Source organism: Sinocyclocheilus grahami, unplaced genomic scaffold (assembly GCF_001515645.1).
Source record: "Sinocyclocheilus grahami isolate Dianchi unplaced genomic scaffold, SAMN03320097.WGS_v1.1 scaffold10.1, whole genome shotgun sequence".
NCBI lineage: Eukaryota > Metazoa > Chordata > Actinopteri > Cypriniformes > Cyprinidae > Sinocyclocheilus > Sinocyclocheilus grahami.
The window spans coordinates 140,905-251,200 of NW_015505189.1; the positions used below are offsets into that span (position 1 = coordinate 140,905).

Consider the following 110,296-nt stretch of genomic DNA (forward strand, 5'->3'; position numbering starts at 1 on the left):
GTAACATTTCCGTCACACGCTTGAGGTATTCAGCCAATCACAATGCTCTGGATAGCTGGCCAATCAGAGCACATCTCGCTTTTCAGACCAACGAGCTTTGTAAAAATCGAAGCGTTTCAGAAAGGTGGGGCACAGAGGAGAAAAAATTATGGACAGTATGTGGAAAATAATATTTTTTTAACCTTAAACAGCATAAACACATTTCATTCCACCAAATACACAAAATAATGTTCTTTTTAGCAGCATCATATGACCCCTTTAATGCACTATTTATTCTTTCACTAAACCCATACTTTGTACTGTTTTACTGTCACACCTAAATCCCTGTCCAAGCATGTAATTTGGCCAATAATGGCCAACTTTGGAACCCTGTTTTACAGCACTTTACACTTGCTACAGCATTTTTCACATGGGCCCTTTACCACCACCTGAGAATATGGGAATAATAAGGAGGTCATGATTGATGAAGGACAATATGCAAATTGACCAGGATGGCAGGGTTACACAATAGGACCCCCACATGCGAAACACCCTTCTTTTAGCAACAATGACAGTATTCCCCAGGAGGTCTCCCATCCAGGTACTGGTCAGGCTGAACCCTGCTCAGCTTCAATGGGAAACCAGGGGAGAGCAGCTGAGTGACAGCTTTTTTAATGTACACTTAATAAACCAATATATTGTAATTGAATGAAAACCACTCAGACTTCGGCTTCGACTGACCTCATGAAGTGATTCACTATGGATAATAACAGTGCGACCTCTTCTGTTAGTGCAAGAAACTACACAGGTTACGCTAGAGATGCGTAAATAAGCCTAGTGAGACAATAGCGTCCTCTAACGTCCGTTATTTGAATAAGTCCTATCATTTATATAAATTACCCCAAACAAAAGTGCACGTTGAAGACAAATACAGAATAAACATACTGCTTTAAGATTAAAATCTATAGATTGTGTGCTTTGAGAGGCATATCACTTCATTAGATCAGATTTCTCAGATTCTGTCATTCTTTTCTTCTACAAATATAATTGTCTGCGTTTCCAATATTTGCAATCAAGCGAGGGTATAGACAGCTATGTTGTGGCCACGAGCTCTCTATCATTTACTTGTGACAGCGAGGAGGAGCCCGGGCTGTTTATTCGTTCACGTCACTCTTTCTCTCATTCCCTTCTTCCTTCCTTCCTTCCTTCCTTCCTGCCGAACACAGAGAACCAGACCAGCAACAATTCAAACTAGAAAGCGACATTCAAATCTTCCAAAGTGTTTTCTACGTATACATCCGATTTTTGGAGCGTGGTAAGTTCGACAACGGTCCGTTCATTATTGCCATAGAAACAGAAAACGAAACTGATCGTGTAGCCCCCGACAAAACCCGGCTGTCCCACTGTCTATCCCAGCGAAACTCACCGATTTCTGGCTAACTGGCCTCAGAAAATAATGTGCACTCTGAACTGGATGCTGATATTTACATTTCCGCTTTTCATCTGACATCTACATAACGATTTGCACCTGTATTTCCGAGAGAGCGATTCAGTATGTGGGTCATTTTATAGAGCCAAAATGTCGCCTTTTCTTTTTACTTCCACGTTCTCTCATGGCACAAACAGATGGCGTCGGGAGGGGACTGGAGGGAGTGAAAAAGAGCCGCATAAACGAATAGAGCAGGCCACACTCGCCGTCAGTTAGCCTAGCTCACTGTATGACCGGAGCAAAACTTAAGACAGGCCCATCCTCATGCGGTCTGGATTCAAGTTTCCCTCTCTTAAGTTTCTTTTTTCAGCTTTGCATTTAGATGGAATGTAGCTGTTGATGCTGAAGAATGTGGCTAAGTTTTAAGATGTAGCTAGCTGGCTAGTGAATTGGGATTTGTTGTAGTGTAGGTTCAAGGGTATATTTGGTGTCATATTTTTAAGATGAAAGGCTGAGAGTGAAAGAATACGGTCTCCGGTTTTATCACTGCGAATGTTTGTCGACATCTCTGACCGCAGGTCAGGTGCATCACTGTCGCATCTCCAGACCAGCTCTGCGCGCTGAAAGAGCAGCAGCATCACAGTGTGAACTTTTACTATCTGGGTGACAGTTTGCATCAAGTGTTCGGACTCACTTTGCACGAAGCATGATGGTTAAATCTGACTTTTGAAGACGACGTCCAAAAATGTGTTGATTTTCTTATGATTATGAAGTGGATATTTTAAGTGATGGACCGATATGGTGTTTTTGAAATGATCGGCAAAGGCCATTAACTACACCTACTTACTTAAGGTCGCTCATACCAAGAATGGTAACTATAAAGAGATAACTATAACAGTAATTATATAACCACACGCAACATAACGTGGATTATTTTAAAGACAACTATATAATGCAGTTACAAAAGCGCCAGATCTTTAAAGTCCAGTGGATTCTGATTGGCTGTCGTTCTAAAAGTGATTGCAAAGTTATCGTTCGTCCGTGTTGTTGAAGGGCTGTTCACACATTGCCTTTTGTGGTTATAGTTAGAATATGGTGAGAACGGGTGTTTCATGCAGGTTTCAAAGTCTGTCGAACAGCTTTGTAGATTGATGATAAAACACATTTGTATGTAATGAAATTTGAGTAAATATTGTGAATATATATTGATTTCATTTATGCTATTTGGTGTACTCTCCTTTGTCACAATTTAAATGTTTAGTAATTTAGTAATACATATTTATAGATCGGCCACTGGGTGCTCTGCTATTTAGAAAGTAGTATCGGTCATTGAAAAACCCATCACAAGTTTTTTTTTTTTTTTTACATATGTATATGGTAATGAACAGGTTTGTCACATGGCATAACATGTAGGCCATCATCAGATATCAGCTTGTATTAGGAGTGAATCGCATTTTTAAATCTTAGTTCTTATAAAGACAAAGTTGACGAGAGTGTGGGTTGTCAGTTATGCTCTAGGAAGCATTTACTATTTTTAATACTGTAAAATCAAGCAACACCTGTTTCCCTCTATCACACACTCTCTTAGGGACACCAGCCGTTTGTTTCAGGTATCTGTAGATGTGAATGATATTGACGGTCCTTATTACCATTTTAACCTTCACAAATCTAACAGTCGGTTTTCATAAAAGTAGCTCTACTTGAGATGCATTGGCTGGGACAGATGGTAGTTGGGACAGATGGTAGTTAAAATTTTTTAATGCTCTATTGTCATTGCTGTTGAGATTTTGATAATAACAATACATGTTTATCTTATAAAAATAATGGGCACGATTTATAAATAATAACAAATTAGTGCATATGTACCCTATGTAATATCACACAGTGATGAGGCTTGAAAGATTGTGGAAAATATAGATGCAGTTTTGACTACGCTGTAATCACTGTGACTCTTTAAAGGCCTTGCCACATGGGATGACTTTTGTGATAAAATGTTCTTGCTTTGTTCTAATGTAAAACTTATCATGTGATGTGTCTATAGCGCAGCATTAGGCTTGATTGACCTAGATGCTATTGGAAACATAGTCTGCACACTCACATGGAAAGTGTGGCATATGAATGTGAAGGCTTTTAAAGAACAGCAAAGTTTAAATGCATCGTACCAGCTTGACACAGATTTAATGGATACTCATATGTAAGACCATAAATGCATATCACATAGTGTCTGCTGAGCATTAAAACAGAGATGTGCTGAATGCCCCTGTTTGTCAGCGCACAGGCCAAGAGGTCCTCGTCTGGCACAGACTCTCTCAGATGCATGCATGCTTGCTCTTCCTCTGTTCTGTCAACCTGCCTAGAGTATGGTGGTGAAGCATTGTTTTTACATATCAAACCTGTCACTTCCTTTTTTTTCATCTGCTTATGCATTTCCATTATGTACTCCTTTTAATTTGATCTCAAATAAGTATTGTTTTATAGAATACGTCTTGTGTATTCCTTTTATTTACTTTGTTGCCGCTTCCTTCTGTTTTTTCAAGTGCATCTTCTCTTTGTGTGCTTGCTGTGATGTACATGTATCCGTATATGTTTATGGCTAAGCTCATAATCTTTTTTCACAGCATGAATGTTTGTGTTTTCAAACATGTTTCACAAGTGTATGCAAGAGAGAATGTCTATGTGAGACAGATGGAGAGAGTTTCAGGAAGGAACAGAGAGAAAGAACGAACGAAAGAAAAAAAAGAATGAAAAAGAGGGGGAGGGAGTGAGGGAAAAGAGCACTGTGTATGTGTGTATTCTTGCTTGTGCCAGAGAGAGAGTCAGAATCATGTAGACTGTATTTGTGCACACTCACATGGAAAGTGTGGCATATGAATGTGAAGGCTTTTAAAGAACAGCGAAGTTTAAATGCATCGTACCAGCTTGACACAGATTTAATGGATACTCATATGTAAGACCATAAATGCACATCACATAGTGTCTGCTGAGCATTAAAACAGAGATGTGCTGAACGCCCCTGTTTGTCAGCGCACAGGCCAAGAGGTCCTCGTCTGGCACAGACTCTCTCAGATGCATGCATGCTTGCTCTTCCTCTGTTCTGTCAACCTGCCTAGAGAATGGTGGTGAAGCATTGTTTTTACATATCAAACCTGTCACTTCCTTTTTTTTCATCTGCTTATGCATTTCCATTATGTACTCCTTTTAATTTGATCTCAAATAAGTATTGTTTTATAGATTACGTCTTGTGTATTCCTTTTATTTACTTTGTTGCCGCTTCCTTCTGTTTTTTCAAGTGCATCTTCTCTTTGTGTGCTTGCTGTGATGTACATGTATCCGTATATGTTTATGGCTAAGCTCATAATCTTTTTTCACAGCATGAATGTTTGTGTTTTCAAACATGTTTCACAAGTGTATGCAAGAGAGAATGTCTATGTGAGACAGATGGAGAGAGTTTCAGGAAGGAACAGAGAGAAAGAACGAACGAAAGAAAAAAAAGAATGAAAAAGAGGGGGAGGGAGTGAGGGAAAAGAGCACTGTGTATGTGTGTATTCTTGCTTGTGCCAGAGAAAGAGAGAGAGAGAGGGGAGTGGGGGAGGGGAAAGCAGAGAGAGAAAAAGAGTGAGAGACGAAAAAGAGAGCACACATACACAGAGAGAGAGAGTGCAAGAAACACAGAGGAGAGAGTGTCTGTTCTGGTACAGACAACATATAATGTATGAAGGGGAGGGCAGTGGGTGAATTCGAACCTGTGACTCTGCGTCAGAATGAGATCTCTCAAACACCTGAAGCCACAGACCAAGAAAAATGTGGTGAGTTCCCTTTGCAACTGCTCCAGTGCCCTCTGAGGGCTCAGTTTGTTTAACAGATTGTTTGTTTATGTGTGTGTGTGTTCACTAAACTGGATGGCCCAAATGAATGGCCTGGTCGAATGGCTTGGAATATTTTTATGTATTTGATTGCTTCTTGTTTTTTTAATTGATGTAATGTTTTATTCACAGTGATTATTTAATTATTTGCTCAGTTTCAAAATTCATCAGATGCTTGTAGTCTTCTTTGTCTCTCTTACACACTAATCCTTAATTTTCCCTTACATTTTTCAATCTCTATTTCTTTCTCATTCTCTCTCTTTCTTGCTTTCACTCACTCGTCCAGCCACTCTCTGCCCCTCCCTCTTTCTTTCTTCTTCTCTTTCTGTTAACTCACTCATTCTCCCTGCTGTCTGTCTCTCTTCCTTTTCTTTTCCTCAGTCTGCATCTCCCTGTCTTTTTAAAGATCATAGAAATACAGTTGTTCTTGAAAATGCCTACTAGCACAATTATCATTACAATTATTTTTGTTACATCATTTGCATGACGCTTAAGCAGTTAGAATTTTCTTAAGGTGTGGAATCCTCCTTAAAAAGGGTCACCTGTCTGCGGGAATGTGATTTTGTGTTGAGTGAGTGAGATGAGGTAGTAAGTAAAACAACTGGACAGCGCTGACTGGGTTACCTTGTTTTAAACTGATAGTTCACCCAAAAATGAAAATTCTGTCATCATTTACTGACTCTCATGTCATTTTAGACCTGACTTACTTTCTTGTGTGGAAAAATAAAAGAAGATATTTTAAGGCTTTTTTTTTTTTTTGGGACCATACATTGGAAGTCAGTGGCAAGCACAACAGTTGGGTTACCAACATTGTTCAAAGTAGTACAGGTTTTGAATGACATGAGGATGAGTAAATAAAGACAATTATTCAATTATTAGTGAACTATCCCTTGCCCCTGGATGTATATTTTTTGCACCACTAGTGGCACCAAATAGTACTGCAGTTGTTTGTTTGCAAAGGCAGATATGGCTTTAGCCAGTTGTGGGAGACTGGGATGGGGTTACTTTTATAAACTAAGCCAGATGTGGGGAGTGTTTGAAACTAGTTTGAAAACAGTCAATTCGGTTTGGTGCCACTAATGCAGTTTGGTTCAGTGTTGCTCAAATAGTCAAAATATCTTAAAATTTTAGGTTATTGACATTCAGATCATCACAAACGTACTAATATAGAAGTTTACAGTTTGTATGTACATGCTGATGTTTATGATAGCAGCCGAAGATAAGTAAATCACCTATTGAAAGCAGATTTTTTTTAGGCTGTTTGTTTTTGATTCTACTGTGTTGTATTTACATTAGACAAAGTTTGCCTCATTTTCAGAAGTTGGTCTGACAGGCTCTAACCTTCACATTGTATTGCAATGTAAAGAAATATGGCTGCACACCTAGCTGAAGTCATTATCTATTACATAGGTGCCAATATGAACATTACAAAAAATATAAATAAATGTTTTAATGTTTATAAAATTCAATAAAAAAAATTTTTTTATACAAATGTACCACATCAGTAATGTTTCCAAAGTGTTTTCCCCAATGACATCTAGTCCATGCTATACGTGTTTGCAAATTATCTTGGGTAGTTTCGAACAAATAGACAAACTGATCATGCAGGCCTACTAAAGTAATCTGCGTGCGTTTGTATGTGTGCTTTACAGGAGGAGAAGACACAGCGGCTGGTCAGATGTTACTCTGAGGCCATGCACCAGCAGATGGACGCAGGGACACAGACAGACCCTGTGGTGGTCCTGTCACTGGCTCAAGCTGCTGTGTTGGGACTCATCTCCCAGAACGAGGTCTTTGGCGCCACCATCGCCCCCAACGGCTTTTACACCGGAGACCCCAAAGAGTCCCCCGCTCCACCAGGTGAGAGAATGGACTACGAGTATGCTGACCAGCTTATAGGCGCCAACGGCGACTATCTTGGGGAGAATTTGGGTGAGGATGGGCACATGCACTCCAGCTGTGCTGAGAGAAGGTGGCAGGGTCAACCCGAGAACAGCAAACCCCCTGTAGGGCACCAAGACATGGCAACACACGTTAAAGGAGAAGCCGTGACCCCAGGTTTGCCCTCCTGCACTCACATGATGAACAACATGGTGCCCAGAGAAGGCATGCAAATGGTCGACCCCTCCAGCTACAGGGTCCTGCCCAAAGCCCAACCCAACAACTGCTGCTCCACCTGTGTCCGAGACCCCAAGAGTATGCATACTCCACCCGATCCACATTTACACCCACATTCCCATGGCCACAGCCACGCACCTCATGAGGTACCATCACGCAACAGAAGCCACACACATGAAAAAAGAGTAGATGAGGTAACTGAGGACAGGGATAATGGGAGAAATGGCATGGGGAAACCAGGAACCGGTGGCGAGGAAATGAGCAATTATTTTCAGCCGAGCGAGGTGGGCTATGAAGGTGGCGAGATGGAAGCGGTCGGAGACTTCGATGAGAACAGCGAGGGGATGTTCTGGACAGAGCCAGTGGAAGGAGAGGCACCCCGTGGCCGCCGTATCGACCGACTGGACATCAACATCCAGATCAATGAGTCGTACTGCGTGGACGTCGGCGAGGGCCTCAAGCGCTGGAAGTGCCGCATGTGCGAGAAGTCGTACACCTCCAAATACAATCTGGTCACACATATCCTGGGCCACAATGGCATCAAGCCACATGCGTGTCCACACTGCGGAAAACTCTTCAAGCAGCCCAGCCACCTACAGACGCACCTGTTGACGCACCAGGGCACGCGGCCACACAAGTGCACCGTGTGCAAGAAGGGCTTCACCCAGACCAGCCACCTGAAGCGGCACATGCTGCAGCACACCGACGTTAAGCCCTACAGTTGCCGTTTTTGTCGCCGTGGTTTCGCATACCCTAGTGAACTCCGTGCTCACGAAGTAAAGCACGAACGAGGTCGGTGCCATGTTTGCTCGCAGTGCAGCATGGAGTTTCCCACCTACGCCCACCTGAAGCGTCATCAGGTGAGCCACCAAGGACCTTCCACCTTCCAGTGTAGCCAGTGCAACAAGTCGTTCGCCTACCGCAGCCAGCTGCAGAATCACCTGCTGAAGCACCAAACGCAGCGCTCCTTCTCCTGCAGTCAGTGTGGCCTGCAGTTTCTTCAGCTGCATCAGCTACGCCAACACTCCCTCACACACAAGACAAACAAGCCTCAGGCCCGTGCTACTAAGGTACAGAAGCAATAGTGTGCTTTTGAACAACTATGTATGTTTGTTGTTGTTTGCTATGCTGAGGTCACATCCTACATGTATAATGAGTCTTTGTTAAATTTGTGTTTTATTTTAGTACATTATCAATCTTTGTTCTAATTATTATTAGCCAATACTACATAATTCTGTCTGTTTATTGTAGATTGTCATCTAGCAGTAACGCAAAGCAGTGTTTTCGCTAAGTTTTTTGGGGCCCCATTATAGTTTATTGCATTGGGTTTGACTTTACTTAATTGCAAACTCAACCAATGATTCTAATTCATTGGATTTAACTCTTTGAACTCTGTTGTGTAACATTTATCATCTAACTAGCAGATTCCAAAGGTCTTCCTCCTTTTATTATTGTTTCAAAAGGAATATCTATTTTTAATACTGTACATTCAGTAAGAGTGTAATATGGTAAAATAGTAAAGGCATCTTTTCTCCATTCTCATCCCTCCATTTTCTTTCTTCTCAATCTCACTCACAGCCATTTTCCTGTGAACAATGTCCATTGTAGCAGAAAATCTATGTAGCCTGCATTAGTACCTTAAAATACAATGCAGTATATTTCAGCCAGTAACATAATATTTTCATAGACATGCTAATTGTTCAGACTAATTATCTACTGCTGACGTAAAAATTCAAATTTATTCTACATGTACAGTTTATTCACTTGTTGTTGTTGCTTGTTTTTAACAGGGGACAAAGGGGTTTAAATGTGATGTATGTGCCAGAGAGTTTACATTGTCTGCAAACCTGAAGAGGCACATGTTAATCCACGCCAGTGTCCGGCCATTCCAGTGTCATGTGTGCTTCAAATCTTTTGTCCAGAAACAAACCCTCAAAACTCACATGATCGTACACTTGCCTGTGAAACCTTTCAAGTGCAAGGTAAAACTTCAAACACTTTTCACACATCTCTATGTGACACTTTTTCCATCTGGTTTGTAAAGCTCTTTTGATTTGCTTTCCACAGGTGTGCGGAAAATCATTTAACCGAATGTACAACCTCCTGGGCCACATGCACCTCCATGCAGGCAGTAAACCCTTCAAATGTGTATACTGCTCAAGTAAATTTAACCTGAAGGGAAATCTTAGCAGACACATGAAGGTCAAACATGGAATGGACGTCTCTCCAGATGGACAAGGTGAGAAGAACCCAACAGTATATGATTAACATCCTCTAACATGGCAGCAAAACCTTATAATCGTCTGCCTTTTCTATTTTATTTTGATTTTTAATATAGATGGCCCACCAGACATGGAGCCCCATGAGGACTATGAGGATGAGAACTTCAATTTTACAACACCAGAGAATATGGAAAATAATGATGCGCCAAACCTAACTAAGCTCTCTGAGGTGGCCATCCAGGAACTTGACTATTATAACTTTGGAAAGGATGTGGGAAACTACAGTACAGCATAAAAACTGAATTAAAGTCAAGCTGAATAAATGTTAAGTAACAAATGGCCTGTACTGGCACTTAATCAACCATGAGTTGATTGAGATGTTCCTCCTTGAGAACCACTGCTACCCTTTTTGAAGTTGTTAATGAGCAGGTAGTTGAAGGCCATTTTGACCTCCTGGGGTTGATCTCATGGGGTAGCCACTCCGGTTGGGTCTCTAATAAAAAGGGACTGATAGTTTTGCAAAGAGTCCTTTGACTCCTTCCAGCTCGAACAAACATCAACGCTGTATTTTAGTATGTTGTGGATCACATGGTTACATTAATACCCAATACATTAGCATCATAAAATGCCGGTGCATACACATACAGTCTTGTGTAATGTAATACACACTGTCCTCCAAGTATAACTTTGGTTGGGAATATGAGAATAGCAGGTGCATGCAGCCTTGTGGCCTTCATCTGTGTGGTACCTCAGAGCAGTATATTTACTTATTTTCATTTACATTGCCTTCACTTACAGGAACTCATAGAAACACAGAGACTTCTAGCGTAAAACAAAAAACATGTAAGGCCCATGTAAATGGTTGGATATCTGCATGAGTAGATAGGCTTGTGTGGGTAAAAAGGAAATAAAGAGTGAGCGTGTGCCTGGGCTCTGTGTACCAAAGCTACTGCTCTTCGTCTGGTACAGGACCATATGCTGCCCATTCCTGAACACCACTACTGTTGTCAGAACTAAGCGTAATCTACAGTTTGGTTTAACAACCTCTGAGTGGAGAATTACTGTTCCGTTATATTGATTTGCTATTTATTTTGCACTTTGAAAAAGTCAGTTAATTACTTATGATGAGCCTCTTTCATCATTGACTGAGTTCTGGTATAATTAAAAGAGATAAAGCCTGCGTCACATTTGTAGTAAGCGGTCTCTCAAGGCAACTCTGTAGATTCTTAAATAAACTTGTTTTTTGAAGTTGTTTTTTGTAAGTATATGTACTGAAATGAATGTTTAGATGGACAATGTGCTCAACTGACTTAGACTAGACTATAAACTTTGTGAGTTAAAGGGTTAGTTCACCCAAAAATGAAAATTCTGTCATTAATTACTCACCCTCATGTCGTTCTAAGTGTATATGATTTTTTTCTTTCAGACAAATCCAGTCTGAGTTATATTAAAAATGGTCTTTGATCTTTCAAGCTGTTTCATGGCACTCTGCGGGTGTTGCATGCATCAGTCTAAAAGCATTTAATTAAAAAGCCCCCAGCCATTAAAACAAAAAAAGTGTCTCACATGGCTCCGGGGGTGAACAAAGGACTTCTGTAGCAAATCCATGCATTTTTGTAAGAAAAATATCCATATTCAAATGTAATAATCACTTTAATGTAGCTTGCGCTCACTGTTGTAAAGGGAAGGAGTTCCGGGCGGATGACGTATGGAGGTCGGCTTTGCGCATGCGCCGCTCAGAAGTGACGCACGCGGAAGCGAAGGGGAGAGATCAAAACAAAACGACGGTCACTAATTAGAAGTACAAACGAGGATTTGTAAAGAAGAATGTCGGAGGATTTCGATATAAGCCAAGAGGAGACTGGTTTTCCTTTGCTAAAGTAAGGAAACTTTGCTTCCTTTGCTCCTGTTAACAAATGTTGGTTTTCACGAGACTCACCGGCGCATGCACAACGCTGACCTCAATACGTCATGCTCCCGGAACTGCTTCTGTGTACAACAGTGAGCGCAAGCCAGATTAAAGTGAATACTACGTTTTGAATATGGATATTTTTCCTACAAAAATGCATCAATTCGCTACAGGAGTCCTTTGTTTACCCCCGGAGACGTGTGAGACACTTTTTTTTTAATGGATGGGCGCATTTTATTTAATTGCTTTTGGACTGATGCAACACCCGCTGAGTGGCATGAAACAGCTTGAAAGATCAACTGTCAGCTTTTCATTTTTGGGTGAACTATCCCTTTAATTCAGGATGCATTATAAAAACAAAATACAGGTACAAATCACAATCTAGGTTCAGTTACTTTATCAAATGGCATTATTTGAAAGAAAACATGTGACTAAGATAAGATTATTCAAGAGTTTATATTATCTTTAATATTACATGTATAATGTTACAGGAACAAAAGCATACATCATATTTTATATAAAACAACAGTACAAGTAAATGCTGTTGGGTGTACAATAAGGGGAAAAAGAGGGAAGCAGAAAACCAACACAAATCAAATCAACAAACAGGTAAAGAAATTTATATTTTCTAGATGATGAAAGAGTCAGTAAATATGTGCAGCCTCCCACTTGAATTGCCTCCAAGCAGAATGTTCCTGCTTGGGTGGAATGCTGTGATGGAGCGCACCGTGGTGAGGTGGTCCATGTTTTGAAAAGTGTGTAGGCGGCGACCGCTCTCGTGATGTACCTGAATTCGACGAAGCCTGTCTACACTGCCAATCACAAAACATTCTTGCTGTTTTGGATCCCACACTGCACTTAGCTTGGACAACCACTGACCTGTCTGCATGTTGTGCCTGCATAGAAATAATTTAGCAGGCTGTTACAATGGGAACTAGGGATGTAACTATTCACCGTGAGATACAAATATGTGACGATTCAAATCTTTTGAGATGTTAAATGAATCATGATACATTTGGGGGTGGGTGTTTATATGAATGTATCTCTGAGGGGAACTGACTGTCTTTAGAAAAGTTTAGATTAAAAAAATTGTTTAATCTCGTCTCTTTATAATGCATATTTAAAGCAGCGTTCATAAGCGCTGCGCTGCTTTGTTTACAGCCAAGGAATCGCTGTATCGCTGCTGTTCCATAAGCGCCACCTGCAGTCAGAGAGTGAAATTGCATCTGATTCAGCCCGTCTGCTGTCTTTGTTTCGTGCAGATGTCTTATGTAATATAGTTTCACAAAACTAAAGTCAAAGCATTCGGTTTTGTTTTAAAATTTCAAATTATACAATCTAATTTAGATAAAAAAAACTGCTCATGCTGCATGTATTCAGCATCTTTGTTTGGATTGTGATTCCAATGCAGTGGATGCCTCTAGTTTTGAATGGAAAGAGCACAGGCAAAGCCTTTGTTTATATGAAGAGCTTTTTGTTTTTTGTCTTATTTATTTTATTAGATTTAGGGTTTGTTTTAAAATGTCAGTTTAGTTTTGTTATTTGACATATTTCTGTTTCACAAAGAAATGTGCAGAAGTTTGTCCAAGCAATAATAAAAGGACAACTTTTCATTTATAATTTGTCTTAAATCTAATTTTGTAAAAAAAAAAAAAAAAATAGTAAGAAAATTTAATCATGAAATTAGTATCGTGAATTGAATCGAATCGAATCGTCATACCTAATGGGCACCTCTAATAAAAAAGTTATTGGGAAAAAAATGGTCCAACAAAAACTTTTGGAAAGGGCCAGATGTGCATAAATTCAACCATTCAAATTCAATTTTGCAGAATAATCTAGAAATCTGGTCGGAATAAACTAAACTATATTAATTTATCACCAATATTAACAAAACAATATTGTTCATTTAGTTAGTACGTTTTCATCCGCTTTTTGGGGCATCATTTTTACATACAGTGTTCCAAATTATTATGCAAGTGACGTATCAATAGGATTTCGGTACAATAAACAGTCAGATTTTTGTTTGTTTTGTTTTTCACATAATTTCAGGTAAATTTCAGGTATCAATCTCAGACAGGTTTGTTCAATAGTTTGCCAGGTCTTCTTAGGCAAATGGAAATCCTACTTAAAAAAAGTGACGTGGCCAAGTATGGTGACCCGTACTTGGAATTAGTGCTCTGCATTTAACCCATTCAAAGAGCACACACACACAGCAGTGAATGAACACACACACCCGGAGCAGTGGGAAGCCATTTTTGCTGCGCCGCCCGGGGAGTAGTTGGGGGTTCAGTGCCTTGCTCAAGGGCACCTCAGTCGTGGTATTGAAGGTGGGAGAGAGCGATGTACATTCACTCCCCCCACCTACAATACCCTGCCGGTACGAGACTCGAACCCACAACCTTCCCAATTCTTAATTGTCACTCACATTTTTGAACATAGATGTGAAAGTGCACTATCCAAACTTAAATTTTTATAATTCATGAATAAAAACATTTTGTAACATGATTTTGATGTACCATTTTCATGGTAATGCAATGTCTGATTTTAAAATGGGTTTCAAAGGATGAATTTTTAGATTTTAAGTTTTCAATTGATATATAATTTCTGATAGAGAAAAAGGCAACAAAGAAGACTTTTTGTGACAAAGGTCAGAACTCTTGTTGTGATGTAGATTTTTGAGGTGCACTCTTGTCATAAATTAATCTATTACTTTTCCTACATAATTTTTAACAAAAAGCAGTGGTAAAATATTTAGGAGTCTTAGACCTTTCTAATGATATATAGTTTGACATGATTAGATTAGGATTTAATTGTAATATAGTGAAGTAAACTTAAAGTAAACCTTAGTTAAGAGGTTGTTCCACATTATTAAGCAAGTCACAGTTCTCATGCAGTATGGTGAGGAAAAAAGATCTTTCTGAAGATGAAAAGTATGAAACAATGCAATGACTTGCAAAAGGCATCAAAACAAATAATATTTTGCGAAAAGCAAATAGAGATTATTGAAGTGTCAAAAGATTTGTGAGTGACTTAGAGCACAGATATATGAGAAAATTAAGTTATAATACGTTAAGCATTAAAATCTCATAATGTTACTGTTTTGCTTATATTTTTGACTTGGTGAGCAGAAGAGAAGAAATCTTGCCTACTCCAAACTTTTAAACAGTGGTATATCTTTACAAACGTCACGATAACCTGTTTATAAATCAAAAGAATTACATAATGTGAACAGGGCTTCAAAAATGGTCAAAGAACATACACTGTGTTCCAAATTATTATGCAAGTGACATCAATAGGATTGCGGTACAATAAAGAGTCAGATTTTTGTTTGTTGTTTTTCACATCTTTTTAGATAACTGGTATCAATCTCAGACAGGTTTGTTCAATAGTTTGCCAGGTCTTCTTAGGTAAATGGAAACCCTGCTTAAAGAGGTTCCACATTATTAAGCAAGTCACAGTTCTCATGCAGTATGGTGAGGAAAAAAGATCTTTCTGAAGATGAAAAGTATGAAACAATGCAATGACTTGCAAAAGGCATCAAAACAAATAATATTTTGCGAAAAGCAAATAGAGATTATTGAAGTGTCAAAAGATTTGTGAGTGACTTAGAGCACAGAAGATCTTGGAAAGATGTGAAAAACAACAAACAAAAATCTGACTCTTTATTGTACCGCAATCCTATTGATGTCACTTGCATAATAATTTGGAACACAGTGTATGTTCTTTGACCATTTTTGAAGCCCTGTTCACATTATGTAATTCTTTTGATTTATAAACAGGTTATCGTGACGTTTGTAAAGATATACCACTGTTTAAAAGTTTGGAGTAGGCAAGATTTCTTCTCTTCTGCTCACCAAGTCAAAAATATAAGCAAAACAGTAACATTGTGAAATTATAACGTTTAACGTATTATAACTTAATTTTTTCAGCCACTGTGCAGGTTTCTCTTTGTGAGGTTTGGTTAGCAGTGACTGAAACGCAGCTTTACACACAACTGCCAGTCTGCATGGAGAGGATCTTGAGACTCCAGTAGCTTCAAACACCTGTCTGCTGCTCACCAGTGGCTTTTTTTTTTACAGCTGGCATTACAATACAATTAATTTGTTTGACAGAAACTTTCCTTAATAAATCTTTATCTGTCCAAGATCGTCTGTGCTCTAAGTCACTCACAAATGTTTTGACACTTCAATAATCTCCATTTTGCCTTTTGCAAGACATTGCATTGTTTCATACTTTTCATCTTCAGAAAGATCTTTCTTCCTCACCATACTGCATGAGAACTGTGACTTGCTTAATAATGTGGAACCTCTTTAAGCAGGGTTTCCATTTACCTAAGAAGACCTGGCAAACTATTGAACAAACCTGTCTGAGATTGATACCAGTTATCTAAAAAGATGTGAAAAACAACAAACAAAAATCTGACTCTTTATTGTACCGCAATCCTATTGATGTCACTTGCATAATAATTTGGAACACAGTGTATGTTCTTTGACCATTTTTGAAGCCCTGTTCACATTATGTAATTCTTTTGATTTATAAACAGGTTATCGTGACGTTTGTAATGATATACCACTGTTTAAAAGTTTGGAGTAGGCAAGATTTCTTCTCTTCTGCTCACCAAGTCAAAAATATAAGCAAAACAGTAACATTATGAGATTTTAATGTTTAACGTATTATAACTTAATTTTTTCATATATTTTAAAACGTCATTTATTCTTGTGAGGGCAAAGCTGAAATTTCAGGAGCCCTTCCTTCAGTCTTCAGTGTCATGCGATCCTTCTAATCAAAATCATTCAAATATGCTCTTTTGCTGCTCAAGAGACCATTCTTATTTATCAATTCTGAAAACACTTGTGCTGCGTAATACTTTTGTGGAGAGGGATACTTTTTTTTTTCATTATTCTTTTGATCAAAAACATCAAAAGAACTGATGATGTCATGATAGAGATTATTTTTACACATATAATAACAATATATGTACTTACGTAATTGATTTTAGTACAGGAGTCCTGCCATCCATTTAGGAAGTGTTGAATACCCTGAAACAAAATCACAAAAAGGCTAATAAAAACATTTGTAATACATATCGTAATGCATTTCCTAATCTTCAGGCTCCCGCATCCCCATGACCCTACAGAGGATAAGCGGTTTGGAAAATGATGCCATGTCCAATTCTAGTAATATATATAACTTTTTAGTTGCTAATAAGAAAATAAAAAGCCAACACAACCTATTTTGGCTTAAATGATAGTCGTAGCCATGATGCTCTGACACCCTCTACTGGTGCATTTTCAAAAGAGAATGGAGGGATATCCAAGATTTAATATAAGCACTTCTGGCAGTGACACTTGCATCTCTGAGCACCTGATCTTGTTGTCCATACAAGTGGTCAGAACCCTGTTGCCTGCGAGTAGGGAGAAAAAGGCACTGGAGACACTGCGGCTGTGACCGCTGAGTTCACCAACTGCTTGATTGTTTCTTCTTTTCAGATGGTGCAAGTCATATATGTTTACAAAACTAAAAGAATAAAAAAAAACACACAATATCCTTCAGTCTGCAGGATATGTAGTCATTTCCTCGGCAATGAAGTATTCTGAAATACCTGCTCTCTGCCACTACAAAGTAATGCTGTTGCACAGGATGGACATGAACCCAGCGCAGTGGATTTGCAGCCATGGTATACAGAGATTCATATGACTTCCTGCAATCACATGTTTTCTTTATTAATTATGATGTAAATAAATATATTTCTGTGTTTTTTTTAGCTTCAACATTTATGTTGACATTTTGGTCTTACTCGGGAGTTCTCCGATCAACGACGGCAACATCCCCATTCCATACACAGTAGTAAAGTGGAGCAGTTGGTTGACAAAAAGTCAAAACTTTTCAGGCCTGAGGGTGAGCGATGATACACCAGAGTAAAAAAACAGAGGTGTTATTTGTAATGTGTTGAAGGTTGTACTTCAGTTGGCAAAACAAAACAAGATTAAAACAGGATTATTTGAAGGTAAGAGATTATTTAAATGACTTTACAAGCTAGAAAGAGAAGGAATAAATAAAGAGACAGATTTTTTTATTATGATGAATCAAGTAGCTTCGAATGAGTTTTCAGCTGTCGCTTGAAAATTGTCAGGGATTCAGCATTCCGGATAGGGGTGGGAAGATCGTTATGCGCTGACCTCATTCCATATATGCAATATATGACACATTCTCATCACACAAGTGAGGAAAATTACTACTAACTAGCACAAGATTAAAAATTATCTGAAACTGATAAAAGCAAAACACAAAATTTGTCACTGCCAAAACTTTTGGCCATGACTGTGGATTCAAAAAATGATTTCTGAGCGCTGTGTCACGCTGGTTTTTATTCGACGGTTAAGGTACAGTGATTAATTTCATTTTCTTTCAAAAATAAAGTTCTTCGCTGTCGTTCTGTGACCCACTCTTATATCAAATTAGCAGTTCTCATTTCGTCTTCAGGAGAGATAACATGCAGTTGAATCTGGCGATAATAGCGGATTTAAGCAAGTTAAACAAGCGCAAAATTACATGTGAAACAACCGTGACTTCAAACGCATGCGAGCTACCGTACAATGCAATGAATAAACTGTCTATAGATATATGCTTGTGCACACAGTGTCAAGATACTTATGAAATACTGACTAGTTATGAGCACGTGTTGTATTTCTATAAAGTGTGCAAGTGAGAAACGTTCAGTAAGGGAGCGAACGTTGAGCTCACCTGTAAAAGTGGCATCGTCTTTAAACTTATATTACTTTTATCTGCATCCATGTCTATGCAGATCAGGTTATTCAACACACTTCCTTTGAACATGCTGATTATGAAAACTCCCGCGCAACTGATCCGTTTTGTAACTGTCCCCATCCCCTTTGTTATGACACAAAAATAGTGAAAGTTGATTTGCTAATCTCTGAAGACCTTCTTTAATATTCATTATTTGGGAGGTGTTTTAATGTGCACTCATGACGTTTCATGTTTGGGTAATAATGTAACCCTTAACTTAAAGGGGGCATAACACACACAGTTTCACCCAATCTCATGTTAATCTTGAGTACCTATAGAGTAGTACTGCATCCTTATATCTCCAAAAAGTCTTTAGTTTTATCATATTTATAAAAGAAATGTACAGCTTTACGATTCTCTCCGGAAAAAGCCGAGCTCCTGGAGGCGCGCCGTGGGCGGAGCTAAAGATTGACCAGCACTTGAGAGCTGAATGCCAACAAAACAGACATTTGATGCAGGTTCACCTACCGTCTGCAGTTCTGAATCATGACCGGGATCTTTTATAGCTGGGACCGCTCCATCTTTCAGTATCAAACGATGGTCTATGTGTGTGCGCGGGAGAAATGCCCATATAAGGAGTTCCACCCTCGTCTACGTCATGAAGAGCCACAATCGAAAAAAACTCTGAAATTTGTACGAGCCCGGAAGTACGATTTTTGGTACAGAAACACTCTGTCATACCTCCAAATTGTTTTTTGAAACTTTGTCCATGCTTAGCATGAGAATCCAACTCTTTAACAGTGTAAACAACTCTGAATGCACGAAACAGCATTGTACCCCTCTTTAAAGGCACAATGTGTATTTTTCGCCGCTAGAGGGCGCGTATTCAAAATAAACAAAGAGGCTAAGGCATAGTTTGATGACGCCTGGTTATGACGTCATTGGCAGGCGACACAATCCCTGTCACTATTTAAAATTGCTTATTTCTCTGGATTTAAACATTCTTCGAAACATTTGGGATAATGTAGCTATAATTTCAGCTTATCTTTGCCTGGATGTGAAAATATCAAGTTCATAATCATATTTCTTTGAAATAAACTAAAAATAAATTTAAATACTATTCAAACTTGAATTAAGCCCAAGGGGAAAAAATAGAATGTTGTTTTATTATATGAAGCTTGAAATTAAATGATAATTGATTTATTTTTGCAAGTCAAGAATTTGTTGCTCAGGTTTCTGCTCAAAGGAAAAAGTTCACAAGGTCAGTTGGTCAAAACAAACTGCTGTATAAGGCAGAATATAATCACTTAAAATAAAGCAAGTAATATGTGTACTTTACACTTTAACATTCGTGACTGTTATAAAATATATTGTTGAAAAGCATAAAATATCCACTACTATTTTCAAAAATCAAAAGGTGGAGGTTTATTTTGACAAAAAATAAATAAATTGAATTATTATTATTTACAATTACACATCCAGGCAAAGATAAGCTAAAAGCAACACAATTTTGGCCATCACTATTTCTGCAGTTGACAGATAAAACTAGTTTTACAATTACAATTTGAATACATATTTTGAAATAAACATATTATTGCAGCAATGTATCAATAATAATATGCATGTTCCCTAACATTACATTTAATAATATAAATAATAAATACAACAGTCAGTCAGTAAGATCTCAAACATTTGATCAATTAAGACTTTGGCAGATATTTAAATATCATGCTTCTAAAATGGTACTGAAATTCATAAATTCATACTTAATTTCATACATACTTAAATTCATATGTTGTTTAGTTAAGAATAGCATGTCATTTAGATTGCAGAGTAATCATTTGTATCAATAGGAAATGACAATATTCCTTACTTAATGCACTAAATATACTGTATATCTATTTTGTGGAGAACTAAACTTATTTTTATTATTTTTATTAGAGTGATGAACAGGAGATGACTGCTAGTAATGCTGGGAATGTGTGTTCTGTAATCCTGCTCCGGTGCTGAAGATGTTTTAGCATATATCCTATTATCCACATGAGTGATCATGGTGACTGATTTGGACGGAACTCCAGGATCAGATAAAGGACAACTGAAGCTTGTTTGCTTTGCATGCGACTTTCACACTATCCAGAGGAACTCAACTGGATAATTGGCCACAAAGCCCACAGAGTCACTGGCTCCCCTTTCCTGACACTGGCATGCTAAGACATCACTAACCATCACTCACGAAACAACCAGCCAGGCAGAACGACTGCTCATCTCTCGGCAGTAAAGTTGAGTCCATATGCCCTTTTTTATGTACAACTTAAATTTACCAATAAAATCAATGTACTTCTAGGAATTTTGATTTATTGTATATATATATATATATATATATATAGGGGAATATATATTTCATATTAATATATTCATTACAGATCTCCAAAAAATCCCCTTATATATAACTGCATATAAACCATAAACCTGCTTATAGGCAAGACTATGTCTTTAAATATCCCCCCAAAATGTTTTTTTTTTAAAGAATATCATGCAATTTAAGAAACTAAAAAAATCATTGCCTTTTATGGGCATTTATTAATTATGAGCTTTAAAGATTAAGTTTATTTTTGTCTTAGAACTAAACCAATGCACCATGTCCTGTGTGTGAAGCATTTGTTGAGTCATTGAGCGATGAGCATGATTTAATTCTTTGGACAGCTGTCTGGCCACCTCCCTGGTGTGCGTTAAAATATGTGAATGTGTGCATCTTTGCGTGTCTGTGTTTTGAGCCAGATATAAGCGTTATTTCTTTTGTCTCTGACATCCATTACACATGATTGCAAGTGATAAGTTCTTGGTCACATTGAGGGATGATTAAGCGTTTTACTTGTTTTAACTCGTCTTAGGCAGAAGCTATACATTGAGTTTGTATCGCCTGGAATGCTACAAACCTGCATTCCCACACCACCTTGGGGCACATGCGCACAATGACAAACACACAAACACCCTGTGCGTGGGGAAATTTAATGTGATGTTGATTGCTCAGAGCCAACAGCGCGTGTTACTGCTTGCACCCGTAAAAGGAATCGTTCACAAAAAATGGAAATTCTGTTTTGAAAATGTCATATTTTGAAAAATGTTTGGGTGTTTTTTTTTGTCAATAAAAGTCAAGCAGTCCAATGTTGCTTTGACCCCCAGTGACTTTTATAATATGGACAAAAACAGTTCAAAAATATTATTAAAAATATTCTCTTTTGTGTTCATATAGGTTTGGAATGACATGAGGGTGAGTAAAAATAACAGAATTTACTTTTTTGGGTGAATCATTTAAGGGCCTAAATATCAAAGAACTGCATGGAGGAAGTGAGTGTGCATGTGAGATTCTGTAAAGTAAAACTGAGCAAAAGCTTTAAGCCTTTAAAATTGTTCTCCTCTTGGTTTTGTAAACCAACTCTGTCATTAAACACATTTCTTATCTCTTTATCTCTTACTAAGCATTAGGTGACAAGTGAGGCTGAGTGAATCTGGCAGGTGAAAACCCATAAAACCTACAGCAGGAAGTGTTCTGTCTCTTGTCTGAAGAGGGTGTGTTGCAGCCAGGGGAGCAGAAGAAGAGATGGGCAGACATGTATGTGAAGACTGGAATGTTCCTTTCAGACACACCTGGGATGAACACACCTTCCAAACATGGCCTTTCCCTTTTCATTGGCTGATTTGATCAGGACTGACAGCGCAAACAACAAATAAACACCCTCTTTTGGCCGCTGAAGGGGTTTGACCTATGATCCCCAAATGTGAACCAATAGCATGTCAAGGTTGACGTGCAGATAGGTGGGGTGGAGAGGAAATAAAACTCATCTGTGGGGTGTCTCTCCACAGTGGCATACGTACAGACTGTGAGGCTGTGCTATACCACGCAAACCTCCTGCCTCAAAACGATGGTTTGTGGAAGACGGACTTAGACTCATCCTGGTCGAAAGCTACTGGAAAAATCACAGATGTCTTCTTCCCACCCGGACCTGGTAATCTCAGCTGCAGCTACCTACTGTATATGGGGAGACATGTCATGAAGACTCATTTGATGTTCCTTTGGCTAAAAGAATAAAGCTGGACAGAGCAGGTGGGAGCTTGTGCCTGAGTTTTGTAGGGAAGCAATGGGAGTTCTCAATAGGACTGTTGAGTATATGTACAAATGGTTGCTCACATCTCCTTATCACTTTTCCAGCCCAGCTAAAGATGCTGAATCTGTTGGACGGAGAACTGATAAGGGCATGTGGCTGACACATACAGCTTTGTACCCGCTGGGCACTCAGGTCAGGGTGTGTTGGTGATTGCACATTTGTGAATGTCAGTGACTTAATAACTGATAGTTGTTAATATGTTTAAATCAGTATTATTTTAAAATGTTTACTAAATCATATATGATATACTTTATTTTTTTCCAGATACTGCTGAAGCTGCATAATTTACTAATTTCATGTCATATCTTTATACATATATATATATATATATATATAGCAATCATGTTTGAGTTTTGTACATCTAAATTATAGCCCCAAAGAGAATTAGTTTTTAGATTGAGGCACTTTGCTAATTGGTAAAGTGTTTGTTACTCTTCTTAATACAGACTTGATTATCATTTCATGACAATCATGCTTGTCACTTAATGAAAACAATATCAAAGTGTAATATTTTAAATGTGCTTATTTACAATGAGATTTCAAACAAACTGTTTATGTAAGGGAATTTTAAAAACTCAAATTTTATTCCAAAATCCTGCTCATGTTGTGCTACAGCTTTTATAAAATGCTCTTTACCTTTACCATAAACTCATTTTATAGAGGGTACTGATTCATTGTCTTTATTTCATTATTCAAAAATAGGCTTTATTGAAATGTTAACCTAAATTCATATTACACAATTTTATTGTGAAACATGGTAACAAATTACATAAGTACTGGCAATGAAATCTATTTTTAAAAGGTACATTAAATGTCTAATTACGCTATGCAAAATGGCTAATGGCATTACAGTATATAAAATCTCACTAATTATTTACTGCTGAAATTCACACTTCATATTGCAGTTCATCTCATTGCATAGGCACTTTGTTACAGAGCCAGCCTCATCCTGCACACCGAAACACTACTTTGCTACATTCTTAAACTGGCTCTCTGTACTTGATATAAAGTAGCAGATTTACTAGTCTGCAAATTTGAAATGCACATTCTACACAGGAAATGTGACAAACTGATTTTTAAATGAAGAGAGTGATTTTCACGGGGCAAGGTCTTGTCTCAAGCCAGGCCCACCATAGAAGCACTGAGATCCCACAGTCTGCGGGCTGCAGCATCATCTCTACCCTGAGGAGCTGCCTCTTTGGGTGCACAATCACTGTAAAACCACCAAAAGAGAAATTAATCACAGCCTGAAATGATCATAATTGAACAGCAATGGTCTGAGAACACTGTGAAAAAGTGGTGAAAACAGTTTGTTTTCATTTTGAACTTATTAAATGACGATGGCATCCATTGTAAAACAAAGATCGCCGTCACAAGTTTGTCATCAACGTGCTACAATTTGGTGGCAGTATATTATGTCATGGAAGAGGTGATACATATTTAATAATTCTAACTTTGGAAAGTTTGTGTACACCTCTCACAGGCCTTGATGAGCAAAATCTTACTATATTACATTTAACACATGTGATAGAAAAAGCTACTGACCTGTAGTAAAGTCCGCTAGTATTCTGCAGACTCTCATTCACTGCGCAGTAGATGGTGGTCTGCGCACCCTGCCAAGGGGTTTTGACAAAGAAAAAAAGGGGCAAGAACAAAAGCCTTTTCCATAGAGGCAGAGAGGGGAGAAGGTGTCGGCCCAGCTCAGTATGGATCACCCCAGGATGAAGAGCGTTCGTTGTCACTTCGGTGCCTGAATGATATAAAGGGAGAGAGTTTGAAAGCAGCGTGTTTGAGAGTGTGCATGTGTGTAGATGTGACATTGTGATGTTTCAAAACTGTAAGAGTGAGAAAGTTTTCATGATAGACCTTAGTCAGGGTAGCGCCATATTTAATTTTTGACAGGAATGACAACAAGGCTGTGAGGGATAGGCTGTGAAGTACAGCACATTCAATGGACTGTACTGTTATTTAACAGTATGCCAAATGTTTAGCTGATCAAACGTCTTTCAGAAAGAAAAAAAAACTTCCTATATAAATAATCTATTAAACAGTTCTGAGTTTGTGAGTTGTGAAAATGATATCTAGGACATTTATACAGTACAGTCTCATTTTTCAGACCTTACAGTCTCATTTTTATCCACGTTAAATTCAATATAGCATTTCAGGTCTATAGTTTACCTTTCAGTCTGACAGCTAGTTCCCGGGTAAACAGAACATTTGCCAGCTTGCTCTGTCGATAACTTGTGTGTGCATCATAGTTTTTCTCCAGGTTTATATCATCAAAATTAATCTTGCCTGTCCAACAGAAAATAATTTGAAATATTATAAGGAATCCAAATACTGAATGTTCCTCATAAACACTTTAAATATGTTTACATTGTAAATGATACATATAATACATTACAATCAGAATGATGTATTTATGTATATTTTATGCCCTACAGTGTTTACATACTGGTCTGGTGCTGTTGTCCTCAGACTGTCATGACGTATGGTTCTGCGGTTCTGCAGTTAGTCCTATCTCAATGAAGTTGTTATAGGCACTGCACATGGCAGGCGAGCTGCTGATGGGCTCTTTATATAGTGCTGCAAAGTCTGCCATCTAAGGTTACTCATAATAATACAACACCCCCACACATGCTCAACATCTCAAATAATACAAGTAATACAGATATTTGGTTTGAATATTGAAATACTAGTATATTTGTGTTAGTGTTTTTTTAGAATTTTATTTTAGATCAGCATTTGATTATATTAATCAATAATAATATATTAATAACAATAACTGATTAATCTGAATAATTGAGTCATCCTGTGGCCCCACTGGTTGAGAACCACTGATTTAAAGGAGGAATCCGAATGATATCTAGAATTCTAGCAGACAACCAAACACCTTTGAACCCAAAAACCCAACAGACCACCTTATGTAAACACTCTGAATGTATAGAGACACACTAAAAACCGTTCAGAGCACCCTAGCAAGCACATAGCATAAAAGTGCGGTCACATTAGCAAAATTTCAGGGAGTGTAGATGTATGCAGCACAGCTCACACAGAAGACACTTTCAAACCAAGCAGCTTTCTGTTGGTGAACATGAATTTGTTGGCAAATCTGCGTGGGGAAACCCAGACACGAAATTCACCATCACATGGATTCTTTTTGAAATTACTGGATTTCGCCTGTGAAAATTTACCAAGCAGCGGTAAATGTGACTGTATCTTGACACTGGCAACTATTCACAGCACTTTTTGTGCACAAGTACAAAAATTTTCTTTCCAACTTCTATGTTGTGTCATTTATATATGACAGAATTCTCTTAGAAAGATTCTAAAAGTTCAAAAGAAAGAATATCATCATAATAGCAAACAATAGCAAAGCAGATGAGATGAAATTCGTAGTGGCTGGCATTGAGGCGACATGCCTGGCACAGCATGACCTCATCCTGTCATCACAGTGACATCTATTAGCATATGACTCCGTCTCATTCATCCCTCCTGCGTCTGCTTTAGCTTGTCAGCTATGCCAGGCATCTTCATTAGAGAGGCCCGCTGCTGTCTGCTGATTACCAGCTGACCTCGAGTCCCATCTCTGTTCCTGCTCTCCAATGATCAGCCGCCGGAATGCAAGTTATGGCCATGCTCTGTCCATAGGAATGACCTGGTATCTCACACCACTGAATGGGGAAGAGATGCAGTGTACCACGAGTATGGGGGTAGAATTGTTGCTTAATTCCAAATAAATAGATTATGATCCACAAATAAATAGAATGAGATCCACAAATAAATCTTAAAGTTTCACAAACATGAATTAAATTCACAAATAAATAAAACATAAAACATAAAATACTGTGGCTTGGTATGATACACAGTCTAATGGTCTAACGAAATCCAGTTTTAAACATCTTTTACTGTACCCATTGTATGGCCCTTATATGACCTATTTGAGCCAATGCAGATGAATGAAGTTATCTCAGGACGAGACCGCCCTGATTGTAAAGCAAAACGTGATTGGCTATAGCGAGATCGTGCTACGATTGGTCAGCGAATGTGGCTGTTATCTGATTGGCTTGAGTAGACGGTGGGTGGAGTCCACATATTTGTGGATTGTCAGCATGTCTTGACGCAAGAAATGTTTCACAATTCGCAAATGCACAGGACACGATTCACAAGTGCGTGCAGCTATCTACAAATGCACAGGACGCGATTCACAAATAAATGCCAGGCAAAGTTGTGGTTGTGACATAAATATATATTTGTGAATATGTTTTTTATTTGCAAATCTCATTTTATTTATTTGTGAATTTAATTCATGTTTGTGAAACTTTAAGATTTATTTGGGGATCATAATCTATTTATTTGGAATTAAGCAACAATTCTACCCCCATACACGAGTCCCTAAGCTTTTGCCTTTAAAGGCAAAGTGTGCAATTTCTGCAACAATAGTTAGAAAGAGAACTGATTTTTTTCAAGTTTTTGAAGAATATTTCAGTGAGTGCTTTTTAATGCAAAATTTGTCGCCACAAAGTTCAGGCCCAGTCACACTTGTAACACAGCAAACTGCTGATGAAAACACATGCTGGTGGGTTGGGTGGGCGTGCTGTTGTGTGGGGAGAGGAGGAGAAGAAGAGAAATAGTGCAGCTCTGAAGGGTGAAAGTAGAGCTCACAGCTGTGAGCAACTGTTCTGCTCTTTATTTTTACACACTAGCGAGCATGAGGGAGGCGAATGGTAATAAAAACATAAAAATGAAAATAATCTTTTATCTCACAACTCTCGTAATTACGGCTTTTAGCGAGCATGAGGGAGGTGCAAGGTGCTTCTCAAACGGAAGGCTGCATCCTAAAATTCAGATTATCCTCAGTACCGACTCGTTTTCTTTCAGTTTATTTTCGTGAATTTAAATGTGTGCAGCCTTCGTAGGATGCAGCCTTCCGTTTGAGAGGCACCCATAGATGAGCTTTGTTGAACTGAAAAGGGCTCTGAATGAGGAGTCGATTCCCCTTGATGGAATCGACTCTCAATTCCCAACGCCTCGGAATCGACTCCCTAATCATTACCTCACCTCTAACCGACTCTCTCAACGTCGGTACATCTGATAAGCACAGGCAAAGGTCATCCAAGACGCACGAGGCCTATATTAAGAGATATATCAATATTTCTCATTATAGTAAATAATGCATGGTCCCCACATCTCTTAATTAATGAAGTCCCTTGACTTTCCTCTTTTACATTTTACTCGACTTGCAATAACCAGCCGTTCAAGCTTACTGGAACATGTTTGCACTGACAAAAACGATTCCTAAATTTGAGAATGACAAGAAAAAACACTAAAATAATAAATTTTTGTTCCTTGACGCAGTCAGGTTTTAATAAAGTCATTTTCCGCGCTTGTAAATCTCAGTTTTAAAGTGCCACACGTTTACTTATTTTTCGTAGTCGTGGGAAACCACAACCAGCTTTAACGTTATGCTTTAACGTTAGCCTACCCGTAGCCAGGACAACTGCGACACCTGTAGGGTGTTCTTCCACAAACTCCTTCACTGGCTTTGTGTAGCGCTGCATTATTACTCCCGGTAGATTATCCTTCACCTGTGTAGTTACAAGCAAGCAGTCCAGCTCCTTCAGCAGCGAAATTATCTGCAGACAGTTCGCCGTCCACTACCGTTACACAGGAAGAGTGTACTTACTCCGCTGTAAACAGAGCGGAGTCACGTGCTCCAGTCTCGACTTTCAAAATAAAGTCCGACTGTTGCCTGTACAAACGCGGCTGTGGAATACGCAGAAACAACATTCATCAGTGGGTTCATAATACATTCGAACTGTTAAGGGGTGTTGGCTTACAGTCTGACTTATCTGCTATAAAATAGACTTAAATTGACAGAGGTGCCCCTGGCCTTTATTTTAAGACCAGGATATCATATAGAGTGGTGGGTAGAAAAAAATACACTGTCAACTTAATCAAAGTAAATATTTTCCATATGTTTGTTTTTGTCACACAGGATACGGGGTTTTATGCATGAAAATATAGTCTTTATTAGAAAAAAGTCCCATATGCAATCATATTTGCGGATCCTAAAATGTTTGAAAACACGTGCCTTAGTAAGTACTGACAAAACTGTCCGTGGCACAGAGCCACTTGCATTGTCTTTATAAGGTCACTGAACTTGTGTTTTGGTTGACAAAACTATATGGCTTTGTCTGCGGATCGGCTGTTAGCACGACACTGGTTCCCTCGACAAAATGATTTTTCCACAGGCTTTTGGATTATCGAAAAAAAATAAGCTCCGTGTTCAACCATAGTTCATGAAACTTACACGTTTTGTCCAAGATAATCTTCACAAAATAATATAACTTTGATGAATTTTGAAGCCTAAATAAAAGCGCCAGAACTTAAAAGCTAAACTTAGGCTATAACTTCGCCTTCAGCGTCACCACCCCCTGCTTTTTCAAACTTATTTTTAACGTGTTCAGTATGAAGACATATGAAAGCACATATTCCGTACATTTCGAAATGAGCTGCATTAAAAGTCAACAAATGCTTGATTAACATGAATATTTTAATTAAAAACGTGTCTCCACGTACTATTCAATTAAACTCTAGTGCATTTAATCTATTAAATAACAGCAGAGTGAGCGAGTTTTGGGATATGGTAAGATTAAACTTATTTTAGTGAATAAAGTACCACATTTCAGCTTTGTTAGGGTGGGTACACAAAATGTTATTGCTTCTAGGAAATCCGCATATGCTTTCTAACAGCTTCATGTGGCCGTAAACATTTAATTTGAACGTGGCTTTAAGCACTATGCATCGTTAAAGTTTCACTTTCACCGTGACTAAGCCGGCAAATCTGGTGTTTACATGGAATAATCGTAATATGAGTTTACCTTATGGTACGAACCCAGAGTCTCCGCATCAGCGGGGAAGCGATAAAACGAGCATATTTCATCCCAACTCTCTCTGAACCTCATACCTGCTGCACCTCAAGACCACATGCTCCACTGACTCTTCTTCCTGGCAAACCTCACACAATCCAGTATCATGTTTCCCTATTAACTTGAGTGTTTTATTTAATAAACAATGTCCCAATCTTAACCTAGATATGACTGTTTCCTCTCTGCGATTTCCACTACCAATCACTGAACATTTAACGTCCCTCTGGATTTGATATAAATGCCTTCCTTTCCCCTCTCTATCCCACCTCTCTTGCCACATTTGATTTATTGTCTTCCATATCACACTTTTAACCTCTGCTTTACTGATACTTACTTGCATTTCTATGTTTCCTTTTGTTAACGCCGTTTTAGCTAATTTATCTGCCATTTCATTTCCCCTTATCCCTACATGTCCTGGTACCCATAAAAATTTGATCTGCCTTCCTTGGTTATATATTCTTGTAACTGACTGTAGGACTTCAAACAGTATATCTTGCCGACTTTTTGAATAAAATGACCTTATACTTGCTAAAACTGATGATGAATCTGAACAAACCAAAACGTTATGCTGCCCTGTCTTTTCCACCCATCGTACAGCGATTAATATTGCCAGCATTTCCACTGTATAAACCCCTAACATATTAGATGTTCTTCTATTAATTCCAATTCCTTTACTTGGAACCACCACACTCAATCCGGTTACTTCCGTCTCTGGTTCCTTGGCACCATCTGTATAAACCTGTATGTAATCATTATATTTTTCCGCTATCTGATTGTTAACCCCATTGACTCTGGGACGATGGAACCGGAAGTGCTAAAATGCTAAGCATCGTGCACTGCCATCTACTGGTAACTGTCTACAGGGCACGGACACCTCAGCAAGGAACATGAATATAATGAATGCAATACCTTATAACACGTGCAATATATTACAAGACGCTACTTTTGGTATTATTTCGCATGATCGGATCATCATTTTTAATTAAAAAACCTGTCTGTTGCCTCTGGATTAACCCTTGATTTGTAATTTCGGAAATAATCTTTATTTTGAAAAGGGGCAAATAACCCGGAAGTATCCTGTCCTCCTGCCACGTCAGTGGTGTTTAGCTTGAAGCTGTCAAATCAGCTGTAGCTCAACGGAGGAGACTTTCTGTGAATTTTAATGTTTTTGGTGTTTTGTGAAATTTCTACTTTGTCCACTTTAAATATGTGCGCTTTAAATGCATATGTCTTAATATACACTTTATTTAGAAAAGGAAGAATAGTTTTGGTGGTTTGTGTTTTGGTCATTATGACAATATAATAATGAATGACTGTATTGAACCTCTGTTTTTCTATTTAGCAAAGCCCTTCTTTGTTTATCCCACATTCAAAAGGGAAAAATCCATGGTGAATAATATATGTATGTAGATATATCTGGCAAAAAATGAAATTATTATTTAAACATTTATAATTTTCTTCTTAATTATAAATCCTGTCACACCATTACTGTGTTTTTCTCAACTTTTAAGTTACTTTGAGGATATGGAACAAGGGCTTGCACATATTTTTTTGACTCTAACTGAAACATCTACTTAATGTGCAATTCAAAAGCTGTTTTATAGGCACATTACATGTTCTTCGGATATTTGTTACAACCATATCTTATTCTGTATACCTCAGCACAGGAAGTTGAATTGACTTGTGACATTTATTGATTTATTGTGTAATTAATACCATAAATTGAGTTGTTTATACTCCTGCCTTGTGTTAATTGACTAATTAAAAAACAAAGTTTCGAATTGATTTTATGAGTCATCATAATATCATAATTACAGACATAGGCCTATCAAAGCGATGGATAAGAAGATGCCAACTTGATGCCAAGTAGAGCAGCGTTTGCATTTGAAATAAGCCTTTCACCAACATTGAATACTATTATATATTTATTGAGAAATTGTGATTTTGAGAAATATTTTGATATTTATATTTATCAAATTCATTTATATTTATATCATTCATTCCGGAGGGGGGGAAATGTATCAGAAAATAATATAATACGTTTTAATCAGAAAATACCTAGTTTGCACAAGACCCTCATAACACTAACAATGTAAATGTAAAATAAACTTTAATTCTCTTTTATTTTCTCAACGTTGTGTGCTATCATAGTGTTCTTTCTCGGATTTTTAATAAGTGAATAAGTGAATAAGTGTTCTCCAGAAAACAAATCTATCTCCATCTAAACAGTTATGTACATCGACTCTCACTGCCTTCCAGTTTATGAATACATTCCGCCTCAGCCCTCCCCAGAAATAATGCATGAATATGGATGGGTTGTTGTGCCTGAGTCTATTCAGTGCATTGGACTACCTCCAACGTTGGCATAAAACCACTAACGGCAGAGGAGACCACACCGTCCAGTCCAAAGGATAATGATGGGGAGCAATGACTCAAAAGGGCTTCTGAACACCGAAAAGGGTCTGTCTGGCATGTCTGCAGTGAGTGACATGTTGCGCTCGTCCTAAACGCTCGTGCGTCTGTACTGACTGGCCAAAATGTTGAGCCGACTGATGAGTGGCAGCGAACGGAGTCTTGACAGGGAATTCAGCTGTACGGTGCGACTGCTGGACGACTCGGAATACACTTGTACGGTTCAGGTCAGTATTAACATGTTTTCATCATCACAAGCGGGTGATCCCCGGACACACGTGTCTTAATGCTCGCGCTGCTGATGCTGCGCATTCAGACGGGAAAATCCGCGAGCATCTGTCCGTATCTGGACACTACACAAGACAAGAGCTGCAATGCGTAATGGCTCATTAACGTGTCTCGAAATTTCCTTTGGCTTTGATGAGTGAATCAGCGCTAGGTTTGGTGACCCGTCTGTTGCCTTTAGAGAGCAGCGGGTCACCTGTCACGTAGAGCCTGCCGCCAGCCCGAGAGACCAGAGTCACATTCAGTGGGAAGAGACACTATAGTGGAAAGGTTTCATACATTAAATTGCCTCTCGGGGCGAAATATCCACGATAACAACTGCTGAAAGATTGTAGTAGCCTACGTGCCATACTGTAATGGTGATACAGTAGCTGTTGTGCTTCTTATTTGGCAACACATTGATACTACTACAAGCCACATCATTGTGCAATTCAAAAGCTATGTTCATAGACACATTCCCACACTCTTTCTTTATGCATTCAGAGACGATTTGTTTCTGTTTGCCTAATGCAGCCCAAAAGCCTGTTAATTAGAAAGTCATAAATGACTTCTATTGAACTGCGTGATTATGCATTATTGCCTCATTATATTATATTTGAACAATTAAAAGGAAGGTTTGGGACACAGCAAAGTCATTGGCTGAGTTGCCAAAATGAACAGTGGTTCCATTTTTTTCTTTTCTTTTTTGTCCACACAGTGGAGCTTGAACAGAAAGAGCAATGAAAATGTCTCAGGTGCTATTTCAGTGTTAGGCATGTTTTTATTAATGAGCTCCCTCCATTGGCCAAATATTCACAGATGTTCAGGATCAGCAATAGCTGCTGAAAAAATTGCAGAAGCCTATATGCAATACTGTAGTGTTAAAGCAGTAGCTGCTCTGGCTATAAAAGTTCAAATCTATCAAATCTTCAGTTAATGTGGATATTTCATTTTGACAGAGCACAGATGACACAATTGACTTGTATTTTGGGCTAAATATTAAACAAATTAAGTTGATTATTACTTGTAAATAACAGGAACAGTCTTTCTAGTACAATATATACAAGGGTAGATTGTAGCAGTTATTATTTGTGTATAACTTACCATGTTCACAAAAAAAAAAAAAGGTACTGGTAATATTCTGCTTGGATGCTATCCGTTAATTCATGGACATTTCCTTTAAGCCGAAACCACAACACAGTGTAATGTGTAATTCAGATTACTGGTAAAACACCTATGAACAATCAATATAGAAAATTCCTTCATATTAACAGAATATTGGGCCATATTTTTATGGACCGAAGAGTGTATTAAGTATATATAATATAGGGAAATATCAGTAGGGTCATGTATATGAAACCGCATTTTGGTGTAACAGTTTATCATGGTTACATCAGCGAGTTACTGTATTTTGTGAGGATATTCAGAGTTTAGTTGAGGCCAAATTCTTGGCAACTGGAACAAAATATATCATCATTTTCAAAGACAAAAAGTTCACTGGTTTGAAATTTCGTAAGTGTGCTGTGTATAAGTTATTTCCACATGGGCTTTCACCACATGAAGCATTGACTCTCAGAACAGTGCATTTGCTGATGGTCTTCATTCATGGCACTAGTTGTGTGAGGTCATGTCTGTCGTGTGTCTGGGAATATCAACCTTAGATTGTGACATTCCTTTGTCCTTGGAATTCTGTGTGATGCTGTGGTCTCCATGGCAACAGGCTGATTCCATCATTGGTTCCCAGCTGCTCCTGCTCTCATCAGATAGGATATGAGCACACGTGTGCACACGCACATACCCGTCTATAAAACAGGATTCATTCAAACATGGCGGGTGTATATTGCAAAGAGAGATAGTCTTCGCCTGTCCTTTCCTTTCTGTGTCCCACTTGGGATCGTCCTCTGTAATTGATTGATCAGGACAGTTGAGTTTGGTTAGTGATGAAATGCTTATTAGTGAAATATGGCCTCTCGGTTTTGAGAGACTGCTGACAGTGTTTGGCTCCTGGCAGTCACACATCTAGAGACCAGATATCTGAGACACTCACACATATACCTTCATTACAGCACTCACCTTTGTGTAGGTCAGCGATTGCCTCTCAGGTAGATTTCACTGCTTAATGTTTGGCCACACATAATACACGCCTGTCAAACAAAAGATGCCAACTATTCAGATAATCAAATTTTATATAACCCTCATCAATTTTTCCACTGTAACATTGTTGACTTATCCTATCTGGGCTGCGTTGTTCTAATTAGCATTTCAGAATCATAATTAACTTGATAAGAATGTAGCAGTTGTTGAAGGCATGTCCTCAAGGAAGGCACATCTTACTTGGTTTGCAGTGGCTCCTTTTCCTTCATATCTCACAGCTGCATGCATGATGATTTGCAGTTGTTCTCACGGGGGTGGCTTCTTCTTTTTCTATCATCTTTAATCAAGTCCTTTGTAGAATGAAAACAATGGTATTATATTTTTCTCTTATTTTTCTCCCAGATGGTGTTGGATTTCATGAGGGGAAAAGCTGTGATGTAATGAGGCTTGTGCCACACTAAAGATTGTGCTGTACACAATCTGTGCATTTATGAGTGATTGGAGATAGGGTTATTTATTGCAGGGCTTGTATCATTCTTTATCTCTCACTTCTGAATTGAAAAGAATCCTTAACTCTCGCCTATCAAGGACAAGCCAGATATCAGCAGACCCTCGTTCGCATTCACAACACAAAAGCAGACAGTTATCAATAAAGTGCACAACGCCTCTTAGAACCTCGATATTTCTTTTCCAAAGTATATATTAAGCATATACAATGTTTCAGGAGGGCCAGGTAATTTTAAGCTAATACATATTCCAGTCCAATGAGACTGCCAGTACAGCATGAACAACAACTTAGTGCCATTCCAAATAAATAAATAAATAATATATATATATAAATTATTATTGTGCTGAAGAGTAGTAATTTAAATGGAAGGCTATTATAAACTCAACCTACTGTGTAATTTGTAAAATGACCGTGGGGGTATGGCTAGTTCCTCTGCCTCATCGAATCAAACTCCTCAGTCAGTCATTCTATCTAAATCAACACAACCTTAAACAATAGAAAGAATGAGAGAAAAAGGTGTGACAAAATTCATTCTGTTCATGATAAAATATATAAAATCATTGCATGCATGTTATAGAGGCATGATATCATAATGTGCAGAATATATCAAAAGATTAAAAAAGTCTCTTCTCCTATTTATTTTTTTTGTTTTGGTTTATCTAAAAGTATTCATTGCAAATTCCTGTAGCTCAAACTGTAGAGGATAGCACTAGCAACACCAAGGTCACGGGTTCAATTCCCAGGAAATACATGAACTGATAAATTGTATAACTAAAATCTGTCAAATACATAAACGTGGATTAAATTCAGCTACTTATAATACTACATGTCTTGCATGGTTACAATATAAAGACAAGCCAGCATGAAGTCATGCAAATTTAAATCTCTTTGACTGTCAGACAATGTAAAGGTATTGTTCGCGTGCCTAATTTCATTTTCCAAGACCTCTTCTCACACTCCCTGCAGCAGTGACAGTGCATGTCTTTCCAACTTTGTTCCTGTCTTGAGCTAATGTTACAAGACAAAGACTAACCAAGAAGTAGATAATCTGGGTCTCTTGTCCCCCACAATTTAGTGTGCTTGCCAGTACGGTGAAATGTGAAAGGATGACTTTATAGCGCATATAACTTTAAAGTTTTTTTTTAATGTGATAAAAAACCCTCACTGGTTTGCTTAGGTCCTCAGCTGAATATCAAATTGTTGGCACTATTTTACTCCTGCTCAAATGCTGCCTGTAAGATGATCTTCAATATGCAACTAACAGATAAGATGATTAGATAAACCAGGGGTGAATTTATACTTTGATTGGAAAATTCGATTAAATACAACAGGATGTAAGTCATTCTGTGAAAACATGCTTTATATACTGTAGAAGTTGCTTACAGCCTAATCAAAGGATTTTACTTCAAAGCAATGAAATCTTTGTTTGTGTGAATAGTTAAATTTTTTTATATTTAATTTTATTTTTTTTGTATTTTTTGTTCATGTTGCACTGGCCATGAGGACTATTACCAATGCCATTGTAGAAATACTTGTCCCACCTGAGATGTCCTGCTTCCTGTAAAATAAAATATTTTATTCAAACTACTGATATGACTGAATTCATCCCATATAGGTGTACATGTTTTGAAATACTGTACATTTTTCAATTTACCATAATTTACTTACATTTGGAAAAAAAGAGATGAGTTTAAACGAATGATGTTGCTCTTTTTCAAAAAATAAATGTATATAGTGACTACAGGCTATTAAAGGAATAGTTCACCCAAAAATGAAAAATTCTGTCATCATTTACTCACCCTCAAATTGCTCCAAATCTGTATGAATTTCTTTTTTTCTTTCTGCTCAACACAAAAAAAGATTCTCATACAGGTTTGGAACAACTTGTGAGTAAATGATGACAGAATTTTGGGGTGAACTATCCCTTTAAATACCAAAAATTTAATAGACATTAAAGGACTAAATAGACTTCTGCTTAAGGTTATTATGTGGGTGAATTTGAAACTGATCTCTCATTTTATACTAACCTGCTGCATTCTGGGAAATTAGGGGAATATGTTGCTGAGTAAATCTTGGCCATATGGCATAATTCCAAGATTTTGATACATGGTCCAGTGCAGCAGTCTAAATCATGATGTGGAAGGTTTGAGGTTTGGCATATGAAGTATTTAACATGTAAAGTGTGTATGAGAGCAAGAGAGAGGGAAAGATTTCATTAAGAATATAGTCATCTCCTTACACTACTGTATTTAGTTGTCAGGCAGAGGAGAGCAAGCAATAACCAGACACTGCTTTTTACCAAGAGAACCACATGAACCATTTATAGACCTCTCTCGTTCTCTCTCTCTCTCTCTCTCTCTCTCTCTCCCACACACACACACACGTAGACAAATTTACAAATTACACCTTTACATCTCACTAGATTTCCTGTCTCATGACTTATAATTTATTAATATTGTTTGTGATGCTGATATGGAGCTGATTTGAATATTTAAAAAGAGTGAATAGAGTTCTGAGAACAAACTGAGATGACTAGTGTCAGACATTGCTTGTAGTTTCTGACATGAACTCTGCCTCCCTTCCGATCATAAGCACACTTATAAAAATTAAACAAAATACTTGTCTTATTTTCCTGTTGCTGGGTATAAAATCTCCAGGTGTTATTCACACTACCACCATGAATCGTACTTGCATGTGCTGAACCAGGCAAACACTCTACATTAGTACTTATGATGTCCGATAAACCAGTCTGCTAGTAACACATCTGTCTGTTTAGAATTCTGAAAGCTGCTGTTGTGACCCTGATCCTTCACTTTCCTGAACTGCTTTTTGCAGATAATAATTATTTCAAAATCTGAATTTCCTCTATCACACAGCTCTAAAGCTTTCCAAGATGCCCTCAAAGTGCTGTGTGAATGTTAATATTTGATTGAGCTCTGATGTCTCCAGAGAGATTCTGAAATATTAAGCTCTCTCTGGAGCAAGAGACATTATGTTGGAATTTAAGCAGAAGTCAGACCACATGCTCACACCCTCTCTCTTTAAATGTCCTCTGACTGCTGCTGTAATTAATTATTGCCACCACCTAGGCTGGATGTATAAAACTGTTCAGCACTGTAACAAAATACCTCATTCAGCAATGATGTTTAGAGAGATGCATTCCCCTAACAGCAAGAATGCGATCAGTGTGATCCATCCGAGGCAAATTAACCAATATATAAAAGATATATAAAATATATTTATATATATGTTAACTTAAACAATGCCCAACTGGTACTAAGGGGCCCAAAGTGTGCCAAGAAAAATGTGGCAAAGTGACGTGTGGCGACCCATACTCAGAATTTGTGCTCTGCATTAAACCCATCTAAGTGCACACACACAGTAGTGAACACACACACACCATGAACACACACCCAGAGCAGTGGGCAGCCATATTGCTGTGGCGCCTGGGGAGCAGTTAGGGTTTGGTGCCTTGCTCAAGGGTCTCACCTCAGTCATGGAATTGAGGGTGGAAGAGAGCGCTGGTTATTCACTCCCCCCTCTGACAAATACTGCCAGACCTGAGACTTGCAACCTTCGGGTTACAAGTCCGACTCTCTAACCATTAGGCCATGACTTCCCCGTGCATAGGTATGCAAATTAGAATGCACCTTTTTCCCTACTTTGTATCTATTCCATCTATTCAGCTTTCATTTCCACAATAGTGCATCATCAAACCTGCTTGTGGTTAAGACCAAGGGTTTTCAAACTTTAGGGGGCCTAATTTCTTCTGAGAAAAAGGTACAAAATTAAAATACGAAAATAAATATAAATAATTAATAAAACCAGATACTTATAATAAAGTACTATAATAGATATATTCATATTTTAGAATTCTACATTTCTGTTGTATTCTCCTTAGTCTGTAATCATTTGATTAATGACAGTTGCTTTATTATATTTTATTTTTCTCTTCAGGTTTATACATCTTACAGCACACTAAAAAAGATACAGTGTCAATAAAGTACATTTCTAACATTCTTTTTTACTGTATAAATGAGTCTTGAATATATGAATATATATACACTGTAAAAATGATATGTTGGTTTAACGTAAAAAAGTAAGTAACCTAGTTGCCTTAAAATTCATTAAAAACTAAGAATTTCAGTTATTGCAAAGATATTGATTTTGTTGTTTCAACTAATATTCTGTTCTAAGAATTAAAGATTGTTTTGACAATGATAAAAGATTTTTGTTAACTAATTATCCTGGCATAACAGAGAGCACAAATAAACCATCATTTAAATATTCATGTTTATTGAAACATTCACATTATAACATTCCCAGTCAAGAATTTGATCTCACAATGATGTCACCATAAGCTCACATGATTCTCATGGTGTGGTCACAGTGGGCCTCATTTACGAAACGAACGTACGACAGGAAATTGAGCGTACGGTCGTTTTCGCTGCTTATAAAGAAGAGCACCCCTTCGCTGCCTTCTACTGTAAGTTGCTGCTACCCCAGTCTCTGTTATTCCAGAAGGATATGCTTCTTTCAGAATGCCATTGGTTGTGGTTTGGGCGGTTCTGGCCTATCGTTGTGTTGGGGGGGTTATTATTGCTGCTCTCCCTGCTCATTCATGACAGGCTGCATGGATGGGCAGGGAGGTTTTTTGCCCAGAACAGAACCATACCGCCAAACCAAACTTTATGCTAAGTATCTATCATTCTGACGATAGTGGTCCTGACAGAACTATAATTCCAACAGTCATGTCCTTGATGAATTTCTGCTCCGAACCTGTGTGATTTAATAAAAACAAAGGGAAGCATTAAAATGTGCCTTACATTCTTAAAGCTTACAGACTCCAATAAATATGTGTACTTATAAAGTAAATAAATTTACTTGCACCTTTGTCCAAGCTCTACAATGTGTCAGTCATTCCCATTATGTCTGCATAGCACTTTGATGGATACAACTGCAAAAGGACTTGCTGCAGTATATGGCTGCGGTCCATCCACAAGATCGTTGAATTCTGTGCTGATCTTGAGTCATTCCAAAATATCATAATAAAAATACAGAAAAACATGAAAAATACAGAAACACGTTAAAACAACACTGTAAAATAATAAAAATAAATATATCTTTACAGAGAAAGTCAAATGTCATGACAAGTTTACGTTTCAATTTCCAAAGCCCTATATTTTACAATCCAAACGAGGCTTTTAAATGACAAAACACATGAAATTAGAACAAAAAAAGAGCAAATTTAACACTTATTGCAGGGCTGTTTATACAATATATAAACTATTATTACTGTTATTCAAAAACCTATACAGTTTTTAACGTATGTCTAATGCAATATACTTCTGACAGCATATTCACAGCATTACAATGGGTTCCGGTGAGGCACTTCAATAGCTACTTCAGAGAACTGAAAGAAGAGTTTGTACCTTCAGAACTTCATCTGAAGCAAAGTTATGTCAGCAATATCAAATGTACGCGCTTTAACTAACTCTGAGGGAGGTGACTGACAGCTCTCCTGTCCTCATGTCGAGAGTTATCGGGAGTAAATGCAGAGGCATTGTGTGCGCTGTGTGAACATGATGTTTCTGTAGTTCTAGACTAAATCTCACTCACACAAAAACAGATTCGGTATTCCTCAAAATGAATAAAAACCATCAAATGCAAACTCAGGACATGACACAAACATGTAAAATAATAACACAAATATCTTTTATGTATTTAATTTAATTTTATTAACTAGTATCTTTGCTGCTGACCTTCGATGATCAACCATACTAATAAACAAAAATGACTTTAGATAAACATAACATTTGTGTTTCTTTTTTTTTGTTTCTGAAGAGAGAAAAATTAGGCCAAGGCAGATGAGAAAAATAATGCAAAAGTAACGTAACGCATTATTTCCCATAAAAAGTACCGTACCGTAATTAGTTACTGTCAAGTTTAAAGAAGTTCTAAATCCATACAGTTGTCCGTTACGCTCCGTCTCGCGCTGTTTGAATGGTCTCTAATGCAGCACTGGGCTCAAATAATACATACCAAAATTTATTTTTTGTTCTCTAGATAATTTCAGCTCAGTACTGCATGGGAGAATATTATAATATTTTTGTGGAAAATACTGTGGAACCGCGTGTATTTTTCGAGGCTTCATAGGGCCGCAAAATTACCACTGGCATACATATAACTAGAAAATACGACGCTTTAAACAATACTTGTACTCTTCTTGGACAACATAGGTAATTTTACACATATTAAACCAATAAATACACATATTTATTTAGCAAATTTGTAAATTGAGAACATTTCTAAATTTTGTGAAGCTTACCAAGATGGCTGACGAACATCTTCTGTCTGCAATGGTCTTCATGAGTTCTCGAGATAAGTGATGTTGAGAACGTGATTTTGCTATTGAATTGATTCAACAGATTTTTTAAGTTGAGGGGGCAAATACTCTAGTTCAGTCAACTTACAAACTAGTTGAGACAGTGAAAACTTAAAATGTTGTTTCGAAGTCTGTCCCCCTTGTTTCTGTTAGGTAGTTAGGGTTAGACAGTCCAATATTCGACATAACACTGAATTATAATGAATGCGGTTAGTGAACTAAAAAACAAAAAAAACGAAACAGCATTTTGAGCGGTGAGAGATTCTAACTTAAACGCCTCTGATTGGCCACTGCCTTCAAAGAATCAACAGATCTATCTGTGATTAGCTACACTGCTCAAAGAATCTGCCTCAGAGGCCTCTCCTGTCCACGAGTTTGTTCCAGAGGCCTCTCCTGTCCACGAATCTGTTCCAGAGGCCTCTCCTGTCCACGAGTCTGTTCCAGAGGCCTCTCCTGTCCACGAGTCTGCTCCAGAGGCCTCTCCTGTCCACGAGTCTGCTCCAGAGGCCTCTCCTGTCCACGAGTCTGCTCCAGAGGCCTCTCCTGTCCACGAGTCTGCTCCAGAGGCCTCTCCTGTCCACGAGTCTGCTCCAGAGGCCTCTCCTGTCCACGAGTCTGCATCAGAGGCCTCAACTGTCCACGAGTCTACCCCAGAGGCCTCAACTGTCCATGAGTCTACCCCAGAGGCCTCTCATTTCCACAAATCCGCTCCAGTGCCTGCAGAGGGGGCATCATCCGCTGCAGAACCTCCCAAGGCGGTGGCGCCCACTCATGAACTCACTGTCTGTCCTGTCACGGCCATGGAGGCCACTCATGAACTCACTGTCTGTCCTGTCATGGCCATGGAGGCCATTCATGAACTCACTCTCTGCCTTGTCACAGCCATGGAGGCCGTTCATGAACTCACGGTATGCCTTGTCACGGCCAAGGAGGCCATTCAAGAACTCTTTGCTCTTGCTCTGTCACTGTTAAATAGTCTATCCATGTCACTGCTCCACCCTGCCTTCCTGCTCTGCCTGCTCCGCCATGGCTCCCCGCTCTGCTGGCTCCGTCATGGTTCCATGCTCCTCTGGATCTGACCTGGTGGCCTCCTGCTCCATTGATCCACAGTCTGCCTCTGATCAATGGCCCAGGACCTCCATTGTTCCACTGTTCCACGGCCCAGGTCCTCCAGTGCTTCACTGTCCTCTGTGGCTCCACAGCCTAGTTCTGCCATTGCCCCATGATCCTGGTCCTGTTCCTCTTCACGGGCCTGGCCCTCCGTCCCGCCCCCTGGACTACTTCTGCTCCGCCATCCTCCTGGACTTTTGTTGTTTTGGGTGGTTTAGGAGTCTGGAGCCGCCTTTTTGAGGGGGGGATATGTAAGGTCTATTTTGGGTTTTGTTTCTTGTTCTTGTGTTCATGTCTTTTATTTTGTAATTTCATTCATGATGTTAGTGTCATGCTTCCCATGCCCTCATGTATTTCTGCCCTGTGCATGTGTCATGTTGTGATTGGTTGTTCAAATCATGTGTCTTGTTCCTCATTGGTTATTGTCCTGTCATGTGGTTCTCAGTTCTGTTTGCTCATTGGTTAATTCTTGTCATGTGACCCTTAGTGTTTGCTATAAGTAGCCCTCTTGTTGCCATTGTCTCTTGTGGTGTACTGATGTTGTAACCTGCTGTTGGTGAGTTGTGTTTCTGTTCATGGCCAAGTCCGTTCATGCCATGCCAAATCAAGTTTGTGTCAAGTCTAGTCTTCGTTTGTATGTTTGGATTTTGGATTTCACATTGTTAATAAACTGCACTTGGGTTCATCTCAACTTGCTGTTCAGTGGACTAATTATTACACCCCGTACAACCAGACCTGGTTTGCAAAGTAGCATAATGCAAATGGGGTTTTGTGTAGTTAATTTATCTAAATTGTTCTAGGGTTATCTAAATTGTCCTTGTATTGGTGATATGTTTTAATATAGATTATTAATCTTCTTCCTTTTCCTTTCGGCTGTTCCCTTCAGGGGTCGCCACAGCGAATCATTTGCCTCCAACTAGCCCTATCCCCTTCTGCATCCTCTTCTCTCAGACCGACTACCGTCATGTCTTCCTTCACTACATCCTTAAACCTCCTCTTTGGTCTTTCTCTTGGCCTCCTGCCTGGCAGCTCTAACCTCAGCATCCTTTTCCTGATATATTCACTCTCCCTCCTCTGAACATGTCCAAACCATCTCAACCTGGCCTCTCTAACTTTGTCTTCAAAACATCTCACATGTGCTGTCCCTCTGATGTACTCATTCCTGATCCTATCCATCCTCGTCACTCCCAAAGAGAACCTCAACATCTTCAGCTCTGCTACCTCTAACTCTTCCTCCTGTCTTTTCCTCAGTGCAACTGTCTCCAAACCATACAACATCGCTGGTCTCACTACTATCCTGTACACCTTTCCTTTCATTCTTGCTGGTACTCTTTTATCACACAACAAACCTGACACTTTTCTCCCCCCATTCCAACCTGCCTGCACACGCTGCTTCACCTCTTTTCCACACTCCCCATTGCTCTGGACTGTTGACCCAAAGTACTTAAAATCCTGCACCTTCTTTATCTCTTCTCCCTGTAACCACACTGTTACACTTGGATCTTTCTCATTCACACACATTTATTCTGTCTTGCTGCGACTAACCTTCATTCCTCTTCTCTCCAGAGCAAACCTCCACCTCTCTAGCCTTTCCTCCACCTGCTTCCTGCTCTCACTACAGATCACAATGTCATCCGCAAACATCATAGTCCATGGAGATTCCTGTCTGACCTCATCTGTCAGCCTGTCCATCACCACCGCAAACAAGAAGGGGTTCAAAGACTATCCTTGGTGCAGTCCCACCTTCACCGTGAACTCCTCTCTCACCTACCGCACACCTTACCACTGTCCTCTCATACATATCCTGCACCACTCTAACATACTTCTCTGCCACTCCAGACCTCCTCATACAATACCACAGCTCTTCTCTTGGCACCCTGTCAAAGACACAAAATGCAGCTCTTTCCGACCCTCTCTGTACTTCTACATCAACATTTTCAACGCAAATAACACATCTGTAGTGCTCTTTCTTGGTATGAAACCATACTGCTGCTCACAAATGCTCACTTCTCCCCTTAGCCTTGCTTCCACTACTCTTTCCCACAACTTCAATCTCCCTTGTTCTTAAAAATCGGCACCAGAACACTTCTCCTCCATTCCTCAGGCATCCTCTCACTCTCTCAGACCTTGTTCCTCAAAGTACTCCTTCCATCTTTCCCTCACCCTCCTGTCACCGGTCAACACATTTCCATCGCTCTTTAATCACTCTAACTTGCTGCACATCCTTTCCATCTCTATCCCTCTGCCTCGCCAACCGATACAAATCCCTCTCACCTTCCTTACTATCTAACCTTGCATACAAGTCCTCATAAGCTTTCTGTTTGGCCTTTGCCACCTCTATCTTAACCTCACGCTGCATCTCCCTATATTCCTGTCTACTTTCCTCCGTCCTCTCACTGTCCCACTTCTTCCTAACTAACCTCTTCCTCTGGATACTCTCCTGAACTTCCTCATTCCACCACTAAGTCTCCTTGTTGAACATGTCCATTAAATTCTGCCCCTATCACCACTCTCTCACCTCTGGGAACACTCTGCATCACTTCCTCAAGCTCGCTCCAGAATCTGTCTTTCTCCTCTTGCTCACAACCTACTTGTGGAGCATAAGCACTAACAACATTCAACATCACACCTTCAATTTCCAGCTTCAGACTCCTCAACCTATCCGACACTCTCTTTACCTCCAGAATATTCTTCAAAAACTCCTCCTTCAGGATTACTCCTACTCCATTTCTCTTCCTGTCCACACCATGATAAAACAGTTTAAACCCTGCTCCAATGCTTCTAGCCTTGCTCCCTTTCCACCTGGTCTCCTGGACACACAGAATGTTGACTTTCCTCCTCTGCATCATATCTACCAGTTCCCTGCCTTTACCTGTCATCGCATCAACATTCAGAGTCCCTACTTTCAGTCCTAAACTCCTGCTTTTCCTCTTCTTTCTCTGCCTATGGACACGCCTTCCTCCTCTCACGACTTCCTCCTCTCCTTCTTCGACCAACAGTAGCCCAATTTCCACCAGTGCCCTGTAGGTCAATGGCGCCGGCCCCGACCGATCCGGTATGGAAGTCATGTTCGTGATTCGCATAATGAATTTGGCAAAAGTTTTACGTCAGATGCCCTTCCTGACACAACCCTCTCTATTTATCCAGGCTTGGGACCGGCACAAAAGGTACACTGACTTGTGACTTCCTGTGGCTAGATTTTAATATAGACTGCTATTGTTTTGGTGAATGTCTGTTTCTCAGATTATAAAAAGTGAAAATCAAATGCTCCCTCCACTCACCCAATTCTATATGTTGTGGAGGTGACCGGCTTCACGTGTTTGCCTGGGAGTCCTAACTGGGTGCCTGTCCATGCCGGTGTTGTACCCAATTCTGATCCCCTGCCAGATTATTACCCCCATAGTATTGGTAGATTTAGGTGTAGGTGTGGGCGAGGGGTTAGGATTAGGGGTGGGGTTAGGATTAGGCAATCAGGTAGCGACTTCAACGAGGGGGGTAATAATTTGGCAGAAGGTCGAAATTGGGCACAACACAGGTAACCGGGTGCTGCTTTATCAAGTCCTTTTCAGGAATTGTGTTTAATGTACGCAACCTGCAAAGTCCTAAGCACAGACTCGCCGAATGAAGCTTCACAAAGAAACTTCACTTGCCCATCGGTATTGAACTCACCTTTCCGTTCTAAAGTTACAGACACACAGAATTCCACTAATAAATGAGACTGAAGGCACAAATTTTTAGAACACGTGTCATTGTGACATCACAGACTGGTGTATTTGACCGTTTAGGCGTGCCACTTTTGGGAGTATCGAAAGGAAACTTCCTGAACTAATCATTGATGGTATCAAACTATTCTCCCCTCACTGTAATAATAAAAATATTAGATTAATGTTTCAGTCTAAAAATAAAATCTCTCCTAGTGTAATGAGCCTGAGTCATTTGTTCATTGATTCTATTCTGTCCTCTTGTGTTTATTCTCTCTGTGTATGTGAGTGTGCATGTTTGTGTCCTTGTGATGATTTGCTGGAGGCTGCAATTGGTTCTTCTCACCTGATCCAGATATAAGGACCCCCCCCCCCCAAACACTCAACCTCTGCCATTGTTGTGTCATTGTGTGACTTTGTTGCTCATTGCCTTTGCTGTTTTGCTGTCATCGTTTGTTTAAGTCTTAGAGTGTCTTACCAGAGAGATTGTGAGTGTGATTTCAACCTGTGATATTTATTTTTAACTTAACCCACGCCTGATTGACTACGATTTTGGATTCTGATTTTGAACTGTTAGCTATCATCTTGTGTATATATCTTTTGTAAATACATTTTTGGCAAGTTATGGGATGTTTTGAACATCTTTTCACACTGTTTTTGGTTTAGGGAGTCGGGCAAGTTTAAACCGTAATTGGTTTTCTTTCATTTTGGTTTAGGAAATGTAGAAGGTTAAAAAAATAATAATATTTGTTCTTTTGGCCTTGTCTGCCCCTGATGCTAAACCCTTATTTGTAAATAAAGCCCTTGTTATTCAGCATCTCTCTGGTACTGAGACTTTCTTCCTTTTCCTGTTACGGCTGATCCCTAGCAGTTGTAACACCTAGAGGGACATTTTTTTGGAATGCACAGATATCTGATAATAATTGGAAAGAGACTTGGTTAAATCCATATAAATTTTGAACAAAGTTGAAGATGTACACTTTAAAATACTAAACGTAATGTATCTTTATCAAAATGTATGAACAATGACGACGACAATTGCACTTCTTGTGCTATACATGAGGAAGATTTGGATAATTTGTTTCATACCTGTTAAATTTTTGGTCTGACATTAGTTCTTTTTTTTTTTTTTTTGCCCCAAGAAATGTTAATTATATGCTGTCTCTAAAAGATGTTATATGCTCCTACACACACACACAGAAGCAAAATGTTTGAGTATGTTGTGAATTTCTATATTCGTTGAGAACATCTTTAATGTTAGTATATAACAAAATAATGATACATTGCTCAATTTTATGGAGAAATTTGCACAGTAATGCCCTCGCAATACATTACCAAGTATTTTGGTTCTTGACTCTGTCTTTAGGAAAAAGTAAGAAAATTAGTTGATTGTTACATTTTGGCTTTGTTGTTTTCTGTTTTATTTATTTGTTTATCTTCTGTAGACTTTCTGGTTTATTTTTGTATCGCATAACAGAAGACGAAGGCTATGCGTTTCCATGTTCCGCATGAGCACAGAAAGCATCCTGTAAATAGCAGATTTAGTTCTTTCGCGGCTTATTGCACTTTAATTATTAATAATTTTAAACCATCCCACCCACTGAAAGCTGCGCTGATTATCATACACAAATATGACATTTATAGGACATTAAAAAAATCTGTGCAGCAAAAGTATGTGGTAAAATGTCTCTTAGCACAGCAGAGCACCAGTTCAGTAAAAGGATATGTTTCTGGCAGTCATACTTTTTACATACTGTTAAATTTTTGCTGCTGTTCTAATAAACTTTCTTTTCGTCATTACTGTAAACAAGCTATTGCTGCTTGAATCTGAGTGAAGGAGTTTGCAGCTGATTGTGGAATCTGCAGATCCAGGTGTTGAATGATGTGTTGTCGGATTCAGTGACCCTACTATATATGTAAAGCTGTTCGCAACAGACCAAAATGCTTTCTAGGATAGATCAAATACAGGAGGTTAGACATCCCTAGCAAGAAATTAGCTAACAGTAAAACCATTTTGTGTGAAATGAAGGGGGGTAACGGATTTTGGCAACTTCTAATGTTGACGGATTCTGTGATCCTGCTGTATAGCTAATGCTGTTCACATCAGGCAAAAATGCTTTCTATGATATAAAACACAGAATATTGTTAACATTAAGAATATTGGTAACATTAAAGCCATTATGTGTGAAATAGAGAGAGGTAACGGAGGTAACCTCTAAAGCTGCCTTGTCAGATTCGGTGACCCTGCTGTATATCCCCAGCTGTTCACATCAGGCAAAAATGTTGTCTAGGATATAAAATATAAGAGAAAAGACAACAGCAGAGTGAATTTAAATAACATTACCGCCAATGTGTATTAAATAAAGGTGGGGGTGGGGGTGACCTATTTCAGTAACTTATTATGTGCGATTTAGTGACCCTGCTGTACTGTACTGTATATCTATCTGTAGCTGTTCACATCAGACAAAGTGCTTTAGGCTATACAGGAGGTTAGACATCACCAGAAAGAATCTGGGTAACATTAAAGCCACTATGTCAGTGGTTCTCAAACCTGTCCTGGAGTACCCCCAGCCCTGCACATGTTGTATGTCTCCCTCATCTATCACACCTGATTCAATTCATCAGCTCATTAGTGGAGACTGCAAGACCTGCAGTGGGTGTGTCAGAAATAGGGAGACATACAAAATATGCAGTGCTGGGGGTACTTCATGGAGAGGTTTGAGAACCACTGCACTTTGTGATAAGTGATTTCGGTAACCTCTAATACTGTGTTGTCAGATTTGGTGACCCAGCTGTATATCTGAAGCTTTTCACATAAGACCAAAATCACCAGAAATAATTTGGTAATTATATGAAATAGAGGGGAGTAAAAGTTTTCGGTAACATATTATGACGTGTTATCAGATTCAGTGACCCTGCTGTAAATCTGGAGCTGTTCACATCAGGCAAAAATGCTTTCTAAAATATAAAATTCAGGAGGTTAGACAGCACTAGAGTGAATTTGGGTAATATGAAAGCCATTGTGTGTAAAACAGAGGGTGTAAAACAGATTTTGATAACTTCTAATGCTGTTTTTCTTTCTTTCTTGGATTTGGTGACCCTGCTGTATGTGTGAAGATGTTCACATTAGAGGATAATGCTTTCTAGGATATAAAACATGGGAGGTTAAACATCACCAGAAAGAATTTTGCTAACATTAAAGCCATTATGTGTGAAAGGGAGGGGGTAACAGATTTCGGTAACCTCTAAGATGTGTTGTCAGATTCAGTGACCCTGCTGTATATCTGAAGCTGTTCACAACAGGCAATATACAATAGGTTAGACATCAGCAGAGTGATTCTGGGTAACATCAAAGCCATTATGTGTGAAATATGGGGGAATATGGATATTTTTCACTCATTATGGTCTTTTATGCTGTGTTGTCAGATTCGGTGCTATATATCTGCTGTATACCCTGCTTAAAAAGCCTACTATTAAAAAAATACAGGAGATTAGACATCAACAGAATGAATTTGGGTAAAATTAATGCCATTCTGTGTTAAAGAAAGGAGAGTAATGGATTTTGGTTCACAGACAGTCTGCATAAAATTTAATAAATATTTCATAATAATAATAGTAATAATAATTTTATATATATATATATGAGTTCAAGAGCTAAAATTCCAGTTTTCTTGTTTCCATGTGATGTCAAATATACTATAGAACTGAGGCATTGTTAACAGACTGTGTACAAGCATTGTCATGTTGATTCCTTTTTCTCTCTGTTCCAGAGGGATGCAAAAGCTCAATGGCTGTTTGAGCAGGTCTGTCAGCATCTAAACCTGCTGGAGAAAGACTATTTTGGCATCAGATTTGTGGACCCAGACAAGCAACGGGTGAGTTCCTAGTATAGATATATTATGAGTTGTTAGTAGTGTACAACACTTGTGGATTATTCAGCTGACAAAGCATTAAATATATATATATATTTAAATCCTGTCAACTATTTTGAAAAAGTAGACTTTCAGACAATACAATCAACTGATCAGACTGTATATTCATCACCAGTGTTGGGGGTAATATATTACAAGTAACGCGAGTTACGTAATCAGATTACTTTTTTCAAGTAACTAGTAAAGTAACGCATTACTTAATTTACAAGAGAATATCTGAGTTACTTTTTCAAATTTATTGATTGACAGCTCTCCTGTCCCCATGTTGAGAGAAATCAGAAGATGTTACTGTAGTTCTAAAATAAATATGAATATGCATTAATTAATCTCACTCACAAAAAAACTGATTCAGTATTCCTCAAAATGAATAAAAATAATGCAACTCAGAATAAATGTTAAACAACACAAATATGCTTTATGTATTTAATCCCATTCTATTAAGCAATGTCTTTGCTCCTGACCTTTGATGATCCAGTTAAACCGTACTAATAAGCACAAATTACTCTAGACAAACATATGTGTCTTTGTTTATTGCTGAAGTGTGTTGAAATGTCTTCTTCTGCATTCTACTGTATGGACGTAAACTTACTTTCCCTTCAGCCTGAGGCTTATTCATTTCACTTTTGGTGTGAAAAGGCTTTTATATTGGCCAAAAATATAACTTTTTTATTTTAAAAACAAACAAGCAAGCCCTGTCCAGATTTAAAAAGTAACGCAAAAGTAACGTAACGCATTACTTTCCATAAAAAAGTAACGTAATTAGTTACTACTTTTAGGGAGTAACGCAATATTGTAATGCATTACTTTTAAAAGTAACTTTCCCCAACACTGTTCATCACAGCCTGTTCCCTGTCACATCAATTTAATTATGGTATCTACCCCACTAAGTTTCATGCTAATACATATTCTATCTTTGACCTAATTAACCATTCCTGATGAATGTATCAATGTTAATGTTTGTGCATGAGCTTGAAGCAGGACACCCAATGATCACATGCATATTCAGATGAAGAGCTGCAAAGTGTGATGCAATAGATATGTAATGTGGTGAACAGTCATCAGTTGACAAATTCTGGTCATAACAATGTGTTAAACTAGAATCTCTATCTGCATTATAGACATAATTTCTTTTTGATTCTGTTTCAGCATTGGCTGGAGTTTAGCAAGGCAATTACCAAACAAATGAGATGTAAGTCAGATTGTATGTGAAAAGTCCCAGCTTCATCCTTCTTATACATGCTGTGAAAAGAATAATATTTGCATTCATATTCCTCATTGACATCCCTCGTAAATGTCAAAAGGTTATATTGACTGCTTAATTATATCTACGTGAATGTTTTATGTCCTAGCCCAGCCACCCTACACTATGTGTTTGCGTGTTAAATTCTATCCTCCAGACCCTGCAACTCTTAAAGAAGAGATCACTAGGTACGACTCATTATGTAGTCTATTTTTGTTCAAAATGTATATATTTAGTTGAGCAATATATAGTAAGAAAGAACTATATGGAATTATATTACACAAGTTACAGAGACTTGTACAATTCTCTGATGTACGTATGATCAGCACAGTGACAGTTTAATATGTCCTCTGTGTTGCTTTCAGATACCTGGTCTTCCTACAGATTAAAAGAGATTTGTATCACGGCCGACTCCTGTGCAAAAGTTCAGATGCTGCTACGTTGGCCGCATTTATTCTGCAGGGTAACAGCAAATCACAGTCACCGCAGCCATTTTTTTAAAGTATTTGTTGAATTATGGCTTTGATGTATATGAATGTCGTTACTGTAAGACAAGATGGCACTGGTTTGGTTTCATTCTCCCTCATATTATTTTAGCTGAGATTGGAGATTATGACCCGGGGAAGCATCCGGAAGGTTACAGCTCTAAGTTTCAGTTTTTTCCCAAGCATTCTGAGCGCCTGGAGCGCCGCATTGCTGAGATCCACAAATCTGAGCTGATGTAAGCTTATATTCAATTGGCCTGTCACATGCAGTATGTCACTCTTTTTAAAGGGACGCTGGGTTTGTAATGGAGAGATTAAATGTAATTCATGAAATTTATCTCCCAGAACAAATGCAGCAAATTAACAAGTCTGTTCATTTCCTACAGAGGCCAGAGTCCTGAGACAGCTGAGCTGAATTTCTTAAGGAAAGCTCAGAATCTTGAAACATATGGGGTTGATCCACACCCAAGCAAGGTCAGTAGCAAAATTTATCAGCTGCCCATATCCAGGAAATCATTTCAAAGTACAACAGAAGTTTCCTAACTGAAAGTAGTCTGTTAATGTCTACATTCATAAAGAAGTTAATTTTTTTTATCACAGGATGTGTCTGGCAATGCTGCATTTCTCGCATTTACCCCATTTGGCTTTGTGGTACTACAGGGGAACAGGAGGATTCATTTCCTCAAATGGTGAGAGAGGGGAAATGAATCTCTCATATCATTTTCATTTGCTTAGCAGTCAAGATCCAATGACTGTGTGTTTATGAATAACTATAACAGTGTTTTGTCATATTGTACAGGAATGAGGTGACCAAACTGAAGTTTGAAGGAAAGACATTTCATATATATGCAACTCATCAAGAGGTAGGTGAAATCAAGGCAGCTCCATGTAATGCAGAAGAACAAATAGTCAAAAGTAAATAAAACTTACTGACCCCCTGTGACCTTTACTAAGGATCAGAAGATAATCTTGACTTACTTTACTCCAACACCTGAGGCCTGCAAGCATCTATGGAAGTGTGGGGTGGAAAACCAAGCTTTCTACCAGTAAGTTCACATGACCTTCTTGACATATCAGGCTGAAATTAAGCTCAAACACGGACATAAACTTCTTACGTGCATTAGATAAGACCAGTGGTTCTCAGCCAGTTGCATAAACAAATCCACTGTTAAGACTGTCTTAAGAAGTAGTTTGGCCAACTATCAATTACCCAAGTGGTAATCAGTCTTACTTTATGGATTTAAAATAGAACAATCTACTTTTCTTTTTCTTTTTTCTTTTTGTAACTGACTTTTGTAACTGGCTTCAACAAACTTACAAGCGGGCTACAGTGTTACTTAAAGTTCAGTATATCAAAGGGGTCATATGATGTTGCTAAAAATAACATTATTTTGTGTATTTGGTGTAATGAAATGTGTTAATGCGGTTTAAGGTTAAAAAAACACATTATTTTCCACATACTGTACATTATTGTTTCTCCTCTATGCCCCACCTTTCTGAAACGCGTCGATTTTTTCAAAGTTCATCGGTCTGAAAAAGCAAGGTGTGTTGTGATTGGCCAGCTATCCAGTGCATTGTGTTTTCCCGAATACCTCAAGCATGTGACGGAAATGTTACGCCCCTACCATATTGTGATGATGCCCTGTCAGGCCGGAGCGATGAATCAAAAACATGAAAACCCATTATAAACGAGGCATTCGTTGCATCCAGTGGGGACATAATTATGGATTATAATGACTTATACTGTCTTTTTACGTGTTGCGTTGCGTTGCGTCGCGCCGCGCCGCGTAAACATAAAACCATGTCTGCATTTGTGATCGGAGAAATGACAAACAACAAGCCCTACTCTACATTGCCCAAAAAACTCGCTTTAAATATATAAAATATAAAAACTCTTTAAATATAAAAAACGTACTTACGAGTCAGAACAGCCGACATTGTAGTTTCCCAGGATCAGGAAACGGTCCTCCATAAAATGTGGTGCACACATCTGAATATTTGGGTTGAAGTGTTCTGGAACATTGTTGTAAATACAACTTAACCACTGATTTCTAGTCGTGTCCATTTTTGGAAGGCCAAACTAAATAGTTTCGCTTTCACAATGAAACACAGCGTCACACATGGTGGCCTAGAGTGAGCAGAGGCCGGGGGCTAGAGTGAGGAACGGCCGGAGGGCTAGAGTGAGCAGAGGTGGCAGATTCGACGAAGGAGCGTCCGGAGGGCTTGCGGCAACCACATGTGACGACCCCGGGCTGGACTCTGCTTCGTCCACGGTGAAAGCCGATCTGGCGATCCACAGCGCAAAGTTGTAGTATTTCCTCAGCAACCAGCACGGATCAGCTCCAGGCATGACGAAGCAGATATCGTCAGCAACAACAATACTACAGCGAGAATATAAGTTACGCCTTCTTTCTTTGCGTGAACATTTGGGCGGCGTTATGCAAATCTTCCCACATCTTGACGTAGACATGTGGGGGCGTGTTAGAATGAGCCGTTTTAGGTAGGTGTGGCTGACTCTTAACTTTTATAAAGAATATCTCTTTGGATTTGAGACTTTAGTCTTTGCTACTTTACAGATCTTCTTTATGCACCAAGAGTTTGTAAAACTCCAAAGAGAAAGGAAAAATTGAAATCGCATCATATGACCCCTTTAAAAAAACATTTAACTTAATTCAAACTGCAGCCATATCACCCTGCAGCCCAAGACTGGTTGCCCACTGAAGCTAAGCAGGGCTGAGCCTGGTCAGTACCTGGATGGGAGACCTCCTGGGAAAACTAGGTTGCTGCTGGAAGAGGTGTTAGTGAGGCCAGCAGGGGGTGCTCACCCTGTGGTCTGTGTGGGTCCTAATGCCCCAGTGTAAAAAAAGTGTAAATATTTGTAAAAAAGCACCGTCTTTCGGATGAGATGTTAAAACCGAGGTCCTGACTCTCTGTGAGATCCCAGGATGTCCTTCGAAAAAGAGTAGGGGTGTAACCCCGGCATCCTGGCCATTCGCCCATTGGCCTCTGACCATCATGGCCTCCTAACCATCCCCATATCTGCTGATTGGCTTCATCACTCTGTCTCCTCTCCACCAGTAAGCTGGTGTGTGGTGGGCGTTTTGGCATAATTTGGCTGCCGTCGCATCATCCGGGTGGATGCTGCACACTGCTGGTGGTTGAGGAGATTCCCCCCTTCTATGTAAAGCGCTTTGAGTGCCCAGAAAAGCGCTATATAAATGTAAGGAATTATTATTATTAAACTCAAAACTTTTTTTATAGAAGAACATTACAAATCAGAATTTTGAATCTTCAAGAATGAATCGTGGTTAATTATTTTAATACATCAACACTCCCAATTTGTGTTGATAAAAATAGTCATTTAAATGGACACATTTATTTATTTCTGTCTCTCGTTTTCTTTATTTCTTTCAGGTTTGAGAAATCAAGTCAAGTTCGCACTGTATCCAGTAGTAATCTTTTCTTCAAAGGGAGCCGCTTTAGATATAGGTGAATATTATCTGCTCTGGTGGTTATTAGGTGAACCCCATGGGTTCGTCAACTGTGCTTAATTAGGCCTGTGTTTTGAATATATGCCAATTAATGGATTAGCTGGAAGGGTCGCTCATATTTTGGCTACATAATTTATCTTAAAGTGGTAAAGTGGCCAAGGAAGTGATGGAACAGAGTGCCAAAATCAGACGAGAGCCTCCAGAGATCCACAGGTGAGTCTTCTCAATGCTGTCTTGTTTCCTTGAAAGTTTAAATATACCTGACAGTATGTCAATTGATTTATCACATCTTTTTGTATGTTCAGGGCTGGGATGGTCCCCAGCAGGAGTTGTCCCTCCATCACTCATGGCCCACGACAGAGTAGCGTTCCCCGAACACGAAGGAGAGCAGTCCATATTTCCATCATGGAGGGTAAGACAATGTGCCTATAAGCACAGACACACATTTGTTATATTGATATTGATATTGGACCCCTAACCCTAACCCTAAACATATCCACCATAGACACTTACTCTAAACAGTTTTAAATATAAACATGATTGGGCTGATTTATACGCATTTTTAACATTTGAGGCCTGTTCAACTGGTTTCACTATATTGCTGAGGACATTTTTGAATAGTGAGGATTGTTGGACCTCACAAGTATAATCAAACCTGTGCACACACAGGCACACCAACTTTAGCATATACTGCCCCTTTCTAAGAACAAAAACTGAATTGAAATGGAATTGAGGTAGCAAGCAGATTTGTCACTAGAAAAATAAAGTTTTGTGTCTTCAAAATTCAATGCTACTCAAAGCAAGAAAGGTTGGTCCATAAGCATTGAAATGCTGCCATCTGGTGGTATAAAGTTATTTTTCCTTTCATGGGGTGACTAAATAATAAAAGCACCCTGGAAATTTTTGGTTTGGTTTATTTTTCCGCTTGGATTCATTACTGTGTCCTTACTGGACCATAACGTGCAGTAGGTTTTTAATGTCCCACCCTTGTTGCCAATATTTTACTAAACATTATAAGTAAATATAAATACTTTTCTTTTTTCACTAAAATTCAAAAATCAGTTGTAAAATTACAGTTCAGGGTGCAGTGTTTTTTTTTAAACATCTCATTCAACTTAAACAACACACAAATAGGTAAAAACCCACACAAAAAAACAAAACTCAAAAGTTTGGGGTTGGTTAGATTTCTTAATGTTTTTGAAAGAAGTCTGTTATGTTCACCAGGACTGCATTTATTGGATTTAAAAAACAAACAGTAAAACTGTAATATTGTGAAATTGTATTATTATTGTTGCAATTTAATATTTATTTAATATTATTAGAATTTTAAAATAACTTAAAAGCTATATTTTTAATATATCTTCAAATGCAATTTATTCCTGTGATACAAAGCTGAATTTTCAGCATTCATTACTCCAGTCTTCAGTGTCACATGATCCTTCAGAAATCATTCTAATATGCTGACCTGGTGCTCAAGAAAATTTCTTATAAATGCTGAGAACAGTGCCGTTTAATATTTTTAGTAGAAATCTTTTTTTTTTTTCCAATTTAATGAACCAACCCCAAAGATCAAACTTAACAAAAGAGTGCTCTTGACCGGGATAGGAATACACTACACTTCATCTCTTTCTACTGCTCTATGTAATGAGAGCCGCTCTCATTGTGCACAATGTGACCAGACGTACACCTGTTCCAGTCACTTTACTGACACTGCCAAATGCCATCATGGTTGTGTTTGTATGTGTGTGAGGGTACTGTATAAGTGTGCTATATATTTTGAGTTTAAGGTTAGTTTTATTCTAGTACCTGATCTGTACAGAAAGTCCAGTTCTAAAGTACAGCAGACACAATGTGCTTGCAAAAACATGTACCGGTATATTCAAAAGCATTTACTATACTAAAGTACAGTAAATGTAAATGCTAAAAGAAAAGGCTTCACATGCCCTACATGTGGGCTGATAATCTGTGTCATACACAAGTAAATACAGAGACAATGAGAACCGACAAACTTGTCCATCTATAAGGATAAACAGTGCTATTATAACAGCATCTATAAATAGAGAGCCTGTCCATGTATGTCATGTGGTTTGTATCAGAATGAGTGCGTGTTGTGTATGTGCTCCTTTGTTACAGTCTATAATGGGTTTGAGGGGGTTGGAACATGCAGAGCAGCTGGACTTTTGGGCATAAGGGAACTTATGGAGCTTTAAGGCTCTAGGGTGTTCTCGCTTTCTCACACTCACTTTTATAAACACACACACAACATTGTGTTATGTCATTTTTGTTCAGGAGGATAGAGGGAGGAAAAGGGTCTAGCGGTGATACATTTACACAGGGCTGAGATCATCACACACGTTAGCAGCTATATTCAGAAACCATGGTGAAGTGTCTCATACGGATTAAGACAAAGGTGAACGTTCATCTGCGGATGATCAACTACTGTTACCGGGATGTGAGGGTACGGGTGTTGACGATGGGACCTAGACTATTAGGGAAAGCTCTAGGGGCTCTGCCTCTCTTCCCGTCTTTGCCCAGCTCCTCCACTTCCTCTGGAGCTTCATCTAGACTTGGTGTTCAACCCACCAGCACTGCAGGTAAAGTTCCTTGTCGTTTGGAACAGCTGGACATTCAACTTATTTTAGTGTGACTGCATTTGAATGTGCACAGCATATATAGCGGATTAGAGTGCGACCATTGTTAGCATGGTGTGTAGCTTTTATGGATTGTGGGTGGAGCTATGTTTTCTTGTGGTTAATTAGATCTATATATGCACTTATAATACTTACACCATAGTGCATTTTATCAATACACATACATTTGTACCAGTTGAATAAATGTAAATTATGCAATTGTGAATTATAATGGAATATCACTTAAAAGTAAACTAGCATGAAATTACTTACATTAAACATGGATTTTTTATTCTTCCTTTTCTGAAAACATTTTCTTTTCTTTTGTTATTTCATAAGTTAAAAATGGAAGATGTAAAACTGAAATTTGCTTGTGAATAAATATTAACATACAATGTGTCTGATGTCACAAGGCTTACTGTTATTGAATACATGAGGACTCACTGTGACAATGTTTACCAATTTGGTAGAATTTGTTATTTATTTATTTTTTTTCAGCTATATTTGGTTGAGACATTTAACTCGGGCTTATGAAATCAGTATAATATATTAGGGTTGGGCAAAGTTCTGAATTTAATAATTAGTTCCCTTTTAATTCATTAGTTAGAATTTGAAATGAAGTGGCCACACCACATATAGGAAGTTGAATCGGTATTTAAAGGAAGAGTAGTATACTGAATTACAGTTCAGAGAAATGTATGGCATTCTGGGATATTGAAAGTGTTCCTCCATCCTGTCAATATCATATGCTCACCAAGGCTGCATTTATTTGATCAAAAATCCAGTAATATTGTGAAAAATTATTACTATTCAAAATAACTGTTTTCTATTTTAGTATATTTTAAAATTTGTTGAAACCGTGACGTATTTTCAGGATTTATCAAAGAATTGAAAGTTCAAAAGAAATTGTGAATGGCACACAAACCTGAAAGCACATCAACATAATGCTTGAAACACAATCATTGAACATCCTCACTCTATTTCAGGTCTGGAGTCCTTGCGTGACAGTGGCCATTCCACGCCAGAGCGATCAGTCTCCAATGGCAACTCATTTCTACACTCCCATGGAAATAGAGCCGAGGGAGACAGAACAGCTGAATTTTCCGAGGACTCTTACAGTCCCTCTGACAGCGTGCTTCCCACACCAGTGTCCAATGACCCCTCAGACCAGGCTCAGCTTCGCCACACAAACGGCCACCGCAGCAATCAAGAGGAAGGAGGAACAGACCTGTGTACGCAAAACCAGGCAAGGCCACAGGGCGTTAAACCCAAAGGGAAACGCTTTCAACTGGAGAAGTCTCGGCCAACCCAACATGGCCCAGAGGAAAGGGTGAATGAGTTCATCTGTAGTTTGGCACGTCTTTTCTTAGTGACCCTGGCTCTACTCTTTGCCCTCCTTCTACTTCTTATTGTGCTAACAGAGTCTGAGCTGGACTTGGCCTTTCTTAGGGACATCCGGAGAACACCCGAATTCCAGCAGTTCCACTATGAATACTTCTGCCCCCTTAGGCGCTGGCTGGCCTGCAAGTTGCGCTGGATGGGTGGGCAGCTCATCAATAAATGAATGTGTAAGCACCCTTCTCTGTCTCCTCAGTGTAGTCTACGAGTGGGACATTCTAAGCATTAATATCATGGTACCATGAAGTCAAAATTAAATTACTATTATCTACATAGCCAAAGCCTTGGACTTCCTAATACCATGCCAAGACGAGAAAACTGTGTATGTTTCAGCTCTAGTTATTGTGAAATTGTTCTCTGCAGCACTACTTTATAGTCGGATAAAAAAAAGGTATGTATAGCTCTTTAAATGCTGCCACCACCCAATCGTAATTTATCTATCATTGAAATATAATAGCTACACTCAAAGAATGTTCACCGAGACTGTGACAAGTAAGACCTCATACTGCAATCAGACAAAGATGCCTTCATTGGTCAGACAATAGATAGGGGCAGCCGATAAAGGGATAGTTCACCCAAAAATGAAAATTGTTGTTCAAAACCCACAATACTTTAGTTAATCTGCAAAACACATATTTAAATAAAACCTGAGAGGTTTCTGTCCCTCCACTGTGTGTCCAGGTAACCAAAACTTCAAAGATCCAAAAATGTCTTAAAGGCGAATCCTTATGAATCAAGCAGTTTAAACCGTTAAATTCATATGACATTTTATAATTACTTTTTGACCTTTTGTTTTGGTTACCTGGACTTTCAATGGAGGGACTTAAACCTGGACTTAAACCAAAGTCTTACAGATTTGGAACAATATCAGGGTGAGTAAATGATACATTTTTATCTGAATTTTCTTAAATGACCTTGATCTTGATCTATCCCTCCCATGTCGGATGTAAGCTTGACCATGAGTTTGGGAGTTTTTTGGATGATATTTTGTAAGTGTAAAATGTTGGTACAGGGTGTATATTTGATCCATACCATACTATAAACAGGACTGCTGGTCAATAGTATGGATCAAAGCCACTGACAGAGTTATTGCTTTTAATGGAGCTTCAGTAATGTTTTGATGAGAATTTAATAACACCTTAAAATAAGGTTTAATTTGTTAACATTAGGTATCATAAACTAACAATGAATAATTTTTAAAGCATTCATCTTGGCTAACGTTCATTTAACATCTCTAACATCTCAAGATATATACAGTATGGATGAATTAAGACTAGTGAACAAACATAAATTAACAATGAATGACACATAATACATAAATTAACTTACAATAAATACTGTAGAAATGGTTGCTCATTTTTAGTTCATGATACCTAATGGATTAATGAATTCAACCTCAGGGTAAAGTATTACAGAGGATGCATTTGTGTAGACGTTAACACTAAGGTATGGGTCATCACAAATTTCCCCTTTAACGGTTAACCCAGAGCGAAAAAAATAACTATAGTTCCTATTGCTATCCTATACAAACGAACACTGATATTTAGTGGAAGATGGTGGCCTTTAGATTCAAATTTTCTGAAGAGGGTGAAGAAAGTGCTCTGGAAAGTCAAAGTAATGTTTGAAAGTTTCAACTATTTCTGAAAAGATACTGAATTATCTATAATTTTTTTCAATTCTTTTTTCATGCATCAATAATTTTAGAGACCTCATTCGTACACTTGCACAACCTTCATTTTCTGAATTAAAATGTGACAAATGTCTTCTGTAGGTGATGACGGATTTGTTGGTTTTCCAGTTGTGTGATTATGAAAAGATCTTATCTAAAGGCATAGACTCAGAATGAATTGGTAAATGCATTTTCAGCTTTAACCAAAATATATTACATTTCTATTATTTTTCTGCTGCCTTCATGAGACACATTCAATAGTAAAGAATCGTATTGCTAAGGCCGTAAGACTAGTGGCAGAGTAATTGAATTAAAATGACAAACTGATGGTAAATAAAAGACTGAGTCTGTGGAAATAATCAAACACAGCGATATGCACATTTAAATATCTTTGGTAGACAAACTTAAAATAAAAATTAAACCTAACTGGTACTCTCAAAATGTCAGGCCAAAAAGCCCTGAAAAGCTTTGAATCATATTTAGGGGTTGAAAAACCTAGAAAGGGACTTAGTGTTATGTAAACACATAGTTTAACGTACTGTAACTTGTGTGTCGCTTGTGTGCTTCATAAAACTAGAAACAATATACAACAATATAATGATGGCACAGATGAAAACATCTACAGAGAGATCCTGATATGTGTGTCTCTGGTGGTAATTATCATGTGAACAAAAAGAAGTGAAGCAATACAAATGACACTGATAAGCCAGCAGAAAAGTGTTTTGTTAACCTATAGAGTAACGTGATGGTTCAGAACCGCATTACAAATTCAGTAACCTTGGAATTCGCTAATTGCTTGACTGGCGTTGTGCCGGTTGCAAGCTGCAGGTCATACTATAAATCAGCTCCCATATACTGTGACTGACTTAATTCTTCAGATCTGTTACTGATTGTGATGGACACTGCTTTGGCCAGTTCAGATTGTATGTTTAATTCAAAGCAATAGCAGACTGAAATTAATAAATGTTGTAGCTCAGAAGACAATCTGAATGGATAATGAATCACACTGTTATACAATAACTCGGCTGTGCCTGAACCAGTGATCTTCCTGCTCACTGTAGCATCAGATTATAAAATTTCATCACTTTTATTTTTATTGTTTCATCCCATAAATGGTTTACCCTGTATTGTACCAAGAATACATTAAAGCAGTTTATTTTTATGTTTTGATTTGAATGAGTTTCACTGACAAGCCCATTAAAAAGAAAAAAAAATCAACTAGAAATTATGTTTTTAGTACTTAAAAAACTGGCATGAGACCATTTAATGTCCTTTCCCAACATTGTTACTGAACTATTTTTGAATAAGTTTAACCTACTGATGTGAAAGTGCCTGGTAAATGGCTTTTAACTAATATCTTAATGGATTTGAATAATCAATCTGAGTCTACAGATAGTAGAGTGATCACTGCAGAAATCATTGCAGTGCTAAGCCATTGCCACAAGTGGGCAGAAACACTCCTTTAATCAGAAATCTCCCAACAGATTTTCACATATTGCTCGTGTTCTGCCGAGGTGACTTCATATAAAGCAATTCATGTCAAAATATGAGAGAAAATATGTCAAAGATTCCATATTATCTATGTAAAGCCTCAAACTGGATAATTTTACCTCAGACGTTATAGACATTGGATTTTTTAAATAGATTTTATAGTTTTTTTGTTCAGAGATTAGACATTAAACAGACAATAAAAGTTCAAAAGTAGAGGTGAGGGGGAAAGTAGGAGTAGAGTGAACACAACACTGTCAACAAAATTATTCAGCCTTGGTTCAAACATGCTTTGGAATGTCACAGTGTCATCTTGAATATAGAGTTTCAACAACTCCCTTTGCTCACAGCTCAGAGCAACACCGGTGCAACTGTCAGTGCTACAAAAGTAATTAATTATATACTACATGCTATTATTCTAACTATGGGCTTTAATAATGAAAGAATATACATGCTTATTTTATTTAGGGTTTGGTTTTAAGCTGACATTTTCTTTTATTGTATAAGTACATAGCTGTAAAAAGACACCAGATATTTTATCACAGTTTGATAATGATGACAGAACTTGCTTATCATTTCTATCTTTAAGAATACATTATTATGATTATTTCAAATAAATTCTGTTTTTGAACTTTCTATTCATCAAAGAATGCTGAAAACTGTATTTCTGAATATTTCTATTTGTGTAACACTGAAGAATGGAGTAATGGTTGCTGAAAATTCAGCTTTGCCATCACAGGAATAATCACATTTCAAAATATATTAAAATAGACGTTTTTTTTTTTAAACCGTAAGAATATTTCATAATATTAGTGTACTGTAATCAAATAAATGCAGCCTTGGTGAGAATAAGAGACTTCTTTCAAAACTATTTGAAATCTTACTGACCCCAAACTTGTGAATGGTGGTGTCTATAGACTGAGCTAGTCTATGTCTATGCCATAAAAAGGATTCAGGGGATCCAGTGTGACCTGCACTACTAATGACTCTGTTATTGTCTTCTTGCATCATTGACAAACTTTATATTCTGCATGAATGGAGCTCAGAGAAAAGCCATCAGCCAGACAAGCAGGTACACTTGAATAGGCAGTCCATTTCAGGGTTATGCTGGGTTACTAGGACTAACAAACACCATGTATCCTACCAATTCCATCCACTTGGAAGCATATTAACATGGTTCTACCCTGCTTACGTTAGTGGTACTGAGCTTGAAAAAAAAATTTCATCATGGATTTCAGTAAGAGAGGGGTGTTTAAGTTAAGAAAACAAACAAAAAAAAAGCTAGTGAGTCGGTTTTGGAAAATGCGATGTGCTTGTGTGCCCTGTGTTGTGGCCCTGCTATAATTAGCCTTCATGGCCATGCAAGCTGCAGACTGGCTGGAAACAGCAGAGACTTATGCCCTGGTGCACCACCCCAGGAGTCCAACAGCACAGAAAGAAAACACTGAGCATGAATGGAGCTCAGAGAAAAGCCATCAGCCAGACAAGCAGGTACACTTGAATAGGCAGTCCATTTCAGGGTTATGCTGGGTTACCAGGACTAACAAACACCATGTATCCTACCAATTCCATCCACTTGGAAGCATATTAACATGGTTCTACCCTGCTTACGTTAGTGGTACTGAGCTTGAAAAAAATTTCATCATGGATTTCAGTAAGAGAGGGGTGTTTAAGTTAAGAAAACAAACAAAAAAAAAGCTAGTGAGTCGGTTTTGGAAAATGCGATGTGCTTGTGTGCCCTGTGTTGTGGCCCCGCTATAATTAGCCTTCATGGCCATGCAAGCTGCAGACTGGCTGGAAACAGCAGAGACTTATGCCCCGGTGCACCACCCCAGGAGTCCAACAGCACAGAAAGAAAACACTGAGCTTAGAGCGCACCCCTGAGTGTCCAAGTAAAGACAAAAACGTATGAGGAATCTGCTGGGATGCTGGCTGTGATGACAGAGGAGTCTTGCTGGTCTCCTTAACTTTCTAAGTTTGTGAAAACAAACTCTTTTGCGGTTTCTTGTTCACAGACTTTAGGATTATATGGATATAAGCAGCTGACTTTGAGTGAATGCATGTGTGGACACTTATAGACTAAGAAGATGAGTTCCAGAAGGCTGATGAACCATTTGCTCTCGTGTGATGGAAGGGGTTACTATACGGTGGCAGTGATATCAGCTCTCAGAATAGAAGGGCTGGCTTTAGGAGCTACCTGAGCAGTGTCCGATCTGAAAGCAGGTACAGGTTTCTGATTCCTGATGTAAAATACATGAAATGCATAACTGAAGGTAGCATTAAATGCTTAAACATCATGGCTTTCTGTCATAACAAAGCATACAGATGCATATTAAAGTTAAGGGCTGGTAATCAGAAGGTTTCTGGTTTGATCCCTGCAAGAAGTGAGTCATGAGCCATCACTATTGTGCCCTTGTATATAGCAACCCGGACTGTCCCTGTAATATGCAGATAAAAGCATCTGTTAAATGACTACTTTCTAAATCTACATGTTTATAGTGATTGCTATAAATAATGCAATAGTGCTTAAACAACATCTAAATAGATAGGCCTACATAAACAGTACATAAATAATGCATACTAAAAGCCATCATCTACCTCAAAGTATGAATGAATTCAACCTTACATGACGTTTAATTCTGAACAAACAAATAAATAAATAAACTAAATGTGTTTACCTAAAATGCAGAGTGATTCAAGGATTCGGTTTCCTCACTTAGAGAAGATAATTTTCTTACTTTACTGCCAATAGTTCAGAGCTCCACCACTGGTCTGTCTGACTTTTGAGAATCTTGTGTGAAGGTCATAATGTTATAAATAATTAGTTTGCACTGCCAGCCTCAATAAATGTCTTTTAATATTTACCAGTGCCCAACTTACTACAGCAGCAACGGTTTGCAAGTTACTATGGAGATTTCACATTTTTGTTACATTTTTGGCAATTACAGAATTTCCAAATAGCCTATAAAGAACTTCATGTACTTTAATAAAATAGACCTGAGTGCTAGCGTTTCTGTGTGATTTTGGTCATCACTAAAGCAAACTTGTGCGCATGGCTTATAGATTCTATACTGGCCATAGATTCTCTCAGTTCAAGCAATCCAGGTAAAAAGAACTAATCAACTTAACAGGTTGACATACTTACAGCCTTTCAGTAAAATTATACACTAGCAGAAGCAGATGTGTACGTCAAATCCTAAGGTGCTAGATTTTCTTTTTTGGCCTGACGGTGTTTGTAATCTCAGCAGGGATGATGCATGGGTGTTTCTTCAATTTAAGGCACTTTTGTCTCTGTAGACTTTAAATAAAATTCTCATACTAGTTTAATTTGTCCACTAACAATGATTAACAAATACATACATATACAGGAGAAATTAGTTTTGATTATTGATTTTTCATGAAAATGCTGACAAAATTTTAATTTACACCTTATCTTAAATGATTAATAGTTTAACAAAATAATGTAGTGAAAATTATGATGCTGTACATTTTACGTTAATTCACATAAATAATACAATATTACAGCTTGATCATAAATGATGTACAGTAAAAATATTTTGCCCATAAGTTATATTTATTAAAAAAATTTATCACATTTAACATATCACATTTAATTTGCTCCTCACTGACATATTTGTCTAGAATAAAATCTATAAAAATATTAGTAAGGCATTTCAACATGAATGTAACTAAAATAAAAGGGGACATAGAAATGGTAAAGTTGAAGAAACACCCAATTGTTTATTTTAATATTGTGTCTGACCTAGCTAATATTAACACTGTAAATCATATTTTGTATGAATACTAACAACAATGATGACAGTGATGTCAGTGCTCTGCTGAAGATAATGCAAATTATTAATACAAATTTAACCTCAGATGAATTACGATTACGAACCTTCTTTTTAGGAGCAGTGTCATGGCCCAATTAACTGTGGAGATACAGCCAACATTTGAGACCACATTAAAATCCAAAGCTGTGTCTGAAGACACTGTGTGGTCTCAGGTATCCCATCAAAGCAAGTGAATCCATTATGGAACATTATTAACGCTGTCCAAACTTCCTGTTCACCAGTCTTTAATTTTAACCGTCACGTTTACAGGGTACCCAGTCCCTGAGGTGATATGGTACAAAGATGATATACAGCTGGACAGATACTGTGGCCTTCCCAAATATGAAATTTCACGTGATGACAAGACACACACACTCCAAATATACAAGTATGCTCTTTTCTGAGAAACATTTTTCCTTGTTTTGATTATTGTTTAGTGAACATTTAACTGTGTGTATTTCTATCTTAGCTGTACTCTGGAGGATGCTGCAAATTACCAAGCAACAGCACAGAACAGTCGAGGCATCATGTCATGTTCAGGAGTGTTGGAGGTGGGAACAATTAGTGAATACAAGATTCATCAAAATTGCTTTGCAAAGCTTAAACAGCGAAACAAGAACCGCCGTCATGAGCAGGAGGAGCCCCGCAATACAGACAAAGAGAAAGTCCTGAAAGAGCCCAAAGGAAACGTAGGTCCCCCATGGAGACCAGAGGGGCTGTCAGCCCTTCAGAGGCGAAAGCCATGGAGGTGGATGCTCTCAGCCAAACACCTCCAGTTCAAGTGTCAGCAGCAGCACCTCTTCATGGAATCCCCAGCTCTGAAATGATCACAAACAGAGACAAAGACGGCCAGGGACTAACGTATATCCATGATACTGTGCATAATGCCTCCAGCAAACAGACTACTGAGCATTATGTCAAGAAGAAGAAGATCAAAATCTCAACAGATGAAACAGAGAGAATTAAGAAAAACAGACTGCCTGGAAGAAGGGAAGAGACGATGAATAAGAGTGGGGCTTCCATTGAGAAGATGGAAGTACAGAACACGGTCGCTCAGATCACCTCTGTGACTGAAGATGGAAACAAAATGGACACAACAGAAACAAAAAAGAGTGAAAAACTCTCAGTGAAAGCAAACAAAAGTGGCTCAAAAGAATCAAGGAGAGCTCATGGTGCTCAGATTGCCTCAGTGTATGAATCTAGAAACAAAATGGACATAACAGACATAAGAAAAAGTGAAAAACATCAGTAAACATGAACAAAAGTCCCTCAAAAGAATCAAAAAGAGCTCAGGGTGCTCAGATCACTTCAGCAACAGAATCTAGAAATAAAATGGATATAACAGAAAAAAAGAAAAACAGTCAGAGAACGTGAACAAAATTGTCTCAGAAAAAAAAGGGAGCTCAGGGTGTTCAGATTGCCTCAGTGACTGAATCAAGAATCAAAATGGACATAACCACAAATAAGAATCAAAAATTGTCAGTGAAAGAAAACAAAAATGCCTCAGAAGAATCAAAGAGAGCTCACCAAACATCCAACTTCAAGCTCTAGATACTATCCAGAACTGTAATCCAAGACTTATAGACAACAAGCTCATAGATTTGGATGACCATGGAAATAAAACTCCAGTAGTACATGTATGAGGATCTTTCCTCATTCCTGTGGTGGGAATGACAGCAATGTGGACACAAGGGTGAGGAATGCATCTGCATGCTCTCTTAGAAGCTTGGTGAGTGTTTTCTCGTGCTCTGGCCATGACCTCATGTGAGTGTAATGTTCCAAGTGGTAGTGAGACCAGTAACCCCCCCTCAGTCACAATTATAAACTATAAATAGAGCGGCAAGCATGACTTCGATGATGTGACAAGACCCATCTTATATGACACAAGAAGTAGGGTAACAGACAATGATAATATTCCCATTACACACATTGTGGCTCCAGAGCACATGGAAGTATAGAGATCCTCAGATCCATCAAATGTGTTTGCTGTCCCTAATCACCTGTTGCTATGACGTTTTAAAAGTAGATACAAAATATAACTTTACTGTGTAAGCTGTAAGTTCATTGGACAGACCAGCTGCTCTCCTTTTAATATCTCACATTCCCCTCTGATCTCATAAAGCCTTAAAATACTCTCTAAATATGGGCAGTGCAACAGCTTCCCCAAGGCAATAGATGCTAAATAAGAAACAAAGATAGACCTAGTCAACTGAAAACAGGTGGCTTCTTATTCTAACTTGTAATCATATAATTCTTGAATTCACATTTTTTACTATGGGGTCTGTCAAATAAATTAATGTTGAATCCATTTATTTTCTCTTGTTTTTCTCTTATCCTAGCTAAATGAAAGATAATCAAGTGATAATATTAACCGAGGTTCAGCTAACACAATGATCTGTTGATTTTAGATTAATGACTGAGGTGCTAAGTGGCATAATCTTCCTGCAGATTTACAGTGTTTAGGGATCTGGCATTAGTACAGTCCAGCTGAACCAGTATATCTGTTTTAAATGTGTGTGTGTGTATATATATATATATAGATTCAGACACTGATGAAAACAATGAAGAAAATTCTGTTCTGTTCTTTTACTGTTTCTCATGTTTTTCCAAACCTGTAGACATTAAAACAGAAAACAGTTATTTTAAACTGTAAAAATATTTCACAATATTACTGTTTTAATGTATTCTGTATTTTTTCAGCCAAGTGAGAAAATTCAGACACCTTCAACATTTCATAAATTTTCACAGTTTATTCGCTATAGTTTAGAAAATGGTAATAAAATATGACAAGAACTCAGAGTTAAATTGTGGCAGAACAAATTATTCTTGATAATGTCAGATAACACAGGTCAAAGTGTCAATAGTTTTTGGTCCCAAATTTTTATCAGTTCTACTAGTAGTTCACTGTATGAATAATTTCTGGGTATACTATGTCACAGTTTACTTTGTTTTGCTATCCTCACTTACATAAATGAACTAGTGTCCTGCACCCACTAGTAAAACATATCAAAAAATTATATCTGGTGTCTGAATAATTTTTGCTTTGACTGTATAATTCTAGGATTGATTTATGATTTATTGTTATATGAAGTCAAACATTTCATATTTTCATCAGTCATTCATGTTGAAATGCCTTACTAATATTTTTATATTGATTTTAGGCTGCAGGTGATACTCAAACTCAACCCACAGAGCCACCTATTTGTGGAGACATTCCTCCTTTTCAGAAGGAAGCTTCCATGGATTTAAAGCAGCAACCCTCATTGATGCGTGAGGTCACTGCGAGTGTTACGGAAACACTCAGTTCCTGCCACCTTGCATCACAGGGAAAGAAGCTGAGAACAGGTGATCAGTCTGTCGCATCAACAAAGAGCAGTACACTTGTCACTGAGCCTCCAAACACTCAGCCGAGTGAGAAAATCTCCTCAGGTCATGTTTCACAGATGCTTCAAGGCGGCAGGGTTACAACAGTTGTGAGTTCCTCATTGGGAGATGACACATTAGATAACATGTTTGAGAAGGACAGCAAAGCTGAAAATCAACTAATCAAAGAGTCTGACAAACTCAAAGGTGAAACAAAACTTGCATCCACGGCTTTGAATAGTATGGAAGAAAATGAGATAAAAATCATCAATACAATTGTGCACGTATAGAACAGTATTTCTAAAGAAAAGTCAAAGGCAAACTCAAACCATTCCACAAATCAAGTCATTGTCACAGAATCTGTACAAATTCACATGACAAATTCACATGTGGTGCAACCACAGACCACGAATGACTCCTCAATCTCTAAAGTTCAAATTAAAGATAATAAGGCCCAGGAGTGTCAGAACGCCTCTTTTGTAGCTACAGTCAATGTTGCTAAAATGGACATACAGGAACAATCTAATGTAACCATGTCTGAACTACCCAAATCAACTTATCACAAGATGCAAAGTTACTCTAAAAAAAATGCAATGATCATTCTGGCCCCTCAACATTACTCAATATTCAAAAGTTTTACCCACAGATTTTACCATTCCTGCAATATATATTACAGATGTGGACAGCACATCTCAAAATAGTGCAGAAAGAGAACACACTGTAGATGCTGTTGAAATCAGAACTGAAGCGAATGCAGTAACCTCTATTTTGACAAATAGCAACACTGTCAGTCAGATAGGTAATATATCTGATTGCACAGACACCACGAACAAAACCTGAAGGTCTGCGTGATGAAAAGTTTGATCTTTCCCTGCATTCACAACCCTCTGAATTCAACAAGCCTGATCAACAGCCACTAAGTCAAGAAAACCTGATTCAAGGACCTGAATCATCAAGTCATTGTGTCACTGAGAATATTGCATCAGACGTAATTAGATTAAAAAAGGTTACTATGCAACGTCACAATGTTGACAAAAGTATAAAGAAAAATGAAGCTGACTTAACTGAAATTAGTCATCTTACAAAAACAGATCTTAATCTGAAAACTTCATAAAACAATTGAAGTTGGCTGCATTGAACCTTGAGAGGTCAAATCAAAGCTCCACCAGAGCCAAGATAAATGCTGCACTAAATATAAATGTGAATGACTTTGAGGAAGTAAATTCTGCAGTGATACATCACGCTACCTGTAAGGTAACTGTTCCACCGAAGACTACAGACCAGGTCTTCAACTCCACTGCTGCCCACAGTGAGCTTGCCACAAGGACCGATCAAAAGAATACATTCCCCATGACTAAAATAGAGAAGAGTGAAACTGGAATTGCCGTATGTCTGGAAGAAGCAAACAGAGATTCACTTCAGGGGGACAAATTATCTTTGAAAACACAACCTGCATCTCCATTACAATCAGTCAGTAACTCACCATTGAAGACATCATTGGAAACACACTCCCCTCATCTTACCCGGAGGATTGTCCAGGCTGATCTCTCCAAACCTACAGGGAATGAGAATGTTAAGCCCAAATCAACAGAGAAAAACTAAGAAAACCAATTCAAAGGTAAAGACAGCAAGGAATTGACACTGAGAACACAATTATAGCAGTTATTTTTCGTTAATAACATAGACTAGTGGTTTACAATTGACAGAAAAGCTGTGTGCTTGATCATAGAACAATAACATGTGTAACATCAATTAGCATTCATACATTAGGACACACTTTTATTGCGTTTTATGCATTACCTAGGAATCAAACTCATGGCCTTGGTGATGCTAGTACCCTTTTGTCTTTGGAAACTGTGTATCTCACCATCTTGGCTCTTTGTTTGCCCCCTTTATCCCCTTTTCTCGCTCTCCCTACCTGCAGTTCCTCAGGTTATCCGTAAAATCCGACCAGAGGTGTTTGATGCTTCTGGACATCTGAAACTCTGGTGTCAGTTTTTCAACATAGTAAGTGACTCAACAATAAAATGGTACAAGGATGAAGTGGAGATCGCTGAGATAAAGAGAAGGTACACACGCAATCTTTTGAGTTCTCTTTCAAAGGTTCACTCAACGCCGCGTAGCTATGACGCAATAGGAACGCCACTTGGTGCCAATTGTCTGAAGCCTGTATGGAATCATACCAATTCATTGGCTGATGGTGCGGGCGCCACCCCAACGTCACTACGTCACCCACTCTCATACTAGCGACCGCGCCATCTGCTACTCAAATTGTCTTCCTTCAGAAATGGTCGTTTAGCCCTTCAGAAGCAATATATCTGGCCTGTGTTTCGGCTTATTTCTTTGAGTTTCTCTTTTGCACTTCAGTGACTGCATTCAGTGGAACCTCGTTTCTCCTTGCGGTGAAATGCTATGGAGTTTCGTCGCTGCCAGCCGCTGTGCCAAGACTGTTCTCACCCCTTCTCAGCCAACCATTTTCTTAGGGGTCCAGCTCAATTCTGTTTCGATGCAGGCCCGTTTGGCTCCTGCTCGGATTTCTAGTATCAAAACGTGTTTGGCCCGCTTCAAGCTAGGCCATCATGTTTAAATGATCACATGTCGCAGACTCCTGGGTCTTATGGCAGCGGCCTCTTCTGTGTTGCCCCTGCTCTGGCCCTTTGAGGCGCCAGGGCATTCATGTGCTCAACTCCAGGGAGTTGGTTATTCGTCACAGAGACATTCTTCTTCACCACCTTCAATCTCTTGGCCTCCAGTTAAATGCTCAGAAGAGTGTTCTCACCCCTTCTCAGCAGACCATTTTCTTGGGGGTCCAGCTTGATTCTGTTCTGATGCAGGCCCGTTTGGCTCCTGGTTGGATTTCAGGTATCAAAACGTGTGTGGCCCATTTCAAGATAGGTCATCACCTTTCGGTGAGAACATTTCGCAGACTCCTGGGTCTCATGGCAGTGGCCTCTTCTGTGCTGCCCCTGGGGCTGCTTCATATGAGGCCATTTCTGTGGTGGATGAAGTTCATCCCTCGTGGCTGCCCACCTACCCACTAAGAGTGTCGCGCAGTTGTTTTCACGCCCTCTAGACATGGCGGGACCCTCTCTTTCTTCAGCAGGGAGTCAAGATGGTTGCTGTTTGCTGTCACCAAATGATTACGATGGATGACTCCCTAACTGGTTGGGGCGCGGTCTTCGAGGGCAGACCGGCGTCTGATGTCTGGATGGGAGAGTTTCTCTCGTGGCACATAAACAACCTAGAGCTGTGAGCCGTCTTCCAGGCCCTGGTGCATTTCCTCCCAATTATGACGGGTTGCCATGTGATCGTCAGAACGGACAACATGGTGGTAGTGTCTAACATAAACCGCCAGGTACAGGCATGCGCGCTGCCTCCTTCTTTGGGCTCAGGTCGGGGGACTGGATGCTGAACCACCAGACGGTGGCTCAGATCTGGGATCTTCTCGGCAGCACGGAGGTAGATCTCTTTGTGTCGCAGGAATAGACCCAATGTCCCCTTCAGTTCTCCCTATGTCACCTGGCACCTCTGGGGATAGATGCTTTTGCTCACCCATGGCCGGATCTGAGGCTGTAAGCAGTTCCACCAATCAAGTTGATTCCGGCAGTCTTGTGCAGAGTGTGGGAGTTCGGAGTCCGCCTCCTGTTGATAGCCCTGTTCTGGCCGTCCCAGACGTGGTTCTTGGAGCTAGTCTCCCTTCTAGAACACACCCCATGTGAGATTCCAAACAGGAAATACCTGCTGTCTCAACTCCAGTTTTTTGAGTTGTGGTGTTCGGCTCATGCAGTGGACCCAGTCAGCTGCCCAATTGGTTCAGTGCAGGAGAAGATTGTGGCTGGATAGGCTGCTACCTCCTGGAGAGTAAGTTGCAGCTATCGCTGCTCACAGGTATGTGGACAAAGTCCCCCTAGGTAGACATCATTTGGTCTCTTCGTTTATGTGTGGGGTTAGGTGTTTGAGTGTTCCTTCCTGGGACTTGTCTGTCGTCCTGGAGGGCTTATTGGAATCACTGTTTGAGCCTTTGGAGTCAGCTCCTGAACAGCCAATGAATTGGAGTGATTCCATACAGGCTTCAGATAATCGTTACACCCAAAGGGGCATTCCCATTGCCTCATAGCTATGCAACATCTCATTCCCTATTCAGAGAACATGGGTTACGCAAGTAACCCGAGATGTTTTACTGACCCCTAAGTGGTATTCAGTGCCCAATATATCATATCCAATATAATATGTCATTGATCTGTCAATGTCATTGTCTATTGGATTTGCTGGTCTGTTTGAGTGAGTGTTTTCTGTACCGTATCTGCTGGAATCCACCACGGTAAAATAAATAATTTACCTGGGTTGTGAGTCTGTAGTCTGAAATGTATATGATGACATCTGTGTACCGCGAAATAATACAAAAACACGCCTTTCTATTGTGTTGTCCTAGCACACATAAACAACAGTGTGTGTTACGATTCACAAACACAACTCCTAAGATCTGGTTCATTGCAGTGAATCAGAAACATATAGCGATGTAGTCTGATTTACACCAACTAATGACTCTTACGAGCCGGTTCTTTGTAGCAAATCAAATATATTCAATGCAAACTTTGCAGTCCAATTCACAAACAAATTAGCCTTAAGACTCGATTCTTTTAATGAATTGTTCAGAAGGGCAAAGCCTGAATTTTTATTTGTGCATCCTCGGGTCTCAGCTCCTCCCCATTTGGATGCGAAAGAAAGATGAAAGAAAAGAAAACGAGACATCTGTAGTATAACTTGTGGCCAGTTTGGATCTGACTAATCCCTCACTGAATAAATCACTGAATCCATCAGAGTGACTACTCAATCAATATGACTCACATACTAAACTGCATCATGTCATTCAGTCTCGAAATATAAGAAAATGTAAGGAAATTTTAGATTTTTTTTTTAAAGATTTGTGAAACTTTGACGTATCATTACTGACTGGTTGTTATGTCATATTTGCAAACGTGCAATATTATTATCTGTATTATTATAAGTTGAGTGTACCTGCAGCTGGTGTTTTGTTTTGTTCTCTGTTCTAGTGCAGGAGACGAGACTCAAGTGTGCTTGGCTATTATACAGATGTCCAAAAGAGACTGGTGTTTACAGATACACCATCACCAATGAATTTGGTAAAGATTCCACAGAGTATCTTCTCAGTGCAGAGTGTAAATCTTTTTTTTCCGTTCTCCATGTTGTCTTTCTAATATGTTCTTTTGTGTGATTTACCCAACAATTTGTTCTAGAGAATTTGTTCTAATTGTGACAGCATTTTGTGTTGTCTATTGCATCTGTTGACAGTTCTGTCCAATATGTTCCTAAGTGAGGAGCTCCAGGAAGGTAGAATAGCAGCTGTATAGTGCTTTCAGTCTTTTTTTTACCCCTCAATACCTACATGTAAATCTCTGTGCCTTTTACAGTTTCACTCTTTCTCTTTTTATATGCAGTTGGGGAGGAGATTGAGATGACTCCTCTGATTTTCTGTAAAGGTCTTGCTGATACAGGCTCCTGGGGCTCAAAGTTCTACGGCCATATCCTAACAGAAGAATCTCAGGTCGGACTGGGATGTGAGCACAAAACCAGACGGCTTAAAGTCACCTATGGGTTAGATCCTGTGTTTGAGTCGGTCAGCTCATGTTTTATGATAGTGCGAAGCCCTATTGCATATGAGAGCAGAGAGGAGACTGTTTTGGCTGAAAGGAATCTTCAAATCACAAGACAGGTGTCAGATGTTTCAAATTATTTAAACATCTGGGGAAATTTAGTTAACTTTAGAAAAAGTTAAGTTGCTATACTTTTATCCCTCACAATATTTATCATTTCTTCTCAACACATTTCTAATTTATAGGATTGTAGAATTCAGAACATGGCCAGAGAGTACTTCAAGATCTTTGCTACGGAGACGAGAGTGATAGAGAGCTTTGGTGCAGCACTGGAGTAAGGGAGATTCCCCCCCCCCTCCCTACTAAGCTCGGTGTAAAGCACATGATTTTATTGTAGCTTTATTGTAGTATATCAAGGTCAACGAGCATAAGAGGATGCTAGCTGATCCCGTGTGTTGTTACTGTGACTGTGTATATTTTCAGAGCAATCCCTCTATACTTCATGTACTGGCCAGCCAGAAGCATGAAACGTGTTGTTCTCCAGACATGAGGGTAAATTTATAAATCAAAATAAAAAAGTATCCAAATCAAATTATTCTTCATGTATTTGCACTATTTCTAATTCAAATGATGACTCTGATTCTGTTGTTTTTCTTTCATGTTGCAGGAGTTGATACAATACTGACAAATATCGGAATAGCAGTCAGGTTAACTTTAACTTTTAATATTATTTTACAGTATTGCTGTTTTTATGATAATTTCGATCAAATACATGCAGTCTTGGTGAGCACAAAGATACTTTTTTCATTAGAGACCAAACCCAAACTGAATGGTATTATATGTTATTTATTTGGTTTAAACCAGGGGTTTCCTACCCTGCTCCTGAAGAGCTACCATCTTGCAGATTTCAGTTCAAACCCCAATCAAACACACCTGAACCAGCTAATCAAGGTGTTCAGGGCTACTTGATAATTACAGATAGGTGTGTTGGATCAGGGTTGGAACTGAAGTCTGAAGAATGGCAGCTCTCCAGGAGCAGGGTTGGAGATCCCTAGTTTAAACACTAAGGAATATTTAAAGTGCTGTAATATTATGCCGTAAATTTGTGATCCGTTCATGATGTTTTTTTTTTTCTGATGCATGCATCAGGGGTTTCCTTGCGAGAGTAATCCGAAGGTTTTTGAGCAGTTTCAGATTCAGCATCAGTGTAATTACTTCTGTGGTCTCTTAAACCTCAAACCTCTCAAAGCCCCAGAAACACTTCAGACTTCAACCAGACCCAAGGGCTCAAGCAGCCCGCTACTACAACGAAAAACAGCACCCAGCTCCTCTAGTCCCCAGACTCCACGCAAGGCCATAAAGAGCCCCAAAGTATCCCGCAAGCTGAGCCCACAGACATCCACGTAAATCAAAATACAGTAGACCATATACAGAGGGAAAACTAAAGGAAAAAGAGAGGTCTGTCTGTTATTGAATAGGTCGCTTACTTATCTGCAGTTAAGATGCAGCTGCACTTACTACCCGAATGTAAGGAAAGAAATAATAATTATTTTGATAAATGCAACATTTCAAATGAAATATGTAAATCCAGAATCATTACCTAACCTTCTGTTGCAGTGCTTTTAATAGAATTCATTCTGTAATCCTCAGAGGTTTTTGAAAGGGCATTGTCTAAATGTGTGTGAAAATGTCAAGTGGAGCTGTAGCACTACAAACTTTGTATTACCTCTTTGTTTATTTCTAAAGGAAGTACAGTGCTGTTGGCTGACTAGCTGTTTGTAAACAGTAATTATAAAAAAGTATGAATTTAGTTTGTTATAAATGACCTTTTATTGTATGAGAGCATATTATTTCCATTTGGTTGTGGATTAACATGCATAATACATATCCTGAAAATGGAAAATTTAATTTGAATTATAATATTTAACTTTAAGAAACACTGTAAGCTATTGAATGTTGTCCATTAAAATTTTACATATTCTCAAATAGTTTGTGTTCCACAGAAGAAAGTTATATGGGTTTTACACAACAAGAGGGGGAGAAACAAGAGAATATCTATGGCTGACCTGAGCTTGACACAAGAGACATAATGGAAACGCAGAAACTGAAGATAACATTATTTAAATAATGTTGAGTTGACATTTGAAATTTTTATTTTGTCTATTGTGTCTTCCAATCTTATCTCAGATATATTATCTCACATTGCATTACTGGATCATTTGAACTAACATGCAGGTGATCAGTCTGTAAATTTGCCTTTGGTTTAGATGAAAAGGAAAAGGAAACCATCCAAAGAGTACATAGTATGTCTTATTACTTAAAAGGAAAATGTGTTAATTTAATGTCATATGTTACATCTCATGTATGAACACTGGTGGTCACAAAATGGAATTAACACCTTGTTTATGAGACAAGCTTGTTTACAGCTATAGTAAAGCTATTGTTTTAACAGGCTTTATCACCGTGACAGTCATGACGTAGGCCTACATCACAATGGGCCCCAGAACCTGATATTAATGACCAAAATCCTCTGGTGTTGTTCAGTCATTTTAGGCAGAAAAAAAAGTTTATTTTTTTATTTGTTTACTTCATCAGAATGGTATGAAACTTGGTGAATTTTGCGGCACTTGCTATATATGCTTTCTCTGTCTTCTCGTTTGACTGTAATCATGATGTAGAATCTGACACTTAAAAAAACAAACAAAAAAAACACTAAACTTTGGCTTTGATAATCTGTAATTATATATCCCAATGCAAAACCTAATAATATATATACAGTATATATATACACACACAAATCATATTCAATAATATAATATATTAATATAATATAAATACAATAAATTATAAATAATATATATTTTTCGACCAGGTGGCACTACATTTAGTAGATTTTAAAGCTGCATTATGCAACTTTTTTTGGTTAAAAATGATCCAAAATCAGTTATTGAGCAAGTACATAACCAATCAGTGCTCAAAACTATCTCCTTTAGCCCCATTCACAACGGTAAGCGTTCAATAATTTTTTTTTTTTTAAATAATGAAGTGCACAGATAAATAATTTATAATAGACACTACAATATTACATATAAAAATAAAAATTGTAAATTTTGATTTCATGGCGACTTTAAAATTTGAGTGGTTGGGGTCGTTCGTCTTTGCGTCAGTGGGCCCTATCATACACCAGGCACGACGCTTGTGTTTTTTGCTAGTTTCAGCCCGATGCAGTTGTCATTTTCACGTTTTGCGCCACGTTATTTAAATAGCAAAAGCATTTGCGCCCATTTGTGCGCCCATGGGCGTGCTGGTCTGAACAGAGATGTGTTGAAGTGCATTGCTCATTTTCACGTTTTGCGCCACGTTGTTTAAATAGCAAAAGCATTTGCTCCCATTTGTGCGCCCATGGGCGTGCTGGTCTGAAAAGAGATGTGTTGAAGTGCATTGCTGGCCCGTTGCTATTTTGAGGCAACTGAAATAGAATGCGCCATTGACCAACAAAAACCTGGCCTAAAGTCAATGGCGCAGTAGTTTTTTTGTTATTTAAAGAGCGCGTTAGTATAGGCGGGTCCACAGCGCGCGTACACTCTGCTTATTACACACACGGGGACGTACAGCAGCACACAAACATGCCAAATATTAAAAATTAAAGGACTGCAATGTAAAAGATTATTATTGTGTAGGCTACATAAATATAAAAATGCCTACATGTCATAATGGATAGTCATTGCATGTATCAGAATTAGGAAAGACCAGCCTGTTTTTCCCCCACGGGGTAGTTTCTGTTGTTTGTTTTGTTTTATTTTAATAAAAAGCCCATTCTTCTGCAGTACTGAGTCCTCACCTCATCCCTCTACCCGGATCCCTGACAGAAGGAGTCCCGGCCAGTAGGCTATATCGTGTGGATGCTGCAGGTGGCCGATCATTTGTAGCTTCTTCTTACATCAGCTGGAATAATTAAATTGGTCATTTTTTTTTTTTTACGAGTTCTGAGGAACATAAAATTTTTTTTTTTGTGGTTAAAAGAACAATTTCTTTCAATGACATTCGAATAGTATGACAATTAGATTAAATTGAAATCTACAGATAGCACTAATACACACTAAATACACATTGTCACACAATGTTGATGTTGTTAACATTAACAATTTGAGAACAAAGTATAACAATAATAATAATTTGCACTGCTTGCCTTGATCTGAATTAACTTTGCGATCGTTTGATTATATTGGATTTAATCACCATTGGTAGCGCGATTTATTAAAAAAAAATTTTTTCAGGTGGTCAGAACAAAACTGGTAGGCATGTTACTTTCTTGTTCAGATGGCATTTTCGGGTGAAACGTCTTATTTTGGACATGAATATTCACACTGGTGCATTTACTGACAGCCATGCTCCTCGCACTGAGGAGCCATGCCGATGCACAACCCACGTAAAGAAGATAATTCCTCAAATAACTGCAATTGCAGGTTTTAAATGGAGATGGCGACAAAGAGGCAAATCTTACGTAATGCAGTTTTAAAGGTGCCATAGAATGGAAAACTGTATTTACCTTGGCATAGTTGAATAATAACAGTTCTGTACATGGAAATGACATACCGTGAGCCTCAAATACCATTGTTTCCTCCTTATGTAAATCTCGTGCATGCAGAACATAACACCGACTGTGACGTTACAGTCGGGATCACTAATAGTTACAGCCCCAACATTTGCATATACCCGCCCATGTTCTACGCCAGCCGCCAGCCGAACCTGCACAGCCGAATCATCAGAAGTTCTGCAGGTATTGTGAAGAAACAAGCGAGGATAATAGCGAAAATGGCAGATCATGGAAATAAATGTTATGTTCCAGGCTGTGCAGGGATGGGTTGGTGTCTCTATTAAAAAAGGCACGAAAAAAAAAAAACGCACGTTAAAAAAAAATAACGCGAGCCACTAAAGGGACATGTTAGCTGCTTGCTAGCCTGTTACATTACAGTACATAAGATTTCACTTACCACATAAACAGAGTAAGGAGAGATGACTGAGGATGATGGCGAATGATTTACAGATCCTGAGCACCACTGACAAGCATCTGATCTTGTAAAATGTGTGGTAAGTACTGCTGCTGTAGCTTACACAGATCATGTGCGATTGCAAATCTCGAAAGTGAAAGCAAAAAGCTGCATTCGAAAGCAGTTTCAGTGCCCCGCATATTAATAGTGGCTCCCTAATGCCCGCATTTTATTTATAGTATAATTACCCAACGATATAACTGCGAGAGAAAGTATTGTAATACATATTTTCCCTGTGTTTCCTTCCTGCTGTGTGAGCTACTGAAATGAGCTGCACTGTGAAACAGCCAATAAGAGCAGAGCTCAACATTATTATTCATGACCCTTCCAAATAAGGTAAAAACAGACCATTTCATTCTAGGGACAAGTCCTAGGGTTGTAAATGGACATATAAAACAGTTTCTTTAGATTTTTTGCCCTTAACTAAGCCACATACCTTCCATGTAGATATCAGACAGCAATTTAAAATATTGTATCAATGAATTCTATGGTACCTTTAAGTACTTTTGCTCCATTTTTCACACAAGTGCTGCTTTCTTTGAAAAATAGTATTAAATGTGTGTTTTTTATTTTATTTATTTATTACATTTAACATAGAAATTGTCCATAATTTAGATTATGGACAAATATTGTTTAGTAACATGAAACAAAATCCCCCTCAAAACACGAAATATTAAAGAAAAAAATATTCAAATGAAATTAAGTACAGACCAGTCTCAGGTCTGTTTTGCCTCTGCTCTTGGTAATATGGGGGTGGTGAATGAACATATAGTAAAAGATGTTAATGCAGATAATCAAAGTTAAAACTAGATCTGTCTTCTAAGTGTCTCTTGTTCTGTGTGGGCAAACACTGACACATATGAAGAAAACATTATGAATACAAAATGAAACATTCAAAAATCTAGACAGGATCTGAAAAGAGTGTGAAGTGTAATGAATGCATTAACATAGTCTCACATATTGGTGATAAGACATTGCCATATCCTTTGATTGTGATAAATTAGTTGAATGAATGAATATATATTCTAGCTTGAGGTTCTGCAAATGCCTATGTGGGAGCCTAATTATAGCACCCATGTACTTATGCATAATTGCCTGCTCACATACTGATGAGCTACATGGGATAAGATACAAAGTGGAGGGTTAGTTCAGAATGGATCCAGACTGAGCAGGACCAGCCCTAGCATTTTGGGGGCCCGCAAATTTTCAAAAGAGCTCCCCCCGATAACCACCCCCAACCCTCAATGCATCCCAAAGCAACGTTGTTTTAGTATCATTCAGGTACTATTATAGTTTTTGTTAATATTTTAAATTATTTTTATATTTCATGCTGTCATTTTCATTTTAGTTACATTTTTAGTAATTTTATTGTTTGTTTTTGTTGTTTTTATTAGTTTTGTTGATTTTTAATATATAGTCTATATTTATTACATTTTATTTCAGTTTTAGTGTTAGTGTTTTTCAGAATATCAAGATAAACTAAATGAAAATGGGAAGTGTTGCCTTGTCAACTAGCTAAAATAAAATAGTTTAAGTAAAAACGTAATTTTATTTCAATTAATAAAAATGTTTTTCAATGTTTTTAATTTTAGTTAACTATAATAACCCTGCTGTAAAAAATTACCAAACTGTCTTAATCAGTATCAGTATTTATCTTTCAATACATAAATATGAAGATATATTTACTTATTAAGCACTTTTAACAATTCTTTCAAACTTTAAAAACTATTTAAAAGTGTGACTGCTTTCAGAAAAATGTATGAACATTTAGTGAGATGAATGCTTTAATAAAGCAAGAACACCTGGATTATGAAAATGAAAGTGAATAATATATTATTATTAGAACATTTTTATTATTATTATTATTATTATTATCAATAATAATACAGAATAATCTATTTTCTGGCCTGGCATGTTTTATTCTTGATTAAAATGCAAAAATGTATAAGTGTAAACAAATGTCTGAATAAAGAAGTGGCATATTTAAATATTTGGTGTTATTTGATTAACACCAAAGTGAATAAATAATCTGTTTAAAAACATGTAAATACTGTTTGACTTCCTTTGACCTCCGTGACAGACGCGTGTAAGTTGCGCTTGTGCCGCACTGTTTTGCATATAAAGGGGTAACAATGGTAACGGTGTATTTCTGCTGTTCGTAAAGCGCCACCTCCTGTCAGAGAGTGAACTTGCATTTTAATTCAGCCCGTCTGCTGCTTTTGTTCAGATCAATGAGAAAATCTGACTGACCTTTTACACAGCAAAAGCACAGTGTTGTAAAAATTTAACTGGTCGATAGAAAATAAGATAATGTGTGTTCTCAAAAATCGAAACCATTTGGATAATAAGATGCAGAATTAGAAGAATTATTTAGAAGAATTAGAAGAATAAGTATTATTTGCGTATTTTGAAGTGCCCAAGACAACAATAGGCCTACCATTCATGTTCATTACTGTTACATTGGCACAGCATGTCTTCAAAGCGGGCACAGCACGATGCAGCAACATTTCAACAATATATTTTCAAAATCCATTACTTACCCTTGCTCACTTTCTTTTCTCTTTTCCCACTTCTCTGCAGTCTGCACCAGTTTTATAGTACCGCATCTTCATTTTCAAACATTAACACACGCGACTGAAACGTTATCAAAGTTATTTTTACCGAGCATTACTATGCAACCGCTTATATCGATTATTAGGTCCGAGATTGAGAGTATGAATGGGCAAAGTAACTCATTAATTACAATTCAAATGCAGAGAATGATAGATGTGTTCTGTGGTTCTGTTTTAATGCGTAAACAACGTGCTTTTAAAAGATCCGAGCAAAGTACACCTTTAACCATTAAATATTAAAATGTCAGGTTGATATATTCGAGGAAAACCCATGCTAGTCTATTATGCTGTCATCGTTTTCATGATGATAATCATGATGACTCACAGGATGTCATTTTTGCACTAAATAGGGAATTGTATTTGAAGCATCCAAAGCTTCTGAAATGTCACAATAGCGCTGGCATTTTAACAACTTTAATCTCTTTTCCACAAAAAGTTGGAGGCAGCCAGTGTGTCTATGTCGTCACTGTGGTAACTGTCACTGTAGGCTATAATCTGGCACTGCAGACCGTGTGTGAACTGTGTGTTGCTCTGACATTCAGATAGCAATCTCGCAGCCTTCGCGCTGTGCATCTCAACAAGAGAAAAGGCTAAACATTCTTGAATGAAATCACGACTGGCTAATTATATGATAATGCTTTTTGAAAGATTACAGGTTAGATCAAAGGTTCTGTGGTCATGTTTAATAATTCAAGTTTCCGCGATGAACATTATGTAGGACTGGTTTAGTTAATTGTAACCTACTGTATATTCTCAATTAGCGATATAAAATACAAATAACAACACTAGCAACTGTAAAAGGCAACTGTATATACGGCACTACTTTCATTTTGTAGGCTATACAAACGCAACTGGCGTCATCTTATGTCTCAGTTATCAATTATAGAGAATCAGTAGTCCTTATCATTACCGTAATATTACTGAAGTGTTCGTGCTAGGCCTTCTGTTTTATATGGTAAAGAACTTTTTCTTACATACAGTAAAAATTATAATTCAACTTACATTGTGATAGCATTAATATTTCATATAGCCCTGTAATAAGCTACTGTAGGCTACAGTCAGGAGATCATTATCGTAAAATAAACCCATTCAGGGTGAGTATTCAATGTTTATTTTGTGATAAAGACCTGCTGGCTGTACATTATCACTTTCATAATCGATACACAATCAATACAACCAACACACACTTCTCAAATCAGCCTCCGTTGTTGTATTTCTACCATCTGCTGTCAATACATTTAACAACAGTAGGCTACATTTAACAACAGTATGCTGGCGTTATCCCTTCCTGCCTTAAGCATTCAGTGATTCAGCCATTTCTGAAGAAGCCAAATCTCGAACCATCTGATTTTAGTAATTTTCGACCTAGCTCCACATTGCCTTTTTTGTCGAAAGTGTTGGAAAAGATTGTCTCTCTCCAATTGTCTGCATTCTTATCAGACCATAATATTCATGACTGTTTTCAATCAGGATTTAGGGCTCGTCATTGCACCGAAACGGCTCTTCTTAAAGTGTCAAATGACCTCTTGCTCACTTTGGATTCTGTTAACTCTGCTATTCTAATTCTGCTCGTTTTAACTGCCGCCTTCGATACAATCCACCATAGAATTTTGTTAGATTGTTTACAGCAGGAGGTTGGAATTAGTGGTATTGTTTTACAATGGTTTTCTTCTTATCTCTCTAATAGGTCTGTATCTGTTACAATGGGTAATCATTCTTCTCCTTCAGTTCCTCTATCGTGTGGGCTCCCACAAGGGTCCATATTAAGTCCAATTCTGTTTTCTTTATATATGTTATCTTTGGGGAGTATTTTTAGGAAACATGAGATTGCATACCACTGTTACACAGACGATACTCAATTGTATGTCCCATTACACCTAGTTGATAAGTCCTGTGCTACAATTGTCAAGTGTCTCGAGGAGGTGAAATCCTAGATGGCTAAGAATTTTCTCCATTTAAATGAGAGCAAAACAGATGTAAAACTTTTTGTAAAACAAGTTAATACTGTGGTGAATATCTAAGATTAAACCAATGGTCTCATCTAGAAATTTGGAGACAGTCATCCATGCTTTTATATAATCTAGATTGGATTATTGTAATGTTATGTATTTAGGAATTTCTCAGTCATTAATCGATTACAGCTTGTTCAAAATGCTGCTGCCAGACTATTGACTGGTAGGAGAAAGAGGGATAGAATAACTCAAATTTTAGCATTTTGTAAAACAAGTTAATACTGTGGTGAAAACTAGTTTCTACTACTTAAGGTTAATATCTAAGATTAAACCAATGCTCTCATCTAGAAATTTGGAGACAGTCATCCATGCTTTTATATAATCTAGATTGGATTATTGTAATGTTATGTATTTAGGAATTTCTCAGTCATTAATCGATTACAGCTTGTTCAAAATGCTGCTGCCAGACTATTGACTGGTAGGAGAAAGAGGGATAGAATAACTCAAATTTTAGCATCCTTGCATTGGTTACCTGTTAGTTGATATCGGATCGATTTTAAGGCCTTAGTAATAATTTTCACAATTTTAAATGATATTGCACATTTGTATTTGTCAGATCTTGTTACTTTACATAAACCTGTTAAGAACTTGAGATCTGCTGACAAACGATTGCTCCAGGTACCGCGGTCCCGACTTAAGTGAAAAGGTGATCGGGCCTTTTCGATTGTCGGTCCTCTGCTGTGGAATAATCTACCTCTAGACATTCGCACTGCCACCTCTGTGTTCGCTTTTAAAACGGCTTTGAAGAAGCATTTTTATATTATGGCATTTGAATCTGATTTAGGAGAGACATAATGTTTGTTTTCTTTTTAAGATGTTGTGTTTGTTATTGTATGTGTTTGGTTTTCTTGAATGCATTGTACAGCACTTTGGGCTGATTTGAAGGCAGTAAAAATGTGCTATATAAGCTTGTTCAAAATGCTGCTGCCAGACTATTGACTGGTAGGAGAAAGAGGGATAGAATAACTCAAATTTTAGCATCCTTGCATTGGTTACCTGTTAGTTGATATCGGATCGATTTTAAGGCCTTAGTAATAATTTTCACAATTTTAAATGATATTGCACATTTGTATTTGTCAGATCTTGTTACTTTACATAAACCTGTTAAGAACTTGAGATCTGCTGACAAACGATTGCTCCAGGTACCGCGGTCCCGACTTAAGTGAAAAGGTGATCGGGCCTTTTCGATTGTCGGTCCTCTGCTGTGGAATAATCTACCTCTAGACATTCGCACTGCCACCTCTGTGTTCGCTTTTAAAACGGCTTTGAAGAAGCATTTTTATATTATGGCATTTGAATCTGATTTAGGAGAGACATAATGTTTGTTTTCTTTTTAAGATGTTGTGTTTGTTATTGTATGTGTTTGGTTTTCTTGTACAGCACTTTGGGCTGATTTGAAGGCAGTAGAAATGTGCTATATAAGAAACTAAACTAAACTAAACTAAACTAAACTAAACTAAACTACATCCACACAGAGGAAAACTCATTTTTCCTGACAGTGAAATGCATATTTAATCTCATGAATTTAACATGCCAAATGTTCACTTGTGTGAGGGAGTTATTTAAAATGTAAAGAAATAAAATGGGGGTCATCACATTAGATTTTTTTTAATCATATAAATGATTTGTGATTTGTTCAAAACATGGGGGTTGAGTAGCTATAATGTGTTTAACCTGCCATTAATAACTGACCGGCAATATCCCATCAACTGACATTCAGAGAATGACACGATTAGCGAATGACGCAGTCAAAGTTGTCCTTCTGTCTGGCTGAATGTGAGTCACAATGCCCCAGAGCAGGTGTATGTTGTCAAAGGGTTTAATGATGTGGCAAGTAATGCAAACAGTGCAATAGAGTTATGCATTCTCCATGGTGTGAGGTGGAAACTCCTACTAAGACTCATCTGGGTATGGGTAATCCAGCTGCTTATTCTGTAGTCAGATGTACATAATACAAAGACTGATATGCTTCATCAAATCTTCATATTGGAAAAAAAGAAACAAAGTTCTGCTTGCATGAGACCATCCTCAGTTATAAAGACAACTGATTCAGTCCTTAGGAGCAGGCAGCATGTCGTCATATTTCTTTGAAGTCTGCCTGATTCAGAAGGAGGGTATACAAAACTGTTTCAGGAATCAGGAAGGATAATAACTGGAGCAAAGTGTGTTCTTTTTTGTTTCTTTTTTTTTTTTCAAAAGTTGATCCTCTTTTGTGATAATGCGAGTGGCAATATGACTACTAGTTAAACAATATACACTGACAATTGCGTGAACCCTCGTGTTCCTTAGCTGTTATCTATTAGCGTAACATATGGAGTGTCAAATATTATTTTGATAAGCGAATGACGCAGTCAAAGTTGTCCTTCTGTCTGGCTGAATGTGAGTCACAATGCCCCAGAGCAGGTGTATGTTGTCAAAGGGTTTAATGATGTAGCAAGTAATGAAAACAGTGCAATAGAGTTATGCATTCTCCATGGTGTGAGGTGGAAACTCCTACTAAGACTCATCTGGGTATGGGTAATCCAGCTGCTTATTCTGTAGTCAGATGTACATAATACAAAGACTGATATGCTTCATCAAATCTTCATATTGGAAAAAAAGAAACAAAGTTCTGCTTGCATGAGACCATCCTCAGTTATAAAGACAACTGATTCAGTCCTTAGGAGCAGGCAGCATGTCGTCATATTTCTTTGAAGTCTGCCTGATTCAGAAGGAGGGTATACAAAACTGTTTCAGGAATCAGGAAGGATAATAACTGGAGCAAAGTGTGTTCTTTTTTTTCTTTTTCTTTTTCAAAAGTTGATCCTCTTTTGTGATAATGCGAGTGGCAATATGACTACTAGTTAAACAATATACACTGACAATTGCGTGAACCCTCGTGTTCCTTAGCTGTTATCTATTAGCGTAACATATGGAGTGTCAAATATTATTTTGATAAGCTAAGCGGGCCTCACAGATGTACCCATGCAGTCATGGGAACCAGTCAAGCAATTAAAGTGATAAATATTTGTCAAACGTCCATCAAGGTGTTTCTTTAGAGCAAACCTACACTCTGCAGTATTCTTGTTAGATCAGTTGATGTTGTTGTGAAACTGAAACTGACGACGGTATCTTTGTAAAGACAATAATGTACAAATAACTTTCAATCACCAGTAAACAATGACAGATGTTAAAAAATTGCCCGGACCTGTTGTTCCAGAGATTACTCACGCTACTCACTAAGACTAATTACCTACTCATAATTCATAAGTCAGTCTCACCTAATTGTTTGTGCTTGACAATCATAATAATTTCCTTCATAGTATAACATCTCTACAGGAAATTAGAACAGCATTTCATGATAACAAAGAGAAATATTTTGAGTATGGCAATATTTACTCAGCATTGTTAGGGTGAGCACAGACTGATAAAGATGAAAATATTGTGATTAATTATTGTTTGAATTTTCCTTATTCAAAAATTCAAACAAGCAAAATAATATGGCTCAAAATTACTTTGAGTGTACAAAAGTACACAGTTGTACAAAATTGAGTGTAAGTAGCAACAATTGTGAACGTGTTTAAATATCTCAAAATGGGACTTTTTTCTGAATAAAAAAGAGAAATGGATGTGTGTCTCCATTTTTGGGCACTGTTAAAAACGTTCACTTTTGAGATGAGACTTAAAAACATTTGAACACATATTAAATGGAAGAGGTATGTTCTGTTTTCACAGGTGGGATAGGATTTACATGGTATAAACAGATACTGATTTAAAGCGACTTTTCTTGCCCTCACATTTCACATTTTGGTACTTTCGTGGGCAACCGGTTAAAACACTCTCTATTAACCTGTAATATGTGAAACACTAAAAAACAGGGTGAGCTTTTTTGCAACCATGATGAGCAGTAAAAGGACTCCTCACACAAAACAATAAATATAAATCAACACTGATTACTTCTGAAATAACAGCAATGCATTTTTTTTGCATTTGTACAAAATAATTTAATAAATTTCTATTTTTGTCCCCCTAACACAATTCAAATCCAAATTTTGAACCTACATTCTCACAATAAAAAAAGTGAGAAAATGTCAGCACAATTAAGAATCTATGAATAAAAGTGTGAAGCACATCTCTTGCTTCACTAGGGAATGTCATTAACTATATACATCATGCTCAGAGAGTAATCCAGTGCAGAAGCTGATTTGCATTTATTTCACATTATCTATGGCTGAATGGGTTGAATGACCCACCTAGTGACAATTAAATCATAAAGCAGAAGACACACTTTTTAAAGTCAATGGTAGCACAAGACAAGTTTCTAAATGGTGAACACATAAAAAAATGATTTCCCCATAGAAACAACAATTTATCAAGCAGATAAGTATAATTATAGCCCATTATTTAATTTAATGTAAATATGTAAATATGAGGCATTTTTTTAAATGAATGTATGGGTTTTTAAAATCTGTGTACTGTGATGGCAAAGTAACGTAATATTTTATAGCAGTTGGTGAACACTAATAAATAGTCCCATCGCTTTTCCTATGTATGGTCACAGGGATGCTGGAGCCTATCCCAGCATCTCAGGCCATAAACCAATTCACCATGATGCATGCCTTTGGATTTGGGGGAAACCGAAACACCCGGAGGCAAACCACTCTGACACAGAGTAAAAGTGCAGGTTACACAGAAATTCTCCTGGATCATCCAGGACTGGTCCCAGGGAGGTGTGAGGTGACAGTGATACCCGCTGAGCCACCATGTCACCCATAAATGGCTATTATTCCAGTGTACTGAACTAAAAAAAAATTGCTTCTCTCTTAAAAGGTTGCGTTATCAATTACATTTAAATGATGCAGTTTTCTGAGGTGACAATTGTATGGTGTGACATATTTCTACTTTGTAGGTCAGAACCTTTCATGTTATTAGTCTAACATTTTTCTCAATTTCTTTTTTTTTGCCGTTTAGCTGTTTAAAAACATTTCTCTAATAATGATTTGTTCTGCCTCTGTTGCTTCAATTTATCACGTCAAAACACAAGCCTACATATTCTCTCCCTGGCATCTTATTAAGAAAAGATCAAGCACCAATCCAAAGTGATAATTAGATTGTGTTTATCACATTCAGCGTCACAAAACATGAATCATTCTACATTTTGCTTTCACACTTTAAAAGGTGTTTAAATGTTAAAATGACGGGTGAGAGTCAAGACAGTTTGAGGTTTACACTCTCTCTGCACTCTACTAACTAAATGCAGCTTAGTTCTTATGTGGGTTTTCGTAAAGAAAGTTGTGAAGCAGGGGAAGGTTAGCACCTTTAAACTCTCAGCATTAATCAGCCATCATCTGATTCCACACATCTGAGTTTTATGGCATGCCATGTCCCTTGTGAGTCACTGGCCCATTTGCTTCAGACTGTAGAGTCGTGTCGAATGCTTGTTCACTGGAGTCACACCATTAGGGTCTCAGCATGTCAGGCCATTGGGAAAAGAGGTGTCACTAGTGGTAATGGATTGCATTTTCACCTTCAGCCTTTCGTAAGTTTACTCCGAGTCTTCACCCTACCCTTCCTGCCCCACCTGGAAACTGTGAAGGAAACACCCCCCACAGGGAGACCCATTGATTTCCATGAGAGGGGAAAAAGCAAGATGAGGACAAGCTGATACAAATCTTTCTTTTCTCAAAGCTGATTTCCTTACTTGTATAATGTTTAAGCAAGAATTGTTCTGAGAGTAAGGCATGCCATTGACTCTAAATGAGTATGCATCTAAAAACGAATGCAAAGTATCAAAAATAAAGAATGCAAAGCATAATATGATTTAGAGCATTGGGGTGTTTAGAAGGCATTAGAGTCAATTTCATAATGTCATAACTGCAAGTACTGGCAATTTACTATATTGTGTGATTTGACTCATAAAACAGGACCTTTGAACCTGACCTTTTTGTATTTACCAAACATATCAATGCAGAGTAAACAATGATTTTTTTGAAGTTGTGATTAATAATAAAAAAAGGTAATTAGTGAATGTTTTACAGGAAAATACAATTTCAGTCTTTGGTTACACTTTATTTTAAGGTGTCCCTGTTACAGTGTAATTACACACATAAGTAATGATTAACATTAATTAACAACATGTACTTAATGGAGCCAGTGTTTGGTTTAGGGTTAGTTGCATGTAATGTAACATGTGACAAGACAGTGTAAAATAAGTATTTCTAAAATCTTTCTTAAATTCTTGCTGTTTCATTGTAATTAAGTGTGAAATTTACTATTTCTGAGTGAAAATTGTTTCTACACCATTTTTTTTCAGTGTGGATCATAAAAGAACTGATCACCTGTATTGTTCACAAACAGCAATTAACTAATTTGTATTGTTAGTATCACAGGAACTCGATCAAAAATAGCATGTACAACATGACCATTTAATTAATTAATTAATTATTCATGTATTAAAATATGATTTCTATGTGGCATTGTTTTGGACATTAAACAGACTGAGAATGAAGAGTTATTAGGAAATTATAATAAAAAATAATAAAAACCTACAAGGCTGGATAAATGGTCTTTTAATTGACTTACTAATGACACTGTTCAAATCATGTGAACTCCTTTAGGAAGCCCAATGTCATAGCATTTCCTCCGCTGCCGCAGCGTGTGATGTGAGTGTTGTCCATGGTGCTGAACTGAGCGCTGCAGCTCAGGGAAATTTGACTCGGCACGTGTTGGCAAGTGATACTTACTTTTCCATAGGTTCATTTGCAGTGATCGACAACGTCACACATGACTGTTACTGTTCGCTGGATCATTACTACACGACACCCCATCCAGCCCTCCCATCCGCGCGATATAAAACCAAGATCTGACGCCTCCAGTCGTAATAGATGTACGCGCGCTGAGAGAGAGAGAGAGATAGAGCGAGCCACCTACAGCGTTTAGAAATGTCCAGTTTAAGTGTACCCAGTTTTTGTCACTGTGGATTCCTCACATATCTTGTGCTGTTCTCTTTTTACGTTTCGATAGCGTCCTCGGTGAGCCTTGACTTGTCTGAACTAAGAAACAAAGTTGCAAAGATCAAAGTTAACCCGAGAGGAAATTTATGGGCAACAGGTGAGATGCACACACGACTTATTATTGTGCTACATATAACGTGACTTTTACCTAGAACAGAAATGTGATTTGGCACTTAAGGTCATTTTATGGGGAAGAAAAGTGTTGTGGACAGCGAACACTTGCCGACCGAGGATGACTCCACGATGAAAGCCATCGCGGCTGCACTGAATCCCCAGCAGGTCGAGCCCGCGGACCTCTACCAGGAGATGCTGAGGATCGCGCTTCAAACACACCTCGCCTCTCAGGAGATCCGCCCTAAAGTTCCGGTAAGAACCGAGTCTGGATTTTCTGTTCATTTTGAAGTATAGTTTCTACTCTGGTCTGAAATGAAAATGAGAGAGAATATTCTTCTGTTGTAAATAGTTTTCATAAAAAATGTTTTTTAAATTCATGTGTTTGTTTGGCTTAAAATATAATTAGCACAATTCTGCATTATCAACTGTATAGGCTATAGACTACTTAATCAATATAATGTTATCAATAACATAATCAATGATTGAATATAATCGACAATTGATTTATGAACTGTTTTTGGTCGTTCTAGGGGACTGCAATATTAATGAAGATATTAGACAGCTACATCCAAGACAATAAAAAAGGATGACTGCCATCGGCTGAGATCTTCGAAGTGTTTTAATTCACATGAAATTTGTAATTGCTTTTTCATCAACTGTAATTTGTTTCTTAACTAAAACTTTTAACCACCTCCATGTCACAAGAAATGCAAGAAGTTATACTTGTATATTTATTTTTAGAAGATGTCCAGAAATGTTTTGTTTTTTTCAATAATTTGTACTAAATAAAGGATTAATTAGTGAAGTCAGTTGCTCCTGCATGAAACTACAATGTTAAAAGTGTCCATTTTTGTTATCTAAATTTCTATACTCTGTGGAAGTATTTTTTTAAATGTACTTAGCCTATATATTTATTTATTTTTTAACCCCAAGCAGGTGAGTGAATGGTTAGGATTTAGAGAATTGTTACGCTTGGTGATTTCAGTGGGATTTCATTGTAGAATTAGGTATTCAGATGGTAACCACATTTTTTTTATGAAAACTGCAAACTTTAAACACTATAATATATTGTATTTATCAGAAAACATCAGAAAGAAATTCAAGACATGGATTTGAAAAGCAAAACAACATAAACTAAAAAGTGGACCAAAGCACAACAATATAATCTCAGAAAAAATGCTGCTTTGAGAAAGTTTACATTTTTACAAACAGAACAGCAAACAAATGCAAATCTAAGACTTCAGCAGCACACTCATCTGGGTGGAAGATCATTTTCCTTTCAAACAAATCTCAGCCATTTCTAACAGTTATAATGACAACCCATCAAAATGCAAAATTTCCAAGAACTAAAATAAATGACAAAATAAATGTTAAGTTGTAAATGTTCTTAAACACTGAAAGACTATACTGTATATATAATATGAATAACACAAGGTAAAAACTGATACATTGTTCATTAGCATATTACTATTGTCTTTCCTTAAGAACAGAATATAATTCTTGTACAAACATAGTGTGCAAAAAGTACTACCTGAATATCAATTACCAAATACCTACTGGTGCTCTAAATATGTATAATACTTGTACCTTTGCCAAATTTAAGTCTGTGTTTGTCAACATGAAAATGAGTTGACCATACTTTTCTCTTATATAAATTAATTACATAAGTTTGTTATCTTGTAGACAATACAAATGATAACCGTCTTTGACCTAGCCTTGTTCTCCATTTAGTCAGCACAACACATCACAACATATTTATCTTTCCTTTTTAATATATGATCAGGTAACCAAAGAAATATGTATGAATGCCATATTAACAATTCTATTGACCTGGTTCTCTTTGACCTTTGAACTGAGGAGAGGCTACACTCTAAAACATGCTGGGTTGTTTCAACCCAAGGTTGGGTCAAATATGGACTTAACCCAACTGTTGGGTTACATTTTGGTAACATTTTTAAATTAGCTTTTTAACCCAACAGTTGGGTTAGTCCATATTTGACCCAACATTTGGTTGAAACAACCCAGCATTTTTAAGAGTGTATAATTGTAAATGTTGTGTAAGAAGGCTGGATTAATTATTTTATTCATTATAAGAAGATGACTAAAAGTGACTCAAAAATATCAGCCATTTTATAGTACATCACTTTTATCAACCTATACTGCCACTACGTTTTGCATAAGAGGGGAGAAATTGTTGAGATGGATGTGCACAGTCTACCCCAATATTTTTCTTAGATTTGCTGTTCATGATTTCATGCATTTCTAATGGATTTAAAGGTGGATCAAATTTGACCAAAGGAACGCAGGCTGGTGCAGTTTCTTCATGCCAGCAGGAGAGTTAAGGATGTCTGTAATACGCACTGGGCTGTCGCTGAAAGAGAACAAACAGCGCAGTTCACTTCGCGATATTGAGGTCAGTGGGACACGTGACTGGCGCTGTCCAGTTGGATGCTCGCGGATCCTGACAATCGCACGACATGCATCTGCTATTAACGTGAATTTCTCTCCTTGGATTAAAACATATAGCCTGGCCTCGGCGTGATAATGGGACAATGTGGTGTTATTTCTTCGAAGACGGTTTTAGTCTTCCTGAATCTGTTTTTTTGGGTAAGTTGCCGACAGTATAATAGCTTGAATGAATGCAGTGGTTAGCTGGCACTATGGCATAGCTCTGCAGCGAGACATGCTACTGCGAATGAGCTGATGTTTACATGCATACTCGATAGGCTTTTAATAGACAGAAATCCGTTATGATTTTGATTGAAAGCATCACTGAATGAATCCAAGCGCAGTATTGCACATTGGTTTTTGTCTGTTTTGTCCCCATGTGTCACGACAGAGCACTAGCTACTATATTTGGTTGAAGTAACGAATGTCAAATCACATAATACACAAATGATCTAATGAAAACGCAGCTTTTAGCGTTGCATTAACTTAGCATACATGTAAAATAACCCATATATAATCAAATCTATCCATAAAATAAGAATTACAATATCGTCTGTACTCGCGAAGAAAATCAAAACTACACCTTTCAATATCGTTGTACAGAGATTTTTTGTAGAGCAGGGATAATTGAAACGTTTTTGTTCTGAAATTGTGTTCTGTTTTTTGTTTCATTTATTCTGAAAATTCTAAAGCTATTCTTTGCTCAAACAACGTTAAGATATTAGCAGTCATCACTCATGCCAATTAAATTCTATATTGAGTTTAATAATGAAACTGGAAGCATATGATTCTTGCAGCCATAATACCTAAATAATTGTAACGTGGCTTGTGATGAATATTAAAATGTTAATGTTTGTCAATACACAACCTAAAACACTATATATTTTAATATCATAATACACAGGCTTTAACTGTACCAATTTTAATAAAACTAAAAAAATACACTTGGAAAGAATGTCAATGAAATACATTTTAAAATCTAACTTATTCCACATTAAAATTTTGTGAGAAATAAAACTGCTTATAAATTATGTCTGATTTGATATATTGAATAAAATTACAATCACAAAACAAACAAACAGAAAAAACTAACAATTTGTCTGTTGCACACTTCCCAGGCTGCCGCAGGTATACTGTGCTACATTGGGGCCTATGTTTTCATCACATATGATGATTATGATCATTTTTTTGAGGATATCTACACTTTCATCCCTGCCATGGTGATAATTGCTGTGGGCACGCTTCTTTTTGTCATTGGTTTCATTGGATGCTGTGCCACCATTCGAGAAAGCCGCTGTGGCCTGGTCACGGTAGTCTGATATCCCTCATTTTCACATACTGTAGCTCTGATGATTTTTCTTGCAGAATCTTTCCTGATTGTTTCTGTCTGATTTTTTTGCAGTTCTCGGCAGTGCTGCTACTGGTATTTGCAACAGAGGTAGTTGTAGTGGTGCTAGGCTATATTTACAGAGCCAAGGTGGGAAATAATTAAATGATACGTACAAGTGCATATAAGTAGTTTGAAAGTGTCATTGTTAAAACATTGAAACGTCTTTTCTTTTTCTCTGAAAGGTCGAGGCTGTGGTGAACCACTCTATTCAGAAAGTATATAATGAATATAAAGGCACCAACACAGACGCTCCCAGCAGGGCCATTGACTATGTCCAGAGACAGGTAAGACCATTAGTTCCTTGGTCTCTTTTTTTCCCACCATTTTTCCATTTCTCTCTAACCTTCTTTTCTTACAATCTTTCACTTTTAGCTCCACTGTTGTGGCATTCATAACTACTCTGATTGGATGAACACTCACTGGTTTATTGAGTCCAAAAATAACAGTGTTCCAGTGAGCTGCTGCAAGCCCATCATCAGTAATTGCACTGGGACGTTAATGCGACCAGGAGACCTCTACCCAGAGGTAACACCCTCACACACTTTCTACAGACCTTCGGTCCAAAACTATTAAACTATAACTAATTTAGTCTAACTGAACTTCTTGTTACAGGGCTGTGAATTTCTTGTAGTAAAGAAACTCAAGGACATTATGCTGTATGTCATACTGGCTGCATTAACATTCGCTGCCATACAGGTAAAAAGCTTTACGGTGGAGGTCAACCACAGTCATACACTCAAATGAAGTGGTCATTTGTCACTTAAGCAGTGGTCTATATGATTTTAACAGTAAATACAGGAAGTGTAAAATAATGGAAACACCACATCAAATGTTTTACTTTGAAATAAGCTAATCATAGTAATTGCTTGGCTACTCAACAAATAATAAATATGTGGACATGAAAGATTGATCTGAGCTTAAATTATTTTCTAATCTTACCTGGATATTAGATTAAAGTTTCTGCTGAGACATAAATAGTCAATTACAATATGAAACAATCGGTCAACATATAGGTAAGAGAGATGCTAGATGGCGCCACTTGCATTTTGTATGAGACCCACAAGTTTACAAGACATGAAAGTAGAAAACATTATAACAGAGAATTGAAACCATTGAAACCTCTCTGGACATTATTGGTGGAGCTTGAAGGTCCAACCATACCCTAACCATAACTAGGTCAAGCTCCACCCATTAGGTCTGCAGAGGTCCACCCATTTGGATCTGCAGTGAGCACCACTTGTCTAATTACAAGTTCCTTCACAGATATGCAACACAATAAAATCAAAACTTTTAAAAATCAGTCCTACTTCTAATACATCAATTACCTTTTTCAACAGCAGAGATGTCTTAGCTTTACAATTATTCTGTATTGAGACGAACAAATCATAAAAGATCATTTGGTACAGACAATATGTATTTTGCTTTGTGTATATGATATTTCCCAAATAAAATAAGAAGTTTGATTATACTGTGCATCTCCAATAAACCAGTATCACATTCTATAAACACGATCTTATCAGTTGTTTTTTATAAACTTGTAAAACAGATTAAAATAAACAATGCAAATTGTGTCCAAAATAATTTTGTGTAAGTACAATTGAAAAATAAATGTAAGATTGTTTCTGAATCATCTTTACAAAAACAACAAAACACTTCTTTAAATTTTTACTGAAGTCATTACATGGATAATATCAATTTATTATTTTAAAGTGAGTTTCTTGACTTACACTTAATTAGGAACTACATATGTATTTATATCCGACCAAAGTTTACAGAAAAAAGAGAATGATAATGATGATTATGTGATCTTTCTAATATATATTTTTTTAATCCCTGATGTAAAGACCACCAACAGTAAGATCCGGAAAAGAACCAATTATACATCTTTTCATTTTTAATAAGGTGAATTAGGTTCAGAGAAATACAGCAAATGAGTTTTAAATATTCTTTTGAAGATACATTTATCCCAAGAATATTAAGAATTGCAGCTGTGTTTGACACTGGCTGTTTCTCCTGTCGTTAGGCCAAACATAAAAGTCAAGAAAACTAAATGTTTGTGTTCTCTTTATAAAAAAAAAAAAAACGGTAAATTTAAAAAACAATATACTCTTTAAAAATATATATACTATATTTTACAGATACAAATAACATGTAATACAATGAATACTATATTCTATCTTCTCAGAAATGGCAATTAAATTAAATTTAGTTTTGTTTAGTTTTATTTAAAAATTTGAGAAGGCAGGTTATTGCATGCGATAGAACCAGTCCCTCCAGCCGATATGAATACGGGGTTTTATAGCCCCTACTTTATTGTACTCAAGAAAGGCGGTGGGTTACGGCCAATCTTGGACCTGCGTGTTTTGAACCGGGCCCTGCACCGGTTACCATTCAAGATGTTGACGCAGTCAACTCCCCGAGTTTTTTTTTCGCCACAGACCATTTCTGCGGTTCGCGTTCGAGGGACGTGCATACCAGTACAAGGTCCTGCCCTTCGGGCTGACCCGGTCTCCCCATGTCTTCACAAAAGTCACGGAGGGGGATCTTGTTCCCCTCAGAGAGCAGGTTGTTCGCATCCTCAACTATCTCGACAATTGGCTTATACTAGCACAGTCTCGGGTTCAGTTGTGCGAGCACAGGGATCTGGTGCTTCGGCACCTCAGCCAGTTGGGTCTTCTGGTCAACTGGGAAAAGAGCAAACTCTTCCTGACGCAGAGGATCTCTTTTCTCGGTATGGAGTTGGATTCGGTCGAACAGACAGCACACCTCACAGAGGAACGTGCACGGTCGGTGCTGACCTGCTTGAATTTGTTCAAGGGCAGGACAGCGGTCCCACTGAAACTATTTCAGAGGCTCCTGGGGCTTATGGCAGCTGCAGCGGCACTTACACCACTAGGGCTATTGCATATGAGACCGCTTCAGCACTGGCTTCATGACTGAGCCCCGAGGTGGGCTAGAACAGGTCTCCAGACATGCTGTGGTTGAGAAGACCACTTCTCACCGAGAAGACCTCCGGAGATGCCCAATCAGGGTCGTGCTTTCCTTTTTGCAGCTGTCTCCCTCCACCCTTAAATTTATGTCGCTGCGATTGCTGCTAACCATGACCCCATGAAAGGGAAGTCGGTAGGTGAGCATGACCTGGTCATCAGGTTCCTTAGGGGGGCGAAAAGGTTAAATCCTCCCCGGCCCCCCTCCATACCCTCTTGGGACCTGTCTCTAGTGCTTAAAACGCTACAGCAGGGTCCATTTGAGCCTTTACAGTCAGTCGAGCTAAAGTTTCTTTCATTGAAAACTCTGCTCCTGCTTGCACTGGCCTCCATCAAGAGGGTAGGGGACCTGCATGCATTTCGATCGATGATTCGTGCCTAGAGTTTGGGCCGGCTGACTCCCAGGTAATCCTGAGGTCCCAGTCCGGCTATGTGCCCAAGGTTCCCACTGCTCCCTTCAGGGATCAGGTGGTGAACCTGCAAGCGCTGCCCCCGGAGGAGGCAGACCCAGCCCTAGCTTTGCTCTGTCCCGTCCGGGCCTTGAGATGCTACGTAGACCGGACACAAAGCTTTAGGACCTCAGACCAGCTCTTTGTCTGTTACGGAGGCCGGCAGAAGAGGAAGGCTGTCTCTAAGCAGAGGATGTCCCACTGGATTGTGGATGCCATCGCCCTGGCTTATCAGGCACAGGGTGTGCCCTGCCCGCTCAGGTTGCGAGCTCACTTTACTAGGAGTGTTGCATCCTCCTGGCCGCTGGCTCGTGGCGCCTCGCTGACAGATATTTGTAGAGCTGCGGGCTAGGCGACCCCCAACATGTTCGCTAGATTCTATAGCCTTCGTGTGGAGCCGGTATCCTCCTGTGTTCTCACCTCAAACGGGTAGAGGCACTGAGAGGCCCCGGTTTAGTGTCGGCTTGCTAAAACTGCTCCACAGTGTCCGTACTGTAGACCCTGTCGAGCTCCTCCATCCCCTCGGCAGCCAGACGTGGCGGAAGATCCGTGCCAGGCCTTCACTTGATGAATCCTTGAGAACCGGTAGAAGGCTGGGTTCCATATGTGAGACCTAAGTGGATCCCATGTGTGTAAGGTCCACAGTATAGCCTCAGAGGCCGTGTTTCCCTGGCAGACTTCTGCCATTTCCAAGAGGATTACAATCACCTCCAATTTTCAATATGCACCTAATCGGATGTTCATATGTGTATTTGCTCCTCAAACCTCCTTCGGGAAGGATGGGGCTTCCGCAGCGTCCCTGTTCCAAGTGGAACGGGTACATTTTCCCAAGTGTTATCCAATCTCACTGAGTGGGTAGTGCTACGACGACGGTGAATGGTCTTCTTGTTAAGAGCCCCGGCCTACACCAAAAAGGGGCACAGGTGGCTCGCACAGGGCACTGGAAGGGGCAGCATCTATGGCACTTTGGTAGGGAATCCCAATTTGTCGGTCACGACGTGACTCGTAGTGACCGACTGAAAGGGAACGTCTCGGTTGTGTATGTAACCCTCCTTCCCTGAAGGAGGGAATGGAGACGACACACCCCGTCTCCACGGCTGCTGTACCACCGCTGAACGGCTGGGTCACCGGCTCGGCTCCTCAGCGAAAACCTGGTATGCATTGCACCGGCTGCCTTTTTATGCTCACGCTGTGATCAGCGGCAGCTGGATGCAATAACTGCATGCCTCGTTTAGGGCTGGGTTCCAATGTAGAGGCCTAAGTGGTTCCCATATGTGTAAAGTCCACGGTATAGCCTCAGAGGCCGTGTTTCCCTGGCAGACTTCTGCCATTTCCAAGAGGATTACAATCACCTCCAATTTTCAATATGCACCTAATCGGATGTTCATATGTGTATTTGCTCCTCAAACCTCCTTCGGGAAGGATGGGGCTTCCGCAGCGTCCCTGTTCCAAGTGGAACGGGTACATTTTCCCAAGTGTTATCCAATCTCACTGAGTGGGTAGTGCTACGACGACGGTGAATGGTCTTCTTGTTAAGAGCCCCGGCCTACACCAAAAAGGGGCACAGGTGGCTCGCACAGGGCACTGGAAGGGGCAGCATCTATGGCACTTTGGTAGGGAATCCCAATTTGTCGGTCACGACGTGACTCGTAGTGACCGACTGAAAGGGAACGTCTCGGTTGTGTATGTAACCCTCCTTCCCTGAAGGAGGGAATGGAGACGACACACCCCGTCTCCACGGCTGCTGTACCACCGCTGAACGGCTGGGTCACCGGCTCGGCTCCTCAGCGAAAACCTGGTATGCATTGCACCGGCTGCCTTTTTATGCTCACGCTGTGATCAGCGGCAGCTGGATGCAATAACTGCATGCCTCGTTTAGGCTCGTTTAGTTACGCTCTAAGTAGATTGGTCTCTCGAAGCGAGATCCCAATTTGTTGGTCACGATGTGACGTCTCCGTTCCCTCCTTCAGAGATCGAGGGTTACATACATAACCGAGACGTTCACTGTCTCAATCACAAAATCCTTCCAGTGCACTGGAATGTTCGCTCCTTAAAAAAATCCTGCAATGCAGTGCAAAAACCTGGGAGAATCTATGCTCACTATGGTCCTTTATCAGAAAATATATTTACATTATATACATTTTCAAAAGCGTGAAACATACATTACACGATGCAACTCGACACACATCATGACAAGGGATAGAAGTTTTGAAAAGACAAAGCATGATTTAATTGTATTCCAACATAAACACATTGTTAGACAGTAGTGAACATACTCTGGCTAACATATGGGATATGCAACAAGTATTTTTGTTAATGCACTTTAAACAGCATTAAAAAGCGAGATCCAGCTGTTGAACCATATTGCCTGCATGATGTTAACAGATAATGCAGAATAATATTTGAAATATGTTCTCATAATCTTTCCTGTCATCATCGTCACTGTAATGGTTTGTTTTGACCATTGTTTCCTTTTCTCAGATGCTTGGGCTGCTGTGTGCATGTGTGGTCCTTTGCCGCAGAGGTCATGACCCTGACTATGAACTGCTTGTCAGCACGGGTATAGATGCCTGAGTGGTACCGCATGGCATCATGGGAACGGCTGGTCCTCCCAGCCAGTGTACTGTACATATTTCAGCTGAATCAGGCTACCACTTTTCTACAGTAGTATTAAAACCAGTTTCAATACCGTTGTTTGACATAAAATCAAAGCTTCGACAGCTTGAATAGCCTCACACCACTTTAGTTGTGAAGAAAATGTTCCTAAAATAAATTTTGAATAGTTTCTTTATTTACAGCACCACTGATATTAGAGTCTGATGAGCAGAAAATTATCATTCAGTTGTTTATTATATTGTAAACATTTTACACTAACTGATTCCATGTGTCATGGTAATGTGATGTGTTATTAAGTGGTTGTTAGGCCAAAGACTGAAGTCACTGGTTGACATAGTTCAGATGTTTTTTTCTTATTTGCAGTACGTGTTGTAGAAGTAATCCCTTTGAGTTATAATGAAGAAGAAAGATTGTTGTGTTTATTTCAATTATTTTCTGACAACTTTCCTTTCTTCTCATTTAGAGCTTATCTTTAGAGAAATATTGTGATACAAAGGGTTTAAACTAAATTATTTATTTTAAATCTAGCAGCAGCATTAAACTTGCAATTAAAAACAAGGTTACATAACACAAAGCATGAATTACGCTATCAGTCAGGTATTTGGCAGTAAAACAATCAAAAGCCTAGTCTAACAAAATAATTTAGTGTGTTTCTAATATAGAACTGAGCCTTTGAAAATTCACTAAAATCTCTGTAATTTCAGTTTATGATAAAAAGGCCTTTTTTCCTGGAAACTGTTATATCTTAAAATGGTTGTGCAATGCCTGGGACCAGGAAAAAATATTTACTTAAAAAAATGACCTAAAACCAGTACATTTACTTTTCAAATGAACCGTTTAAGCATTTTTGAATGTCACTCTAACGGAAGTGGTACTCTTAAAAGGTCACTGACATGAATGCTCAATAATATTCACAATGTTCACTGTAGCATGAAAACTCATGTTTTCACACATATTTATACATTATTTAATAGATTCATGCATTTCATTTTTCCCAGCAGAAGTATAACAATTACTAATGCAGAGTACCTACTCTAATGTATGTTGATCTGGGTCAGTTCAATAAATCGAAGAAATTAAAATGATCCATTAAGTGATTGTTTTTTATATATCATATTGCACATTAAGACTCTGTATTAGTTATTCAAGCTCTGTTCATTCAGACATTTTTACTCAGAAAATAAAAAAATAAAAAAAATAAAAAATATGCATACTTTTAATATTCATTAATTATAGTTCCTCTAAAATTGAAAAGACAAAGCATGATTTAATTGTATTCCAACATAAACACATTGTTAGACAGTAGTGAACATACTCTGGCTAACATATGGGATATGCAACAAGTATTTTTGTTAATGCACTTTAAACAGCATTAAAAAGCGAGATCCAGCTGTTGAACCATATTGCCTGCATGATGTTAACAGATAATGCAGAATAATATTTGAAATATGTTCTCATAATCTTTCCTGTCATCATCGTCACTGTAATGGTTTGTTTTGACCATTGTTTCCTTTTCTCAGATGCTTGGGCTGCTGTGTGCATGTGTGGTCCTTTGCCGCAGAGGTCATGACCCTGACTATGAACTGCTTGTCAGCACGGGTATAGATGCCTGAGTGGTACCGCATGGCATCATGGGAACGGCTGGTCCTCCCAGCCAGTGTACTGTACATATTTCAGCTGAATCAGGCTACCACTTTTCTACAGTAGTATTAAAACCAGTTTCAATACCGTTGTTTGACATAAAATCAAAGCTTCGACAGCTTGAATAGCCTCACACCACTTTAGTTGTGAAGAAAATGTTCCTAAAATAAATTTTGAATAGTTTCTTTATTTACAGCACCACTGATATTAGAGTCTGATGAGCAGAAAATTATCATTCAGTTGTTTATTATATTGTAAACATTTTACACTAACTGATTCCATGTGTCATGGTAATGTGATGTGTTATTAAGTGGTTGTTAGGCCAAAGACTGAAGTCACTGGTTGACATAGTTCAGATGTTTTTTTCTTATTTGCAGTACGTGTTGTAGAAGTAATCCCTTTGAGTTATAATGAAGAAGAAAGATTGTTGTGTTTATTTCAATTATTTTCTGACAACTTTCCTTTCTTCTCATTTAGAGCTTATCTTTAGAGAAATATTGTGATACAAAGGGTTTAAACTAAATTATTTATTTTAAATCTAGCAGCAGCATTAAACTTGCAATTAAAAACAAGGTTACATAACACAAAGCATGAATTACGCTATCAGTCAGGTATTTGGCAGTAAAACAATCAAAAGCCTAGTCTAACAAAATAATTTAGTGTGTTTCTAATATAGAACTGAGCCTTTGAAAATTCACTAAAATCTCTGTAATTTCAGTTTATGATAAAAAGGCCTTTTTTCCTGGAAACTGTTATATCTTAAAATGGTTGTGCAATGCCTGGGACCAGGAAAAAATATTTACTTAAAAAAATGACCTAAAACCAGTACATTTACTTTTCAAATGAACCGTTTAAGCATTTTTGAATGTCACTCTAACGGAAGTGGTACTCTTAAAAGGTCACTGACATGAATGCTCAATAATATTCACAATGTTCACTGTAGCATGAAAACTCATGTTTTCACACATATTTATACATTATTTAATAGATTCATGCATTTCATTTTTCCCAGCAGAAGTATAACAATTACTAATGCAGAGTACCTACTCTAATGTATGTTGATCTGGGTCAGTTCAATAAATCGAAGAAATTAAAATGATCCATTAAGTGATTGTTTTTTATATATCATATTGCACATTAAGACTCTGTATTAGTTATTCAAGCTCTGTTCATTCAGACATTTTTACTCAGAAAATAAAAAAATAAAAAATATGCATACTTTTAATATTCATTAATTATAGTTCCTCTAAAAATCAACTGACAAAACAAACACAAGCTGTCTGAAAACACTTTTTGAGCATGACTTAAGAAAATTGTTTTTAAACATTTTATTAAAATGGCTTTGATCCAAAAAAAATAAAAAATATGCATACTTTTAATATTCATTAATTATAGTTCCTCTAAAAATCAACTGACAAAACAAACACAAGCTGTCTGAAAACACTTTTTGAGCATGACTTAAGAAAATTGTTTTTAAACATTTTATTAAAATGGCTTTGATCCGTGTATTTATATAAACTCTGCAGGATGATGCTAATAGCAGTGATCAAAATGTCATGGTGTATGGGAGGGTTTGGCTGTCAATAAATTAACTTTAGTTTCTTGTGCATAAGGTGTGTGGTGTGAAAATAAAGGGGAAAACAAGAACTATTTTGCTTTAACCATTTAAATGAAACAAACTTTTTATTGCAATTTATTTTTCAGTGTTTCCATTTACTGTTGAGTATATTTTCCAAAACAGTTTATTGATCTTCAAAAGATCTTCGTTTCCGATACTGAACTATTATATTGTTCTTTGTGAAACTCACAGTCTACATAAACATTGTTTTCAAACGCTTCACAGTGTGACAGAGTGATGAAAATAATATCAATATAGCTTCTAAAAGTGCTGTAAATCTAGGACATCAATACAAGCTCACTAAATGTATAGTCTGTGTTTCACAGTGTAAAGTGATGCATCATCGGGCATTTTTCAAGCAGCATGTTCACACGTTGACCCTTTTTTGACCCTAATTTAAACAACTTATAAACATAGCATATAGAGATATACAGAAAGCTACTAATTTTACATAAACTGTAGACATTATGCTAACTCACTATTTTTAAGTGAAATAAAGGGCTACTTTAATAGATTTTAGAATATAAAGTTAACAAGTGAGCTATATATATAACATATGTTTGTGTATATATATATATATATATATATATATATATGCATAATTAGAATTTAAATACACATTTTAATTTTATTAACAACAATTGTTTTGTATTAAATAATCAGACACAACTGACTGAAACATATTCATATATATGCTTTGGTTCTTTCCCTGTTCATGAATAACATACAAAATTCAGTTTCTCTGAACAATCTCTGCTCTCCCAACTTTTAGCTGCCAGGTTTCGAGATCCACAGTAAAGGGGACTGGAAGGGCATACTGGCAACTGGACCAAATTTCCCAGAGACTCCCCACTGACCCAGAACCAGTAGCCTGCCAGGAAGCGCAAACCTGTCCACATGCTGGGGGTTTGCAAGTCTACAGTCTTGTGATTGGCTTGGAAGATATGCAAACTGGTTGGCAGACAGGCCAAGCCAGAGTGTTGAGTCCTGCAGTGTTCTAAAGCCTCCTCCCAGCTCTTCTTCTCCATTACCAGGATCAGTTCGGGCACCCACTCGTAGCAGAAAAAAGGGTACTGGTGTCCACAATCGTAGTCATACAATTCACTATCTGAACTCTTACCGCAAAAGGCAATATTTGGGTTGTCCGGTTGACCAGTCCTCCATGTCATAGAAATTTCTTCGCTTCCATCACTCCACACCCATTTGCCATTAGCAGAGGGCTTGCTCAGTCCAACCCAGCTGTGAGTGCTATCAGCTGTCTGATTTTTTGAATCATTTTTGAACCTTAGAAGTTCCTCTTGGCTGTCTATGGTGGACAGGTCGGCATAATTCTCTCTGCAAAACTTCTGAGCATTGCTCCAAGTCTTGGCATTATTAATAAAAATGTGTTTCCTGTTCAAAGTTAAAGTCAGGCCACAATGAGCTGACAGGAAAAGAGCAACCCAGATAATCTTCATCTCTTCTGTGGGAAGCAAGTCAGTAAATACAGTCATAAGGCAGACTCCTTAAATATATAGAAACGCAAATTTGCAATTTGTTAGTCAGCAGCATATGCAAATATTCACTTATGTCATGAACACATAACAAAGACTGCAATGACTAGTCTCACATTGAGATCTTTACTGTGATGCCTTTATACATCAATTTAATTAATAGCTCACAGAAATTAGAAAGAAAGAAAGACACGTGATTGACAATAATACAAACATTTTCATATTAGACTGATGTTTTCTCCTTCTCTCCAAAATTCACCATGTCCAGAGAAAAGGAGTATTATGAATGACAGAAACTGAAGTTTAGTGTTATATAATGTCATGCGATTGTTAAAAACATGTAAAAGAAATAAACTTATTTAGAGTGATCATTTATTTACATTTTACTATAGCCTTGATTTAAATTGTGATTGTTCACTTAATGCACATTTATAAAATTTGATATGCTTAAGTTTATAGGTCACATGCAAACATTATCTTATTTTATATATAACAACAACAACAACACCCCAAATACAAACCTTATGCAAAACACATGTAAAAGTACAGGGACAACTGTAAAATCTGACTTCAATGTCTTACACTTTCTCTTCAGAAAATGCTATTAAAACTATAAGAAATAATTAGCATATATTATTCAAAGACTTTTTAATTATAATAGTTAATATAAAGACATTTTCTGAAAACAAGCATCAAGGTTTTTTTTTTATTTTTTTATATGCAACAATATAGAAAACTAAAGGACTAAAAACTACTTTATTTTACTGGCTCACTATTAAACTATTATATCTAAAAAGAGAAAATGAGCAGAACATATATCATAAAGCTTTGGCTTTAGGGTTGGGTATATTGATGGAAAACAAATCTCCTAAAACTGGATTAATATTTAATAAGCAACTAGAATATACACATCTTTAAAAAAATTAAAACAAAATAATTAAAACTATCAGAAGTCAGGGCTCACAATTCCATTACATTCATTGCATAATGAATACGTGGTTTTAAAAAGAATCAACAGCTAGTGAAAGGCAATCAAAATTTACATGCCCTGGATTTTGATATATATGCAAAGTTTAACCCTCAAAGACCAAGACAGCCGCCTGCGGCTAAAATAACTGTTGTTCTTAAATGTTTAAAGTCCCCCTGTGGTGAAAATCAAGTTTTTTATGTTGTTTATTTGTCTATGTGGCGTTTTTAATATGCTTTTAGATAAACCATGTGCCAATCCATTTATCAACACCATTGCTGAGTATTTTCTCCTTAAAGGAGTCATATGATGCTGCTAAAAAGAACATTATTTTGTGTATTTGGTGTAATGAAATGTGTTTATGCAGTTTAAAGTTAAAAAAACACATTATTTTCCACATACTGTACATTATTGTTTCTCCTCTATGCCCCGCCTTTTTGAAACGCGTCGTTTTTTACAAAACTCATCGGTCTGAAAAAGCGAGGTGTGCTGTGATTGGCCGAATACCTCAAGCATGTGACGGAAATGTTACGCCCCTTACCATACTGTGATGGCGTGTCCGGCCGGAGCGACAAGACAAAAACATTTAAACCCATTACAAACGAAGCATTTGTTGCATCCAGTGGGGACATAATTACTGATTATAATGACTTATACTGTCTTTTTACGCGTTGCGTTGCATTGCATCGCGCTGCGTAAACATAAAACCCTGTCTGCATTTGTGATCAGAGAAATGACAAACAACAAGTGCTAATGTTACTCCACACTGCCCAAAACTCGCGTTTGAATCATCAGTGGCAAATGATAAAAGAAAACGTGCTTACGTGAGTCAGAACCTCAGGCATTATAGTCTAACGTTACTCTCCCAGGATCAGTAAACAGTCCTCCATAAAATGTGCCGGCGATCCAAGTTGATGTATTCCCTCAGCGACCAGCACGGATCAGCTCTAGGCAAATAAGCTCTAAGCGGATATCGTCCTCTTTTGGAAGGCCAAACAAAGTAGTTTCGCTTTCACAACGAAAAACACAGCGGCCTAGCGTGAGCGAAAGCCCCGGCTTAGCGTGAGCTGAAGCCTGGCAAGAGTGAGCTGAGGCGGCGGGGTCGAGAACGGCGGTCCCGGCGAAGGAGCGGTGAAAACGGTGAAATCCGGCGATCCACAGCACTAAGTTGATGTATTTCCTCAGCGACCAGCACGGATCAGCTCTAGGCATGACAAAGCGGATTTCGTCCTCTTTTGGAAGACCAAACAAAGTAGTTTCGCTTTCACAACGAAGCACACAGCGTCTTCACGACATGGCGGCAGCGGCAACAATACTACAGCGAGAATAAAAGTTACGCCTTCTTTCTTTGCGTGAACATTTGGGCGGCGTTATGCAAATCTTCCCACATAGTGAGGTAGATATGTGGGGGCGTGTCCGAACGAGACGTTTTAGGTAGCCATGGCTGACTCTTAACTTTTATAAAGAATATCTCTTTGGATTTGAGACTTTAGTCTTTGCAAATTTACAGATCTTCTTTATACACCAAGAGCTTGTAACACTCCAAAGAGAAAGGAAAAAATAAAATCGCATCATATGACCCCTTTAAAACTGTAGTATCCCAAAGGCAGTCACAGAAACAGCTGTTTGAAACAACCTTTGTTTTTCTACGTCACATAACTCAATAACCAATCGCGTCAAAGGATCCTATCCTTAGCATATCATTAACTGTGCTGCAAAGCAGAGGAGATATATCCAGCTGCAGACCCGCAGCACCAGCAGTTTCAAAGAACCGCAGCCACAGAACCGGAAGTGAGGGGCGGAGTTATTGACAACGAGAGAGCACGGTAAATAGTCTGTAATGTTTTTGCTATCATATGTTTAATAATTATCGTATATATTACGTTAAGAATTTATCTGCTAAGTACTTAATGTGATCTCCAAATGGGGGTGGGAGCTCCAAAATAGGGCGTGGCTTCCTCCCATTGACAGACAGGCACATGACACGCATGCGCAATTTTTCCCCCCAATCCACTTCAGTGCAAACTCCACCCCACAGCTGATTCTAAAGATTTTATTGGTTGTGTCAATTAAAGTGTTGATTTCCTACACTATGCTACAAAAAAATGCTAACTCCTAAACCTATCATACACCTGACCCTAACTTTAAACCTAAAAGTGCACTATAAAAAATATAAAAACGTATTTACAGTCCGTGAGTCAGAACAGCTGGCATTGTAGTCTACTCTACCAGGATCAGGAAACGGTCCTCCATAAAATGTGCACACATCTGAATATTTGGGTTGAAGTATTCTGGAACAGTGTTGTAAATACAACTTAACCACTGATTTCTAGTCGTGTCCATTTTTGGAAGGCCAAACAAAGTAGTTTCGCTTTCACAACAAAACACAGCGGCACACATGGTGGCCTAGAGCAGTGTTTCCCAACCGGGGTGCCGTCTGTCCAGAGCAGGGGGGCCGTGTAAAAAATTATTTTTTAATATTTTTAAATTGCTAAAATGTTTTTAAAAAAGCATCTATTATATAATATGCTCATTCATGCTCATCGGAACAGCAAAGTCCACTCAAAAATTGAGCCGACAGGAAACATCGATGTAGTACAGTATTGTTTCTGTCTGCAATAGCTCTACTGTGCTGTAACATGGTGTGGTATATGGGCAACTCTGGTAACGCTTCCCTCTCATTCATTGATCTGCTAACCGCTATGTTATGCTCACATGTTCTGATAATAATAGCTTTCTAGGACTAAACATTATTTGGATAATTGGTAAAAAAAATATTTTAACCCTACTGTTAGACCTACCTGAAAAACTAAAAAGCTATTTATTTAATTCGAAGGCATGTCGTTATTTTTTATTTGTGCTATCATTATTAATTTCTTTATTTGTTCTTATTTTATTACTGACTGCTTACTTGTAATTTTTT

General features: G+C 38.1%; 4 protein-coding genes, 2 long non-coding RNA genes and 1 pseudogene across 8 annotated transcripts; 5 read left to right on the forward strand and 2 right to left on the reverse strand.

Moving 5' to 3' along the window:
- The first annotated feature begins 1,114 nt into the window (after window positions 1-1,114).
- On the forward strand, window positions 1,115-10,861 carry LOC107593042 (zinc finger protein 710-like). 2 transcript variants are annotated; one of them, XM_016282628.1, is made up of 5 exons: window positions 1,115-1,294; window positions 6,924-8,459; window positions 9,180-9,371; window positions 9,457-9,628; window positions 9,728-10,861. In XM_016282628.1, exons 2-5 carry the CDS (start codon window positions 6,966-6,968, stop codon window positions 9,904-9,906), a joined length of 2,037 nt encoding a protein of 678 aa, XP_016138114.1. In that variant the 5' UTR covers window positions 1,115-1,294; window positions 6,924-6,965; the 3' UTR covers window positions 9,907-10,861. The 2 variants fall into 2 exon arrangements, with proteins under 2 accessions (XP_016138114.1, XP_016138107.1); XM_016282621.1 differs by lacking the exon at window positions 1,115-1,294 and adding an exon at window positions 5,044-5,214.
- Window positions 10,862-12,071: 1,210 nt separating this feature from the next.
- On the reverse strand, window positions 12,072-16,997 carry LOC107594511 (uncharacterized). Its single transcript, XR_001610174.1, has 3 exons — window positions 16,885-16,997; window positions 16,506-16,559; window positions 12,072-12,416 (listed from the first exon to the last, which is right to left on the reverse strand). It is a non-coding gene; the product is annotated as an uncharacterized lncRNA (long non-coding RNA).
- A 5,802-nt stretch (window positions 16,998-22,799) lies between these two features.
- Window positions 22,800-24,775, reverse strand: LOC107594519 (uncharacterized). Its single transcript, XR_001610176.1, has 3 exons — window positions 24,612-24,775; window positions 23,979-24,183; window positions 22,800-23,646 (listed from the first exon to the last, which is right to left on the reverse strand). It is a non-coding gene; the product is annotated as an uncharacterized lncRNA (long non-coding RNA).
- Window positions 24,776-31,731: 6,956 nt separating this feature from the next.
- Window positions 31,732-59,245, forward strand: LOC107593056 (FERM domain-containing protein 5-like). The gene is made up of 14 exons (XM_016282640.1): window positions 31,732-32,004; window positions 49,610-49,714; window positions 50,918-50,960; window positions 51,121-51,199; window positions 51,377-51,474; window positions 51,609-51,732; window positions 51,883-51,970; window positions 52,097-52,185; window positions 52,296-52,359; window positions 52,451-52,542; window positions 54,911-54,985; window positions 55,132-55,200; window positions 55,293-55,399; window positions 58,604-59,245. The coding sequence occupies exons 1-14, from the start codon at window positions 31,903-31,905 to the stop codon at window positions 59,179-59,181; spliced, it is 1,713 nt and encodes a 570-aa protein (XP_016138126.1). The 5' UTR covers window positions 31,732-31,902; the 3' UTR covers window positions 59,182-59,245.
- Window positions 59,246-63,525: 4,280 nt separating this feature from the next.
- Window positions 63,526-75,928, forward strand: LOC107594151 (titin homolog; annotated as a pseudogene).
- Window positions 75,929-91,532: 15,604 nt separating this feature from the next.
- On the forward strand, window positions 91,533-92,453 carry LOC107594526 (neuromedin-B-like). The gene is made up of 3 exons (XM_016284610.1): window positions 91,533-91,747; window positions 91,829-92,016; window positions 92,295-92,453. The coding sequence occupies exons 1-3, from the start codon at window positions 91,579-91,581 to the stop codon at window positions 92,352-92,354; spliced, it is 417 nt and encodes a 138-aa protein (XP_016140096.1). The 5' UTR covers window positions 91,533-91,578; the 3' UTR covers window positions 92,355-92,453.
- A 1,768-nt stretch (window positions 92,454-94,221) lies between these two features.
- LOC107594537 (tetraspanin-3-like) lies at window positions 94,222-102,866 on the forward strand. Of its 2 annotated transcripts, XM_016284621.1 has the most exons (7): window positions 94,222-94,371; window positions 95,331-95,522; window positions 95,615-95,689; window positions 95,785-95,886; window positions 95,975-96,127; window positions 96,215-96,298; window positions 101,520-102,866. In XM_016284621.1, the coding sequence occupies exons 1-7, from the start codon at window positions 94,309-94,311 to the stop codon at window positions 101,610-101,612; spliced, it is 762 nt and encodes a 253-aa protein (XP_016140107.1). In that variant the 5' UTR covers window positions 94,222-94,308; the 3' UTR covers window positions 101,613-102,866. The 2 variants fall into 2 exon arrangements, with proteins under 2 accessions (XP_016140107.1, XP_016140115.1); XM_016284629.1 differs by lacking the exon at window positions 96,215-96,298.
- Window positions 102,867-110,296: the final 7,430 nt, after the last annotated feature.

Excerpts from the sequence above, each read along its gene's own strand:
- LOC107593042 (XM_016282621.1), top strand. The coding sequence starts at position 5,170 with ATGAGATCTCTCAAACACCTGAAGCCACAGACCAAGAAAAATGTG. Across the intron at positions 5,215-6,923 it reads CACAGACCAAGAAAAATGTG|GAGGAGAAGACACAGCGGCT; the intron begins GTGAGTTCCCTT and ends TGTGCTTTACAG. Across the intron at positions 8,460-9,179 it reads CTCAGGCCCGTGCTACTAAG|GGGACAAAGGGGTTTAAATG; the intron begins GTACAGAAGCAA and ends TGTTTTTAACAG.
- LOC107593056 (XM_016282640.1), top strand. The coding sequence starts at position 31,903 with ATGTTGAGCCGACTGATGAGTGGCAGCGAACGGAGTCTTGACAGGGAA. Across the intron at positions 51,733-51,882 it reads ATCCACAAATCTGAGCTGAT|AGGCCAGAGTCCTGAGACAG; the intron begins GTAAGCTTATAT and ends CATTTCCTACAG. Across the intron at positions 52,360-52,450 it reads TATATGCAACTCATCAAGAG|GATCAGAAGATAATCTTGAC; the intron begins GTAGGTGAAATC and ends ACCTTTACTAAG.
- LOC107594526 (XM_016284610.1), top strand. The coding sequence starts at position 91,579 with ATGTCCAGTTTAAGTGTACCCAGTTTTTGTCACTGTGGATTCCTCACA. Across the intron at positions 91,748-91,828 it reads AGGAAATTTATGGGCAACAG|GTCATTTTATGGGGAAGAAA; the intron begins GTGAGATGCACA and ends TTGGCACTTAAG. Across the intron at positions 92,017-92,294 it reads AGATCCGCCCTAAAGTTCCG|GGGACTGCAATATTAATGAA; the intron begins GTAAGAACCGAG and ends TGGTCGTTCTAG.
- LOC107594537 (XM_016284621.1), top strand. The coding sequence starts at position 94,309 with ATGGGACAATGTGGTGTTATTTCTTCGAAGACGGTTTTAGTCTTCCTG. Across the intron at positions 95,690-95,784 it reads GCTATATTTACAGAGCCAAG|GTCGAGGCTGTGGTGAACCA; the intron begins GTGGGAAATAAT and ends TTTCTCTGAAAG. Across the intron at positions 96,299-101,519 it reads TAACATTCGCTGCCATACAG|ATGCTTGGGCTGCTGTGTGC; the intron begins GTAAAAAGCTTT and ends TCCTTTTCTCAG.